Here is a 129,785-nt window from a genome sequence, read left to right on the forward strand (position 1 = left end):
TCTCCAACCCCCCAAAGTACCCCTGGTCCTGTCTAGCCCCGCTGGCCGGAGCCGGACTGACGACACGCGCCCCTGGCCTGGTGCATGGAACAGGAACGGACCGGACCGGGCTGACGATACACACCCCTGGCTTGGTGCGTGGAGCAGGAATGGACCGGAATGGGCTGGCGACGCGCACCACAGACTTGGTGCGGAGAGCAGGAACGAGCCAGACAGGGCTGACGACTCGCATCCCTGGCTTGGTGCGAGTAGCAGGAACGGGCTGGACCAGGCTGACGACTCGTACCCCTGGCTTGGTGCGAGTAGCAGGAACGGGCTGAACCAGGCTGACGACTCGCACCCCTGGCTTGGTGCGAGTGGCAGGAACGGGTTGGACCAGGCTGGCGACTCGCACCCCTGGCTTGGTGCGAGTGGCAGGAACAGGCTGGGCCAGGCTGGCGACTCGCACTCCTGGCTTGGTGCGAGTGGCAGGAACAGGCCGGGTCGGGCTGGCGACGCACACCGTAGGCTTTGTGCGTGGAGCAGGGACAGGCCGGGCTGGGCTGGCGACGCACCCCGTAGGCTTTGTGCGTGGAGCAGGGACAGGCCGGGCTGGGCTGGCGACGCACACCGTAGGCTTTGTGCGTGGAGCAGGAACAGGCCGGGCTGGGCTGGCGACGCACACCGTAGGCTTTGTGCGTGGAGCAGGAACAGGCCGGGCTGGGCTGGCGACGCACACCGTAGGCTTTATGCGAGAAGCTTGATGGGCCGGACTGGGCTGGCGACGCGCACCACAGACTCGGTGCGGAGCGCAGGAACGGGCCGGGCTGGGCTGTCGACGCACACCGTAGGTTTGGTGCGGGGAGCAGGAATAGACCGGACCGTACTGGGGACACACACCACTGGCTCTACACCGGGATCTGGAACGGGCCGGACCGGACTGGCAACACACGCCAGTACCTCTCGCCGTGCCTCTACACCTTCCATCCCCTCTTCTACCAGTGGCCCCCGTAACCTGGCGGCCTCCTCTGCAACCCCGCTGGACCGCTCCATAGCGGCCTCCTGCTGCCCCGACGTCGTGAGCCCCCCCCTAAACATTTTCTGGGGGTCTCTCCTCCCCGTGGACCAGGCCTCCAACATTCTCTCCCACTTCTCGCTCCTCTGTCTCCAACCCTCTTCACTCAGCTCCTCAATGGGCTTGCCCCAGTCGAAGCTGCCACGGAGATCTATTAGCGATGGCTCCTGGACACGCTGCTTGGTCTGGTCTTGGTGGGATTTTCTGTCACGATCGTCTAATGAGGGAGACCAAGGCGCAGCGTTGCGAGCGAACATATTTACTTTAATGAGTAAAGCACCACACTCAAAATACAAAACAATAAACAACGAATGCGTGACGTCTAGGGTACAACACGAAACCACACAAACAAAATCCCACAACCCGAAAGAAAAACAGACAGATTAAATATGGCTCCCAATCAGAGACAAACAGCCGACAGCTGACACTCGTTTGCCTCTGATTGGGAGTCACACCGGCAAACATAGAAAATTTTATCAACCTAGAACACCCACCAGAGAAACAGAAAACATAGAATGAACACACCCTGGCTCAACATATTGAGTCCCCGAGCCAGGGTGTGACAAGTCTCAAATCCCTGGAAGACTGAAACAGGTTTCCCTCAAGAATTTCCCTGTATTTAGTGCCATCCATCATTCCTTTAATTCTGACCAGTTTCCCAGTCCCTGCCAATGAAAAACATCCCCACAGCATGATGCTGCCACCACCATGCTTCACTGTGGGGATGATGTTCTCTGGGTGATGAGAGGTGTTGGGTTTGCGCCAGACATAGCGTTTTCCTTGATGGCCAAACAGCTCAATTTTAGTCTCATCTGACCAGAGTACCTTCTTCCATATGTTTGGGGAGTCTCCCACATGCCTTTTGGTGAACACCAAATGTGTTTGCTTATTTTTTTCTTTAAGCAATGGCTTTTGCCTCTCTGATTAATGCCCTCCTTGGCTGGTCCATGAGTTTTGGTGGGCGGCCCTCTCTTGGCAGGTTTGATGTGGTGCCATATTCTTTCCATTTTTTAATAATGGATTTAATGGTGCTCCGTGGGATGTTCAAAGTTTCGGATATTTTTTTATAACCCAACCCTGATCTGTACTTCTCCACAACTTTGTCCCTGACCTGTTTGGAGAGCTCCTTGGTCTTCATGGTGCCGCTTGCTTAGTGTTGTTGCAGACTCTGGGGCCTTTCAAAACAGGTGTATATATACTGAGATCATGTGACACTTACATTGCACACAGGTGGGCTTTATTTAACTAATTATGTGACTTCTGAAGGTAATTCGTTGCACCAGATCTTATTTAGGGGCTTCATAGCAAAGGGGGTGTATACATATGCCCGCACCACTTTTCTGTTATTTATTATATTAGAATTTTTTGAAACAAGTAATTTTTTTCATTTCACTTCACCAATTTGGACTATTTTGGACTATTACATGAAATCCAAATAAAAATCAATTTAAATTACAGGTTGAAATGCAACAAAAGAGGAAAAAACGCTAATGGGGGTGAGTACTTTTGCAAGGCACAGTATGTAAGAATGCGGTTCATTGAATTCAGCTCAGCATTCAACACCATAGTCCCCTCCAAGCTCATTGCCAAGCTCGGACCCTGGGATTGAACACCTCCCTCTGCAACTGATTCCTGGACTTTCTGTCGGGACACCACCAGGTGGTAAGGGTAGGCAGTAACACATCTGCCATACTGATCATCAACACGGGGACCGCTCTGGGGTGTGTGCTTAGTCCCCTCCTGAACTCCCTGTTCACCCACGACTGCATGGCTGCGCATGACTCCAACACCATCATCAAGTTTGCTAACGACACAACGGTGGTAGGACTAATCAGCCTATAGGGAGTGTGTGCCAGGACTACAACCTGTCCCTCAACGTCAGCAAGACAAAGTTGCAGATCGTGGACTACAGGAAACAGAGGGGCGAGCACGCACCCATCCACATCGATGGGGCTGTAATGGAGCGGGTCAAGAGCTTCAAGTTCCTCGGTGTCTACATCACTAAGGAATTAACATGGTCCACACACACCCACACAGTTGTGAAGAGGGCACGACAGTGCCTCTTCCCCATCAGGAGGCTCAAAAGATTTGGCATGTGCCCTCAGATCGTCAAAAGGTTCTACAGCTACACCACTGAGAACATCTTGACTGGCTGCATCACCGCTTGGTATGGCAACTGCTTGGCATCTGACCGCAACGCGCTACAGAGAGTGGTGCGTATGGCCCAGTACATCACTGGGGCCGAGCTCCCTGCTATCCATGACCTCTATACCTTTCAGGTTCAGAGGAAGGCCCAAAAGATTTGTAAAGACTCCAGCCACCCAAGCCATAGACTGTTTTCTCTGGTACCGCAAGCCAAGCGGTACCAGTGCACCAAGTCTAGAACCAACAGGACCCTGAACAGTTTATACCCCCAAGCCATAAGACTGTTAAAAAAGACCGCTAAATAGCTAATGAAATGGCTAACCGGACTGCCATTTTTGCACTAACTCTATGCAGCACACACACTGAACACCACCCAGACACTCACACATACTTACACTGACACCCAACACACACATACACACCCCAACACACACATATACTTTTATGATAAATATCTAAATAAATTATAAGATAAATATCTGTTTTAGAGTGCACTTGAAATATGCAGCATAATGTGTGAATTGTCTTGATCGCATGAAGAGGTAACTTTGTTGACCATTTAGCCAATTTATTGAAAGCTAGCCAATGTTACAGTTTGACTAGTCTAGCCAGCTACTGTAAATGTCAATTTGCCTGCTCAGGAAGCTAGTGTTTCATTAGCTGTCTCTCTGTCGGTGAATTCACATTTTAAATCATGTTTTGACATGGTTAAATGTCTCATTACAAGTAACTAGCTGCAGGCATAAATAAAATTGTTATCATATCATTTGCATATATACCCAAATAAAAGCATGTAAATAGAAAGATACACTACATGACCAAAAGTATGTGGACACCTGCTCATCTAACATCTCATTCCAAAATTCTGGGCATTAATATGGAGTTGGTCCCCCCTTTGATGCTATAACAGCCTTCACTCTTCTTGGAAGGCTTTCCACTAGATGTTGGAACATTGCTGCAGGGACTTGCTTTCATTCAGCCACAAGAGCATTATTGAGGTCGGGCACTGATGTTGGGCTCGCAGTCTGCGTTCTAATTCATCCCAAATGTGTTAGATGGGGTTGAGGTCAGGGCTCTGTGCAGACCAGTCAAGTTCTTCCACACCAATCACGACAAACCATTTCTGTATGGACTTCGCTTTGTGCACAGGGGCATTGTCATGCTGAAACAGGAAAGGGCCTTCTTCAAACTCTTGCCACAAATTTGGAAGCACAGAATCTAGAATGTAATTGTATGGAACCAACATTTATTTTCCAACTGCTTTTTCTATAATCCTGCAGACTCTATATCATTCTACATTCATGATATTCCAATGCATCCAACGTTATGCATGCCCACCATGGTATTGGGCAGCTGCTGACATTTGAGAACTCATCTGGTTTAGAAATCAAACTCTGGTCATCTTATTGCAGAGCACATTGTATACATTTTCCCCAGCTGTTTTTAGAGAAAATAGTATTGCAGGGTATACTATATGTGTAGGATAAGCCATGTTGGCTAATACGCATATGCAGCTGTAGAAACGCTACCTTAGCGGAACGCAATCTTAAGATCGTATGGTCCAGAGATGAGAACTTTACCATGTATGGCAAAAGCCTGGGCTCCTGACGGGGACAATATAATTCTCATCACTGCATGTTACAATAGTAAAACACAATCTGTTTTTCACCTCGTCAATCTTTTGTCTTCGAGAGGCTCTAACAAGCACTAGACTGTGTAGACTGTGTAAGACAAAACCCACAAAGAGGCAAATGCATTTGGGGTCTCAATGTCTAATAGTGACGGCAGGGATAGTTCAAACTGCAGTAGGATGGTTCTCCTCACAGGGGAGTTAATCAGCTGAGCCCATGCTATGTGAATAACACTTGATTTATCTCTGGGAGACAAACGTAAATCAAAGAAATCATCACAGCAAAGGATTGTAGTTTATGAGCTAGAAATGAACATCCTGACAGTCAAAAAAAATTACAACAACTAGGCTACAAGGATAAGGATAGAGGCAGCAGGGTGCTCTGCATCCTACTCCAACTAGGCCTGTTGACATGGGCATTTCTTATTTGTCAGCATGAATGACATTTGTGAGTCCTGCCTTCATGACTGTATTAGCTTTACAATACTTGTCCTATAGATTTTTGCAGTCTTAAATTATTACTTGGAATAATGATAGCTAAAGCTCCCTGTCTTGGAATGACATGCTAGTAGTGATTCAGCTATCTGCTCCTGCTAGTTAGCAACAGGTCTACATGTTGTAGCTAGCTAGCTACATTGCTAAGGTTGCTGCATTCTAAGTAAGGTTGGGAGTTATTTTGCAGGTTGTATTGATGGTATCACGCTTCTATAACTAAATAGATTCTAAATATAAAAAAAATACTTTATCTGATACAGTTTGTCATGTGGCGATCTTTCTCGAGCTGTCACAAGTTGTGTTTAGTACCTTAGGTACGGAGAACGTGATTGGCAGACTTGATCAGCAGAGATGGTACCTTGATAGTACATGAGTTTTGATTGGTTTACTGTTTAGTACTTGGCAGCATTTGCCTGTCCAGCTAGCGAACATAAAAGTAAGTATTTAGAAAAAAATAGCAAGAATTGACATCGCCAACAAACTGAATTATGTTCAGAATAAATAAATATACACGATATGTAAAAAACATCTCCTCCCTCTCCAGAGACCGATCATCTCAAAAACTAAAGCAGATACGATGCTTCAGCCCACTGCCTACTAATAGCCTACTGCTGAAAAGTATTGCTTTTGAATTATGGATATAGGTTTTTCTTTGGATAGCTGTATGATACAAGTCAGTGAAAATAGTTAAAGAATTTTCGCTGTATGAAGAACAAGGTGACACAATTTGTTCTGAGGGCCTTTCAAACTGTGAATGCATTTTGTCAGACTTTTCCTGACAAATTTGTCAGCAGCTATTGCATTGCTGTTGTTTACTGATTGAAGTATTTGAGCCACAAGTGCTCTGACCCTAATTTATAAATAAGTGTTATGTAGACCGACTGGGATGTGTGTATAGAGAAAGAAAGAGTGAAAGGTGGACTTTGTTGACCAGACAGGTGATGAAAGGTTTAGACTACATTGTCCTGCTAGTACAGAGGACAATAAACTGTTTATTGACTGTAATACAGACCCACAATATTGAGAGGACCCAATGTACTAATATAAACTGTGGTTACACTGATTTGTTCACATGTAGAAGGCTTGGGCTGTTGCACAATAGCAACCAAAGCCCATGTAAGTCCGTTTATAACATTCCATCATTGGTTACTCTGAGAGTTCCTCATATTGCCATTGGCTGCAGCTTCAGGCCCTATGGTGCTAACCTTGGAAAATGAATTCCAATTTCTACTCCTTCCTCAATTACCAATAGGGATAGAATGGTGCAGTTCTATGCAATATTATAGCCATACCAACTATATCAATATCAACCGTCAGACAGGGCCTACAACCGCCTATTGAACATAGCTTGTTTGAGTTTGAGTTTCCATGTGACTTTAAAAATCGCAAAGGACTTGGGTTGATGCATCTGAACATTAGGAGCTTGAGTCTTAAACTGGATTACATCAAGATCTGGGCTAGGCAGACGAATCCGGACATTCTGGTATTGACTGAAACTTAGATCTCTGGAGACATTCTGGACTCTGATATTAATATTGAGGGTTATAATGTGTTCAGAGCTGGCAGACAGGGTAGAGACGGTGGAGTGGTCATTTTTACTGAATTACTGAAAGCCTTTGTCTGGGGGAAAATGTATCCATAACTGTTATAGGGGTCTACCGTCCTCCCTCGGCTAATCTTTGTGCACTTGAGGAGTTAACTAGTTTGTTGTCTTCTTTTACTATAGAAATCAGAAGTTATTATCCTGGGTGACCTAAATTATAATTGGGAAATGCAGGCTTCAGAAAATCTAAAAGACATGTGTGATGATCTAAACCTAACCCAGCTGGTGACTAAGCCTACACGGCCCAACCCTAAAGATCCTTCAAAGTCAACTTTGATTGATCTTACTAAAACGAATACAGCAGAGACATACAGTGGGGGAAAAAATATTTAGTCAGCCACCAATTGTGCAAGTTCTCCCACTTAAAAAGATGAGAGAGGCCTGTAATTTTCATCATAGGTACACGTCAACTATGACAGACAAAATGAGAAAAAAAAATCCAGAAAATCACATTGTAGGATTTTTAATGAATTTATTGGCAAATGATGGTGGAAAATAAGTATTTGGTCAATAACAAAAGTTTCTCAATACTTTGTTATATACCCTTTGTTGGCAATGACACAGGTCAAACGTTTTCTGTAAGTCTTCACAAGGTTTTCACACACTGTTGCTGGTATTTTGGCCCATTCCTCCATGCAGATCTCCTCTAGAGCAGTGATGTTTTGGGGCTGTCGCTGGGCAACACAGACTTTCAACTCCCTCCAAAGATTTTCTATGGGGTTGAGATCTGGAGACTGGCTAGGCCACTCCAGGACCTTGAAATGCTTCTTACGAAGCCACTCCTTCGTTGCCCGGGCGGTGTGTTTGGGATCATTGTCATGCTGAAAGACCCAGCCATGTTTCATCTTCAATGCCCTTGCTGATGGAAGGAGGTTTTCACTCAAAATCTCACGATACATGGCCCCATTCATTCTTTCCTTTACACGGATCAGTCGTCCTGGTCCCTTTGCAGAAAAACAGCCCCAAAGCATGATGTTTCCACCCCCATGCTTCACAGTAGGTATGGTGTTCTTTGGATGCAACTCAGCATTCTTTGTCCTCCAAACACGACGAGTTGAGTTTTTACCAAAAAGTTATATTTTGGTTTCATCTGACCATATGACATTCTCCCAATCCTCTTCTGGATCATCCAAATGCACTTCAGACGGGCCTGGACATGTACTGGCTTAAGCAGGGGGACACGTCTGGCACTGCAGGATTTGAGTCCCTGGCGGCGTAGTGTGTTACTGATGGTAGGCTTTGTTACTTTGGTCCCAGCTCTCTGCAGGTCATTCACTAGGTCCCCCCGTGTGGTTCTGGGATTTTTGCTCACCGTTCTTGTGATCATTTTGACCCCACGGGGTGAGATCTTGCGTGGAGCCCCAGATCGAGGGAGATTATCAGTTGTCTTGTATGTCTTCCATTTCCTAATAATTGCTCCCACAGTTGATTTCTTCAAACCAAGCTGCTTACCTATTGCAGATTCAGGCTTCCCAGCCTGGTGCAGGTCTACAATTTTGTTTTTGGTGTCCTTTGACAGCTCTTTGGTCTTGGCCATTGTGGAGTTTGGAGTGTGACTGTTTGAGGTTGTGGACAGGTGTCTTTTATACTGATAACAAGTTCAAACAGGTGCCATTAATACAGGTAACGAGTGGAGGACAGAGGAGCCTCTTAAAGAAGAAGTTACAGGTCTGTGAGAGCCAGAAATCTTGCTTGTTTGTAGGTGACCAAATACTTATTTTCCACCATAATTTGCAAATAAATTCATTAAAAATCTTACAATGGGATTTTCTGGATTTTTTTTTCTCAATTTGTCTGTCATAGTTGACGTGTACCTATGATGAAAATTACAGGCCTCTCTCATCTTTTTAAGTGGGAGAACTTGCACAATTGGTGGCTGACTAAATACTTTTTTTCCCCACTGTATGTTTCTACTGGTGTCTTCGCCCAAAGACATTAGTGACCATTACCCAGTTGTTTGTGTTAGAGATTTGAGAATACACAAATCTAAGCCTTGTGTCATCACAAAGAGGAACTTCAGTGAACAGGCTTTATTACATGATCTTTATTTTAGTGACCTTGATTGTATTTTAGCTATCCATGAACCTGATTTAGATTTGAGCCTTTCTGCAGATGTCTTCAATACTATTGTGGATAATCATGCGCCCTTCAAAAAATTAAGGGTTAAAGGTAGATCGAATATAATATGCCATTTAGCAGACGCTTTTATCCAAAGCGACTTACAGTCATGCGTGCATACATTTTTGCGTATGGGTGGTCCCGGGGATCGAACCCACTACCTTGGTGTTACAAGCGTCTACCAGCTGAGCTACAGAGGACCACAAATGCCTAGTACACTCTGGAATTATCAGAAGTCATTCATAAAAGAGATGATGCTTGTGTCAAGTCCAGGAACAAAGGCTTAGGTCCAGACTGGCAAGCTTTTAAGAAACTGAGGAATCATTGTGTTAGAAAAATCTGAAAGGCTAAATCTGATTATTATGGAACCACTCTTTGGGATTGTAATGGGAACCCGGCTAAATTCTGGAAAATGGTCAAATCCCCAAATGGTTCTACTTCCTACTCTCTGCCACAACAAATAAATTCAGACACTGGCTTCATTACGGAAAAAAATGCCATCATTGATGCATTTAATCACCATTTTATTTCAGCTGGCTATCTCTTTGAATTAACTTCCAAGCCTATTCACAATGATATTGGGCTGGATGCTGATAGGGGAAACCTGCTGAATGATCAGAGAAATGATAGTCAAAGCATTTATTTTAGGCTATTTACAGAAAAATAAGTCCTGGATGCTTTGCTAGCAATAGACAACAAGAAATCCAAAGGGGCCAACCAATTGGATCCTGGTTAGCTTAAGTGTGCAGCGCCCATCATTGTTGGCTCAATAACCCACATTTTTTGTTTAACATTGTTATCAGGAAACATTCCAAAAATATGGAAATCAGCTCTTGTGCTGCCACTCCATAAGGGCAGGGATAGTAGTGATCTTAATCATTATCACCCCATTTCAAGGCTTCCTTGTCAAGCTAAGATTTTTTAATCCTTGGTAAATGTACAACTTTGCTCTTTTTTATTTGAGAAATGTATTTAGAATGTAAACCAATCAGGGTTTAGGCCTGGGCATAGCATTATTACAGCAACCACTTTAGTTGTTAATGATCTTGTCAATGCTTTAGACACTAAAATGAAATGTGCTGCTTTGTTTGTGGACCTGTCAAAAGCTTTTGATACTGTTGATCATGCTATTGTATTGAATAAGTTGTCCTCGATAGGCCTGAGCTCTGACGCCTGTTCATGGTTTCATGATTATCTTAGTGACAGAACTCAGGCCATCGTGATTGATGGGGTTAAGTCTGAATTTCATGAAGTACATAAAGGTGTACCACAGTGGTCAATGTTGGGGCCTATTCTCTTCATTATTTATAGAAACAACATTGGTCAATCTGTTAAAAATTGTAAACTTCATCTATATGCGGATGATAATATTATGTATGCTATTGCCCCGACTGTTGATCTGGCTGTGTCAAAATTACAGTCAGATTTTATAGCTATGCAGGAATCCCTTGCTGATTTAAAACTTGTGTTTAATATGGGCAAAAATGAAATACAGGTTGTTTTTAAACTCTCATAAGAATGTTTCAGATGAACTACATGTTCACTCATTAGATGGTTCTTCAATCGAACGTGTTCCGCATATAAATACTTAGGCATTTGGATTGATATGGATTTGATGTTTAAAAAACATAGATGAGCTGGTTAAGAAGCTAAGATTTAAAGTTGGCTTTTTCTACAGAAACAGACTGTACCTTTCTCTAAGCAGTAGGAAGCAGATTATTCAGTCAACCTTTTTATCTGTTCTTGTTCATGGTGATATTATTTATCGAAGTGCAGCTGCTTCTACTCTTGAACCTTTGGATGCCAACTACCATAGTGCCCTTCGTTTTGTTATAGGCGATATGATACTCATCACTGCATCCTGTATCAAAAGGTTGGCTGGACTTTGCTAAAGACCTGTAGATCTCTATATTACTCCCATTTTGTTTACAAGGCCCTACTTCATAAACTTCTGTCTTATCTAACTTTGCTGTTGAAGTATAGACACCTGAGTTGCCTAACCCGTTCACAGGATTGGTTAACTCTTGAGGTTCCTAGGGTCTCCACCGAGCTAGGTAAAATCTGCTTTTAGTTTTAATGCACCATATTGCTGGAACAAAATTCAAAATACATTTAATCTTGATGTTCTGGTGCCGTTCGGGCAATTTAAAGTATTGATTGGGGATTTATTTGTGGAGGAATGTAACTGTTTTTCTGGGTGATTTGTGATGTTTTATTTGTGCTTACCATGACTGTGTTTTTGTATTTTAATGTGTGTATGTATATATTTTTTGTTTGTGTATAATGTGTATATTTATATTGCATTATACAGGACACATTTGGAATAGAGGCCTAGGTCTCAATATGTCTTCCCTGTTAAAATAGAGGTTAAATAAATAAATAAATATATGATTTTCTTTACACTTCAGCCTTGGTTCAGTTGGGTGCTGATGAGGGTCAGAAGTCTTTAAGTTATTAGAGTTAAGAAAGAACCTCATTTATATTTTGGAGACAACTTTTAGAAGAGAGCTACTGTATGTTAACAAACCATTCAGGTATTTTCGTGTTATTGTAGGCCTATATACATCTCTGTTTTAGATCTCCCATCTTTGTGTTACAGTTAGTCAGGATGTCGTTTCATCACCGGCCCACGCGTTTCCTCTGCATTCCTCCCATAAGATTCAGAGGTGGTGTGTATAGACTCAGATCATTTTTGGTGACACCCTGGGGGTTTCACTGTTGATAAATGTCAGGGGAAGAGACTCTGTCTTCAAAGACGCCCTCACACCTGACGCTGCCTCCGTTTTGGAGGAGGCTAATTTTCCCTTGAGGAGCACTCGTTTTTACTCAGCATCAGAACACATATTCACATACTTTTTCGCTGGCACTGTCAGAATGTCTATATTTGATTTCAAACACCACAATTTCCTGTCATTTTCCCATATAGTGATCGTGAAATGTCAAATCAAAGAGGAGATATTCTGCTCCTGGATTCTGACTGTGAAATGGGATTGTGAAACCTTTACTGTAAATCCCTGGTTAAATGTTTCCTCTGAAGCTTACCTAACCTGTGTGATAGAGGAATAGTAAGATAAACAAACTAACAAGCAAATAAGATAATTAGACTCATGATTTGCCTTTGAAGGATAACAAATAATGAATTTAAATTATTTTGGAGAAGAACTAACAGAATGTCATTAGAGGTGGTCACCAGGTTCAGAGGAAACACATTTATTTGTACCTACAGTACACTATACATGGAGAAAGTAAGTGAAAACTATTTATAATTTTAGGGAGATTTTCTCCCATTTTGTGAGGAGATCATTTAATTTGTATTCATGGCCATCTCAAATGGCAACACAGTCATTATGTTTCACAGGCAAATAATTAGTAAGAAACAACTTTGCTATCATTATGATGTCGTCAAATTTACATCAGAGAAATGGCAATGTTGCCATTAGCTTGCAAAGTTTGTCAAAAATAGATATCAATGCTAACGTTAGCTAGCTAAAATCCGGTACTGTCCCCTCAGTCTTAGCTAGCTAAGGTTATACTACATCTAAAGTCAATCTGGCAACATCACAATGATGACAAAAGGTTTTCCTACTAATTATTTGCCTTCTTTTGAAAAGTAACTGTCTTTCCAAGCCACTATTATGCACGTTCTACTACATTTTCATCAGTGCCAATTGAGAATGCATTAAAGGTAGACTCTGCGAAATGACGTTGCCACAAGTGGAACCGCAGATATTGCGATGAGCTAAATGTAAGACTTTGCTCACACACTCACAGAGTATCAGAGCATGTGCACGGGTTCACTTCACGCTATTACAACGTGGTAGCCACGGGACCAAAACAGTGGAGAAGTTATGCCTTCAATGTTGTTAGGTGTTTACCCACTATGCTGTTTACTTTGTGCATCTACGTCATATTCCTTGAGTCTACCTTTAAGTAGAATGTTCAGTCAGTGCAGTGCTCAAGATAATTTTCATAACAATATTGTTACACAATGTGCAACCCATGAATACAATTGGGAGAGAAACCAGTGCGCCGCTGCTGTAAACACCTGGAAAGTGTTAAGGAAAATAGACTTTAATCGTGACAATTAATATAATAATTTTTTAGTGTTCAATTCTTAGCCATCGTATACTTGGCTGCATCATCCAATCTTCATCTCTTGTATATCACACAATGAAACTAAATACCTTAATTACAATTTAACAAGCGCTGTATAATTATAATGGCTCTGCTTCAGTGCGGAGGTTCTGTTACTCAGTCACAGGGGTAATACAGTTGGCATCATCAGGCTAAGTAATCCCTTGATAATGATGGTAAGAATCAGGCCATTTTTATGTGTAAAAAAACTGTAGGAAATATCAATCTCTGTAACTATTGGGAATCCCTGCATTGGTATGTGTTTGTCTTTAATATTTTATCTCCTGACACATCTTAAGTTTATGATTCTTCTAACAGTTTCAACATGAAGCAAATTCCAAATCCTCTTCTTCGACATTCCCAGTGCTTTGCAGTTGCCAGCTGTGCCATTTGATGGAAAAGTAGTGATAAAGAAGTAGCTTTGTTTCTAGAATTTTGTGAATCACACCATGGGATAACAGTCAACATGTGTGAGATAACCATTTGAGTGTGTTCAGCCCTTTGGTGAGACATCACACTGACAGAGAGCAGGGATGATACAGTTGGAGTTGAGCTTTGACATTGGTGCATGTGTGGATGGTGTTTGTGCAAGGACAGTTGTCATAGAAACAGAGCACTTGTAACAGCATGAGCTTTTTGATAGATTAGGAAGGGTTGGAGTTTATTTAATGAAGCAAACAAGGCTCTTCCAAAGACAACTGTTGAAGGAATAAGAGGAACTGTAAATTAACTATTTTATTGTTTTCTCATTTATGCAAACTGAAACTGACAGAAATATTCTGTCAAAAAGGTGGAATTATTAGAACATATTTATCCTGCTGACTGTAGATCTAAATCATTGCTTGTATACAATTTATTTCTCAAAAGAGAGAAGTAGCATGCTCTCTTACATACATTCTCAGGGTGATGTACCCTACCAGATTGGAGACAGTTAAGATCAACAGACTTTCATTTTGAAATGTGGCAATTAGGGTATTTTGGAAAAGCTTTACACAAAACTGGCAGATGGATGGTACAGTATGTGGCTCCATGGAAACTTTGAAGTAACTTTTCATTTCCTCCCACCATCAGGATGCCAGCCTGGTCAAAATGCCTATGCTAGACACCGGCTGGAACATTCAGAAGACAATTAAATACTAACAATAATATGCCATTTAGCAGACGCTTTTATCCAAAGCGACTTACAGTCGTGCGTGCATACATTTTTGTGTATGGGTGGTCCCGGGGATCGAACCCACTACCTTGGTGTTACAAGCGCCGTGCTCTACCAGCTGAGCTACAGAGGACCAGAGGACAACTCTACAGAGGACCAGAGGACAACTCTGAACAATTCTCTCAGTAGATCTTTTCAGCCATTAATAACATTTTTGTTATACAGGTTATTGTCTCAGGGCAAGGGAGGGTTATGATATCATGATTATGTGCTTCTTATTGGCTAACAAGCAGAGGGATACGCTGAGAGAGGCACTGGTATAGATCAGGTGTTTGGGGACAAATGTATTTGTGATGACCTCTTAGTAGAGTAGTCTCTCAATAGTCAATGTGCGTCCAAACAAATTTAACAGGTGAGCTGAGTTATTTGCTTCACATTAGGGCATAAAGTAGCTCTGCTCTCAGAAATCTATGCTATCAATGTTTTGTGACTAGTAAAGAACTGACATAGTGGACTCCTCTACATCAATACTTGGTGTGAATCAAATATATACATGTTTTTTTTTTTACTTGATACAAAACCAACCACTTTTTACAGTCTGTGTGTTGCACAGTTGCTGCTATGGTACTATATTACAAGCAGCAATTCACTTTCAATTATGTTTTTGTGGACAACTGAGTGGTTCTTTTGACAACATAGAATGAGTTCTACTGTTGCCGTCTCCTCCTAGTAGATGGATGGCACTGTGATGTGCACCTTGTTGTGCCAATTATAGTAATCATTAGTCCTTCAATTAAGCCATTGATGAGTCATTTAAATGTTAAATGGGTGGCATGTAGTCATTTTTGCACAAAAAAATATGTTATGCTGTTGTCAAACCTGCCATATTACTTAAATACTCAATGTGGCACCTAATAGTAAAACATGCTGCACCTAATAGTATTTCATAATGAGATTGAGTATCCACACGGTTTAGGTTTAAAGAAGAATAAATGATTGTGTCCAAGTTTTGAAAAAATCTGGCAAAACATACACTTTTGATACTACTACTTCTTGCGTTTTAAAAATGTGATTGATTGATCCTAAAATACCTTTTCAAACCTGAGACCTGGACTATTGGACTACATCTCTAATGAGTAACAGAATAAGGACAGCATGAGCTGGTTTAATAGTGGGCTACTGCTTACACACAGTCCCAATTTAGAGCTGTGAACATACAACACTCAACTCCAGTCCACCACTACCATGCTGAGATCCAGCCTCTCACGATGATATGTAGACAAAAAGGTATCGCTGCATTTGAAGAGAGAGTGCTAAAAGATTGAAATCTTGCAGCGATGCAATCATAAAAGGCTGAGGTATGAGAGGGTTTGAAGGCCTTAAACGATATGCCGCATCAGCTGGCTGTACAGTGAAAATGACATGGCTGCCTCAGAGACACAGGTGGGCAAGTCCAATCCACTCCAGTCCTCCATGTGGCCACAGCACTCAGCCAAGTCCCTGGCCACTTCCAGCTGGCTCACAGCACTGCTGGAGCAGACAGATGAAGAATTCTCATGTATGACCCGAATCAAGAACATGACCACACACTACATTACACGGCGCTTATAACAGAGTAATTACAATGTAACAAACTAGTACGTACACATACGGTTGTGTACGGTCATGCTGCCATTTGTAAGTATTTAAGTGGGAAATATTGTGGGTAATATGACATAACTACTTTTATTTACCTGATATAAGGTAATTACATATGTTACTACCATGCATTTACCCTGTAATATTATGATTGTAATGTGAAATGTTGTGAATAGCACAATCACTATTATCTGTCTCTGGGGTTGAATGACCATGAATATTAGAAACATACTGTACTTCAATTATTGATAAAATCATCCAGCTCGCAAGATTTTTTTGGCATTTTGCATCTTTTAGATCTTTGGATATATTGATGTTATATTACTTTTGTTCTAAATTATTCTAAATAATCTCTGTCCTAAAATACAAAAGGCATGAATATTCTTGGATGAAAAAAGTTTATAAATGGTCTGTAGTTTGTCTTCAAATCAAATCAAATCAAATTGTATTTGTCACATACACGTGTTTAGCAGATGTTATTGCGGGTGTAGCGAAATGCTTGTGCTTCTAGCTCCGACAGTGCAGTAATATCTAACAAGTAATATCTAACAATTTCACAACATATACCCGAAACACACAAATCTCAGTAAGGAATGAATTAAACTTATATACAGTGAGGGAAAAAAGTATTTGATCCCCTGCTGATTTTGTACGTTTGCCCACTGACAAAGACATGATCAGTCTATAATTTTAATGGTAGGTTTATTTGAACAGTGAGAGACAGAATAACAACAAGAAAATCCAGAAAAACACATGTCAAAAATGTTATAAATTGATTTGCATTTTAATGAGGGAAATAAGTACTTTGACCCCTCTGCAAAACATGACTTAGTACTTGGTGGCAATACCCTTGTTGGCAATCACAGAGGTCAGACGTTTCTTGTAGTTGGCCACCAGGTTTGCACACATCTCAGGAGGGATTTTGTACCACTCCTCTTTGCAGATCTTCTCCAAGTCATTAAGGTTTCGAGGCTGACGTTTGGCAACTCGAACCTTCAGCTCCCTCCACAGATTTTCTATGGGATTAAGGTCTGGAGACTGGCTAGGCCACTCCAGGACCTTAATGTGCTTCTTCTTGAGCCACTCCTTTGTTGCCTTGGCCGTGTGTTTTGGGTCATTGTCATGCTGGAATACCCATCCAGGACCCATTTTCAATGCCCTGGCTGAGGGAAGGAGGTTCTCATCCAAGATTTGACGGTACATGGCCCCGTCCATCGTCCCTTTGATGCGGTGAAGTTGTCCTTTCCCCTTAGCAGAAAAGCACCCCCAAAGCATAATGTTTCCACCTCCATGTTTGACGGTGGGGATGGTGTTCTTGGGGTCATAGGCAGCATTCCTCCTCCTCCAAACACGGCAAGTTGAGTTGATGCCAAAGAGCTCGATTTTGACCACAACACTTTCACTCAGTTCTCCTCTGAATCATTCAGATGTTCATTGGCAAACTTCAGACGGGCCTGTATATGTGCTTTCTTGAGCAGGGGGACCTTGCGGGCGCTGCAGTACTTCAGTCCTTCACGGCGTAGTGTGTTACCAATTGTTTTCTTGGTGACTATGGTCCCAGCTGCCTTGAGATCATTGACAAGATCCTCCCGTGTAGTTCTGGGCTGATTCAAGATCTTGCATGGAGCCCCAGGCCGAGGGAGATTGACAGTTCTTTTGTGTTTCTTCCAATTGCGAATAATCGCACCAACTGTTGTCACCTTCTCACCAAGCTGCTTGGCAATGGTCTTGTAGCCCATTCCAGCCTTGTGTAGGTCTACAATCTTGTCCCTGACATCCTTGGAGAGCTCTTTGGTCTTGGCCATGGTGGAGAGTTTGGAATCTGATTGATTGATTGCTTCTGTGGACAGGTGTCTTTTATACAGGTAACAAGTTGAGATTAGGAGCACTCCTTTTAAGAGTGTGCTCCTAATCTCAGCTCGTTACCTGTATAAAAGACACCTGGGAGCCAGAAATCTTTCTGATTGAGAGGGGGTCAAATACTTATTTCCCTCATTAAAATGCAAATCAATTTATAACATTTTTGACATGCGTTTTTCTGGATTTTTGTTGTTGTTATTCTGTCTGTCACTGTTCAAATAAACCTACCATTAAAATTATAGACTGATCAAAAATCAGCAGGGGATCAAATACTTTTTTTCCCTCACTGTACATACAGTGGGGAGAACAAGTATTTGATACACTGTCGATTTTGCAGGTTTTCCTACTTACAAAGCATGTAGAGGTCTGTAATTTTTATCATAGGTACACTTCAACTGTGAGAGACGGAATCTAAAACAAAAATCCAGAAAATCACATTGTATGATTTTTAAGTAATTAATTTGCATTTTATTGCATGACATAAGTATTTGATACATCAGAAAAGCAGAACTTAATATTTGGTACAGAAACCTTTGTTTGCAATTATAGAGATCATACGTTTCCTGTAGGTCTTGACCAGGTTTGCACACACTGCAGCAGGGATTTTGGCCCACTCCTCCATACAGAACTCCTCCAGATCCTTCAGGTTTCGGGGCTGTCGCTGGGCAATACGGACTTTCAGCTCCCTCCAAATATTTTCTATTTGGTTCAGGTCTGGAGACTGGCTAGGCCACTCCAGGACCTTGAGATGCTTCTTACGGAGCCACTCCTTAGTTGCCCTGGCTGTGTGTTTCGGGTCGTTGTCATGCTGGAAGACCCAGCCACGACCCATCTTCAATGCTCTTACTGAGGGAAGGAGGTTGTGGGCCAAGATCTCGCGATACATGGCCCCATCCATCCTCCCCTCAATACGGTGCAGTCGTCCTGTCCCCTTTGCAGAAAAGCATCCCCAATGAAGGATGTTTCCACCTCCATGCTTCACAGTTGGGATGGTGTTCTTGGGGTTGTACTCATCCTTCTTCTTCCTCCAAACACGGTGAGTGGAGTTTAGACCAAAAAGCTCTATTTCTGTCTCATCAGACCACATGACCTTCTCCCATTCCTCCTCTGGATCATCCAGATGGTCATTGGCAAACTTCAGACGGGCCTGGACATGCACTGGCTTGAGCAGGGGGACCTTGCGTGCGTTGCAGGATTTTAATCCATGACGGCGTAGTGTGTTACTAATGGTTTTCTTTGAGACTGTGGTCCCAGCTCTCTTCAGGTCATTGACCAGGTCCTGACGTGTAGTTCTGGGCTGATCCCTCACCTTCCTCATGATCATTGATGCCCCACGAGGTGAGATCTTGCATGGAGCCCCAGACCGAGGGTGATTGACCGTCATCTTGAACTTCTTCCGTTTTCTAATAATTGCGCCAACAGTTGTTGCCTTCTCACCAAGCTGCTTGCCTTTTGTCCTGTAGCCCATCCCAGCCTTGTGCAGGTCTACAATTTTATCCCTGATGTCCTTACACAGCTCTCTGGTCTTGGCCATTGTGGAGAGGTTGGAGTCTGTTTGATTGAGTGTGTGGACAGGTGTCTTTTATACAGGTAACGAGTTCAAACAGGTGCAGTTAATACAGGTAATGAGTGGAGAACAGGAGGGCTTCTTAAAGAAAAACTAACAGGTCTGTGAGAGCCGGAATTCTTACTGGTTGGTAGGTGATCAAATACTTATGTCATGCAATAAAATGCAAATTAATTACTTAAAAATCATACAATGTGATTTTCTGGATTTTTGTTTTAGATTCCGTCTCTCGCTGTTTAAGTGTACATATGATAAAAAGTACAGACCTCTACATGCTTTGTAAGTAGGAAAACCTGCAAAATCGGCAGTGTATCAAATACTTGTTCTCCCCACTGTATATGGACGAGCGATGTCAGAGTGGCATGGACTAAGATACAGTAGAATAGTATAGAATACAGTACATACATATGAGATGAGTAATGCAAGATATGTAAACATTATTAAAAGTGGCTAGTGTTCCATTCCTTAAAGTGGCCAGTGATTTATAGTCTATGTCTATAGGCAGCAGCCTCTAATGTGCTAGTGATGGCTGTTTAACAGTCTGATGGCCTTGAGATATAAACTGTTTTTCAGTCTCTTGGTCCCAGCATTGATGCACCTGTACTGACCTTGCCTTCTGGATGATAGCAGGGTGAACAGGCAGTGGCTCAGGTGATTGATATCCTTGATGATATTTTTGTCCTTCCTGTGACATCGGGTGTTGTAGGTGTCCTGGAGGGAGGGTAGTTTGACACCGGTAATGCGTTGGGCAGACCGCACTACCCTCTGGAGAGCCTTGCGGTTGCGGGCGGTGCAGTTGCCGTACCATGCTCTCAATTGTGCATCTGTAAAAGTTTGTGAGGGTTTTAGGTGCCAAGCCAAATTTCTTTAGCCTCCTGAGGTTGAAGAGGCTCTGTTGCGCCTTCTTCACCACACTGTCTGTGTGGGTGGTCCATTTCAGTTGGTCAGTGATGTGTACGCCAAGGAACTTGAAGCTTTCCACCTTCTCCACTGCGGTCCCGTCGATGTGGATAGGGGGGTGCACCCTCTGCAGTTTCCTGAAGTCCACGATCATCTCCTTTGTTTTGTTGACGTTGAGTGAGAGGTTATATTCCTGGCACCACACTCCCAGAGCCCTCACCTCCTCCCTGTAGGTTGTTGGTAATCAAGCCTACTACTGTTGTGTCATCTGCAAACTTGATGATTGAATTGGAGGCGTGCTTGGCCACGCAGTCATGGGTGAACAGGGAGTGCAGGAGTGGGCTGAGCACGCACCCTTGTGGGGCCCCAGTGTTTAGGATCAGCGAAGTGGAGATGTTGTTTCCTACCTTCACCACGCAGTGACTTGTATAGCACTTGCATTTAAATAAATTATGATGTGAAGTAGTGTTGTCAATGAGCATGGTGATAACATTGGATAACATATCATTTCTATTAAAGCAGCTGCTATAGTACAATGTTGTATATTGCCTGCAGGTGTTACTGTACTGCAAGTTGTGATAGGGTAAATTGTACACAAATGTGTAAATTCATTGAATTAGGAGTGCACAGTCAACATCTGCTAATAAATATGTGCATATCCAGTTGCTGTGTTTGAAGGGAATTTATAATGACACAGTTTAAAATGCATTTCTTTCTACCGCTCACCTCTACTTTTGCCTGTAGCCAAGTAGCACCAGCCTGTCAGTCATCCAGTCAATTTGTTGTGGGAACTGACTTAATTAAACAAAATAACTGTTTCTTTTGACCCTCCACCACTTAAATTTCAAGTAAAACAATTTGCAACAACAAAACTGGTCCCAAGCATTTATTTTGCATATAAGGTTACCATTTTGTGTTTCATTTTTACAATGCTTCAAGCTCTAATTTAATCATCAATTCATCTAGCCAATTTATAGCCCCTATAATGTGTTGTAACACATACTTAGCTAACATTCTATGTGTACCCAACAAAGCCTCTGGTATATATGATTTCTTTCACATGTCAGATTTAGTTATGTCATGTGATACAATAACAACTCAACACGAGGCCTTACAACATGAGCTCCCTAGGGTGGCTGCATCGAGTCAACCTCAGAAACTTTGGCTTCCCCCTGAGGTAGCTTTGTTAGCAAAAGGTCCAGAGAAGAAAATGCATGGCTAATTTAACATACCATCAGCAGTGACATTATGATGAATGGAATAACCTATACCTGTGCATGCAGTATGATGGTCGATTTACCTCTGATGGGAGGTACAGAGGCTGAGGATAAAAAGATCCAAGCCAAGGATAAAAGAAGGCTGACACGGAGGAGGGAGAGCGTGATAAACAGAGCTGAGACAACTTATGCAATCTTGCATTGTTGGAACGATTGCTTGAGCAATGGACAGATCTTGTAAACGTCAATGTAAACAATATGATCTACCATGTCGTAAGTAAGGTGAATCTACAGACGAGGTCAAGACAAGTTCTACACAGCATATTATACCACACCCCCATACTTTGCACCAGCCTGCAGTCATTTTAACATGTGGCATCATCTGCACTGGTTTAGACATGGCAAATATTTATTTAGTGTCTGACTTTGCAATAGAGACTCTGCCCAACATCTGTATCCACAGATTGTAAAGTGACATGGGAAATCAAGCACAAATGTTTAATTGCCTTCAAGGAGACAGCACTTTTCAACACCGTCTCCAAGGAGACCAAAGACATTTGGTCTTCAGGAGACTTATCACTTTTGAATATTCAGCACAGATGACAGCTGTCAATCAACAGACAATAGTTTGTGCTTCACCTAAATAAAACATGATTTTTGGCACTGTTGCTACCCTGTTGTGGGCAATGCTTTATATTACTGTATCTGACAGCATAGTGCAGATTTATTATTTTTCATTAAAATCTTTTCAAAGTTTTACCATCATAACCTCCCATTATATTCTCCAAGTGTCACCCCAATGTCTACCCCAAGACAGCACTTATTTCTTATGTAATGACATGTCATGTAATTCACAGGGCTATCATGTAACAGTGTGAATTATTAAAGGCATTGTAGCACTTATTTCTCAATGCCAGAACGCATATGAACGCAGGGGTTTCCAAACTTTTTCACTCAGGCCCCCCTTCCAGCATTGGGGAACATCACGATCTTGCGTTCGGGGCTTTCTGGCAGTCTTCATGCTTTTTATATGCAGGGAGCATAAACTGTACAATTGTAAACTAACAAATCATTTTTCAAGTTAGAACCCAACTACATAAATATCTGTTAGGATCCATTATCTGCTACCTGGACTTTAAACTATTTTGATGGTTGTACAATGCTGGCCTTAATTTTCTATTAAAAAGATGTCTGCAATACAGGGATCAAGTTTATGATGTTTAATGGAAATTATGTAAATGGTGGGGTTCTGCAGGATAAATAAAATATATAAAGTAATGAGTAACTCATAGTATAGTGCACTCATAGTATAGTGGATAATGACATACAAATACAGTATGGCCTGTATTACAAATACACTGGCTTACGTATCTACATATACTAAAACACAATCCGTGCACTACAATGATGATGACTGATTAGTGAAATAATAACAGGGTGCAGTTACAGGAAATAACAGCTACAATAGACACAGCATAGTAGAGTTAAATGGCTGCGTGCACAACCATACTGGGTCCACGAGGGAAAGGAATGCAAACTAGCATGATGTAGCAAGGTTGGAACAAGGGGAGAATGACTGCTCCCTCTCATTGAAACCATGGAAGTTCAAGGCTGACCGCAGTACTGCAGGCATTGTTAGCAGAAAACAGGATCCCCCATTATAGTGAATGAAAAATTACAATCTTCGTGGTCAATCTTCATGTAAATAAAAACATATTTTGAAGACAATCATGGTACCAATACTTGCTTCTAATACACCAGATGTATGTTCTTGAACCAATTATTTTTTAAATCTCACACAGAAGAAGTTATAAGAATAATTTAGTTGCTAATAGCAGCCTGCAGTACCCCGGTCAGCCTTCAACTAGAGTTACTCAACGAGAGGAGGCAGCACTGAGCTAGCCTGCAACGTCACTTCCTGGAGTAGCTCAAACGGCGCATGTTATGTCTCCATGAGATGCCATCTTAACTGACTTCATTTGGCTTCAATGCGCTATTGAGTCTTCACATTGGAATGAATAGTGTCACGGGATCAATGGCTTTGCCCATCGATATTGTTACGAACCCCGTGGCTTTAAAAGTCTAGGGTGGATGGAAAAGAGACCCGTAACATAATTCATGCAAATTAGAATCGTGACATGGAAACAGTGAGAACAAAAAATACACAGACAACCATAAGCTACCGTCAAACACAAAATGTTTATTTTGAACACACGGTAAAGGTTTGGGGAAAAGGGCTGTGCAGGACCCAAGGAATGAAACAATTAAAAAAAATAACTAAACTGATTTTGCCTGCCTCAAGAACCGCTAAGCTACTGCTAACCATAAAAAAATTACAGTGGGTGGTCCGCTCAGGTCTAACTAATGTTTTTAGACAATGTTCTTTCTACGGGTAATGTATGCCCAAGGGCAACTTGCTAAATCCCCCTTTTCCCAGAAACACACAACATAGTTACCATACAGAGTAACCAGCAAATGAGTGAGTACACAAAAAAACAGGACACCACAGTATCCATACTCACATATGAAAATAGTATTCTCCCAACAAACACAACTGGGAGGTGTGAGTGAAAAACCAGAAACAGGTGGTGCAATGCAGAGGAATGTCCACTGATTGGTCCACCTCAGCAATCAGCAGACAAACGGATGTCGGACAGGTGGGACACCCCAACGACCACTAATCAGGAACATAAAGGACACCTGTGATTAGGGCAGAAGGAGAGGAAAAACATAACACATACAAGATACCTGTATCCGTAACACTCCCACCCTTAAAAGAGAAAACCACAATGGTTTGCGACACACGTACCATCACAACACCCAAAATTCAAAGATCAACAGCATCCTGACGAGATAACAAAAAAACCTAGATCTCTAAACACGAGACAAAGCATCTGCCAACACATTATCCAACGCATAAGGCGTTGGTTCTGGTTGTACATCCGGTGGAGAAAAACTAAGGGGTTATGGTCAGTATACACTATCACTGGTAATGCACTGGAACCAACATAAACTTCAAAGTACTGCAGAGCTAACAACAAAGCTAGAGGTTCTTGTTCAATGGTGGAATAGTTTGTCTGACATTTGTTAAATTTCCGCTAAAAATAACAGACAGGATGGTCCCCTCCACTCTGGGTCGGCTGCATTAGAAAAGCACCAGCACCTCTGGCACTTGCATCTACCTCCAGTTTAAACGGTCGTTCAAAATCTGGCGCAGCAAGAACAGGGGTACTACATAAGAGTGCTTTAGCAGTGTTGAAAGCACTATGACAATCTTCAGACCATACACATTTTCTCGCTGGACTGAGCAAATCCGTTAATGGAGCAACTACCGCAGATACATTTTTACAGAAACTACGGTAGTAGCCAACCATCCCAAAAAAGCGGCATAGCTCTCTTCTGGTGGTAGGTGCGGGAAATGCATTTATAGCTGAGACCTTGGCATCTACAGGGCGCACCTGTCCACGGCCGACCTGGTTACCGAGATAAGTAACAGTGGCCTTCCCAAACTCGCACTTTGCTAAGTTCAGGGTTAGAGAAGCGGCTGCTAGATGTTCACACACTACCCTTAGAGTGTTAATATGATCTGACCACTCAGTTGAATAAATTACCAGATCATCAAGGTAAGCACTACAATTAGGAACTCCAGCCAATACTGTGTTAACCAGGCGTTGGAAAGTGGCTGGTGCGTTCCGCATCCCAAATGCCATGACAGCATATTGTAGGAAGTGGTCTGGGGTCACAAAGGCAGAGATGTCGGAGGCACGTGAGGTTAACGGCACCTGCCAGTAACCTTTTAGAAGATCTAGTTTACAGTTTACAGTCATCCAGTCTAGGTAACGGGAACGAGTCGGGCATTGTGACAGCATTGACCTTTCGATAGTCCGTACATAACCTGTATGTCCCATCAGGTTTGGGAACCAGAATGCACGGAGAACTCCAAGGACTTGAACTTGGCATAGCCAGGTTATTCTCCAGCAAACAACCAACCTCATCCCTCATTATCTTTATTTTAGAGACGTTGACACGATAAGCATGTCACTTGATAGGTGCAGCGTTTCCAACATTAATGTCATGTTCTAACACATTTGTGCATGTAGGAACATCATTAAAAAGACATGGAAAGCTGTGTAATAGCCTCACAATATCATCTGACTGTCCGTCCGTTAAATGAATCAGGCTTGACGGGAGAGACAGCAGCATCTCTGAATTGGGCAATCTAGCACACTGCTGCTGAGTATTTCGGAACTCCAAACCATCTCTGTCCACATCAATAACATGACCTCCCACTACAGCCGCAGCAGCAATAGAGACAGCCGACTCGGCCAGTTTCTCTGGACTGTCTATCTGAGTGACGGGTCTGGTGTGGTATGTCTTCAACATGTTAACGTGGTTACACACGAGATTGACGTTTTCTATCAGGAGTCTGTATCACGTAGTCAGTTTCGCTTAGTTTCTTTTCAATTACATAAGGACCAGAGAAACGTGCTGACAATGACTCTCCTGGCACAGGCAACAATACAAGAACTTGGTCACCTGGCTGCAGTGAACGAGAAACACCCTGGTTGTCATAGTGCCGTTTCATACGTCTCTGTGAGGAAGACAGCGCTTCCTTTGCTAGAGCACAGGCACCATGTAGGCGCTCACGAAAGCGACTAACGTAGTCCAACACATTTTCTTTCACACACAACTCTTGTGATAAAAACAGATCCTTAAGGACTTTCATAGGTCCTCTCATGGTGTGTCCAAACACCAGTTCAGCTGGGCTGAACCCTAGGGATTCCTGTACTGTCTCACGGACAGCAAACAAAACTAGAGGAACTCCCTCATCCCAATCCTTCTCAGATTCCAAGCAATATTTGCAGACCATAGACTTCAGTGTCTGACGCCAACGTTCAAGCGCACCCTGAGACTCTGGGTGATATGCGCTTGACACACGGTGTGTAACTGACAAGGATTTTCACACTTGTTTGAAAAGCTTAGAAAGGAAATTCGTACCCTGATCAGTTTGTACCACCTTAGGTAACCCAAAAGTTGAGAAGAATTTGATCAAAGCTTTACTCCCCACCGGAGCAGTAATACTTCGCAGAGGAATGGCCTCTGGGTACCTGGTGGCCACACACATAATCGTCAACAGAAACTGGTTACCAGATTTAGTCTTTGGTAATGGTCCAACACAATCAACCATCACATGTTCGAATGGTTCACCTATGGCAGGTATGGGACAAAGAGGCGCAGGAGGAATAACCTGGTTCAGTTTCCCAGTTACTTGACAGGTGTGGCAAGTCCGACAGAACTGAGCCACATCTTGTTTTAAACCAGGCCAAAAGAAATGTCGCAAAACCCGATCATAAGTCTTGGTGACTCCCAGATGTCCGGACCACTGGTGATCATGAGCGAGGGCTAAAACATTTTGTCGAAAGGCTGTAGGAATCACTATTTGGTAAACAGCATTCCAATCTCCGCCAGCGTCAACATGGGATGTCCATTTACGCATGAGGAGATTACCATCAATGAAGTATGCCATGTTTTTCTTCTTTAGCTCCTCCTCTGAGACAACACTAGAAAAACATTTAGCCAGGCTAATGTCAACCTTCTGGTTAGCGATCAGCTGCTCACGAGTGACTGGCAACTGTATTGCCTCAGCAACAAGTTCTACATACTTCTTTCTTTCCCTGGGCTGTTGGTCAGACTGCACCAGCTTACCAGAGGTAGCACCCAAGCTATCCTCTGGGTCACACTCTCTGAATAGAATCGTGTTCGACAAATCTATCACGTCACCCACTTGTCGTGCTTGAGCACGTGTGACAGCACAAGCGGGGAACACATCTTGATAACCCTGTGCCAGCTCCTCGGAGAGAGACTGGTACCTTTTATCCAATACGGGTAGCACCTTTCCTCCGGCAATATCGTTGCCCATTATAAATGTCACACCTTTTAGGACGTACTCCAACTCTGAACAATCCACTGACTAACTCAGAGTGTAAGTTCACAAAGTGCAATGGCACTGGGACGAATCCCATTTCAATTCCTTGTACTAACACACTGGAACCACAATATGTATTATCAGACAAGGGCAACACATCAGATAGTATGAACGACTGCGCCGCACCAGTATCTCTGAGGATTCTAACCGGACGCTGAGACGCTTCGTCATCTGATATGGAAACAAACCCCTAAAAAATGAACGGTTCATAATTGTGATCTGGGACTGGGACTTTCAAACCACATTCACTATGAGGCATCTGTTTTGATTCCGGCCTTACAACCATACGAATCAGCCCAACACCCGTTGGCAGCCTGGCGTGCTGAGGCATCCCCTGTTTGCTTTTTAGCAGAAAGCAATCATTAACCATATGTCCCACCTTATGACAATAGAGACAGTGACGAACATCTTTTGGGCATGCTGGATGTACTGCTGGTCGACTAGGACTAAAAGTTAGCAACTCTGCGGCCCTGCTCTCCGTACGAGCCGAAAACACGCTCTTACGCGTCAACACAAACTCGTCTGCCAATACAGACGCTTCCGACAGTGAGGATACTTTCTGTTCGTTCAGATAACCTACAATGCTTTGGGGTAAGCAATTTTTGAACTCTTCTAACAAGATTAACTCCCGTAGAGAGTTAAAATCAGTTACCTTACCAGCAGTGTGCCATTTGTCAAACAGATTTCCTTTGACTCTAGCAAACTCCACATAAGCCTGAGTAGAATACTTTTTATGAGACCTAAATCTCTGTCGATATGCCTCAGGAGCCAGCTCATAGGCACAAAGAACAGTAGCTTTGACCACGTCATAATTCAAGCTGTCTTCAAGAGGTAGCGCTGACAGAACCTATTGGGCTTTACCTGTTAATTTACACTGAAGTAATAGGCACCATACCTCTTTGGGCCATTTCAATGCTACTGCTATACGCTCAAAAACACTGAAATAGGAATCAACCTCTGACTCCCTAAACACAGGTACCAAGGTGATCTGTCTACTAATATCAAAAGTAGCAGATGACACAACTGGTGAGGACGGCTTACTAGCAGGCATAGTATGAGCAGAGACTAACCTCACTGTTTCTGCCTCCAGTTCCAGTTTACGCATCTCCAGTTCCTGATCAAGTCTACGCATCTCCAGTTCTTGATCAAGTCTACGCGTCTCTAGTTCCATCTTACGCGTCTCCTGTTCTGCCTCTAGCTTACGCGTCTCCTGTTCTGCCTCTAGCTTACGCGTCTCCTGTTCTGCCTCTAGCTTACGCATCTCCAGCTCTTGCCTGATTTGTGCCCTCTCTTCGGAGCCGTGTCAAGTGGACATCCATCCTGGCATCACTGTCGGACAGTGGGGAGAGTGGGTCAAAATGGGGCAATGTGGCTGGAGCCTTAGCCTCGTCCTCAGACACAGACGGGCTTACAGGAGCAGCAGCCACATCCCCTACAGGAGCAGCAGGCTCAGGCGGCGGTAATTCAAGCACTCGCTCGTTCAATAATATCTCTAACACCACTTTCCTAACTTCTGCTTTCACTAAAACCCTTGGTATGGGTACAGAAAAGTGGTCAGCCTGTCATGGGCCTCTCACTCCACCGGGTTACCACCTTAATTTTCTTCCACTCTGCTCACCACTCTCTCTACTCAGCCTAACTAGCTCCACCTGTCCCTGCTCTGCTCTGCTCTAATTACTCTGCCAGCTGCGCTGCATTACCCACTACCTCTCCCAGTATTTAAGGCCCTGTCTTTCAGCTCTCCGGTGTCAGATCGTCTGCAAAGCTCACACCCGGAACCTGTTTGCTCGCGCTTCTGGCTCACCCTGGTTTTGTGACCCCGGACCTGCCTGTTTTTTGGATACTCTTCTGCCTCAGGAGATCCAGACCTGCTTCTGCCATTACGACTCCTGACTACTCTTCAATCCCGGTAACTCTGACCAGCCTTCTGCCTTGCTACTACGTATTTTGGATTTCCCTTGAACTGTACTGCTGCCTGGTTTCATTCCGCCCTGTTGTGTCTGTGTCTCCCCCCCCCAGGACTTCTGGACCACCCACCACCGGCTTCATAGGACGCATCGCTGCCACTGGGGGGGGCACAGACCCAGCGCATTGGACGGGATCCCTGTTACCCCTGGAGCCTTCATTCACTCCCTACTTCCCTTTTCCCTTAAGTTTAATAAACTTTCTGGTGTGACGCAATTGTGGTCCTCTGGTCGTCTGTCTGAACCGTGACAGTACGATCTGACCATTATGGACTCAGCGCACACTTTCCCCGACATGGAAACCGATGAGCATGAGCAGCAGTTCCAGCAGCAGCAACAACAACTCGCCATGATCATTCAACTCCTCACCAACCTTACCCCAGCCAGTCTGCCCACCAGCCCAGCCCCCGAGTTACCTGCCCCGGTCATTGCAGCCGCTGCTCCGGAACCCAAGATTGGAAACCCCGAGCGGTTCAACGGCGATTCAACCCAGGTCCGGCCATTCCTGACTAGCTGCCGACTTCAGTTCTCCTTGCAGCCAAGGACCTTCGCCACGGAGGGGGCTAAAGTGGGGTATGCCATCACTCACCTGACGGGCCGAGCTCGACTCTGGGGAACAGCAGAGTTCGAACGTCAAACCCCCGCATGTGCAACCTTCGACCTGTTTGCTGAGGAGATGCTGAAGGTGTTTGACCTGGATTCACCCACCGCAGAGGCGTCTCGTGAACTGTTCAGTATTCGACAAGGCAGACGTACAGTCGCAGACCATTCCATCGACTTCCGAACCCTGGCTAGACGAAGTTCTTGGAACACACCATCGTTGGTGGACGCGTTCTTCCATAGTTTGGCTGACTATATCAAGGACGAGTTGGTCTCCCATGAACTGCCTTCCACTCTTGATGAAGCCATCGCACTGACTGTCAGGATCGACAGAAGGATACAGACCCGTCGTCGTGAGAGGGGGCGCCAAGGTCCACCTACTACCGGCATTCGGAGAGATCCGACTGGGCTCCTGTCATCTACTGCCACTCACCCAGGTCAGCTTGATCAGTCTGAGCCTATGGAGATTGGGCGAGCCTCCCTCACTCCTGCAGAGCGCCAGCGCCGCTTCACCTCAAACCTCTGCCTCTATTGTGGAGGTGATGGACATCGTGTGGTAACCTGCCCTTTAAAGGGCCGAAGCTCACCGGGCATAGGGGGAGTCCGGTTGAGTTCAATGACCATCCAGTCCTCCGACCGCAAACCCCTGCTGCAAGTTCACCTCCGCCTCTCTGACTCAACTCACACCCTGGCTGCTCTGGTGGATTCTGGCGCCGAAGCCAACATAATGGACATCAAGCTGGCACGCCAACTGGGACTGGAGAACCTCCGTTTGACACCTCCTATTCCTGCCCGGGCACTGGACGGACACTTACTCGGATCGGTCACTCATGTCACGGCCCCGGTCTCGATGGGTCTGTCCGGAAACCATCAAGAAACTATCCAGTTTCACCTGCTCCCCTCTCCAGGCCAACCCCTCATCCTGGGTTACCCATGGCTCCGCCGGCACAACCCTCAGCTCGACTGGGTGACCGGGGTGATCAGGGAGTGGGGAGAGGACTGCCACCGAACCTGCCTGCTTGCTGCCGCACTACCCCCTCGGCCAGTACCTACTAACTCCGCTCCTGACCTCTCCAATGTCCCAGAATGCTACCATGGTCTCAGAGAGGTGTTTAACAAAGCAAGAGCCACATCTCTGCCCCCTCACCGACCGTACGACTGTGCCATCGACCTCCTCCCTGGAACAGCTCCTCCAAGGGGTCGTCTTTATTCGTTGTCTGCTCCTGAAAGAAGGTCCATGGAGGACTACATCAATGGCTCTCTGTCCGCAGGATTAATCCGTTCATCTTCATCTCCTGCTGGTGCTGGCTTCTTCTTTGTGGGGAAGAAGGACGGATCTCTTCGCCCCTGCATCGACTACAGGGGACTCAACGACATCACAGTGAAAAACCGTTACCCTCTGCCTCTGCTCACCTCTGCTTTTGAGTTGCTCCAGGGAGCCACTGTTTTTACCAAGTTGGATCTCAGAAACGCTTACCACCTAGTGCGGATCCGGGAGGGAGATGAATGGAAAACCGCATTCAATACACCAACAGGCCACTACGAGTATCTGGTTATGCCTTTTGGCCTCACCAATGCTCCTGCTGTGTTCCAGGCTCTAGTGAATGATGTACTGCGGGACATGTTAAACAAGTTTGTCTTCGTTTACCTGGATGACATCTTAATCTACTCCAGAAACCTGTCTGAACACACCCGCCATGTCCAGCAAGTCCTTCATCGTCTTCTGGAGAATTCCCTCTACGCCAAGGCAGAGAAATGTGAGTTTCACGTCAAGACAGTGGCCTTCCTGGGGTACATAGTGGCAGAGGGAAGTATCCAAATGGATCCTGCCAAAGTATCAGCAGTCACTTCATGGCCAGTTCCGGAGAACAGAAAGAAGCTGCAACAGTTTCTGGGGTTTGCTAACTTCTATAGGAAGTTTATCCGGAACTACAGTACCGTTGCTGCCCCTCTCACTGCTCTAACCAGCACCAAGCAACCCTTCACCTGGACCCCAGCAGCCGAAAAAGCCTTCAGTACCCTCAAGGTGAGGTTCACCTCCGCTCCCATCCTCCAGATGCCTGATGTGGACCGGCAATTCATTGTGGAGGTGGACGCCTCGGATGTGGGAGTTGGTGCTGTGATTTCTCAGTGGGCTGCGGAGGATAGGAAGCTCCATCCCTGTGCCTTTTTCTCACGTCGGTTGTCCCCCTCTGAGTGCAATTACGACATAGGGAACCGTGAGCTGCTGGCTGTGAAGCTTGCCTTGGAGGAGTGGCGTCACTGGCTGGAGGGGTCCACCATTCCATTTCTCGTTTGGACCGATCATAAGAACTTGGAGTACATCCGCACGGCCAAACGGTTGAACTCCAGGCAGTCCCGCTGGGCCCTGTTCTTCACCAGGTTTAATTTCACTCTGTCATACCGGCCTGGATCACGCAACACCAAGCCAGACGCCCTCTCCCGTCAATTCCAGAAGGATGACACCCCCTCCAAGGACCCTGTGTCGATTCTGCCAAGTCCCTGCATCGTTGCAGCTCTGACCTGGGCTGTTGAGGAACAGGTGCTGGAGGCTCTCCGTAACCAGCCAGGTCCCAGCACTTGCCCAGCTGACCGCCTTTTTGTCCCCGAAGACCTGAGGTCCCAGGTCGTTCAGTGGGGACATGACTCCCGCCTAGCTTGTCACCCTGGCTCCACCCGCACTTACAACCTGCTCGCCCAGAGGTTCTGGTGGCCCTCTCTGAGGAAGGATGTACGGGAATTCGTCCAAGCCTGCCCCATCTGCAACCAACACAAGTCGTCCTGCCAGCCCCCAGCCGGATTGCTGCAGCCCCTGCCTGTGCCCAGACGTCCCTGGTCTCACATCGCCCTTGACTTTGTCACGGGGCTGCCCCCTTCAAGTGGCATGACCGTCATTCTCACCATCGTTGACCGTTTCAGCAAGATGGCACACTTCATTCCCCTCCCCAAGCTCCCAACCGCCAAGGAGACCGCCCAGGTGGTCCTGGAACACGTCTTCCGGATCCACGGACTGCCAAAGGATGTAGTTTCTGACCGTGGTCCACAATTCTCCTCCGCTTTTTGGAAGGAGTTCTGTCACCTGCTGGGAGCCACAGTCAGTCTGACTTCCGGATTCCATCCCCAATCCAATGGGCAGTCAGAGCGGGCTAATCAGGAGCTCGAGAAGGCACTGCGATGCATGACTTCACGCAACCCCCACTCCTGGTCGCAGCAATTGACATGGGTGGAGTACGCACACAATTCTCTGACCTGCTCTGCCATCGGTATGTCCCCTTTCCAATGTGTTTATGGATACCAGCCTCCTCTATTTGCCAGCCAGGAGGAGGAGGTTACTTGCCCATCTGCACTTGCTTTTGCCCGTCGATGTCGCCGCACCTGGTCACAAGCCCGAGCCACACTCCTCAGATCCGTTGCCAGCTACACTACCGGGGCCAACCGTCGGAGAATTCCTGCTCCCACCTACCATGTTGGTCAAAGGGTGTGGTTGTCATCGAAGAACCTGCCACTCAGGGTGGAGTCGCAGAAGCTGGCACCTCGGTTCATTGGCCCATTCCCTATCATAAGAGTGATTAGCCCAACTGCTGTCCGGCTCCAACTGCCTAATTCCCTGAGGGTGCACCCCACTTTCCATGTGTCTAAGATTAAGCCCATCCATGAGAGTCCGCTGGTCCCTGCTGCGCCTGGTCCTCCTCCTCCACGGCTCGTCGATGGTGGTCTGGTTTACACCGTCCGCCGCCTGCTTCGGTCCAGACGGAGGGGTAGGGGTCTCCAGTACCTCATTGACTGGGAGGGCTATGGACCTGAGGAAAGGACCTGGGTGCCAGCTAGTCGGATTGTGGATAGGACTCTCATCACCGCTTTCCACCAACGGCATCCTGATCAACCTGCAATCCGTAGGGGCCGCCCCAGAGGGGTCCCTAACCGTCCGGCCCGCTCGGCTTCCTGTCCTGTGCCTGATCCTGTCTCGGGACCTGTCCCATCTCCCGACCACGGCCCTCCGGCTTCCTCCGAGGATGAGGACGTTCACTCGGACCGTTCGGAGGAGTTCTAGCCCTCCTCCGGCTCCCCTCCTCCCGCCCGGCGTGGTGTTGCTCTTGGGACTTCTGGGGCCGTCCCTTGGGGGGGGGGTTCTGTCATGGGCCTCTCACTCCACCGGGTTACCACCTTAATTTTCTTCCACTCTGCTCACCACTCTCTCTACTCAGCCTAACTAGCTCCACCTGTCCCTGCTCTGCTCTGCTCTAATTACTCTGCCAGCTGCGCTGCATTACCCACTACCTCTCCCAGTATTTAAGGCCCTGTCTTTCAGCTCTCCGGTGTCAGATCGTCTGCAAAGCTCACACCCGGAACCTGTTTGCTCGCGCTTCTGGCTCACCCTGGTTTTGTGACCCCGGACCTGCCTGTTTTTTGGATACTCTTCTGCCTCAGGAGATCCAGACCTGCTTCTGCCATTACGACTCCTGACTACTCTTCAATCCCGGTAACTCTGACCAGCCTTCTGCCTTGCTACTACGTATTTTGGATTTCCCTTGAACTGTACTGCTGCCTGGTTTCATTCCGCCCTGTTGTGTCTGTGTCTCCCCCCCCCAGGACTTCTGGACCACCCACCACCGGCTTCATAGGACGCATCGCTGCCACTGGGGGGGGCACAGACCCAGCGCATTGGACGGGATCCCTGTTACCCCTGGAGCCTTCATTCACTCCCTACTTCCCTTTTCCCTTAAGTTTAATAAACTTTCTGGTGTGACGCAATTGTGGTCCTCTGGTCGTCTGTCTGAACCGTGACACAGCCAAAGCCTGTAGATCCACTCTACGGCAATTATCAAAAACCTCCCACATAGGGTTTTCCAAAAAGGCATCCAACTCAAAAGTAGACATCTTAAGCTAGCAACACGAGCCGACGAATACTGAACACAGCTGCCAAGCTCAACACTGAACCAGACACTAAACCAATTTGCATGAGTAGCATGGGTATCACTGAGATATATCCCGGACGAGCCCCCACGTTATGTTACGAACCCTGTGGCTTTAAAAGTCTAGGGTGGATGGAAAAGAGACCCGTAACATAATTCATGCAAATTAGAATCGTTACATGGAAACAGTGAGAACAAAAAATACACCGACAACCATAAGCTACCGTCAAACACAAAATGTTTATTTTGAACACACAATAAAGGTTTGGGAAAAAGGGCTGAGCAAGGAATGAAACAATAAAAATAAAAACTCAACTGATCTTGCCTGCCTCAAGAACCGCTAAGCTACTGCTAACCATACAAAAATTACAGTGGGTGGTCCGTTCAGGTCTAACTAATGTTTTTAGACAATGTTCTTTCTACGGAAAATGTATGCCCAAGGGCAACTTGCTAAATCCCCCTTTTCCCAGAAACACACAACATAGTTACCATACAGAGTAACCAGCAAATGAGTGAGTACACAAAAAAACAGGACACCACAGTATCCATACTCACATATGAAAATAGTATTCTCCCAACAAACACAACTGACTGGCTTTTAAAACAATGGGAGGTGTAAGTGAAAAACCAGAAACAGGTGGTGCAATGCAGAGGAATGTCTACTGATTGGTCCACCTCAGCAATCAGCAGACAAACGGATGTCGGACAGGTGGGACACCCCAACGACCACCAATCAGGAACATAAAGGACACCTGTGATTAGGGCAGAAGGAGAGGAAAAACACAACAACACATACAGGATACCAGTATTCGTAACACATATATACAGTCATTGGTTGGAACCTGTTCAGAGAACAGATTTGAAATTAAACTCAATTTTTCAAGGAACGGAAACAGAACAGTGTTGTGGAACAGAACCATTATTTTAAAAGCATGGGAACTGGTTAATAACGTTATTTTACGTTCTGTGCAGTTTTTTCAGTCCCACAAAAAATGCCATCATGGCATCTATGGCAGCAAAGCACTCACTCTGTCACTCAGAATCTTCTCCTTCCAGTGTCTGCCTGCCAGCTAGTTTTGTAGGCTAGTTAATGATACTACAGTTATCAAGTTTCACATTGGATTTATTAACTACAAAAAGGTAAGATGTGTTTGAGGCACCCAGTAAGTGATATAAGGCCGGGGGCTTTTCTGCAAACAGGATACATAATGTACCAGGAACCTGTTACCATGGGTATTGTTACACAAGGTTATATTTATACAATACCAATAGGATGATATTGACATAAAAAATTACTTAGAAAACACAATATTTGGAGATCCATTGTCAAGTTGTGTATTCATGCATGTCTTAACCATTGTCATATCTCATACGGTTACATGCACACAATAATGCGACTATTGTGGATAGCCAGATAAATATAATCGTTTGATTAAAACATTTACATGCTTTGCAATAAGAACGATTTCACTAATAATCCTGTTTACATGGACACATCTGAAATCAGTTTGTATGTGAAAACTACTTCTAAAGACGCATACATTCAGTTGTTCCGAACCCACTTCACTCATGCTAAAAGAGGGAGGCTCCCTCGGCTGGTGCTAGCACATGCGCAGATCAAATACACTGCTGGTATGCCAATTAAGGTGTTTACATGTCCTAATAATTCGAAAGATTGCTCAGAAAACCAGGTTGTTTAATCTGTGTATGCTTACATTTCGATTTTGACCTTACGCCAATGAAGATAAGCAGAGTAAGGTGTTTACATGACTATTGTATAATCTGCCTACTGCCATAATCAGTTTAATAGCAAATTATTACTGTGCATGTAAACATACTCTGCTTCAAGATCTATTAGGAAATCTCAGCAGATTGGTGGTGATCTCATCTGTCTCAGCACATTAGATCACATTATTACTGTTAGTTTGTACTAAAACAATTTGGCATTCCTCCAAGGCTTAGGATTGCTCTCTGAAATGAGCTGTGTAGTGTTTTCTTACTCCCCTATCCTGTCCCCACAGGAAAGTATTGTAGCAGCCGAGCGGAGCGGAGAGGCCTGACTCCCAGGCTGCATGTGCCAGTCCTGCCTGCAAAAGGACATGATTGGAGAGAAATTAATCTAATTAATGACTCATTCAAGGTCACATTCATCAGTTACACCCTCCAGGGTGAAATCTATATTTATAAACCTGGAGCAGATGCAGTATGTGGTTGCTCCTCAGTGGTCTGCTCACTGGTTGCAGCTTATTTGCAGTTTTATTGTGTCCATCTAAGCTTATTATCAAATTCACTCCCAGCAGACGATCAACCCATGCAGGATGGCTGTTATGTTTGTATGTCCACCACCGGTCAAAAAGCTACAGACAAATAAAGCAGGACCAGATATTCTGTGTCTAATTAACAAAATGTTTTTACACTTTCAGAGCATGTGCTTCCTATGAAAAATATTATGAATTATTAATCACAGTGAAGCTTTACTAATCTGATTGACAAATGAAATGTTGGACACTTTTCGCATTTCAATCATACTTTTTATTGGACCTACTGTAATCTGAAAAGTATCTAAATAGCCTGGATACCAAAGTTGACAGTGTAGTAGTGTGTAGACAATGAAAATATACAATGGCTTACATTTCTTGTCCCAAAGGGTCAAATTCAATTTGCACCCATAACTAGAATTTTCAGGCAAATCCTTATTTTGACCTTAGTGCTGAATCAAAATGTCAAGGATTTTATATTGGTGTGGTGAAGTGAAGACAATGTAAATACAAACCAAAAACAATCTATATGTGAATAGATCCATGTATAGCAAGAGAGCTATCTCTGATGTAAAATGTTTGACATGAGAAAACATAATCAAACTCCCATAACAAGGAGTTTTTAATGTCAGATACAGTATAGCTATATTCACTCGCCTTGTGTCGTTTATTTACATCATCCTGAAAGTTTCCAGTGCACCTGCAAAAGTAACTCTAGATCCCTTCTATCTGTACTTCTATGCCAATTAATGCTTTTCTTCCTGACATACTTGAAATCCTCCGCATGTCAATGTGGTTCAGGAGTGTACTCAAAGTAATCCTCCCAGAAAGACTATCTTGACACAATCAAAGCTGGCTTGTCTAAAGGAGAGCTAATCAAGGGGCACACAGTCAAGCACATTAGTCGTTAGCATCTATCTCTTGAATTTCAACTGGGGATACTCTCTGCTGCGCTCTGTCAAATCATTGTTAGTTTTATTGGCATGAGAAAGAAAGAGAGGGAGAGAAAGAGAGTGCTTGGTAAAGCATGCTAAAAATAACATTTTCCATACCTACTCTTTAGAATTCAATTCACAGTCGACACTTGGTAAATACAGTAGTTTTCAAACCATTCTAATGTGACTAACCTCATGTTGAAGCAGTTCTTTGAGAGTCCAATTGGAAAATAGAGTTGGCATGATGTAACAAATCTTTGATGGGCTGCGGATCCCTACACTACAGATAACAACTGTCCTGCTGTGAATACAAGAATATAACTGTGGAGATGCTCCAGGATAGATTGCCCAATGGGCAAAGTTTATGTGGGATTTGAGATGAAAATAAGAACTAAGCTTAAATGGGATCCTAAAGGGGACGCATTACCAATACAGCAGCCCAGAGAAGCCTGTGCAGAGGAGGGAGGGGAGGGCAGGACGGGGTTGAACTTAAAAACGAATCCCAGGTTTATTGGATTTTCTGACCAGCTCAGTAGCAGGCAGGGGATGGATCAGCCCCTAAAGACCAGGCAGAAAGTGGTGAGGCATGTGAATGATAAAGATTAGCTATCGGCAAATAGATTTTTACCTCTGTCTCACATTGTTCCCAGATTCAAGATTTCCTCTGTTGACAGAAATCCCTTGAACGGTGAAAACAAAAATAAAGTGTTACCCAGTTGTGTCAAAAAAGTAAATGAAGATAAAGATCTCTGTCCCAATGTATGACTGAACACACAGGTTCAGACTCAGAATCCATTAGTATGAAAGACTGGAACAGCTGCATCAATGTTTTAAGGGAAGACCAAAATCCAAGAGGAATTCATCCCCCTTGCAAACTTGCAATAGTCCAATAATCCTATTACATACTACCTCTATTGAATTATTTTATAGCCGGGTCAAAACATGATAGGGTGTGGTTCTATTATGACTGCAGACTTGCTCCAGTGGATTTCCATAAGCTATCATAGTGAGTACTGAATCACTGTGGAAGACAGAACAGCAAAGGGTTAAGAGAGTAACAAAGAGAAGAGTCAGGGGCTGGCTCCATTCTACTTACTTCTCCTTCTTGATCTCTCACACCCTGGAGAGGGCAGGGATATTTCCAGCCTCTTTCCCACATTTGTTTCAATACCCTAATTGTCCCGAAGGGAGGACAGGCTCCAGTGTGAGATAATCTGCAAATCAATGAAGGTGGTTGTAAAACTCTTACTAAGCCATGTCACCCCAGCTGGAGGTAAATTCACTCTGGAAACTTCTAATTAGGAGTGTCAAATGAGTGGAGGTGTTTTAAAAGGTAGGGTGATATTCTGTCACTTTGTGACTGTAGGCTACCCTCAACATACAGTCGTAGAGCGTTACCAGGGAAAGTTGCACTGCAAGAATTGTATTTGGTTGACATTTACCTGCAGCTCTGGTCATCAGTCAGTTTCAGTCACAGAACTGAAAATGGCACTACATTGTAAGATGATGTGGCAATAATAAAATGAAAAATAATTTATACAGAGCCTTGAAGAGCGAGCCACCACCTAGCGCTAGAGGAGAATGCAGCTGTTTCTCACACTGGTTGGTTGTTGTCACAGTGCTCATAACTAAAAACCTGGAGGGTGTTTTTCACGACCCAAATAAAAAATGTAATGTCTTGTTGTTTATGTTTAAAATCATTGCTGAGTAATATAGATAAAAAATGTGAGAACAAGCCTTGTTCTTCCATACAAAGTTGATATAACATGAAAATATGCTAGGTTTGAATTTTGGCTGAATTTATACAGATTTTCTCTTTACAAGTGTTTACAGCTTTTGATGAGTATGACGTTCAAAGTTAACTCATAAGCATTGTAGGTTTGCTCTTGCTATTAAAAGAGTCTCCTTGACATATATCTGTATGCAGACCTTACTGCCACAGTAATCCACGCTTTCCACAGTTTGTCTCCAAAGACCTCTCTGCCCTCAAGAAGACAAACAAAGGATCTTTATGAATCCCTTCAGAATTACCACCAACCAATAATTATTCCAACACTTAGATTAGCACTTAAGGCTAATCTAAACATTTCTATGGACAGGTGGCTGATGGATGGCCAGTCCGCCTCTTTGCATAGGATAAAACATGTTTAGTAAGGTCCTTTTGTCACAGTTATAAATATTTGTTGATCTTATACATAAATTGAATTTAAAATGAACATTATTTAGTTACCTTTATTTGACCAGGTAAATTGAAGGAGAAGTTGAGAGCACATTCTCTTTTTCAGCAATGACCAAGGGAAGAGTTGCAGAGGAGAGGTCAAGGGTTGAATGAGCCAATATGAGGCTGGGGTGTTCAGGTGGCTATGGTAGCATGGGCAGTCAGGTTAGGAATCTATACAGGACACTGGGGTTAGAAGCCATTGTCTTACGACAAGTGCTATGGGATCTTCGAATGACCATTGAGAGTCACGACGTCCGTTTAGCTTCCTATTCGCACCCTTCAAAGAGCAGTCTCCCCAAACACTGTCCTGACATTGGGGTCTCAGAGGGAGGCATGTCCCCTAATGTCCTTCCAACACCCCTTCCAGAATCATATGGTGTCCCATCCAGGTATAGAAAAGGCTCCGCCTGCTTAGCTTCAAACAGAGGAAATCAGAAGGATGAAGGGTGGTATAGAAGACTGTTATGTTTTATTCAGAGGAAAATAGTAATAGTCTTGACCTCACAACAAATGTATATTTAATGGAATTGTTGAGAAAAAAATTAAAGGATAATTTGACTTTTCGTTTAGAGGGTGAACGTGTTGCCAAGCCTTGTGCCCAAACAGCCAAGTCAGTGGCATATTCACTGTCATGCATTCAGGAAATGCATGCCCTAATCCCCCAATACAAATGAGGCTGATATTCTGCCATTTCACGTCCAAGGCTTAGAAAGCTTATTCTTGAACCACATCGAATGCTTAAATAGATTAAGAAAACCAATACCGCATCCTGTTAGGAAACTCCTGCATTAAAGTAAGAATTAAAAAGAGGCAGGGCTTTTGGATTTCCTTCTTTGCATATTTGGTGCTATTTCTGTTGGTAATGCAAAAATGTATACCTTTATAAGTGCCTTAAAGGGGTGGACCACAATGCTATAATGATTAATGAATGGTCTACCTGAGAAGAGTCTATAGGTAAAGGTTGTTTATACTGAGCGCAAGTCTCAAGATTCCAGTTGACTCATGAGGTTACAGTGCAAGTACAGAACACATTTTGTAGCTATATAAAGCTTTTTTTTTACTCATTCCCCCAGAGAATTTCCTGGAATGTTTCTGTCACATTTGTACCGATAATATTTCATTCAATTTTGGATTCCGTTATCTGCTGATTCCAAAAACGGATGACCTGCATCTGACCCTATGATATAAAAGTGGATTTGTGGAAGAATGGGTCACAGAAGGACAGGGACAGTAGTGTGTTTTGGCCTGGCATTTCTCTGGCAGCCTCACACTGTTGCTTTTCTATTGCTCTTTTAAGGTCACTGTGTGCTTGCTGGGTCTATCCTTGGGCTCCTGATGGCATTCTTTATACAACACCATGAATATTGAGGTTGTTTAAGCCGGCATGTCCCGTACAATATAAATGGTTTTCCTGCTAAAGTATCAAAGGAAATTTATATCTCGATGTCAATCTGAGCAATTCCCCCATTTAATTGGACATCATTGCTATTGGTTTATCTTGACATTTCAGTATGAATCATCACCCCAGCTACTATATTTCAGTCCCTAATGCAAACCTGTCACTGGCTTTTATCCTCACAAACATTTTGATGTTAGAAAATAAAACATGTTACCCTGAGGGAGCTGTAAGTGAGTGGGTAAACTGCCGGGGTGAACCCTGTTAAACCCAGGGACTTTTAATTGCAATTGGGTCAGTTAGTGCTACAAGTCTGATCTGATATATAGAGACCCGTAATAGTTCGATCTACAGGCCTGCTGGGCCAGATAAAGGCTGTATAACACAGCTGCCCACAGCCACTGAACTGAGAACTGTAGTTGGCCTTTGGAATCACCAATATCTAAACAAGCTGTCTCCTGTTTATTTCCAATAATAAAATATAAATCACAAGACACTCTGCCTCTTCCAAGTCACGCTTCTTTTTACTGTGCTTTTTCACCATGTAATAATTAGGTATACTATGTAGAAATACTATATAATTAACTATCTCTACTTAAATGATTATCAAGACTCAGCTACTGACATGAGCACCTCATTTTAAATTATTTATAATGACTATTCACTAAGTCAAATTCCGGTGTAAATGTACTTGACGAATTTAAAGTGATTCTGACTAAGTAAGTTCTAAATCTCTGGTGCAGTTGCCATTTAAAGTGATAGTTCACTCTAAAATCAATGTTTGTCAGATGTTTTTAGACCTCAAAAGTGTTCTTATGTCGAGATGATTCCATGTCCTGTGGTATCTATTGTGTATATCCAGCTATATGCCTCAATCCCTTTTAAATTGAAAAGATAGGCACACAAATAACTAGATTAGACATTGCCCATTTCTAATGAGCTATTTTAACATGAGCATGGTTGGCTGGGAAAAGTGGATTTTGCATAAAACTTGAAGTGGTATTGGTGTAATTAGTTTTCAAAGACCCTCCATTTTATTGATGTATGCATCTTATTTCCTAGAAGCTTAGTCAGTGACTCCTCCCTGCTTCAACTTTATTAACCATATTATTATACCCTTTACTTTAGCTACACAAACTACGGGGAGGTAGGAGACTGAACAGGAAGAAGAATGTATGTGTGGGGAATTAAATATAACTGTATTGCATGCTTTAGTCACATTCTTGCAGAAATTCTTGTTTAATTTCTTAAAAACATATGACACTTGAAAACAAGTCCAATTTCCTTTCAACTCCAGGCCTTTACCTTTCATATGTTTTTTTTAATTCAAAGTGTGGATCTCTTTGTAGTTGATTTCTAACCTATGTTCACAAGGGATGAAAGAGATTTACTTTCCTGATGCCTTGTAAAGTATACATAAAGGTAACCTTGATGAGCTGTTCCTTTAAAGGCAAAGCCTGAGAAGTCTGAAGCTCATTTGAGAGATGTCAGATCTTCTTGTTGAGGTGCTAGACAGTTGAAATGATCTCATATTTATTCAGAAATTCACTTTTGAATTCAGGTAAGGGGTTTAAGCGTCTCAATGATTCTCAGCATCACTATCCCGATGAAGTCTTCAACAAATGAATAGAAAAAAGATTGTGCCATATTTGTTGTCATTTGGGCTCAAACTGGCAACATAGCCTAATAATTATCTTTCAAATGCAATAATAGTGTTCTTGCATATGGTGATATCCATATTTGTATAATATAGTCAACCTTTAACCTTGTATACCGGCACAATTTTTCTGAGGACGGAATTAAAATCCCATCTTAACTTCATTAAAATCACATCTTAACTCCATTAAAATCATATCTTACCTTCATTATTACGTGTAAGGAAACAAAAAAAAAAGTATTCTATGTAATCTTTTTTATAATTGTGTGTCCACAATAGATGGTTAGAATCTACTGTCCATGTCAGTTCTATGTACTAGCTCATAGTCAGCCAACCACAAATCAACAACCACGCAATGCTGAAAAGCAGAGTTAGGGACACACTGAAAGTCTCCATGGCTCTCTAAAGATTTGTATCTCCATTTCCATCTTGTATGGACGGATAATTCTCTCTTCTGCCAGGGTCTTCGCTGACCCTCTGTCAAGTTCATACGCTGAGAAAAAAGGGAAGTTAGCAAATCAATCCTAAAGACATTCATTTTCGACTGGCAGGTAGAGACCTGACACCCTGAATCCATCATCTGGGCAGAATCCTAATAAAGACAAATTCAAAGGCCTTCACTTTTGGGAGAGAGAGCTGAAGAAAGATCTTTAAACACACCCCAAGCCAGGTTACTGCCAATTAGTATCTACAGCCACCAACCCTGTCTACATGTGGAAAATGTAAGGAATCAGGGTTTAATTTGCATATAAAAGTTGACAGGGACATATTTCATATTTTATGGGGCATGAAGCTCTGAGGATGAAGTAAAAAGTACACAGTGACAGCAATATGCCTTCAATTGTTTTATTTACCCACATGAAGTGTTACCATTCCTGCTGCTCACCATGATTGGGGTAAAATAAAAACAATATCTCCCAAAGTAACCTCCCAAGATCATATACTGTATCATGGTGATACACAATACCGTGTCAGATAGTAGATGAAGTACAATAGCCCCAAAATAAAAAGAATACATGAATTTCATCTCCCATGTTACATCAATGTTCACTCAACACTATTCACCCCAGGGTGACTTTGACAGTGACACTTTTGCACAAAGAAATACATAGAATTTACTTGTACAATTTGTATCATTCTCTGAAACAGGTTTCCAGCATGAATTATTAAAGCTATTGCATTAATATAAATTGTTGTATGGTTTCCCATATGCAGTATATCTATACATTACATACTGTATATACACAACTTTGCAAAAATAGATAGATTTCATAACCCCACAGATAGGGAATCCTCAGTACGGATTGGGGCATGGTCGTCTTTCATTGAGAGTTCCCTTAAAAATCTCATGCAAAATATGGCTTAAAATAAAGTATGCTTTAAAGAAAGTGCCCTTAACAGCATTAAAGGGTGTCTGTCGTGACTGATTGTGCCTTGGTAGAGGACCATTGTCAGTGGAGAAAATATGGACCTTCTTACTACCGAGTTTCTCCCCAAATAAGCACTGTGCATTGTAGCATGATCTATTGCCGTGAGACCTCAATGGCCACCGTTTATCATGTCTGAAGTATTGCTGTTGATATTTACAACAGGCCATCCTTTTATTACCAGACCATGTCAATAATTTCTCCTCAAGTGTGGTTGGTTTGGGCTGCTTCCAGTCTGTACATAGAAGCCTAGAAGGCGTCAAAGTATTCCCATCCCTGGATGGACATAAATAGTTAAATGAATTCCATTGTATAATTTTGAAGGTCTACCATGACAAATATTGACCCAGAGAAGACATAAAGCTCCCATGAGGCAGACAAAGTGCTACTTTGGGTAGTACCCATGAGCCTGAAAGGACACTGCCTTCATATTTCTTAAAGCTAGAGTCCTTAATTGAAACAGTAACAAAGCATCACCCCACCTCTGTTTTGGTAAAAAGCTGAGGGATGAGCCTGAAGAAATGTAACCACTCTCAAATTCATAGACAGAACTATGGATGCATGGATTGACCATCCATGATATCAAAATTATAGTGTTAACCATGTTTTGAGGCTATACAGTGTTTGTTTATATTTACATTATTTACAAACATTGGAGTAAAACAAGCATATAATTTGGGTTCTGATGAGATATGATAGTTGAACTAAGCTCATGAGACATAAATTATATTCTTCTTGTACACTGAGTGGACAAAACATTAGGAACACCTTCCTACTATTGAGTTGCACCCCCTTTTGCCCTCAGAAAAGCCTCAATTCGTCTGGGCATAGACTCCACAGGGTGTCAAAAGCGTTCCACAGGGATGCTGGCCCATGTTGACTCCAATGCTTCCCACAGTTGTGTCAAGTTGGCTGAATGTCCTTTGGGTGGTGGAACATTCTTGATACACACGGGAAACTGTTAAGCGTGGAAAAACCCAGCAGCGTTGCAGTTCTTGACACACTCAAACCGGTGCGCCTGGCACCTACTACCATGCCCCGTTCAAAGGCACTTACATATTTTGTCTTGCCCATTCACCCTATGAATGGCACACATACACAATCCACATCCACATACACAGTCTCAATTGCCTCAAGACTTAAAAATAATTATTTAACCTGTCTCCTCCCTTTCATCTACACTGATTGAAGTGGATTTAACAAGTGACATCAATGGGGGATCATAGTTTTCACCTGCATTCACCTGGTCAGTCTATGTCATGGAAAGAGCAGGTGTTCCTAATGTTCTGTACACTCAGTGTATATAATTAATTTATAAGTCCAAAAATGGATGTAGCAACTAAGGATTCTAGCTTTAATACCTTGTATTTCCTGCTTGCAGTAGTTACATCTCACTAATGGTTCTGGAGTAGTTGAGCTGGGATCTTTTCTTCACAAATGTTCAGTTTGACTGTACTTCAGGCCAGACCAGCCTGCATGCTACAGAGATACCAGTGTGGTGATCTAATAGAATGAGACATAGCACTGCCTCTCCACGGCGATTTGAATTTTGCAATAATCTGAAGGAAAAAAGGGTCTAGACATATACAGTGCATTCGGAAAGTATTCAGACCCCTTGACGTTTTCCACATTTTGTAACGTTACAGCCTTATTCTTAAATTGATTACATTTGTTTTTTCCCTCATCAATCTACACACAATACCCCATAATGACAAAGCAAAAACAGGTTAAAAAATTGTTTTGCACGCTTATTAAAAATAAAAACCTGAAATAACTATTTACCTAAGTATTCAGACCCTTTACTCAGTACTTTGTTGAAGCACCTTTGGCAGTGATTACAGCCTCGAGTCTTCTTGGGTATGACGCTACAAGCTTGGCACACCTGTATTTGGGGAGTTTCTCCCATTCTTCTCTGTACATCCTCTCAAGCTCTGTCAGGTTGGATGGGGAGCGTCGCTGCACAGCTATTTTCAGGTCTCCCCAGAGATGTTTGATCGGGTTCAAGTCCGGGCTCTGGCTGGGCCACTCAAGGACATTCAGAGACTTGTCCTGAAGCTACTCTTGCATTGTCTTGGCTGTGTGCTTAGGGTTGTTGTCCTGTTGGAACGTAAACCATTGCCCCAGTCTGAGGTCCTGAGCGCTCTAGAGCAGGTTTTCATCAAGGATCTCTCTGTACTTTGCTCCGTTCATCTTTCCCTCAATCCTGACTAGTCTCCCAGTCCCTGCCACTGAAAAACATCCCACAGCATGATGCTGCCACCACCATGCTTCACCGTAGGAATGGTGCCAGGTTTCCTCCAGACGTGACGCTTGGCATTCAGGCCAAAGAGTTCAATCTTGATTTCCTCAAATCAAATCAAATCAAATTGTATTTGTCACATGCGCCAAATACAACAGGTGTAGACCTTACCGTGAAATGCTTACAAGCCCTTACCCAACAATGCAGTTTTAAGAAAATAGAGTTAATAAAATATTTACTAAATAAACTCAAGTTTCAAAAAGTAACAAGAAAATAACAAGAAATTGTCTTGTTTCTCATGGTCTGAGTCCTTTAGGTGCCTTTTGGCAAACTCCAAGCGGGCTGTCATGTGCCTTTTACTGAGTGGCTTCCGTCTGGCCACTCTACCATAAAGGCCTGATTGGTGGAGTGCTGCAGAGATGGTTGTCCTTCTGGAAGGTTCTCCCATCTCCACAGAGGAACTCTGGAGCTCTGTCAGAGTGACCATCGGGTTCTTGGTCACCTCTCTGACCAAGGCCCTTCTCCCCCGATTGCTCAGTTTGGCCGGGCGGCCAGCTCTAGGAAGAGTCTTGGTGGTTCCAAACTTCTTCCATTTAAGAATGATGGAGGCCACTGTGTCTCGGAGCTCTACGGACATTTCCTTCAACCCCATGGCTTGGTTTTTGCTCTGACATGCACTGTCAACTGTGGGATAAAATTGTAGTCTTCATGGATCTTATATAGACAGGTGTGTGCCTTTCCAAATCATGTCCAATCAATTGAATTTACCACAGGTGGACTCCAATCAAGTTGTAGAAACATCTCAAGGATGCACCTGAGCAAAATTTCGAGTCTCATAGCAAAGGGTCTGAATACTTATGTAAATAAAGTATTTCTGTTTTTTATTTGTAATACATTTGCTAAAATTTCTAGAAACATTATTTTTGCTTTGTCATTATGGGGTATTGTGTGTAGGTTCATGATGATTATTATTATTTTTAATCCATTTTAGAATAAGGCTGTAATGTAACAAAATGTGGAAAAAGTCAAGGGGGTCTGAATACTTTCCAAATGCACTGTAGATTTCCACTGCTCAAAAGTAATGTATCCCAACTAGCTACTGTCCTTCACTTTCTTCTGATACCCCTGTGATTTAACCTTTTACTGCAGTGGGCTAAATCAGGGTCACACAGAGTGATTGATGGTAGTCTTAAACAAATCTACTTTGAAACAAAAGTATACACCTCACACACATGGGTATGGGCTTGAAAAAAAGAAGACACCTGTACCATGTCAGATATAGAGTTGAAATGTGTTAAATTTTGAGTTTGCATCCCAATATTACACTTTATATACAGTGGGGGAAAAAAGTATTTAGTCAGCCACCAATTGTGCAAGTTCTCCCACTTAAAAAGATGAGAGAGGCCTGTAATTTTCATCATAGGTACACGTCAACTATGACAGACAAATTGAGATTTTTTTTTCCAGAAAATCACATTGTGCGATTTTTAATGAATTTATTTGCAAATTATGGTGGAAAATAAGTATTTGGTCACCTACAAACAAGCAAGATTTCTGGCTCTCACAGACCTGTAACTTCTTCTTTAAGAGGCTCCTCTGTCCTCCACTCGTTACCTGTATTAATGGCACCTGTTTGAACTTGTTATCAGTATAAATGACACCTGTCCACAACCTCAAACAGTCACACTCCAAACTCCACTATGGCCAAGACCAAAGAGCTGTCAAAGGACACCAGAAACAAAATTGTAGACCTGCACCAGGCTGGGAAGACTGAATCTGCAATAGGTAAGCAGCTTGGTTTGAAGAAATCAACTGTGGGAGCAATTATTAGGAAATGGAAGACATACAAGATCACTGATAATCTCCCTCGATCTGGGGCTCCACGCAAGATCTCACCCCGTGGGGTCAAAATGATCACAAGAACGGTGAGCAAAAATCCCAGAACCACACGGGGTGACCTAGTGAATGACCTGCAGAGAGCTGGGACCAAAGTAACAAAGCCTACCATCAGTAACACACTACGCCGCCAGGGACTCAAATCCTGCAGTGCCAGACGTGTCCCCCTGCTTAAGCCAGTACGTCCAGACCCGTCTGAAGTTTGCTAGAGTGCATTTGGATGATCCAGAAGAGGATTGGGAGAATGTCATATGGTCAGATGAAACCAAAATATAACTTTTTGGTAAAAACTCAACTCGTCGTGTTTGGAGGACAAAGAATGCTGAGTTGCATCCAAAGAACACCATACCTACTGTGAAGCATGGGGGTGGAAACATCATGCTTTGGGGCTGTTTTTCTGCAAAGGGACCAGGACGACTGATCCGTGTAAAGGAAAGTATGAATGGGGCCATGTATCGTGAGATTCTGAGTGAAAACCTCCTTCCATCAGCAAGGGCATTGAAGATGAAACGTGGTTGGGTCTTTCAGCATGACAATGATCCCAAACACACCGCCCGGGCAACGAAGGAGTGGCTTCGTAAGAAGCATTTCAAGGTCCTGGAGTGGCCTAGCCAGTCTCCAGATCTCAACCCCATAGAAAATCTTTGGAGGGAGTTGAAAGTCTGTGTTGCCCAGCGACAGCCCCAAATCATCACTGCTCTAGAGGAGATCTGCATGGAGGAATGGGCCAAAATACCAGCAACAGTGTGTGAAAACCTTGTGAAGACTTACAGAAAACGTTTGACCTGTGTCATTGCCAACAAAGGGTATATAACAAAGTATTGAGAAACTTTTGTTATTGACCAAATACTTATTTTCCACCATAATTTGCAAATAAATTCATTAAAAATCCTACAATGAGTTTTTTCTGGGAAAAAATTTCTCATTTTGTCTGTCATAGTTGACGTGTACCTATGATGAAAATTTCAGGCCTCTCTCATCTTTTTAAGTGGGAGAACTTGCACAATTGGTGGCTGACTAAATACTATTTTTCCCCACTGTACATCACAGAAGACTGAAATATACCAAAACCGTTTGACATAGAAACACCGGATTTTCTGCGTAAAAACATAATTATTTATTAGTTATGAAATTATGAAAAATATTAATAACATTCCACCCATTAAGCCAAAGAGGATGCTTTTGGTAATTGACTGCAGGAAAGGGCTACATGTAACGTTAGTTGATACTTACAATTTTAAGTCAGACGTGTAACTCATCTTTTTGAGTTGAAACGGTGAGATTGTTTTAGTGAAATAACATTCTAGTGTTTTTGTATAAGAAAATATAGTCATTATTTTCCCTAAGCAAATATTATTTCAATCACTTTGCCTGACACTAGCCATCACAAATCACTCTTGTACAGTATTATTTGGAGGCCTGTTGCTAAGAAACAAATTTGCAGCAGTGCATGCCAGAATACTTACTGCTGTCAAATCCAATGCGGCATACACTAGACTGACAGAGAGAAACCAGCCCACATAGACATCTTGATTTATATGACAATGATTATTGTGGATGTCACATTTAAAACAAAATATGAATGGTGTGTCCAAATAGATGAAAGAAAATACAATTGAGAAAAAAACAAGATTTATATTTATTTTTAATCTAAAAGAATAGGACCACTGAACAATTTCAAGAACTAGTCTAGACGTTTCTGTTAGAACCAAGACAGCTAGACAATGATGTGGGTCTGATCTGCCGAGAATCGGAAAACTAAAATCCAAAGCGACATTTTGATTAAACATTATTATAAACCTTGTATTAGGCTACATTAGAGCAACATTATAGGAGTTGAAAATAAAATTATATAGAAAGCATTTTCACATGAATATCAAATTGGAATCCATTTCTGGGAATTTGCATGATATTAAAGTTGGACTACAAAAGAATGACTATACCTCCCCAGGGTTTTTTGGGACATGGGCAGATCAACCACTTTAATTTAGAGAGGAGGAAAGTTGCACACTCACCCAGTATGTCTTACTCTGAGACAAACCACTTTAGAGCCCATAAATAAACATTTTGAATCCTGTACTTCAAAATACTGATAATTACAAGCAAACAGCGCAAATACTGTTTCAAAGTCACCAGTGTCCACTTAGGTCTTGATCGATCTGTGGCCAGTGACCAGGCAGGTCTCTTCAGTTTTCAGCTAAATGGATTCTGCAATGGATTTATCTGTTCTGTCCCCTATGACCTCACCCATTGATGGTCACAGCAGATTTGCTCTGTGTGAGCAGTAGCCTACATGTTACATGGTGAAGTCAACCTGCCAGCCATTTTGGGATATATACAGGATCTGGGCTACTATACTGCATGTCCACAATCAATTGGAAGTTAGGAATAGGAAAGATCTTAAATTGAATATTCTACATTAGGTATTTAGAAACCTCAATATGTTAACTTATGTTTTAATTATTCTGTTATTGTAAAAGTAGAGATAAAAGTAAGAAAATTACATTTCACTTGAAAAACATTATTCATAATAGACTGGAAATTACTGCCCATGGGTTTGTATATCTACATAAAACTGAAAATCAAAGAGAATTTTCTTTCTACCGTATTTTGATATACATTTCATTTCTGTCTGACACTGTCTCTGTCGGTCTCTTTGTAGAATAAATCTGAGGAAATGAACAGTGAGTTATGATACATTCTTCCTCCCACCTCAAAAATACATTGTGAGATTGGATTTCCAGCTCATTTAACAGGCAGAAAAAGTGGGAATGCCATTCTGGCTCTTGGACTGGGAGTAATTTAGATTGTAATGAGTAATCTAGGCCATGTCCTGCCCCGGGAAGTGGAATCACTGTGTGACTGAATACAGAGGTTAATTCAAGCACCTCTACAGGTGTTGGAGAAAATCAGAGCTCCGCTGCCACTCTTTAATACAGTAGTCCCTTTCCTCAGCTTAGAACACATCTGCTGTGAGATTGGATGCAGGGCTCTCTCTTTTAAATAAAGTGACAGGTGACCCAGTTGTTTACCATGTCGCTGTGCCCATCTAAAAACTGGAGGTCCAGCAGAGCATGTCAAACTTTTTAACAGCGTATGAGAGGTGAAACATCCACAGCTCTCATAAAGCCAGATCGATTTCCAATCAGCAGCGGTGGCCAGATGTGCTTGGACACAGTAGAACAGCGGGGGGCTTATTGAAGGTCTTTGGGAGCTGGTCAACAGGTGTACTGTTAGACTTGCTGTGCTAGATAAAATATAGTATGGCTGTACCACGGGGTGTATGTGGTATTTCAATTCGGGGGAAGAAATGAATCACAAGATGCAGGAGGGTTTGGAAGAATAGCGCATGGGTAGGTGGGAAAGCAGATGGAGATGATGAAAAAGTACTTGGCATTGGCTGAACAATACAATAGAAAGGCAGCAGCAGGCAGTTCTGACAGCAGAACTAACAGTTATACTAAGGCATAGTGGCAAGGCACTGGGAGACAAGCTAGCAGCAGAGAAGGCCACAGGATATTAGGACTGGGTGTCAAGTGTTAAGAGTAGGAGGAATGGTAAACTGAATTAATTACAGGCTTTAAAGAGACTCTCTATTTCATTGTCGCTCAGCTGGCTGGCTATCATGCTGATGTCGTCTGTGGCAATTATATGAATGATATGATAGGCAAAGTGATATACATAGAAACAACATACGGTTAAAAAACATATTTAACTACTTGGAAATCAAGTGATTATCTTAGCACTAGGGTTGCAAAATTTCGGGAACTTTCAATAAATTCAGTTTTTTCCGAAATCCCAGTTGGAAGGTTCCCGGAATCAGGAAGGAATAAGCAGGAAATCCGTAATCCTCCAACCAGGATTTCTGGAAAACCAGGCTATTTATTGAACGTTCCTGGAATTTTGCAACCCTTGTTAGCACTGCACATGCCATACATCCTAGTGTTCTTTCCACAACCAGCACCTTGGATAGAGTAGGCCTACACAGAGCTGGGCACAATGGTTTCCTTTTCCCTACAAGGAATAAATAGCCTGTCGCCTTGGGGCATTGTGATAGGGTCATGTGTGAATGTAAATCTGTAAATCTGTCAACCACTACCCAGGGATTTGGCACCTATCATGCATCAAAACGATATGCTGAAGTGATATTAGAGGTCATACCGATAGCGTGGACAGCATAAAGCTCTTCTTAGAGCAACCTAATGAGGTGCATAATTACAAATATAAACAATATTCATCAAAACTGGGTGGGAATGGTGATTATTTCCATCCTGTTGTTCATTTAGTGATTGGTGAGGTGATTTGGTCCAAGTAGGTCACTCTAGTCCTGAACAGGTTCTGCAGAAAACACTGGAAGAGAAAACAATTCATGAAACACCTAACATTAGCATTGCTAATTGGGTTGTAAAACAGAATAAAGTAATCTTTCCATATGTAGAACATTGCTCTCTCACCAGACAGCAGTTAGCGCTGTAAAGGGTGTCATCTCTCATTACCTGACTGGCAGCCGTCAGGTGATGGAAAATGACTTGGAGACATGCCAAGTAATTTTGGGCCCCTCTATTACTGGACCCAACAGCGAGAACAGAAGCTATTATCATGTACTGTTCACAGGGTGTTTAGTTGGCCAAATAGAGTCTGAGGGGCAACATTGTGTCCTCCTCACAGACATATAAATAAACGGAGAAAATTGTGTTAAGCATTTTCTACAAACATATTAATTTTTCACATCAGTGTTGTGGATCAAACAATCAATAAATATATATCTGTCTATTTTGTATGAATATTGACAATCGGTCCAGGTAAAATGAAAGACGTTATCTCTTCACCTATAATGTAAATCGTTCCAAAACTACCACAAGGCAACTCTAATTCAAATTTGGCCATTTCACACAATCTATTTTTCTATTGAATAGTGCTAAATTGGTATGAAATGTGTAGTTTCAGATGAATGTTCACACTTTGATACACCTATTGTGAAAAATGCAGATGAAGACTATCTTTGGAGAAGTCAATTCAATAATATAATTGTCTTAATGTCAACACACAAATTATCTTTGTGACTGAGAATGATCTCCGAGTACCAATCTACAGGGACAAGAACCAAATAAACTTGAAAACATCACCTTTGTAACCTGTCCTGGGTTGTGTTTCATCAGCCCAGTCTCACCTGGGAAACACAGTCAAAGAGCCGGGAAATCGAGAGGTTGTTTTTGCTTTCCTTTCTTATACAGTTTTGCCTCCTTTATTTCCTCTAATCAATTGATCTCAGAGGGCCTTATTATCTCTTAATTATAGATAGGCTGGCTCTACGATTTGGGACAGAGTTTTATGAGGGCTGTCATGCATCATGGCTCCCCTCTTCTCAACAAGCATTTATAAGACAACAGTTCACCTTGGGCTATTCTCTAGGAGGACAATAGAATGACTCTCACTCTTTAAGTAAGTGAATCAGATGCATCAGCACAAAGAAGCTACTTTTGACACATTGCCAGTGTATCACACAATGGTTGTCTTTCTTTCAGATGATGCAGTAGCCCACAGTATAATATTTTATTGATTGACAATGCACCCAAACATAATACATGCAACTACAATATTCTTATTCAGCATTAATGCATTGTATGTCGTTTAGTCTGCTAAAATAGGCTTACTGTTGTCACCAGTCACAATTTAAATTGTGTATAACAACTAAGTGACACAAACTAAAGCTCCTAATTGGTGCAGGATAAAAAAAAGAATATTTGAAACGACAAATGAGAACATCACTGTTAACTGATAATTAGATAATTCATGCATTAGGAAGGAAGTAACATTATTAACATTTATCACACCTGAGTGATCATCACAGTTAATGTGTTAATTATAACTAGACTACACGTAGCTCCACAACATACTTTTTGAAGCTCTGGCAGAAGACACCTTACAGATCTACAAGCTACAGAGATTCACGTTCAGTTTTCCTACAGTTGTTTGTGAGTTTGTTAGTTAAATTGCAGGGGCTAATATTGCAGTCTCCATCAGATCATGTTAACACAGTCTCAGAGCTTACACACTCTCTGAAGCAGCAATTCTATTTAAATTGGATTAACGGTATGCGTGTTCTTTTGAAAACAATAATAAATAAATAAAAAACGAGTTGATCAACATTACTGCAGGGTGGTTTGCAATATATTGGGTTTCTTAACAGGTTATTTATATGACACGATGAATATAGCTTATTCTCAGACTAGTCCCCTGTTTCAATGCCACCTTTTATTCTAGGACAGCGTTAAAATGCCCCCATGTGGACATACAGTGTAACTTCATCCTTATTAACAATTGGGCCATGGAGACACGAAGAGTTCACTCTCAAAAACACATGAGCAGTTTAAATTCAACCTCATTGCTCAGTGAAGATGATTATTGCTGTAGAATTTGTTAAAAGGGGAACCAAACACATTTTATGCCTACAAAAATGTGGGTCCCACATGCTATCACAGTCAGTGCCAAATACAACATACAGTATTGGTACTAGGTAGTGCCTAATACTCATGGTCCTTTTGTAATACTATATGCTACTGTTGGGTTCACAGCTTCCTTTACATTAGTTTAGTGATTTTAATATAATGTAGGAGGATTTTGTGAGACATATCAAATTATTACTTCCAAAAAATGTAAACTACTTTATAACTAAGGTTGGATTTTGTTTAATAACACTGAACTCATACATAAGAAAATACAACAGGAAAAGCGAAATACAACAATCACTTTTTGTTCAAATACCAACACAGCTTAAAAGGATAGATTCAATTAAAATCAGTAAAAAAAAGAGCTTAGGATATGTGCAAAGCAATAGGTTATGTAAGGTGCATACACATAGCTTCAAAAACAGCCATACGCAAAAATATGAAAAATTGTTATTTCACCACCATGCCAATTACACAAGACATGAGACAACAATCAAAACAAATCCGTACATACATATATAGCATTTTGAGTTCAAAAGTGCATCAAACACTTGCAAAAAGAGTAATACAAAATGTCTTAAAAATTAGAAACTACTCACTTCCACAAAAAATACTACAGTTATTGAATGTTGTGTTTGTATTTTGTGGGTGATTAATGCTGTTTGTTCATGATGGGCCGAATCCTAACTTGAGATCTGTGTCATAAATCTAATTATCAAATTATTTATCTTTCAAGTTAGGATTGGGCCTGGTGGAGGCTACATTAGTTCAATGACGTCTTCAGGCTCTGGCTTTCTTCTCTTTGCGTCCTGTTGCTTCTGATGACGCATCTGCCTTCCTTTTGTGCGCCTTAGAATACAAATGACATGAGAATCAAATCAATTACATGTCTACATGTAAATGTTACAATGTACGTAAACACTGAAATATTAATATTCTAACACATGAGTATTGATAAATGTTTCATGGTAACATGGTTCGGAATCCTCAAGATGGTTAGCCAATATGCCTTTTTCTTCCCACAAAATGTTTACCCCAAAAACAAAACCATTGGTTGTGTGTTTTTGGTTAAACCCATTTTGTACCTTAAAATCGTAAAATCTGTATACAATTGCTTTGAAATGGTAAAATCAATTACCATCTGGCTTTTTGTGGTCCTTTTCTTCTTTTCAGCACGTTCCTTTTCCTCAATCTCCATATTTTCTTTTTCGATGAGGGAGATGAGAGTGTTACAGCGTCGCTGAAGTTCCTGGGGGAAGAAAAGGAAGCTGTTTGTAGAGAAAACAAAACGATAGTACAATGGATGTCTGCTGTTCCTCTCTGTTAGCCAGTCTGTTTGAAGCAAACCATTTTTTATATTTATTCATTATTCTCCTCTTGTGTGGTTATTACAGCTTTTGTTCATAATATTGACATTTTAATAACCAAAACAGTTCATGTAACATACCACTTTGTCAAAAACACAAAGTAATGATAAATAACCCCAGAGAGGTAACCCAGCAAACATTGGACGTCCTGAGGACATTTGGCGATGTTCCCATTAGGTCCCTTAAGGGTTTTGGCGTGACGTTATCCCACTTACTTTTTTTTTTTTTTTTCCGAGAATGTTCTAAGAACGTTATGTGATGGTCCCAAGGGACCGTTCTCTGGGGGACCTTTTTATAGTTCCCGGTTTGACCTGGGGACATTTTTAGGATGTTCTTGGGACGTTGTGTCATGGTCCGCTTAAGGATCCCTGAACATTTGTGGGACGTTGTGTCCTGGCCCCTGCAGGTTTTTGTCACGTGATGGTCCCTGGTGTCCCAAACCATTTTAAGTAAAGCCATTAAATGGTATGGGGGTTTTAAGGTAAGTGGGACGCTGTTCAGCTAAAATAGTGTAAAAATCTTAAATCAACTACAATATGATTACATTTGACATGATCACTACTAACTTTTCAATATGACCACACCTGGGATTTGATCTCACAACCTCCGGATTTGGAGTATGCTGATCGCTCGCTCTGCTGCGCCGCAAAGTCTGTAGAATTTCAGAAGTCCCATACACATTCATTACCTATAACACATCTCTGCACTTAGCAAAACAGTGCCATCTGCACTGCTATTTCAGTTATCAGTTAACCTGACTATTCGCTCATTGATTTCATTTACTTATTTCAGCAATTTCAGTTTGGGTTTTCAGTATAGTTGTCTGATGTTGGTGGGGCATATTATTGTTTTAATGTTACTTCTGAATCACTATGATAAGTATAATAGTTTTCTTCAGTGTATTTTTAACAGAGCTGAGACTTACTTTGAAGTTAAAGTGTAGGAAAAGGCCTACAGGTAAAACCAGTCATTGATACAGACATGGTGGCGTAGCAGGAAGAGCGGAATGTCATGAACCAAGAGGTTGTGAGTTCAAATTCCACGTGAGGACATGTTAAATAATAATTACTGTATGAATAAACATACACAATGTAATCATGTATGTAAAATATGTACATTGAAAACACTATGTTAAAACCACTGTGTGGGTGTCCCTAGCACTGCTAAAAGACAAAGAGCTGTGACTGGATCAGTGGTTCACCAATCAGGGCCTTGATGGGCTTGGCAACAGTAACTGGGGTGCGTGTGCCCTGGGTATAACTTTTTTTGGGGGGAGAATGTTTATTTGCGACCATCAGGTGACGTCCCCGGGACAAACCGGGAACTACACAAAAACCTCCAGGTGACCATGACACAACGTCCCAAGAACGTTCAGAGGGCATTCGTGGGACCATGACCCAACAGCCCATGAAAGTCCTAAAAACCTCTTTGGGGACGTCACCGGGACAAACCAGGAACTAGACAAAACCTCCAGGGGACCATGACACAATGTCCTGATGACTTCAGGCGACCATTTCGTGATGTCCTGGGGACGTCCTAACGACTCATTATTGTTTGCAGGGAAGTGTCTATGTATGCAGGTGATGTATGAACCTGAACAATAGTCTTTCTTCCCATGAATTCCCATTCATCTCAACTTGTAAAAGAGGGACACATTGAAACAAATACAATTCTATATTCAGCCATACCTAATATAAATAATGTGAGAAGAAACCAAACAAGATTGTCTCTGAACTCACTGCAAAGTCTATAATAAAAGTAATAAAACCAGTTTTTATGATGGGAAGGAGTAGGACACCAAAGCTTCGTTTACACCTTGCGCTAACATGTACGTTTCATGATCTGATCAATATGATCCAATCACTATCTGATCAAGGTTTGTCGCCTCTTATCCGTCCACTGTAGCCGCATTGTGACCAGATTAGCTAGAGCCTCCTTGTATGCAAATAATTTGACATACTATTTTGAAATAATATGAATTTATGTTTTATTTATTTTTTACTGATGCCATAAGTCAATGGTGCTACTTGTCAAATGAGTTTAGAAGCTGGTATAATGATGATTTAAATGGTTTGACCAGCCAGATCTGTTTATACTTGATTGATATCCAGACACAATGCGTGCCTGACTACCTCCGGAGGTGGTCAGGAAGATCACAATTAGGGCTTTTGTGGTGACCGTATTACCGCCACACCGGCCAGTCATGAAGGCAGTCAAATTCCATGTGACCGTTTAGTCACGGTAATTAGGCTTCTACAAGCTCTGATGCTGTTGATGGTCATTAGTAGCCTATCAAACTTGCTAACTGCCTGGTACTCAGCACTCCATTATCCCTCTAATCACTGACATCAATGCAAATGTAATCAAAAATCTAATCAAACACTTCATGAGAGCCCATGAGCTCATGATGCGCAACATTTCTATAGGCTATGCAATTGCGTGAGAAAACAGAGTGATAGCCTCTACTAAAAAGAGGAGGATCCCATCAGCTTTCTATAGGCTAGGCCTACTATATTTATTTCTCAACTTTCCTAATATTAAGCACATTGCTTATCTTTACAACAGGAGTATAGCCTACCTGGCTGGCATGAAAATGAACCACGGGAAAAGGGTCCTCCATTCGCTATTTAAGTTTCACACATATTATTTATTATATGTAAAGACAAGATTAAATCAAGAATAGTCTGATGGGTGACAATATTAGCCTATAACTTGTGAATTATATATTATCACTTGTGAATGATGCCCAGCATAAGAAACAATGCCTTGTTTGTGTGACTTTTTCTAACCATAGTCGCACACCTCATGTAGCCTAGCCCATAGGCTAATATGTTTTGATAAGGTTTGTATCACAACTAAAGCGGCCAAATAACTTCTTAAAATTAAGCACATTAATCCACTTTACAAGAGGTGTAGAACCTAACTGGCATACATAAGTAGTGTGCGAGTTTCAAGTTTGGGGGAAGATAATTTTCACCTTAAAAATGCACTTTTATAATAAAAGCATTACATGCATAATTGCATTTGCGGTCACTTTTGATAATGGTGTTTTTCCGCTAACGGAACACTCGCGCTTATAGCCTACTGCCACGTGCACATTGCTGCGCTTATAATGTGAAGAAATAGCCTAATAGTTTATCAACATTTTAAGCTAAACGTTCTGATCTGTTGTGTCAGCCACATTGCGCCAAAACGTTTTTTGATGCTAGTGGTTATATTAATTTGGGATCTATCGCATCCCACAACTGTCCCAGACTATGTTTGGAATATTTATTTCTCGCACAGAATAGGTCGACTTTTGTACTATAGGGGATAGAAGATTGACATAGGCTAGTGCTTTTGCTGTTCGTTAGGCTTACTCATCTTGTTGGCTGATGAAAAGTAAATGTGGACAGTTCTTCCAATATCTTCAATATGCACCTTGGAATTGGATAAGGACGCGCGCCATTGCACCCCCGATGTGTCTGTCTTCACTTGTACCCTTTGAGAAAGACCCGATCACGTGATGGAGTGCCATGTGAGTGAGAGGTGCTTCGGAGCACGCAGCACTCCAGGCCAAGGGGCACAACGGCCACTGGCCGCAAAAGGCATTGATTTTTTTAGGGTGCATTACGTCCACACAAAGAGGATGCCGGCGTGAAATTCGAGGCATTATCAAGTGCTTGCCAAATTGTGAATGAGAGACTGATGAAGTGTGTAGAGCCTGCGCAAAAAACAAAGCAGAGCTCATGCCTTTCAAGCAACTTTTTTCAAATCATCATTAGTCGCATCATGCAGCCTTACAATGTATAAAAAATCTAAACATATAGCCCAACGTTTGTAGAACAACTAAAGTTACATTAATAACTCTAAATTAAGCATATAGGAGTACCTATTTCTTTGTTAACCGCTCAACACAGAATAGCCGCATGTGCGCACTCCCTCAAATCGTTTGGAGAAAATATCCTTTCTATTTTATTCAGCTTTGTTCAATTGTATTCTTCATACTATAAAATAATATAAAATAATGCCACTGAATTCTAAGCAAATTTTGTCTGCTAAATGAACTAGTAGCCCACAGCCATTTGGCATAGCCAGATCAGGACCTAACATAAGGACAACAGAGTATGCTATTCTGTTCTTCTGAAATAGACTACATTTTCTTCAAATCATGCTTCTTTAGACCTGTCTAAAATAAATAATGGATTTATTGTGAAGGTGTAGGCTATATTACATTTATTTTGTATTAGACTTGTTAAATTTGTCATTTAGCAGACGCTCTTATCCAGAGCGACTTACATGTTATTTTTTTGTTGTTTGTTTTTTCATACTGGCCCCCCGTGGGAATCAAACCCACAACCCATGCTCTACCAACTGAGCTACATCCCTGCCGGCCATTCCCTACCCCACCCTGGGCCAATTGTGCGCCGCCCCATGGGTCTCCCGGTCACGGCCGGCTACGACAGAGCCTGGATTCGAACCAGGATCTCTAGTGGCACAGCTAGCACTGCAATGCACTCAGGAGACTATAGGCTTATAGGCTATGTGTGGAAGCCAGGAGATGCTAAATGTGTTTATGTTAATTAACGGTCAATTACCGTGAGACCGACAGTTATTTGATTGACAATCACCAGCTGACAAAATTTTGTGACCGCCACAGCCCTAATCTTAATGTGCCTTTTAATCGTCTACACCTGTCTAAAAAATGTGGCACAATCAGAATGTGGACAAGAACAGGACAAAGGGTGCATGTTAGCACCATGTATAAACAGGGCTTAAGACACTGTAACTGGGTTCATTAACTATCCCAATGGCAGCCCAGGTGTCATATCAAATACTTTAAGTGTCCCAATGTTTGCTCACCCAAGCGTTCCAACAGCTGTAACATAGATAGTCAAACTGTTTAGGACATACTGTACCATGGCAGTTCGGGACTTGATGAACCAGTCGAATCTGAACTGGGGGGCGTTCCGGACACACTGTCGCAGTTCCTCATAAACATTCTCCTTGTCAAAGCCCATCTTGTGGAGCATACAGATCAGGAACCTGTCCTCCTCCTCCGTGTAGTTCTTCCCTTTGTTGGTGCCATACTGAATCCTCAACTGGTGGAATGGGGCCTTGTATCTCGCAATCTGAAACGATCAAAACAACATTTCCATTTAAATTTGAAAAAAAAAAAAAGTAATCTTGGAGCATTCTCAAATAAAGGTTGCTAGTAGCAAATTCAAATATGTAATTTCCAGAGTATCTACCATGGAAAATACAGTGCCCTCCATAATTATTGGGACAGTGAAGCATTTTTACTTATTTTGGCTCTATAGGGTTGGATTTGAAATCAAACAATGACTATGAGGTTAAAGTGCAGACTGTCAGCTTTAATTTGAGGGTATTTCCATCCATATCGGGTAAAACGTTTAGAAATTACAGCACTGTTTGTACATAGTCCCCCCATTTTAGGGGAGTAAAAGTATTGGGACAAATTCACTTACATGTGTATTAAAGTAGTAAAAAGTTCAGTATTTGTTCCCATATTCATAGCACGCAATGACTACTTCAACCTTGTGTTTCTACACATTTTGGATGCATTTGCTGTTTGTTTTGGTTGTGTTTCAGATGATTTTGTGCCCAATAGAAATGAATGAAGTACAGTAGTTCACCTTAGCATCCAGCGCCTTCTTAATGCTGATCCTCCTTTGGATACGGGCCTCGCCACGCTCGATCTGGGCCATGATTTTTTCAATATCCTGGAGTTCATTGCACCGCTCCCAGAAAATGGCTTGAAAATAAATCAAGAACATGTTTGAAAGAGCTAGTGTGGAGCATAGAAAAAGATATAAGCCGTAATAACCATGGTTATTTGAAACAGATACAAGAATGGGTCTATAGGAAACACAATTATAATGGAATAATTATGATGAGGACCGGTATCTTACCAGAATATTCAATGACTTCCTCTGGGTTTTTCCCCTCGACTTCCCGAGCGATGTTGTCGATGTCATCACGGCCATATTTCTCATTGGCTTTAATGAACTGATTGAAATCTCGCTTGTTCCAACTTGTGAACCCCTGCGAAACAATATTCACCACAAACACAGCACTTGTTAGATACAAGCTTTAGAATGTCCAATAATGTGGCACTTTTTGTGACAAACAAATAGGGATCTTACTAAAATAATGAACGCAGGAATCTAGAAAGTTGTGTCTCGCCTAGCGCCCTGCAGTACCTGTGTGAGTAGTTTCTCCTTCTCCTCAGTCTCCCCAGGACTGAGGGGCCCCGCCTCGTCAATCTTCCTCTGCTCCTCCTTCTGCACCTGGGCAGAGTTGGGAATGTCAGGGCTCCTGGGGACCTGCAGCAGCACAGGAGAGAGAACAGACACAGCTCCTATTAGAGACAGCTCCGATGAGACATAACACTGAACAGCTCCGTCTCTCGCTACGAGGCTAGGCGAGAGACCGCTAAGGCTGGGTGAAGCGATAGACAGGCCTGTTGGGGAAGCAGACTAACTGAGCAGATGTACCCTGGGATCAGGTGGCATAGGGGGAATGTATGTGTGTGTGTTCTGTGGTTCTGGCACCATAGAGGAGCACAAGCTCCAATCTGTCTCAGTTCAGCAGTCTGCCTTGGCAGCGAGTGCCTCGGCACAGCTAAGCACTTGGGATGCTGCTCACAAATGTCAGAGTTGAGACACACTTCTATGGACTCTATCCACCACTCCCATGAGTAACATGTTGGTTCTGTGAAAGCCCAAGCCAATAGATTTCAAAATGTTGTTTTTAAATATTCAACTTTGTAAATTGTTTCAGTAAAATAGAACCAGCAAGATGTGACATTCCAGTCACAATACCATGTGCAGGAAACCAAAATACATTACTATAAATGGCCATGTTAAAAGCTACTGTACATAAGTCAACATGGGCACACTTTCTTTATCCATCAGACAATGAACTTAACTACAGCTCTCTTACCTTGTAGCCTATAGTCTTCCTGTAGTAAAGGATCTCCATCTCCAGCAGCTCAAACAGGCGAGGGGGAAAGAACTGGAAGTCCTGGATGTTGGGCTGTTTGGGGGGACGTGGGGCCTGAAATACATTCATCATTATCAATCATGTTCTGGTGAGCAAGATTAACATGTGCACCACTTCCATGGACATCAATTCTGTCTTCCTGACTTGACTGGCCATCATAATTTGGAAGAAGGGGGAAATAAGACAAATGATTGGCTACAGACTAGCAACTCACCCATGAACATGGGGGCAGCCCCTGAAGTTTCTGTGTGCTTAATCTGTGAGTGGGCGTTACCTTGGGGGCTCGAGGTTCACTGACACGCAGGGCTTCTCTGAAGTAGGCATCCACCGCATAGTTGGCTTTCCTCTCTCTTTTAGGAGGCTCGATCCATTCCATCATACTCAGCTACAAAACAAGGCCACGCCTCATTTCATGGTTACTGTGGTTTCATAAAGTTTATGTCATAAGCATCTATGAATAGCATACTCTGCACGTCATCCCTACCTCTATCACACAGTATTCACAAAGTTCAATAATTGAGATGAAAATCAACCTGAGGCACAAGGGAACTAGCTAATCAAAGCACTGTATTATCTCAAGCTTCTCTTTGATGCTATTAACAGGTCATGAGTCATGACAAAGCATGTAGTAATTTGATACCTTTTGCTTCTCTCTGTAGTCCTCCCCTTCAAAGTTGTAGAGGCTGGTCTCTGCTCCTCCGGTGTCCACAGAGAAGTTCCTGAGCGAGCTCTCTCCCAGAGACTCCATGCGCTCGTTCATCTCAGCCGTCTAGGACAGGTCAAAAGGGCAGGTCAGCACAGCACAGAGCCAGTCTGTCAACCAAACACTATGTGCTGATCCCTCACCCACCTTCTTTGCCCCCCTCTCTAAGATAGTGTTGATGTCTTCGTCCGTGAGCTCATTGTCTTTGGAGGCGAAGACGTGAGTGGCCCCATGCCTGATCATCTGCAGCATCTCATCTTTCCCTAGTTTGTTGGACTGCTCCATCAGCCTCCCTGGAAAGTTGAAAGATGTGAGAAGTAGTTGGGGTGTGGGACTGAATGTACCCTGCAGCAGCCTCTTCCATTCATGTCTCAGGGTCTAGATCCTTCTGTAAACTGATACTAGTATCTGTATCACAGCAGGCTGCTGAGGGGAGGACGGTTCATAATAATGGCTGGAATGGAATCAAACACATGGAATCAAACACATGGAAACCATGGAAACCATGTGTTTGATGTATTTGATACCATTTCACTCATTCCGCTTCAGCCATTACCACAAGCCTGTCCTCTCCAGTTAAGATGCCACCAACCTTGTGTGATCTGTATACATACATGCATGTGGTTTCATTTTGTCCCAAGCCTAACCAAGGTCTGTCTGTCTTACCTGTCCCAAAGACCATTGCTTAACAACACTTTAGTGATAGGGGCCACAGAACAAATTCAAGTCAGATTTTCTGTTTGCTACGAGTCCAAATAACAAAGATATGGCCACATTTAAGGGATTTGAAGGCTATGTAATGACAAACCATGAAGTTGGAATCAAAACCATGCTGAATACCTTGTTGTATAACTATGGAGTCTAGCCTCAACTTCATCTCAGCTCTCTCGACAATCCTCTCTTCGACTGTATTATCAGTGATGAGGCGGAACACTCGCACAGGTTTCTTCTGACCAATTCTATGAGCCCTGTCCTAGAGAGGCAAAAACAAACACACCGATTGGCTCAGTTGATGAGGTATCTATTTCTTTGAAACAAGAAATACACTTTTTATAAGTACAAGACAAGATACAAGCCAGTGTTATAAATTAACATTACAAGTATTTTTGTATGCATGACAGAATTTCACACTAAATGACCAATAATTACTTTTCCAAAGTCTTAATATATAGAAGTAAGTTTCCAAGGAATCCACACATGAAATGTTTCTCACCATTGCTTGCAGGTCCACTTGAGGGTTCCAGTCAGAGTCATACAGGATGACAACATCTGCAGTTGCCAGGTTAATGCCCAGACCTCCAGCTCTGGTGCTCAACATGAAAATGAACTTGCTGCTGTTTTCAGCATTGTAAGCCTCTATGGCTTCCTAGAAACATGGCCATAAAGCAGGGGTGTCAAACTCATTCCATGGTGGGCCTAGTGTCTGCAGGTTTTGTTTTTTTCCTTTCAAAAGTCCTAGACAACCAGGTGAGGGGAGTTCCTTACTAATTAGTGACCTTATTTCATCAATCAAGAACAAGGGAGGAGCGAATAACTGCAGATACTCTGCCCTCCGTGGAACGAGTTTGACACCTGTGCCATAAAGCATTAGTTAGATAATGTCTAAAATATCAGTAGTTTTTATGTAGTTGAAGTAAAGACACTTTACACATTAGAGCAAACATTTTTACATTTTACAAGCAGGGTCAGTACGAGCACAGTAGACAAAGTAGTGGCTTAAACTAAAGACCATGGTTGGTTTGATTGAACTGTGATTGAACTGTTCCACTATAGCTCCTTATGGTTTCCATGGGAGCCTGTGTTGTGGTCAAAGAGACCTCATCAGCTGAAGTCATGCCCTGTACCTGTCTGGCTTCGTGTGGAGTGTTTCCATCTAGACGGCAGTACTCATAACCTCTCCACATGCAGTAGTCCTCAAGGATGTCAAGGACCCTGGTCATCTGGCTGAAGATGAGGACTCTAGACCCTAGCAACCAATGAGACAAAATACAGTCATTCCATTAAAGAGCAGAACAGCCTACATACACTATCAGGTCACATAGCTCAAATGCAATCTCCAAAGAGAGACAATTATTCATAGGGTTTCTTGCATGGGAGGAAGGTTTGATTAATGTAATTCTAAATGAGCATGGCTGATTTGAGAGTCAAATGAACTTTTCTCATCAAGAAAGCTTCACAAGAAAATTATAAATTCTACATGTGAATCCTGTTATCCTTCAACAGTAAGCAACCGTTTGAGCCTGCATCCTCTGAGGTTGTCCTTGCCTTTTAAAGGACCATTATGTACTTCCATCTATCAAGAGTTTGTATAGACAACCTATTGCATAGTCTATTACAACTGCACATGTACAGTAACAACCACAGATCGAAGCTCTTTGAGATAAACACATCAAATATACATGTAGAATGTATTTTTTTATTTTTTTTCACCCCTTATTTTTTGATGGGATAAACTACAGTAAAATCATTGAATGATGGGTGTAGCACCTTGCTCCTGGACTTTGGGCAGCAGTTTGTCCAGGGCCACCATCTTGCCACTGTTGGTGACCAGGTGAGTGTCGGTGGTGTAGGGGGGCCCGGGCTCGGCCCCATCAAACAGGTATGGGTGGTTGCAGCACTTCCGCAGCTGCATCAAGATATTCAACAGACGCATCTTGTCCGTTTTTCCAGAAGAATTGAGGATGTCAATGTCTTTCATCAGAATCCGTGTGTACCTAACAAAAATAGAACAATGAAACATTGTTTCATTTTAAATGATTTTGTTAAGAATTTCATTGGTAGAAATGTTGAACCAACACAAGCTATGGGCAACACTAGGAAGGACAAAGTATTTTAACCAAAAACATACCACTCTCGCTGCATCTTACTCAGTCCAAGGTAAATCTTCACCTCTTTTTTGGGAGGCAGGTTTTTCTCCACTTCAGCTTTTATCCGACGCAGAAGGAAAGGCCTCAGCACCTGAACAAACAGCACGTTACACAAGAAGGAAAGGCCTCAGCACCTGAACAAACAGCACATTACACAAGAAGGAAAGGCCTCAGCACCTGAAGAAACTAGAGCCTGGCAGATATGTTTAATTGGGTCCGATACCGATTCCGATTTTTTTTGGGGAAAAACTTACCGATACCGATATATCTGCCGATATACTGTTTTACAGCGGGGAAATTTTCCCACACTGATTTCTCATAAATTGCCATCCAAAAGACCAATTGTCCAATAAATATGCTTCAAATGTTGATTTCTTACATAGTGACAATAATGACATCATGAGAATGGCCACAAGTGTTCAGATAAGCATGTGATTCCCTTTTTTCATCCTATTTATTGAATATTGGTTATCTGTTGAATTATCAGCAGATAGTGATATTTACATTTACATTTAAGTAATTTAGCAGATGCTCTTATCCAGAGCGACTTACAGTTAGTGAGTGCATACATTATTGTTTTATTTTTCATACTGGCCCCCCATGGGAATCGAACCCACAACCCTGGCGTTGCAAACGCCATGCTCTTCCAACTGAGCTACATCCCTGCCGGCCATTCCCTCCCCTACCCTGGTCGACGCTGGGCCAATTGTGCGCCGCCCCATGGGTCGCGTTTAAAAGGCCAATATCGGATGATAATATCAGTGAACTGATATATCAGTCGGGCTCTAGAACAAACAGCACATTACCAAGGCAAATGCTTTTCTAACTAAATATATTTTTTTTTTATCCATGTATTAACTCAACAGAATAATAGATAAGGGGAATTCTGCAGTGAACTCTCTGAGCGTAATGGAAATGTGAAACACAGCTTACCGCATGCAGACGCTCCACCAGCTTCTGGTCCCCCAGACAGTTGTTGGTGTCAAACCAAGAATCAAAGTCCTGAGAATATAAGAACATGTTCCTTTTGTTTTCAACGAGTAAAGATTTTCCATGAAAGTGCAAAAGTTTATTTTGCAGAAAAAAAAGAGAGTAAAGATGATTCTGCTTTGGCTTCATTTGCAGAGGGGAATGTGTTAGAGAAAGGACAGGATACAAATGATAAGCTACAGCCTGTGGGTTCGAGGGATCCCAGACAAACTGGGAGGAACTGACAACAGAACAGAGTAGTGCCTGAGGGGGAGGCCTGTGCTCGGGGCTACCTTTCCCTCTCTGACACATCATGGAAAGACAAGAAGCAAGTCAGGTGGGGCTGAGGACTTCAGTGATTGACTGATGTTCATTGAAACTAGGTGGTGTAAAATGGAACAACAAAAAACATTAAGTTACTGCTGTAGGGGCTTTTGATACAAAACAACAAAATAATGCAGTTCATTTTGCCTGGAGCGATATGATTTTATTTTCTTCCTCGATTTAGTATTCCAGTCACATTCATCTAAAGGAGAGGAATATCACTACTAGAGAAATAAATGGAGAGAACAGACAGAGGCAGCACTCACGTTGGCAGAGTTGAAGACATCAGGTAGCAGGAAGTTGAGGAGTGACCACAGCTCATGGAGGTTGTTCTGCAGAGGCGTCCCAGTCAGGAGGAGACGGTTGGTGGTTTTGAACTCACGGACAATCTCTGAGAGCTGACAACACCGGACATATGTTAAGATTACATAAATATCATAAAAAATACATTTTTACTGAAAAGTAGAAAGAAAAACTTGGTTCAACCCTCAATTATTTTCATTCGTGTTCATACCTTGGACTTCTCATTTTTGATCCTGTGAGCTTCGTCGATGACAAGGTATCTCCAGTTGAACTTCTTGAAGACCGATTTCTCTCTGATGACCATCTCATAGGATGTGACACAAACATCCCATTCCCCTGGCATCATGACATCACGGATGAACGCCGCCTGGCCAATAAGGAGAACATTTGTCAAAGGAATCATCTGTGGTCTTGGTTACCTACCCACCTGATAATGCTTTATAAGAGGGCACATTTTCAATCAGTGTCAATCAAGAGAAAAAACAGGACATACTCTTGCATCCCTGTCCCCGATGAGACAGACTGCCTTAAGGGTTGGTACCCAGCGTTTGAACTCATTCATCCAGTTGTGTAGCGTTGATTTGGGAACCAGAACCATGTGGGGGCCTGGAATGTTCCTGTAGTGCTTCAGGTATCCCAGCAACGCAATGGTTTGGAGGGTCTTCCCCAAGCCCTGTTGTCAATACACAATTATAAACTGGGTGGTTCGAGCCCTGAATGCTGATTGGCTGACAGCAGTGGTATATCAAACCGTATACCACGGGTATGACAAAACAGTTATTTTTACTATTCTAATTACGTTGGTAACCAGTTTATAATAGCAATAAGGCACCTTTGGGTTTGTGATATATGGCCAATATACCACGGCTAAGGGCTATATCCAGGCACTTCACGTTGCGTCTCATATTAGTTGTGGTATATTGGCCATATACCACACCTCCTCGGGCCTTATTGCTTAAATAAACAACCTGTCATACACAGCTTGACTCACAACCAGTGGCACTTACCAGAGACTTAAATTTGGATATAGATATAATATACATATTTATCTCAATATAAGGCTCTGGCACTTAATGTAGGCAAGTAAACATAAACTATTGTTAATTGCATGTTTATGGTACAGTCGTTACCATTTCATCAGCCAGGATTCCATTAATGCCATTTTCATAAAGGGAGATCATCCAGTTGAGACCTCTGACTTGGTAATCTCTCAGCTCTCCATTTTTCACATCTGGAAAATCAAATAGGTTATGTCAGTAGCCCTTTCCTGTAGTCAATGACCAAAAGCACCCCTCTAAAACTACAATGAAGATCCGGTGTTTCTATGTCAAACTGTTTTGTTATATTTCAGTCTTCTGTGATGTATATAAAGTGTAATATTGGGATACATTTCAACTCTATATCTGACATGGTTCAGGTGTCTTATATTTTTTAAGCTCATAACCATCCATGTGTGTGAGGTACAGTGAGGGAAAAAAGTATTTGATCCCCTGCTGATTTTGTACGTTTGCCCACTGACAAAGAAATGATCAGTCTATAATTGTAATGGTAGGTTTATTTGAACAGTGACAGACAGAATAACAACAACAAAAGTCCAGAAAAACGCATGTCAAAAATGTTATAAATTGATTTGCATTTTAATGAGGGAAATAAGTATTTGACCCCCTCTCAATCAGAAAGATTTCTGGCTCCCAGGTGTCTTTTATACAGGTAACAAGCTGAGATTAGGAGCACACTCTTAAAGGGAGTGCTCCTAATCTCAGCTTGTTACCTGTATAAAAGACACCTGTCCACAGAAGCAATCAATCAATCAGATTCCAAACTCTCCACCATGGCCAAGACCAAAGAGCTCTCCAAGGATGTCAGGGACAAGATTGTAGACCTACACAAGGCTGGAATGGGCTACAAGACCATCGCCAAGCAGCTTGGTGAGAAGGTGACAACAGTTGGTGCGATTATTCGCAAATGGAAGAAACACAAAATAACTGTCAATCTCCCTCGGCCTGGGGCTCCATGCAAGATCTCACCTCGTGGAGTTGCAATGATCATGAGAACGGTGAGGAATCAGCCCAGAACTACACGGGAGGATCTTGTCAATGATCTCAAGGCAGCTGGGACCATAGTCACCAAGAAAACAATTGGTAACACACTACGCTGTGAAGGACTGAAATCCTGCAGCGCCCGCAAGGTCCCCCTGCTCAAGAAAGCACATATACATGCCCGTCTGAAGTTGGCCAATGAACATCTGAATGATTCAGAGGAGAACTGGGTGAAAGTGTTGTGGTCAGATGAGACCAAAATGGAGCTCTTTGGCATCAACTCAACTCGCCGTGTTTGGAGGAGGAGGAATGCTGCCTATGACCCCCAAGAACACCATCCCCACCATCAAACATGGAGGTGGAAACATTATGCTTTGGGGGTGTTTTTCTGCTAAGGGGACAGGACAACTTCACCGCATCAAAGGGACGATGGACGGGGCCATGTACCGTCAAATCTTGGGTGAGAACCCCCTTCCCTCAGCCAGGGCATTGAAAATGGGTCGTGGATGGGTATTCCAGTATGACAATGACCCAAAACACACGGCCAAGGCAACAAAGGAGTGGCTCAAGAAGAAGCACATTAAGGTCCTGGAGTGGCCTAGCCAGTCTCCAGACCTTAATCCCATAGAAAATCTGTGGAGGGAGCTGAAGGTTCGAGTTGCCAAACGTCAGCCTCGAAACCTTAATGACTTGGAGAAGATCTGCAAAGAGGAGTGGGACAAAATCCCTCCTGAGATGTATGCAAACCTGGTGGCCAACTACAAGAAACGTCTGACCTCTGTGATTGCCAACAAGGGTTTTGCAAACCAAGTACTAAGTAATGTTTTGCAGAGGGGTCAAATACTTATTTCCCTCATTAAAATGCAAATAAATGTATAAAATTTTTTAACATGCGTTATTCTGGATTTTTGTTGTTGTTATTCTGTCTCTCACTGTTCAAATAAACCTACCATTAAAATTATAGACTGATCATTTCTTTGTCAGTGGGCAAACGTACAAAATCAGCAGGGGATCAAATACTTTTTTCCCTCACTGTATATATTTTTGTTTCAAAGTAGATTTGTTTAAGACTACCAAGAATCACTCTGTGTGACCCTGATTTAGCCCACTGTGGTAAAAGGTTAATGAAAAAAAACTAAATGATACTCGTATCCATCGTCAGCTGTTCTCAAATGGGAGCTAATTAGGATTAAAGGTATACACCTGATCGAATACAACACCTTCTACCGTTCATTTACACGGAGCGCTGAGCATTAAAAAGAGCATTTAAAAGCTATATGAAAACATCATACAGGATGGGGACTCTTCAAAGCGAACCAAGACGTTAGCTGCCTTCCGGCTCTCAGATAACAACTCCTCATCTTCTTCTTGTTCCGTGCGTCGGTGGCGGTTACTGTAAAAACACAGGTGGCAGACAAATAGTTTGTAAAAAGAATGATATCTTCAATAGTAAATATTGATACAATGGTAAACAGATTGTATTGTTTATTATTCATGCACCAATCTGCTAAATGACTTAAATGTAAATGTAAAATGGTTTATTGACCAATATAACTTGTTTATTTAAAATAACATAGACCTGTCGTTTCGAAAATATAAAAATAAAGTCAGGACCCTTAAAACAAGTCAGCAGTCACATACTCTCCAACAGAGAGGAGATTTTGTTTCTCGTCCTGTTTAACGCGAGGTCGTCCAGGTTTCACTTTCAGGGGTGAAGTAGGAGTCTTCTGAGACGCAGGCTGGATGAAGTGGGCAAAGAGTTCTGTTTGCTTGAGCAGAAACTCAAACCGGTTCGCTCTATCTGTTTTCTATGATAAAAAGACAGGGGAAAAATACTAAGTTAAACCAACAGGTTATGTTTTACTAGTAAGGATATGAGATCAATGTTATGCTAAACTGTTATTTTGCCATTCACTTTCCCTATACACTGCAGTCTCACTACACACTGCAATTCCCCACATTTACCACAGTGGGGAGCCCATTGCAAAAGTTGGAGAAAAATAAATATATAAAATATCTGGCACAGAATTCAACCAACGATGTGACTAGTCTGTGTGAGGTGATAATCCCTATTGTCATATTTTTCTTGCAAATGCATCTTAAAATCTCAAATGAATCCTATTTATATATCTATAGAGAGTGTTTGTGAGAAAGCAATTCGTCTCACCCTTTTCTCCTCATACTCTGGATCCAACTCTCCCTCAGCCTTGGGCACAGCCTTCAGAGGTGGCTTCAGCTGAAACACAGTAGACCACTTTATGACATTCTCAACGTACTGTACATATTTATTTGGCATTTGATTCGGTAACATTTAATCAATGTAATGTGCAATTTAAAACAATTTCATTTGGCTATTTCAGTGATCCTATTACGGGAATTTGTTGTGTATTGTATATAATTTCCTCTGAATTAATGCAACATTATTCTACATATTTAATCAATATAGATTATGGTTTTGGTTGCAAGTTGGCTTCATGTGACGCTTGTGCAATCAATTTAATAATCAATTTTGTGCAAGTTCACATATTGAGTGCTCAAAATGTATTACAAAATGTGCAAAAAGTTATGCCTTCTGAAGTTCAAGCATTTAGCTTCATCTCTAATGTTAGCCTGCTCTTCATAAAACATATTACATAGCTACTGTAGCTAGCTATAGCCAACTTGACGATCCCCAAAGCAAAACAGCCAGTGTTGAAAGAGACAGCTGATTTGTTGGAGGCTGCGTCTGTTGCGCTGCCTGGGCTACAGCTACTGTACAGTCAGTGGCTCAGTCTGGGACTCCGAAGCTTGTCATGCTGGCTACAAATTGGCAGCATTTAGAAGTCTACGGGAATATTGGCTAAATGTCTATGAATTGCACGACGAAAACCATTGTTATGTTTGCTGGCCAGGCTAGCGTCTGACCTGGTAGCTAGCTAACATCTGTAAGAGAGCTATGCAGATGTGCAAGCCTCCTTCCCGCCATGCCCCCCCCCCCCCCAATTGAACAAAACTGCAAACTTCTAGCTTCCTAACAGTACAGTGTATCTCATATTTCTGAAAAGAAGATGTCTGCTTTTAAATGCTCACCTCTTCTTCTTCGGGTACAGGCTCTCTGGAAGTGGAAGGAATCTCTTCATCTGACATTCTGTGGACGCGGTTTTTATCATGAGTTATTTTAGACCAGACTGTGTAAGTTATACATGGCAAACAGGCTTGCTACGTTATTAGATAGACTGTACATTGTGAGCATACGCCCCCTTCATAATATCTCGCGAGTATATAGCAATGAAATACCGCGATAACACCATTTATGCCACTAGAACGTTCGAAATAATATGGGTAGGCCTATTTTATTTAAGCAATAAGGCATGAGGGGGTATATGGCCAATATATCACGGCTAAGGGCTGTTCTTATGCAGACGCAACCCAGAGTGCCTTGATACAGCCCTTAGCCATGGTATATTGGCCATATACCACACCCCCTCTGGCCTTATTGCTTAAATAACACAATATATATTTGCATGGTAGAATTCAATGGTTATAGTTCAGTATTACATGTTATATGTTTGAGCTGCCATTTAAAGCAAAAGTTGAATTGAAAACATTATTGGCACTGTTGAATTGAATTTTCATAAGACTGATGGTTTGGTTAGCTAAACTGGCGAGTCTGTTTGTTTGGTTACCAAGGCAACTACTGTCGATGTCTAGTTAACTTTCAAGCTACTTCAGTGGATGTTGAACACATTTCTAGAGGCAAATGTGTTACATTATAGCCATTGTATAAAAGGGATAATCAAATCGTGTCTCTCTCTATGCATTCTCTGGAAAATAATGCAACTAGCTGGTTGTGGTACACACCTTCCACATCGTTCGACATTATTTTCCATAGAACGCATAGCCTCTTGTTGATTATCCCTTACATACAGAAAATGTGTATTATTACACATCATATTATAATAATACATTTTGTTTTTGTCTTTAATATATTTATATCTTCAAAGAGTGGGCATCAACGAAAACAATGGAGCAAATGCCTCCCATGACATTGTCACATGCATAGCACTTTATTTATATGACATAGGCCTATCTAGTTCTCAGGGAATAACAATCCATGAGAACAACATTACTTTTTTAACATCATTTTAAACTATACATCTTTTTTTTATATAACATAAGCTATCCTATGGTAACAAAAACATAAACAATGAAGTAAAAGGACCTGCTTTTCTTTCTTGGGTTGTTATTGTGTATTTCATTTGTTGAAATGAGGTCTGCTGGATATCTACCACAAGATGGCGATCAGGGACAAGCATTTATAACCGTCTCGTTCACCAGCCTTGTGTTCTGAAGTAGGCAAGCTAGACCATTTAATTGATATATTTTCAAAACAATCTTCTTGAGCCCTAAATCACGTGGCCTTAGACCAACAGAGCCTTTTATTTATTTTTTTCTAAATTATAGCAAGATATCGCTTCACTAAATTAACCTTAATCAATACAGTTATGCTCTAGTTTCTTCATTTCCCCCTACAACTAGCCTATTGTACAAGGCGTTTTAGGTTTCAAAGGTTTTTGTAGAATTTAAATGCATCCCCAAAGTGTGTTATTTGTTTTCTCTATTAGTGTATTTAACTTGCACAAACAAAATAACATAAGTAAATGGTAACCTCTTATTGATTTGGTTATTGTTCTACGACCAAGGATGTTCTTTTGGTGCATACCGTTATTCTGACTAAGACAGAGAACATTGGGATGGTTTTATGTGACAGCTGGCTCCCTCCACAGCACTTTTCAGCCAGACACATTTCATCTACAGATCATCCACATGCGTGCTGCTCTGTTTAGAAAATATCTTGCTCATGTGCTGGACCTACAAGTACGCTGGGTTTTAATGATGCACACACATATACAAGTTCACATACATGTTCCTCTCTATCTCTCTCTCTCTCTCTCTCTCTCTCTCTCTCTCTCTCTCTCTCTCTCTCTCTCTCTCTCTCTCTCTCTCTCTCTCTCTCTCTCTCTCTCTCTCTCTCTCTTGCTCTCTCTTGCTCTCTCTTGCTCTCTCTCTCTCCCTATCTCTCTCTCACTCACTCACTCACTCTGTCAGACCCACACACATCTACAGACTCAAGCATACACACACCACCCCCTCTCTCCCTTCCTCTCTCTTTCTTTTCCTCTCTCTTTCTCCCCCCCACCCTCTCTCTCTCTCTCTCTCTCTCTCTCTCTCTCTCTCTCTCTCTCTCTCTCTCTCTCTCTCTCTCTCTCTTTCTCTCTCTCCCTCTTACCCTTGTCTGTCAGTGTGATCAATGGCTTGACTTCCTCTTTTTGCTAAGGCTGTAGGCTGTATACAAGAACACAGGATTCGCCTGGTGCTGCTCTCAGTTTCACAGCAGCAGCAGCAGCCAGCAGTGCTTGAAGACAATTATATCTAGAAAACACGCCGGATTCCCTCTGCAGTCAAGATGAGTGCAGGGGATGTGGTCTGCACCGGCTGGCTCATCAAATCTCCCCCTGAGAAGAAACTAAAGAGATATGTGAGTAGGGGAACAGGCTGGGCGGGTGGCTGGCTTCTGTGCTATTCTGATGCATTTTACCCAAGCAGTAGTAGTACCAGTTCCTGCTGCAGAGCAGTGTGTATGTGTGGGATTCTCAGCCATCAACACAACTGCACTGCAATGCCGTTAGTTCACAAGATACTGTTGGTTTATTTTCCGAAATGAAGCTTGCAGAGGCATGTAGAATCATGACCATTACATGCCTTTTTGTAAACAGTGTTTTCATGCAACCTCACCTGTGTTTTCCTCCTCATTTTTATAGTAGTGACCATTAATTACATACTGTATGACATGCTGGTCATGCTGAAAATAAAATGTTGATGCCCTTCAGCAAATGCAAATGTATTTGAAACATAGAAACTGCTTATAAACCATTATGTTTACAATTTTGAACTTTGTTTAGAATTTCATAATTTGCAAATGGGGTTGCCTCTTATTAATAATTCAAGTGCAGTATACTCTAATGCTAACATGTCTGGATTAGCGTGTTTGACCAGAAGTGAACTGAGACAAGTGCCTTGCATGGCAATCTGCAGTGTTTCTGTAGGGGTCATGTGAGAGTGTTGTTGTGTTGTGTATGGAGGAAAGGGGGAGGCTACCCATTCTGGGATGTGTATTGTGACTGTTGGTCTCTCATTCTGTGAAAATTTGGGAGGTATTGCAAAACATGGGAAGTACTGTCACTGCCTAGCAGTATGAAATGACCAGGCTTTATGATGGCTGTTTGCACTTCCTCTCTACAGAGGAGAGAGGAGGAGGGCTTTTCTGAAAACTAGCACAGAGAAAGGGGGGCAGTGATAATTCACTGGAGGGAGAGTCACTTAAGAGACACAATTTGGTGGGAAATAGTTCAAGGGCTTTGTGGAGGACACAGACAAACAGGAAGGACATGGTTTTCCATTGCAAGGACCAGACTAGCCAAACTCAACAGCAAAGTGTGTGGGCATACGTTGGACTCCTTACACACACCAAGTGACGGCCCAGAGCAGGTAGCTCTTAGAAACATTGATGATCAGACTCAGATAATCAGAGTGTAAGTCACAGACAGTTTAAATTCTCCAACACAGAGGTCACAGCTACCATTGCTAGTGGCCCATGCTGTTGTAAACAAGGGTAAAAAAAATAATGTAAGGTAAAATAGTAATATGTTCACATTTTCTATATAACATAATAATAGTGTTATACAGAATATCATGGGGGAACATGATCCAAACAAAAATATTATGATTTAGAAATTGAAACATCATTCTCAATAGAATAGGCCTAGTTTATTTTACAGCAGAGTTGAGCTCACGCTCAATAAGGTAGTTATCACCCACAACAAGGAAGTGTTTTCATGCATGATTCTATAGAGGTTTCTAGAGCGTGAGTATATTTCCCGTTAGCGGGTTAATTATTCTCACATTATGCATTTTAAATGTGATTTGACACTCTGAAAATGTACCACTGATGAGGGACATGAGCTTCCCTGCTTTCTGTCTCTCTGCTCTCTACTAGCACTGTGTGATGCAAATTAGGATTTGCAACTCGTCCACTGTTTATGGTTGATTTGAATAGTATAGGCACACCAAGCCAGAGTTTTGGTTTTAAACAAACAAACAAACAAACAGTCTGAGCATGTTCATAACTCTCTAGAAAGATCATCACAAAGAGATATAATGTATTCCCGAATTGGTGGCTGGTGGGTTATAGCACACATTTACTTTGTCAACTGAGATAGGAAAAATTGCTAATACCTCTGCCTCTTCAAAACAAATCACGTATTCTTTATGGTAGGTTGTTTCACCAAATGTACTCTCAAAGCTCAAAAACTGCTGTTTCATTTTAGGTCATCTAGTGTTCCATGCCAAAAGACTTCTGACTAATTGAATAATGCATATGAATCACCTGAAGGCTGAATTTATGAGGCAACGGTACAAAAATGTACAACTCCTGCTAAAAAGGTGGAATTGGAAATGGCTTTAAATAATACATGGGTGAAGTTTGAAACAGACATAGTATTGAGGTCAGTCATGAATATTTGACAGTTAGAATATAGATGGACCTATGACTCATAGCCCATGTGAGTGACCATGAGGTCATCACGATCAAGACCAAAACATTAACAATACTTCATTTAGGCCTACTTATTCAGTATCAAAATGAAGAGTGCCAGCTAAGCATCAAATTCCCATAGCATTACAGAAAACAAAACCCCTCCTATACCAATCAGTATCCATACTGGCATGAAAAACCCATATCAGCAGAAAAAGAGGTTGCCTTTTTAATCTTCCCCAATAAGTCCCCAATAAGTTAGTGACCCACTGCAATACAAATAGGTTTTTGTTCGTGTCAGACATTCTTTTTGACATAGAATTAACTTACTCTTCTCAGCACTTCTGGGTAATATTGTTGTCAGTTCCAGTACCAAAAGCAAGAAAAAGGGTGTTGTCTATAGTTGAGGTAAATTAAGGTTTTGTAGCTAAACTTGCCACTGAACATGTTCAGAAGAGTAGTCATACATTTTCCTTGTATGTTCCACGATTAATTGTGTGTGACAAACTGATTGACACAGGTCACAATGCTGGAGACTACATGAGGATATAAGACAGTGCTTTGTACAAATCATCTTTAGTCACGGTCAGGGGACATAAAAATAGTAAAAAAAAATCTGTATTGAGCTACCATGCTCAGATTGTTCACTGATAATGGCGCCTTGCTTCTAGCTCTTAGGAAACTTTGCAGTATTTTGTTTTTTATGTATTATTTCTTACGTTATTAGCCCAGAATTTTTGTTTTGTTATTACATACAGCCGGTATGAACTATTGGATATCAGAGCGGCGGTAACTCACCAGCACTACCAGCATTACGACCAGGAATACGACTTTCCCGAAGCGGATCCTTTGTTCGCACCCCCCAGGGCAATTGAACTGATTCCAGAGGCCGACCCAAAACAACGCCGGCCGAGGAGAGGTACTCGGAGCGCTCTTCTAGTCCGATTTAGGAGGCATGCAAACCACCCACTGCTTCCGAGTATATTACTCGCTAATGTTCAGTCTCTGGATAATAAAGTTGACGAGCTCAGGGTGAGGGTTTCTTTCCAGAGAGACATCAGGGATTGTAACATACTCTGTTTCATGGAAACATGGCTCTCTCGGGATATACTGTCCGAGTCGGTCCAGCCAGTTGGGTTCTCAGTTCATCACACAGACAGGAATAAATATCTCTACAGATGCACAATTGCGAGCATCCTGTCGCGCTATATCACCGCCTGGTACGACAACTGCACCGCCCGCAACTGCAGGGCTCTCCAGAGGGTGGTGCGGTCTGCCCAACGCATCACCAGGGGCATACCAGCCCTCCAGGACACCTACAGCACCCGATGTCACAGGAAGGCCAAAAAGATCATCAAGGACAACAACCACCCGAGCCACTGCCTCTTCACCCCGCTATCATCCAGAAGGCGAGGTCAGTACAGGTGCATCAAAGCTGGGACTGAGAGACTGAAAAACTGCTTCTATCTCAAGGCCATCAGACTGTTAAATAGCCTTCACTAGCACATTAGAGGCTGCTGCCTATAGACATAGACTAGAAATCACTGGCCACTTTAAGAAATGGAACACTAGCAACTTTTAATAATGTTTACATATCTTGCATTACTCATCTCATATGTATGTACTGTATTCTCTACTATTCTACTGTATCTTAGTCCATGCCACTCTGACATCGCTCGTCCATATATGTACAGTGAGGGAAAAAAGTATTTGATCCCCTGCTGATTTTGTACGTTTGCCCACTGACAAAGAAATCACTGGCCACTTTAATAACGTTTACATATCTTGCATTACTCATCTCATCTGTATATACTGTATTCTAAACTATTCTACTGTACAGTGCCTTGCAAAAGTATTCACCCCCGTTGGCGTTTTTCCTATTTTGTTGCATTACAACCTGTAATTTAAATTGATTTTTATTTGGATTTCATGTAATGGACAAACACAAAATAGTCCAAATTGGTGAGGTGAAATGAAAAAAATAACTTGTTTCAAAAAATTATACAAAATAAACAACGGAAAAGTGGTGCGTGCATATGTATTCACACCCTTTGCTATGAAGCCCCTAAATAAGATCTGGTGCAACCAATTACCTTCAGAAGTCACATAATTAGTTAAATAAAGTCCACCTAAGTGTCGCATGATCTGTCACATGATCTCTGTATATATACACCTGTTCTGAAAGGCCCCAGAGTCTGCAACACCACTAAGCAAGGGGCACCACCAAGCAAGCGGCACCATGAAGACCAAGGAGCTCTCCAAACAGGTCAGGGACAAAGTTATGGAGAAGTACAGATCAGGGTTGGGTTATAAAAAAATATCCGAAACTTTGAACATCCAACGGAGCACTATTAAATCCATTATTAAAAAATGGAAAGAATATGGCACCACAACAAACCTGCCAAGAGCGGGCCGCCCACCAAAACTCACAGACCAGGCAAGGAGGGCATTAATCAGAGAGGCAACAAAGACACCAAAGATAACCCTGAAGGAGCTGCAAAGCTCCACAGAGGAGATTGGTGTATCTGTCCATAGGACCACTTTAAGCCATACACTCCACAGAGCTGGCCTTTACGGAAGAGTGGCCAGAAAAAAGCCATTGCTTAAAGAAAAAAATAAGCAAACACGTTTGGTGTTCACCAAAAGAGAAGGTACTCTGGTCAGATGAGACTAAAATTGAGCTTTTTGGCCATCAAGGAAAACGCTATGTCTGGCGCAAACCCAACACCTCTCATCACCCCGAGAACACCATCCAGTGAAGCATGGTGGTGGCAGTATCATGCTGTGGGGATGTTTTTCATCGGCAGGGACTGGGAAACTGGTCAGAATTGAAGGAATGATGGATGGCGCTAAATACAGGGACATTCTTGAGGGAAACCTGTTTCAGTCTTCCAGAGATTTGAGACTGGGACGGAGGTTCACCTTCCAGCAGGACAATGACCCTAAGCATACTGCTAAAGCAACACTTGAGTGGTTTAAGGGGAAACATTTAAATGTCTTGGAATGGCCTAGTCAAAGCCCAGACCGCAATCCAATTCAGAATCTGTGGTATGACTTAAAGATTGCTGTACCCCAGCGGAACCCATCCAACTTGAAGGAGCTGGAGCAGTTTTGCCTTGAAGAATGGGCAAAAATCCCAGTGGCTACATTTTTAAATTTTAGTCATTTAACAGACGCTCTTATCCAGAGCGACTTACAGTTCAGTGAGTGCATACATTTTCATACTGGCCCCCCGTGGGAATCGAACCCACAACCCTTGCGTTGCAAGTGCCATGCTCTACCAACTGAGCTACACGGGGGGTCGATGTCAGAGTGGTGTGTGTAGGTGAGTGGAAGGAATCAAGCGCAGGACCCAGGATGACTTCAATCGTCTTTAGTAATGTTCCCAAAGCAACGAGAACAAGGAGTCGCCAACCCAACCGGGTGGCGCACACAATTACGCACAAAACACACAGTGCGTCAAAACAAGAAAAGCGCACGCAGTGCGAGCTCTCGGGAAAACACAACGAGAGAATAATATAAACTTCACAGAGGCAGGCTGACAATGAACAATCACGCATAACACCTGACCCAAACACACGAGCTAAATAAGGGAACAATTAAGACACAAATAAGGGACAGGTGTATTGAACAGACAAAACCAAAAGAACATGAAACATAGAACGGTGGCAGCTAGTACTCCGGAGACGACGACCGCCGAAGCCTGCCCGAACAAGGAAGAGGAGCAGCCTCGGCCGAAACCGTGACAGTCGATGACTAGATGTGCCAAGCTTATAGAGACATACCCCAAGAGACTTGCAGCTGTAATTGCTGCAAAAGGTGGCTCTACAAAGTATTGATTTACGCTCAAGTTTTCTGTTTTTTTTTCTTACTTCTGTTTGTTTCACAATAAAAAATATTTTGCATCTTCAAAGTGGTAGGCATGTTGTGTAAATCAAATGATACAAATATAGGAAAAATGCCAAGGGGGGTGAATACTTTCATAAGCCACTGTATGGCCAATATACCATGGCTAAGGGCTGTGTCCAGGCACTCCGTGTTGCGTCGTGCATAAAAACAGCCCTTAGCCGTGTTATGTTGGCCATATAGGGCTCCCGAGTGGCACAGCGGTCTAAGGCACTGCATCTCAGTGCTTGAGGCGTCACTACAGACCCCCTGGTTTGATTCCAGGCTGTATCACAACCGGCCGTGATTGGGAGTCCCATAGAGCGGCGCACAATTGGCCCAGCGTCGTCCGGGTTTGGCCGGTGTAGGCCGTCATTGTAAATAAGAATTTGTTCTTAACTGACTTGCCTGGTTAAATAAAATATACCACACACCCTCGGGCCTTATTACTTAAGTCTATTAATACATGCAACAGTACAGTATGTTGATCTGTCTGGCTCCCTGTATCCTAGGCATGGAGGAGGCGATGGTTTGTTCTTCGAAGAGGACGTATGAGTGGGAACGCAGATGTGTTGGAGTACTACCGAAACACGACCTCAAAGAAGCCCATCCGCACCATCGACCTGAGAGAGTGTGAGGTTCAGATGCAGATGGAGCAACGCCTGGTCAAGAGGGAGTTCCAGAACCAGCACATCTTTGTTGTCAAGACGTCGTCTCGCATTTTCTACCTGGTGGCCAAGACTGAGGAAGAGATGAACAGTTGGGTCAGTCAGATCAGGGAGATCTGTCACTTTGGACCTCTCGATGATGGGACAGGTAAGGAGCTTTACACAGTTCAATACGGTCACAGTTTAAACGCCTTGGGTGTCAGAAATGCGCTTTACAAATTAAATGAATTATTATAATTAGTTACAAAATCACATTAATGTGTTCAATTTCTACAAAGAATATAGAGAAACACTGTTTGGTATTCAACTCTTGTTGGAGGATTTCGTCCTGTGACATACAGTAAGTATGTGTGTGCATGTGTGTGTGTAGAGTAGGCATGTTTAGGGAAGGTTGTCTATATTCAAGACTGAGATAACAAACCATTTAGGTGAGTCTGATGATTTCTCTGTGTTAGAAATTGTCATGAGCATCGTAAAAATGTCTTGAGACATGACTGGTAAATCAATGAGTGGACAATATTAATTTGTCATGTGCAGTTTTTCATTGCATTTAAAGGAGAAGTTTGAATTAGTGTTTATTCTCATTAATGCTCCAGGCCAAGTATGATGCTGACTCTAAAGTTCTTGGCTGTTAAAGTCCCTGGGCTCAAGAAATGTACTGATGTCCCTCAAGGACATATTGTAATATATGATTTATTGATGGTAACTATTTTAAGAGTATTAGGTTGAGGTTAGATACCTGTTTCGCAAAAGGGCCCTGACGTACAATCAGAAAAGTGCACACTAAATGATAGACACACACGTATGCACACACACACACACACACACACACACACACACACACACACACACACACACACACACACGCACGCATGCACACATCTACCTCAATGTTGTAGCAATAATCAAATCAGAAGCATTTTGCAGAGAGCTTCTGATTACAAACATAAAGTAAAGCAGTGGACAGTGCTGCAGTAAAATGTGATTTATTTTACCCAATTCAGTTACAAGCTATCTTTCTCTGTGAAACTCATAGTGCCATAGATATTACAACTCTCCACAGGCATGCAAGTTCAGCTAGGGTGATGCTTGAACAGTTAGACACCAAGCTCTCTTGCCTTCATGTCCTATTAACTCCAAACCAGGGGGAGAGCTGTGGATAAGAGCTGTCAGTTGGAACATTTAGTTAAACATTGTTCTGTGTGGAGCAGATAGGGCCAACTACATGATCTCCAGACAAAGAGAAGAGATTATAGCCCAGAGGAACAGTGGCAAACCCCAGGCTTACACATTACTGGGAATGATAACACAATGTCAGACATTCAGTCAATGAAATCCTGAACTAGTTTACTATTCAGTACACACAAAAAAAAAACTTCCATTGTGTAAAAAAACACAGCAGATACTGCCACAATTGTATTATTTTCTGCAGTTTCATGTGCTGAAAAAATAACAGCTTTAGGCTCTGCCATGATGTTACAATATGCCTCTTATAGATACTATAAAGTACTTACAGCATTCAGTATTCAAAGATGAAAATAATTTTCAAATAGCAGTTACAGTGTATCTCATTGTCTCCAGAAATATGAATACACAAAGCTATGATAGACCAAACCGTTATATTCTACCACATGGTGATACTCACACTCATACTTTGGTCTTTATAACTATACTGAACAAAAATATAAACACAACATGAAACAATTTCAAAGATTTTACTGAGTTACAGTTCATATAAGGAAATCAGTCGATTTACAGTGGGGAAAAAAAGTATTTAGTCAGCCACCAGTTCTCACACTTAAAAGGATGAGAGAGGCCTGTAATTTTCATCATAGGTACACGTCAACTAAAAATTCCAGAAAATCACATTGTAGGATTTTTAATGAATTTATTTGCAAATTATGGTGGAAAATAAGTATTTGGTCACCTACAAACAAGCAAGATTTCTGGCTCTCACAGACCTGTAACTTCTTCTTTAAGAGGCTCCTCTGTCCTCCACTCGTTACCTGTATTAATGGCACCTGTTTGAAATTGTTATCAGTATAAAAGACACCTGTCCACAACCTCAAACAGTCACACTCCAAACTCCACTATGGCCAAGACCAAAGAGCTGTCAAAGGACACCAGAAACTAAATTGTAGACCTGCACCAGGCTGGGAAGACTGAATCTGCAATAGGTAAGCAGCTTGGTTTGAAGAAATCAACTGTGGGAGCAATTATTAGGAAATGTAAGACATACAAGACCACTGATAATCTCCCTTGATCTGGGGCTCCACGCAAGATCTCACCCCGTGGGGTCAAAATTATCACAAGAACGGTGAGCAAAATTCCCAGAACCACACGGGGGGATCTAGTGAATGACCTGCAGAGAGCTGGGACCAAAGTAACAAAGCCTACCATCAGTAACACACTACGCCGCCAGGGACTCAAATCCTGCAGTGCCAGATGTGTCCCCCTGCTTAAGCCAGTACATGTCCAGGCCCGTCTGAAGTTTGCTAGAGTGCATTTGGATGACCCAGAAGAGGATTGGGAGAATGTCATATGGTCAGATTAAACCAAAATATAACTTTTTGGTAAAAACTCAACTCGTCATGTTTGGAGGACAAAGAATGCTGAGTTGCATCCAAAGAACACCATACCTACTGTGAAGCATGGGGGTGGAAACATCATGCTTTGGGGCTGTTTTTCTGCAAAGGGACCAGGACGACTGATCCGTGTAAAGGAAAGAACGAATGGAGCCATGTATCGTGAGATTTTGAGTGAAAACCTCCTTCCATCAGCAAGGGCATTGAAGATGAAATGTGGCTGGGTCTTTCAGCATGACAATGATCCCAAACACACCGCCCGGGCAACGAAGGAGTGGCTTCGTAAGAAGCATTTCAAGGTCCTGGAGTGGCCTAGCCAGTCTCCAGATCTCAACCCCATAGAAAATCTTTGGAGGGAGTTGAAAGTCCGTGTTGCCCAGCGACAGCCCCAAAACATCACTGCTCTACTGCTCTAGAGGAGATCTGCATGGAGGAATGGGCCAAAATACCAGCAACAGTGTGTGAAAACCTTGTGAAGACTTACAGAAAACGTTTGACCTGTGTCATTGCCAACAAAGGGTATATAACAAAGTATTGAGAAACTTTTGTTATTGACCAAATACTTATTTTCCACCATAATTTGCAAATAAATTCATTAGAAATCCTACAATGTGATTTTCTTGATTTTTTTTCCTCATTTTGTCTGTCATAGTTGACGTGTACCTATGATGAAAATTACAGGCCTCTCTCATCTTTTTAAGTGGGAGAACTTGCACAATTGGTGGCTGACTAAATACTTTTTTTCCCCACTGTAAATAAATTCATTGGGCCCTAATCTATGGATTTCACATGACTGGGAATACAGGTATGCATCTGTTGGTCACAGATACCTTAAAAGAAAAGTAGGGGCGTGGATCAGCAAGCCAGTCAGTATCTGGTGTGACCACCATTTGCCTCATGCAGCGCGACACATCTCCTTCGCATAGAGTTGATCAGGCTGTTGATTGTGTTCTATGGCATGTTGTGCCACTCCTCTTCAATGGCTGTGCAAAGTTGTTGAACGGGAACACGCTGTCTTACACGTCGATCCAGAGCATCCCAAACGTGCTCAATGGGTGACATGTCTGGTGAGTATGCAGGCCATGGAAGAACTGGGACATTTTCAGCTTCCAGAAATTGTGTACAGATCCTTGCAACATGGGGCCGTGCATTATCATGCTGAAACATGAGGTGATGGCGGCGGATGAATGGCACGACAATGGGCCTCAGGATCTCATCACGGTAGCTCTGTGCATTAAAATTCCCATCAATAAAATGCAATAGTGTTTATTGTCTGTAGTTTATGCCTGCCAATACCATTACCCCACAAGGTGCACCTGTGTAATGATCATAATGTTAAATCAGCTTCTTGATATGCCACACCTGTCAGGTGGATGGATTATCTTGGCAAAGGAGAAATGCTCACTAACAGGAATGTAAACAAATTTGTGCACAACATTTTAGAGAAAAAAACTTTTTGTACATATGGAAAATTTCTAGGATATTATATTTCAGCTCATGAAAAATGGGACCAACACTTTATATGTTGCATTTATATTTTTGTTCAGTGTATAATTACCTCAGTTACTGAAAGCCCAACAGAGATGATTGCCAGTAATGAAGTAACGGCAATCTATTAGTTAAGCAATGTGTGAATGATGAGAACATTGATGTTTCCTCGTATATAGATCTCAGGCTCCTGTCTGCATGTTCTCACCGCTCAACTAAACCATTTTAACAGAAAACTAATAGTTATAGCTATGTTCTACTAGTCAGCACCTCGCCTCAAATATTGTCAATAGAAAATTCAAACACATGAATGCACAGCACACAGTCACAAACTACAGTATGTACTGTATATGGTTTGGAAAAGTAAAGAAATACTTACTTTTTCCATATTTACACTGCATGGTCTTTCTTTTCTCATTCTTATGTTTTATGGTGCTGGTCAAATAATGGTTACTCTACACATGTCACATATTTACACAACATGGACTGAGTATACAAAACATTAAGAACACCTTCTCAGGCATTGACCAGGTGCAGGGGTGCAACTCAATATTAGGAAGGTGTTCCTAATGTTTGGTATACTCAGTGTATAACATGTTTATACATACACATGTGTTGTGGTTATACTGTACCATAGTGGACTTTTTATTAGCAAAGGGGTTACTCAGTCTGAATAGTTACATGGTGTGGGCTTCGTTTACAGTAAGGGGGACATGGACAAGGGCAAAAGCATTAAAAGCACTGTACAAATTCATTCCACTGCCACCTGCTGGAGAGTACTGACAACTACGTTTCAGAGATCACATTTATCAAGAGAGATCAGGATTCCTGTCTGACTCTCGCCCAATGTCTGTGTAACATTATCCTGAGCCAGCCCAGAACTAATGTAGAAACGATGGATTTCTTCTCTCTATTCTCACTATTCTCCCTCGCTCTCTCCACATCTCTCTGTCTCTCAGAATCAGAGGAAGGTTTCTCTCACACCCCAACCCCCCAGCAGCCTTCACCAGTGCTCTCCCGAAATATGTCATTAATTTCCAACCATGACTTTATGGCCAATGGCAACAGCAGAGTGGAGATGCCTAGCCAGATGGAACCCAACCATCCACTGGACTACCTCGTCCTCTCACAGTGTGAGACAGGGAGGTTCAGCATCTCTAGGTATGTAGCCTCTCAAACATCAAGCTGGACACAATATCAACACCACACGTTGTTTAACCCTCTACTACACACATTTAGTTTTTTCATTGGAAAAAAGGTTAATAATAAAATTATAATAGTTTGCCTACTTTCAGTTTATGTGACAAAACAAGCAAGTAGAGTGTAAAGAATCATTGTACCATCTAAACCGCTGTAAAATATATTTTCAATAACCAAAAATATTTCATTTTCAGCTGTTTGAAGCTGGTGTACAAAACCGAAAGTACAAGACGCAAAAACGAAATTTAAGAACAGAAAGCATAGAAATAGTGCACATAGAACAGATCTACCACTTCTTAGACTTGCTTTCAATGAGAATTACATATCTATAACTCACATTTCTATGTGAATTTGGTCAGGTCACCCAAAAAGTTACATATTGCAGCAAACAAAAAATAATACATCGTATTTTTTGAAGATGTAGGCTTTCTGGTAATGTATCAATAATTTCAACAACAAAAAATTACTTTTAACCCCCACACCCAGATATTTGTTTTGCCTCAGGGCAACTCTATGCCATAAGGGTACTAAAACACCAAGGAAAATCTGATATTTTCAGAACATTTATTAAGTGAAATACAGTAGAAACAAGACTATTTTCATAAGAAAATACAAGTTGGGCATAAACTAGTATTTCATTGCCTCTCAAACCTGATTCTGGGGTCCATTCTTCCTCACTGTCCTCAAGCTCACTGTCCTCACTATCAGAGGGTATGATCCTAACTGCTCAATTAGGCTCCTTGTGCCCTAGAGTTTTCCTGTGTCCATTGCCTGTGAATGTCAGTGGATATGTTGGAAAAAACATTGACCAAGGCCATCATTTTAATCAAATTACATGTCTTCCATTGAGTATGATATTGCCCTGATAAGTAGCCTAACTGCTCAATGTTGCCCTGAGGCAACAAAATATGTTAAAAACCTATCAAATATGCTTCTTTAGAGGGTTGTCAAGTTATCTCTATTTAAACATACAAAATAATTAAATGTATCTTACCCTTCGCTCACACCATGCCCTCACGTCGCTCTGCTTCCTGAAGACGGTCCCTCCCCCAATTGATACATCATACCAACTTTTGCACCTCATTGGATTGTCATAACATATTGTGATGTTTAGGTTAAATGATGATAAACGATAAACACTGTATTTTTCTTTGACTTTCTTTTATAGATGCGACAGCTTTTCAAACTCTGAGAGATCTCTGGAACAAAATTCATCAGACGCTACTACTGAAGATGTCTTCTCTTCACCCCTCGGCACTGATCCTTCTCTGTCTCCCTTTGCCCACACTGCACCATCTCCGTCCCCCTTCCCCCACACTGGACCATCTCCGTCCCCTTTCCCCCACACTGGACCATCTCTGTCCCCCTTCCCCCACACTGGACCAACTCCGTCCCCTTTCCCCCACACTGGACCATCTCTGTCCCCCTTCCCCCACACTGGACCATCTCTGTCCCCCTTCCCCCACACTGGACCATCTCCGTCCCCTTTCCCCCACACTGGACCATCTCCGTCCCCCTTCCCCCACACTGGACCATCTCTGTCCCCCTTCCCCCACACTGGACCATCTCTGTCCCCCTTCCCCCACACTGGACCATCTCCGTCCCCCTTCCCCCACACTGGACCATCTCTGTCCCCCTTCCCCCACACTGGACCATCTCCGTTCCCCTTCCCCCACACTGGATCATCTCCGTCCCCCTTCCCCCACATAAGAACGCATGACACCCCCTTCAGCGCACCATGTGGCCCCACGTCAACCTCTTCCTCTCCTCGAACTCTCCATCGTACACCAAATGTCTTCCAGTTTGACAAGCCATACTCTTCTGCCATATTGGAGGCAACTAGTGATGGACTAACTCCCCCTCCTCTGCCCCCCAAGCCTGTCCACCTCTTAGAGCACCTCAGTGATGACGGCTCCCACGGGCCTCTGGCAGGAATTAGGCAGCGGCTCACAGGCCAACCTGCACTCATCCCCCGGAGGATCTCATTGTCAGGCCTGCCAGACCACTTCAGAAGAGGTACAGTATATAACCAGCAGAGTCCTTCAGTCTAGGCCAGGGTTCCCCAACTGTGATTTTATTTCGACCCCCAAGTTTTCTGACAATTAAAAAATATATATATATTGTTGGACATCAGACTCTAAAAACACAAGGAAATCAGCTCCAAGTGATTTTAATTTTGGAAATCTGATCCAAAGTATTCCCACACATAATAGAGATATATATGTGATTGTATAAAAATCTGAGCAAGGTTTGAAATGATTATGTTTTAGTCAAATATGATATCTGTTCGGGCTTCTTGCGGTCAATTTGTAGTCTCCAAATTTCTAATTACACTACATGGCCAAAAGTATGTGGACTTTGGCTCGTCGAACATCTCATTCCAAAATCATGGGCATTAATATGGAGTTGGTCCCCCCTTTGTTGCTATAACAGCCTCCACTCTTCTGAGAAGGCTTTCCACTATATGTTGGAACATTGCTGCGGGGGCTTGATGTTGGGTGATTAGGCCTGGCTCGCAGTCGGCGTTCCAATTCATCCCAAAGGTGTTCGATGGGGTTGAGGTCAGGGCTCTGTGCAGGCCAGTCAAGTTCTTCCACACCGATCTCAACCAACCTTTTCTATATGGACTTCGCTTTGTGCACGGGTTCATTGTCATGGTGAAACAGGAAAGGGCCTTCCCCAAACTGTTGCCACAAAGTTGGAAGCATAGAATCGTCTAGAATGTCATTGTATGCTATACCGTTAAGATTTCCCTTTACTGGAACTAAGGGGCCTAGCCCTAACCATGAAAAACAGCCCCAGACCATTATTCCTCCTCCACCAAACTTTACAGTTGGCACTATGCATTGGGGCAGGTAGCGTTCTCCTGGCATCCACCAAACCCAGATTTGTCCGTCTGACTGCCAGATGGTGAAGCGTGATTCATCGCTCTAGAGAACTCGTTTCCACTGCTCCAGAGTCCAATGGCGGTGAGCTTTACACCACTCCAGCCGATGCTTGGCATTGCGCATTGTGATCTTAGGCTTGTGTGCGGCTGCTCGGCCATGGAAACCCATTTCATAATGCTCCCGACGAACAATTCTTGTGCTGACGTTGCTTCCAGAGGCAGTTTGGAACTTGGTTGTGAGTGTTGCATCCGCGGACAGACGATTTTTATGCGCTATGCGCTTCAGCACTCGGCGGTCCCGTTCTGTGAGATTGTGTGGCCTACCACTTCGCGGGCTGAACCGTTGTTGCTCCTAGACATTTCCACAATAACAGCACTTACAGTTGACCGGGGCAGCACTAGCAGGGCAGAAATGTGAAGAACTGACTTGTTGGAAAGGTGGCATCCTATGACGGTGCCACGTTGAAAGTCACTGAGCTCTTCAGTATGGGCCATTCTACTGCCAATGTTTGTCTATGGAGATTGCATGGCTATTTGCTTGATTTTATATACCTGTCAGCAAAGGGTGTGGCTGAAATAGCCAAATCTACTCATTTGAGGGGGTGTCCACATACTGTTCCGGCCCCCCGACCATCCACTCAATAAAAAATAGGCCGCGGCTGAATCTAGTTGATGATTCCTGGTCTAAGCCCTTCATACCTGGCTCCATATACTGTATGCTCATCAATGAGGTATATGTAATAAATATAGTCAGCACATGTATTGATTCTGACCTAACATGTTTCCAACCACACAGTATGCCTGGTGTCATTGTTTCTGTTATATAACATGACAACCACCTTCATTAGTGATATTTCTGTCTTATCTAGGAGACATTGAGGGGAATGCATTGAGGAGCAGGAACAAAAGGCTCAGTCTCAATTTGGTGAGAAAACATGTACTTACAACGGAGGGGAACTGAATGTTTTGCACATAATGTTGTTGAATAGTTCATAGCAGGGAATAATTCTTAACTGTCATTCTTTCCTTCTTGAATGTCAAACAACAATATATGATTTACAAGTGACTTATTACAACATTCTAGGCACTGGTGTACTTCAAATTACTAAGTTGGTCTGGTCTTCTTGTCTTGTAGCCACATGTCATTGACACACAAAGTCCATACTGCCATGAGGACTCATACGTGTCCATGGCCTCTCCGCCTGTCTTTGTTGGTGAAGATGTATCGGACGGCTACGTCCCTATGAGCCCCACTCCAATCAGCTTCCTCAAGGCTAATGGCAAAACAGAGGCCCCTCTCACTCCCACCCCCCTTTCCACTGCAGATCTACATGAGGATCAAGAACCACCTCCAATCAACAGGGATCTCAAACCACGCAGGAGAGGTAATGAGCAAAAAGGAAGTAAAAAAACATGTCTAAAAGGGCTACATAATGTATTTAATCCTCATTCTAGCAGTGGGTACTAAGTAGAGGAAGCATAAAAAATGCTTTCATAAGCATGTATTTTGCTGAAAAGCACAATGAATAAGGTTTTCACATTCTATTGAATCTTGTGACTCCCTGTGAAAGTGTCCTTTCGGGACAGTATTTCCTGAGTCAACATTTGCAGCATGACTCTTTTTGAAATATTGCTGTTTCAACACAAATGTCCTTTGTTGGGGGAAAAGTACAGCTGATCATTATTGTCCGATAGAGAATTTGCCTCACCTCACCATGTTGTTTCTCTGGTTCGCAGCACGGCCTCCACCACTGGACCTGAGGGGCCTGTCCACTATCAGAGAATGTCCGACTCATATGCCTTTGATCAGAACCATGACAGAGCCAGGGTGAGTCAGAAATATAACTCTCTTCATCCTGAACTCTCAGCTCTCTTTCTGTCCAAATTCTAAAATGAAAAAAAAGCTGGATTTATTTGTGTGTTTGTTTGTGTTGTTCCCAGCAATTCACTGCAAGGAAAACTGGGATTTAAAGGAGACCAAGAAGCCAGCATTCCAATAGTAAAGTTACCTTCTATATTGACATCACAAATATTTATACATACACTTTCATTTCCGCAATCTTCAGCGAGAAATAAAGTACCCAAGTCACTTCATAGGTAGACTGCTTCCCTCCCCTACCATGAATAATTCAGCTGTTGTGTCTAAACTCTGAGTTCCAAACTGCCTAAAGCAGGGGAATAAAGCTTTGAGCATCATGATTATTTATTCATGTTTGGGGTACCAAGAAAGGATTAAAATATTACAATTGATATTCACCTGAAACTAGCAATACAAAATGGAAAATGTTCAGTATTGGTGAACCATATGACATAACATATTCAGAGATCAAAAATATGGATGAATGTGAGGTGAGACTCATTGTAACTGAGATTCCTTTAATTTCAGGAGTCAAGGCAACAGCTCTTCTCTACAAACGAGGGAGCCTCCCAGCCGTGGCTTAGGAGATCAAACCTCGACTACCTTTCACTGGATTTCAATTCTGCATCCCCCTCTCCTGTGCAAAAGGTAAGCTTGATTGAATAGACAGAGGTCAAATGGTAGGAATGGGTTTTGTTTCCAAAGCAAGACATTGATTTGATTTGATTTGACAATTTAAAAAACATAAGAATGTTACACCAGGCAACAGATACATATACCAAAATTGTTTAGGATTATATACACAAAAAAGTCAAAATACTTGTTTCCATTGTGGTTCTCTCATTATGGTCCTCTCACTGAATCAATTCAACCATTTAACAGCATTAGAAGTGCCTGTCTTTCACTTTGAGCTGCCACTGGCAGCTTTAAAGGACCTACATTTACCGTCATCATCCACTGCAATTCCCTCTGTTCATTCTAGTGTGTGTGGGCATATCAAGAATGTATTAATCTACAGTAATATCACTTTGTCTCTGCCTGCTTAATTGATACACATGACAGTTAACAGATTGGTGTCATACATTTTAATTATTGCTACTATAACCAATCTAGGGGAAGAATTTGACATTTGTTGCTATGCTCACTCTTAGGGTTTAATCTGCAATTGAATGTGCAATGCGCCTGTATCTAGGAAACAGGTCCTTTAGGGACTCCATATATAGAATGCATAGGGTGGCAGGTAGCCTAGTGGTTAGAGTGTTGAGCAGGTAACCGAAAGGTTGCTAGTTCGAATCCCGAGCTGACAAGGTGAAAACGTGGTTGATGTGTCCTTGAGCAAGGCACTTAACCCTAATTGCTCCAGGGTCACACATGAATATTAATACATGTGAAATAGGACAAATAAGCACCCACCAAATTATTGTATTCTGTATGTGACATTTTCTTGAAGTGCCACTTTTGCATTGACTCTTATGTTAGAAATCAAGCCAAAATATTGGTCTGTGTCACCATCTGAGCAGTGGTGCAGAATAGGTTTTCATTTCAATAGTACTTAAAACCACATGTACTGGTCAGACCTTAAAACAGTGAACACCATACAGTGCATTCGGAAAGTATTCAGACCCCTTGACTTTTTCCACATTTTGTTACATTACAGCCTTATTCGAAAATAGATAAAATAAAAAATGTTCCTCATCAATCTACACACAATACCCCATAATGACAAAGCGAAAACAGGTTTTTAGACATTTTTGCAAATGTATTAAAGATAAAAAACAGAAATACCTTATTTACATAAGTATTCAGACCCTTTGCTATTAGACTCGAAATTGAGCTCAGGTGCATCCTGTTTCCATTGAACATCCTTGAGATGTTTCTACAACTTGATTGGAGTCCACCTGTGGTAAATTCAATTGATTGGACATGATTTGGAAAGGCACACACCTGTCTATATAACGTTCCACAGTTGACAGTGCATGTCAGAGCAAAAACCAAGCCATGAGGTTAAAGGGATTGTCCGTAGAGCTCCGAGACAGGATTTTGTCGAGGCACAGATCTGGGGAAGGGTACCGAAACATTTCTGCAGCATTGAAGGTCCCCAAGAACACAGTGGCCTCCATCATTCTTAAATGGAAGAAGTTTGGAACCACCAAGACTCTTCCTAGAGCTGGCCGCCCGGCCAAACTGAGCAATCGGGGGAGAAGGGCCTTGGTCAGGGAGGTGACCAAGAACCCGATGGTCACTCTAACAGAGCTCCAAAGTTCCTCTGTGGAGATGGGAGAACCTTCCAGAAGGACAACCATCTCTGCAGCACTCCACCAATCAGGCCTTTATGGTAGAGTGGCCAGACGGAAGCCACTCCTCAGTAAAAGGCACATGACAGCCCGCTTGGAGTTTGCCAAAAGGCACGTAAAGACTCTCAGACCATGAGAAACAAGATTCCCTGGTCTGATGAAACCAAGATTGAACTCTTTGGCCTAAGGGGATTCTTTTTCAGTGGCAGGGACTGGGAGACTAGTCAGGTTCGAGGGAAAGATTAAGCAAAGTACAGAGAGATCCTTGATGAAAACCTGCTCCAGAATGCTCAGGACCTCAGACTGGGGTGAAGGTTCACCTTCCAACAGGACAACGACCCTAAGCACACAGCCAAGACAACGCAGGAGTGGCTTCGGGACAAGTCTCTGAATGTCCTTGAGTGGCCCAGCCAGAGCCCAGACTTGAACCCGATCTAACATCTCCGGAGAGACCTGAAAATAGCTGTGCTGTGACGCTCACCATCCAACCTGACAGAGCTTGAGAGGATGTGCAGAGAAGAAAGGGAGAAACTCCCCAAATACAGGTGTGCCAAGCTTGTAGCGTCATACCCAAGAAGACCCGAGGCTGTAATCAAGTGCTGAGTAAATAGTCGGAATACTTATGTAAATATTATATTTCAGTTGTGTTTTTTGTTTTTTTGCAAAAAAATATAAAAACCTGTTTTTGCTTTGTCATTATGGGGGTATTGTGTGTAGATTGATGAGAAGAAGAAAAAAACAATTTAATCAATTTTAGAATAAGGCTGTAACGTAACAAAATGTGGAATTAGCCAATATTTTCAGAATGCACTGTACACATACTGCATGTATCATCTCATTGGTTTGGTTTTATTGCTCCACCTTCCATCTGGATTCAATAGCCCAGATGTAAACAATACAGTACATTGTGGAATTGGCTCAAATAGCACTTGCAAGGTGTAGTTGTGTCCATTTCCATGGTAATGAATCAGTGACTCATTGTTTTGGGGACAAGTCATTCACAGAAAAAAGACTTAGCGAAAGGAATACTAATGGATGGAATACAGGCTGCACCATAGAGAGGACATATGACATTTATTATAGCCACTGAATAACTGACAAAACAGCATCCATTTACATTTGTTTTTCACTTTATGGAAAGGTGGGAAGGGTTGTCTATGTAAGACTGGTAATTCTAGTCTGGATACAGGTTTTGATTGAATAATGTCCTTACCTTAGTTTACTGTACACCAACTCTGCTGTGATGTCTTCCAGAAGCCCTTCCTTGCTGATGAACACAGGGTGGACTATGTGCAGGTGGATGAGAAAAAGACTCAGGCCCTGCAGAACACTAAGATGGAGTGGAAGGATGTCCGGCAGTCTAAAGTGTAAATCAGATGGAGAAAAAGTAAGATGGGATAAAACACAAATACTTTCCATTTCACAAAACAAGCGGAGCAAATGCAACATCAGGTTCTTTCATGTACAAAATAAAAGCACTTTGAAATGCATCAGATATAAACATCTATGAGAGAAGAAAGTAGACGTGTTGTCAAAGAAGGTTTAAATTACTGGTTTGTAGTTTGGGGGCATCAAAATTCACTATAAAAATATCACATCAAAGTTACACTGTGAATGTCACCTTACCATGCACTGGGTCACAATGCTGTTTTTGTATAAAATGTTATGCAATGAAAAGGACATTGCTCATTGCTCATTCTTTCGCTGAAACAGATTGTATGGATTCTTAATTCACAGGAATTCAGGGATTATGTTTTTATATGAACAATGGTCTGAGTTTGAGATCATCTTAAACCAAATGAACACGTGTCTAAGTGTTAGCCCTGGAATCCTAAAGACAAAGATATGCATTAATGCTTCTGCCCAGCGCATTGTATTTGTTGTTGTTTTTAAAGTTCTGATGCCTTGGATTGGCAGCCAGCAGGAATAGAGCCATGCAATCTGTAGTCATGCACATAGGGAGTGAATGGAGTGGTATCTATCATTCAGAGAACTCATACAGTATCAACAGGATGAACATCTCAGACCTGATACTGTGTAGGCCTAACAGTACTGTGTTATTACTGTTTAACAGAAGACCTGTTTATATCTGCTTCTAACATACATCCTTTGTCCTGACCTTGTCCACATTCTGATTGTGCCCTCATTTTCAGACAGGTGTAAATTATTAAAAGACGCATTGTGATCTGATTGAGATCAGATCTTCTTGACCACCTCTGGAAGTATTCAGGGACCCATTGTGTCTGGATATCTTACAAGTGTAGAAGGATCTGGACAGTGAAACCATTTAAATCATCATTATCCCGCCTTCTTAGCTTCAAAGGCAAGCCAGCATTGGGATGCAGGGTGGTATGCTGCTGTCATCAACATGTCTTAAAATAAATAATATTTTGAAAGAATGCCTGTCAGAAAATGTGCATACAGGGAGGGACCAGGAAATATGGTCACAAGGCAGACACAGTGGATGGATATGAGACAGAAAATGTGGGCACAATCAGAATGTGGACAAGATCAGGACAAAGGACGCATGTTAGCGCCAGGTATAAACAAAGCTAGATGGTACCGATGACTCAAACCACAATATCCACACCATCTCGATAGGTCAATCTACAGCAGAAAGCACAAATCACTCAGTGTGCCTATCCTAAACTTGGTGAGGGTAACTAACTACCTTACAATGAACGGTCTGCTCACAAATGTTGGAAAAGCCATACAGTCTTAACTAGATGTTTCTACAGATGAACCCATTGAACCCATGATTTTAGCATAAGCGGTACCATCTTCAGGTTGTGAGTTTTACTGTTTAAATGTATGCTTTAACGTGTCCGTGTAATGTATGCAGATGCACATCTAAGAATGTTTTCATGCTTTAATAAATCACTATTACCTGAAATACATTAGTTGTCTTTATTAAGTCATTCACAGCTACAGTAGTAGGCTATACTACATCATTGATTAGTGTAAACAACTGAAAGGTTGTTACACACAACCAGCAGGCTACCAGGTCTACCACTTCCCTAACTAGCCAGTTGGGGGCCATAGTGCAATTATACTGTAGCTTATCCTTGAATTTCTCAGTTTCAAACCTAATTTGACTCGTTTAAAGTCTTCATATAGTCCTTCAACATACATATCTGCAATAAACAATAAATTGATTTCTTTACACATTAATGGTCATTCTTTAATAGTAGATCTTATGCATGGTTTCGCTTACAGGTTGGTGTGCTTCATTAAACTGTCTTTTGGTACGTTAAGAGGGAAATATAAGGAGAGATGGTGATTCTTGGGAGAAAAAGTCAATATAAACACTTGGCATTCTGAGAAATTAATTTAGATAATCTTGGTGTTTATCCATCGCATTACAGTTTATGTTAATGCACATCTGTTTATACCTAACAGGGTACTGCACAACTTAAGTTATTAAGAAGGAAACAATCATGTTGACGCATTTTGATTTATTCCAAGCCATAGTCACAGAATTAATGATAAATCATCCATAATTATCAATAAAACCAAAAATTAAATAAAACAACTTATCAATTCAGACATTTAAGCATTTGTTTTCATTATAATGCACTTTTTAAAATAAATTAATGAATGTTCCATATCAGTTAATCAAGAGAAAATGCCTTAATATTTAAAGTGTTTTTTCTTTCAATATTACTGCACACTTTCATATTGCGCTTTTATACTGTATCTAATGCAATGTATTAAATCCTAGTTAATTTTTTTGGCATATAAATAAATATCCTTTTAAAAATTGTTTTTACCCTTTGAATACAAATATAGATAACAAGCTTGACCACCAGCATTTCCTTTGCATTTTTCATGTGAAATTCTTGTAAAACTTTGTTGTTGAAGTAGCCATCATAATGCCTAAAAAAACCCACACTGGAATCCCCCTGAAACGTTCCTCATCTGCTTCATCTAAGCCTGATGGCAGACCAAGTGAAGGCTTTAACCTGCAATGACAGGCGTAAAATCAGTCATGTCATAACATTGTGCTGGCACTATGAAAGCCACCACAAGAAAAAGACTACCAAGATGTTTTTACTGTAGTTTGGCTACCTTAAACAAAGTGGTATAATTTTTTGGTCCTAACCAATAAAGCTTTCACTATCAAGAATGAATATCACATGAAAATATAGCCAATGGATAGGGGTTTAACCATGGTCATTTATGGAACTATCGTCAAATAGTTTTATAGTAGGCCTTTTTATGTCCGAAGGTTATGCGATCACAATCCTTGTTAAATGACTTGGGCGGTTGAAAGGCATTCTAGCAGACTCTTCTACCTGACGAAATCACAGGTGGATCTTAGGTAAGTGCAACTATAACCACATATTATTCTACAATGACTGTGAGGTGCCCGGTGGTAAAGAAAGCACTATACAATGTACTGTATGTTAGCTGAATATACTGTAATATCAGGTCTCAAACTACCATCCTGGTTATGTAAAATCAGTGTGAATTACTATTTAAGAGAACACCACAAGATGATATTCCTATCAGACTTAAGTACCTACATGTAATAAAAATATATACAACATATATACCCTGTCAACAATATAAGATGTATTTGAATGAGTCACACTGAAGTTGATGATGCTGATTCTCTTTTTCCTTTGACCCGTAAGAATATAATTGCACAATGAATACCTACAATGGACTTGATCATGCATTATAAATTAACAAAAATAAAATTGAAATAAATACTCACAAAAACAATACAAGACTGATGAATTTGGCCAGCATTTTACATTAACAAAAAAAAAAGAATTTAAAAAAAGAGAGAAACTCATAAAATGCCCATTAAGGTCACAGTGAACTGTAGGACACAACCAGATTTGGCATAAAGATCAATGTATGACTAGTGCTTCCTCATTTTTAAATGTGGACACAAATGTTCTGTTAGTTCTTCCTTGAAACTCACGGTTCCATTTTCCATTGTCCAAGGATTAGTAGAAGTCACAAAAATATTCTCACAGATCTTGAGATAGGAAGGTGTTTTGGTTTCTCTCAGGTTCCAAAGGTGTGGTCATTCGCTGTGGTAGTTGTGTTGGTAGTTGTCATTGCAGTCATACAGGTAAAGTGATTATAACAGTACAGTCATCATTGAGATGCTCACAAGCTAAATGTTTGACAATCCAAATACTCTTGAGTCCAAATACTATTGTGTTCAGCTTTCCCTAAAAAGAGTCACAATTGAAATACAATGGTGCTTCTCAAAAAAATAAGGTGGTCTTTCTAAAATATCTCTTCTCTATTTCCTAAAGGGGGTTAACCTGCTGAAGCTCTGCCAGAAGGGAGACTTGCACCTTTCAGGTTCAGGGAATTCAAATTCTGATTGTTCCATGCCGTCTCCTACCAAGTACTGTCCTGGATTCATGGGGTCCATAGGAGGGGGGTATCCGGGGGGCACAGACCTATGGCCTACACATGGGAGGAGAGATATTAAGGAGGAGAGAGATGCACTATATATGGACTAAAAACAGAAGCTGTTAGTTAACTAACTTGGTAAAGTGTGCATTTACCTTTTTGTTTGGTCATTCTTCGCACCGTCATTGCCGCTTGTCGCTTCTGATACTCTGATATCTCAAACCCTGAAAAATATAAATAATTGTTATTTTCATTCATCATTTTCATTTATGTTGTACAAATTAACATTTCTTTCACATTCACACCTATTTTTTCATCCTCTTGCACCATCTTGCGTTCCTCGTGGAAAGCTTTTAGCCAGCGAAGTTTCTCCTCCAGCTTCTTGGCCAGGAAGATGTGGATCTCGTCGGATTCCTTATTACTCAGCTTGAACGCGTTCTTCACACTCACGTTGAAGTCATCATCCCGCCCATCGACGGCATCAACTACATTGTACCTGTCCATATCCATGCGGCCCTTGTAGTACAGGATGTCTCGTCTTATCAAGTCCTGAGGGAAAAGGAAGGGAGGGAGGAGCGGACGGGAAAGGAAAAATAAAGTAGAGTGGATTCTAATTATCTACGCCAGTGCTTTGAACACTAGCGAGGTACTGCGAAACCCAGGTGACAGACAGACAGGAAATGAAAAGGCTTGAATTCCTGGCAGCCAGGAAGAAATAAGTGAATTTTTACTAATTGCAGCCTATCAATTTCCCTGTGATAGACAGGGTTCCAGACAATCACCCTGATGAATAATGCACTTTGCTGTAAACAGCTGCTCCAGATTCCAGGTGTCCCATCCCCATTAGTGATGTTTCTGCTGCGTACTATGTATTCCTGTCCTCTCGGAGAGCTTGCGTCACACTTGTCCCAGCTGCCAGTGGTAGCGGTAAACTCTGAGAGACACAACAGCCCTGTGTACTGTCCTGTAAGCCTGTCAGCTCCCCTTTGGACGGCCTTATGTTACAACACTGTTGTCATCCACCTCAGGAGCAGGAATCAATCACAGTGCTGAGGGGATGGAGATCAAAGATAAGACCTCACAGACAAGCAGGGATGAATCTCCATCCAGTTCTGTTACATCAAGTACCACAGGATCCATTCCATTTCAAGAGCTGAATTAAAGATGTGTTCCTGACCATTTTAATTTCAAACTGCAAATTGCATGGTGACAATATATCACACTGATATAGGTTGCAGAATTTCCCTCACTGTGAAGTTTCTGAGAGCTACCATCACATTTGAATGACTAAGCTTTTACAAAGACTCGTACTAATAGGCCAATTAATGGGATTGATTGAGGGTTTAAGAGCTAAACATTAATTGAGAATTTCTTAACATGACATTTGAGAATCTCTCAACACATTTTGAGCTATTGGATGCATTTCAGAACTTCTTAAATTATTTTTTACTTGAGATGCTTCTTATTTTAACAGTTTAAGTTTTGTGTATATGACTCAAATATCTTGTCGGAATTGGGGAGTAAAGAGGAATTATTGTCATATAAACTACTATAAAAACTGTAGTCATAATGTCCTAAAGCTCTGTCTGAGGCTAAGCATTTTCTTATACAACCCTGTGACTTTCTGTTTTGCACAATAAATCATTACCCCTTAGGCACATTAAGCTGGTGACATACCTCTCTTTTTCAAGCAGCGACCTTCACTTGCCTTGAACCTGGGAGTGTAACTAAATGTACAAACACACATACTGATTTTGCTGCCATGTTTTATTCACAAACAAATTGACCAGTTGATCACATTCTAAACAAATTCATGCCAACTCTGTCTGCAAAAGAGAGTGGTTACATTGGCAATATGTACAGATGGATGTGCCAAGACTGGTTCCGATCAATTCAATAGCATTTGTTACCCAGATGTGGCCACCTTACCTTTTTACACAGAACCATCTGATGGTCGAACAGGAAGAAGACCCTGGTCTGACTCCGCCCATATGGCTGGTAGATCCATGACATCTCCCCAGTGTACACCAGCTCTGTACTCCTGTCTAGAATATCATCCCCCTGCACAGAGAAATACAAGAAGGTCAGATCTTTAAACAGGATCAATAACAGTCTGTGATACATAGTCAACAAAACAGAATCATTTTATGCTTATGACATTAGAAAATTGACTGATAAGATACTGACTGGTAAGACAGGCTTCCTCTCATGTTACATTGACTCATTAGATAATGACAGAAGAATCAAATACATAGATGGTGACAAAGTAGAACTCTGGTGGGTTTGAAAAAAAAATTACTTTATATAATTACAGTACCTCAGTGATTGTGCAACTCTGGAAAAACTCTCTTCAACTAGGTCAGAGTGGCCTGATATCGCTAGCTCTCTCACGCTCACATCAAATACAGGCTCTAGTCAAGCAACACAGATCCTTTCACTTCCTTTTCTCACTCCTGATTAACTTCATCCTGATGAAACGGAGTGCTTCAAAATGCACTGCATTTGACAATCTATGTTTTCAAAAGAGTAGGTACTCCAAAAGGAGCGATTGATACATTTTCCTTTAGAAGAAACAACAACTTCTTGCCTCTAAACCTTCATAGAAGCTCTACGTGACAGCTTATCAAACTATTTCCGTTGTAAAATACATTATGTTTCAAACTCTGACCAAAACAAACTAGTAGCAAAGGAGTGAGTTGACAGAGAAAAACATTGAAGTAAAACAGATTGTTGTATGTTTGTCCCATAGTACTTGTTAGTTCCTCAGTCCTGTCACCCTGTCTCAGTCCTACCTCCCAGTCCAGCACAGACGCCTGCCACTGTGCTATCTTGTCAATGTTTTCCAGGCGACGCTTCCGCTCGTTAATTTGCTGAGTGACGTTCCGCATGACAGCCAGTGCTGCAGCGACGTAACGGTAGTCACTACGAGAGGAGGGGAGGAGACACAATGTTATAGTGGAGGTGACTAAGAAGGAGGAATAGGTCAACAATAGTACTGTAGATAGTCAGGCATGCATACTGTGCCACATCTCTATCATAGCATCACTGCACAAAGCAACAATACTTTTAGTTTAGCATCCATGTCTAGGATCCTCACATATTAATGAAAGACCCTCATGTCTCATACTGGCCAATTACACTGAACAAAAAAGACCATTCATTCCAGCAGGATCTTTATCAGTAGAAACATGCTTCATCATGACACAGAGATTAATGTAAATCTTTGATGTGAAATTGAGACTGAGGGACAGGTACCTGTGCTCCTGGACAGTGTACTTGAGCAGCTCTGCCAGCTGCAGAGGGTACTTGCAGATCTTCTGGACGGGCGTGAGCAGGAAGCCATCAATGGCGATGTCAATCATCTGCTGCACCAGGCGACACGCTTCGAAGAAGTGCTGATAGCGGCCATCCTTCATCAGCCGAGAGAGCTCCATGCAGGCATCCACGTGGTTGTTGCAGTACTCTGAGTAGATCCAAAAGCCATCTTGCTGCAACAGATAAACGTGTACACAGTATGTCTGAAATGCTGAAACAAGCTGCGAATGTTTTTCTTTTTTTGGAGTTCACAAAATAGTGAGCGTGCACTACTGCCTTAAGTTACCATTGAAATTAATAACCAAAGGGAACTCTGAAATGCCCCATCATCAAGGTTCTCAGATGTATGACAAAGGATGAGAATCCAATGGACATGTACGTATGATACACAAGGTTTGCTCAAATCTATTGAGGGATTACATTTAAAAAACACTTGAAATCCTGAGAGATACAAAAATGCTTACATGCTCTAGGAAGCAGGGACCTATTTCACTGAGATGAGGTTCTTCTGTATTGTACTGCTTCTCCAGGTCTCTGACAAAGCCCATTTGAAACCTGTAGATATCTTCAATGTTCCCAAATATGACCCTCAACTGGTCATCGTTGAACATGTCTCTTCTTTTTTTACATTGCCGGAAGTAACCCTGAGGCAACAAAGAAAAAAAAAGTTCTGTTCCAATATTATGCATTTCAAAGGATAGTATTTCATTGATGTTGCATTGCATCTCGGATGTGTTTTTTTTTACTGCAGGGTGTCATGTAAAAATCTTCCCGGCCTGAAATACTTCCCAATCGTTCTGATTATGTTGTGATTGTGACGTCATGTTCGAAAATTTCTCACAACGTGAAAATATTCCCAGTTTAATAATTGCATGTGCGTCTCTTTATATGGATGGCTGTGCTCGTCGGATGTTTCTCTCGCATCCTACATAGCTCCCAAATCTTTGCAACATATCTCTCCTCACATCAACAGCTCCTGAGTGGTGCAGTGGTCTAAGGCACTGCATCGCAGTGCTAACTGTGCCACTAGAGATCCTGGTTCAAATCCAGGCTCTGCCGGCCGCGACCGGGAGACTCATGGGCGGCGCACTATTGGCCCAGCGTTGTCCAGGGTAGGGGAGGGAATGGCCGGCAGGGATGTAGCTCAGTTGATAGAGCATGGCGTTTGCAACGCCAGGGTTGTGGGTTCGATTCCCATGGGGGGCCAGTATAAAAAAAAAAAAAAAGAAAAAGGTATTCACTAACTGTAAGTCGCTCTGGATAAGAGCGTCTGCTAAATGACGTAAATGTAAAATCAACCCTCTGCACTTTGACGCGTGAGTCCGGGTGTATATATGCTGACCTTACGCCTCAACAAGCTTCTGATTGGTCAGTGTCAATACTCCTGGCCACCATTGATTGGCAGATGTGTGAAGCAAATGCGCGTGCCCACAGAACAGTTTTTCGAGGATGTGAGAGAAACATCCGCACGAGCTCAACCATCCACATAAAGATATGCGCGTGCAATTATTGAACTGGGAACATTTTCACACTGGGAGAAATTTTACAGCATGACGTCACAATCAGAACACAATCAGAACGACTGTGAACTATTTAACGCTGGAAATATTTTTACATGACACAGGGCATTCAAACAGTTTTGTCTGAGCTTAAAAAAGGCATCAGTGCCAATAACTGCATCATAATCATAATTTATTCACTGTTACTTTCCCATCGAATTTATTTTTCTAACCACATTTTTCCCAGATTAGACCTAGGGAGAAATAAAGGCAGGAAAGATGGCTACAGCTCTATAAGCAAGAGTCTCAGTTATGTAACTCATCCCCTCTGTGGGAGCTCATTTCTCCAATAACATTTCAAGTCATTCCTGAAAAATCATATAGTTTCACACTTAAGTGACCCATCACGCTTCAATACCCATTCCTAGTCACCTAGACATTACGATTTGCCATTTGATGTTGCTTACACATTTTTTTTACATTTTAGTCCTTTAGCAGACGCTCTTCTCCAGAGCAACTTACAGTTAGTGAGTGCATACATTTTTTCATACTGGTCCCCCGTGGGAATCGAACCCACAACCCTGGCGTTGCAAGCGCCATGCTCTACCAACTGAGCTCTGCGTCATTTTGGGGGTTCCGAAGCACATTGTGATTATGTAATATGTCTGTGGGAACAGAGGGAAAACTGATGAAAAATGTCATAGATTGGGTAACAGCTTCTTGAGTACTTTTTCGTGTACTCTCCTGGGTGTGTTGTTTGACGGAGACAGGTTGTGCGTGAAGAGATGGAGTGCTTGTTTCTATATATGCTGGGGAAGAGTGCAGTGGGATGGGAGGGATGCTATTTCTGAGCCCACAACCAGCATTTACGGGTCAGCCATCGCTTCTAATCTCTCACTAAAACACTGTAGCATGTCACTACTCTTTAGAACATCATTGACTGAAGTTTGCCTTTAGACACATTTTGTTCCTAGTCCGTGGAAAGCACTGTACTGCATAATCTAATCACTGTAGTGCACAAGAGCTGTTATAGCACTGTGGAAATATTGGATATACAGTTTATTGGGTACTTAGATAAATACAAATACACTTTTTCAACCTTCATGTTTATAAATGACTTTAGCATTGTTTTGTGGCACAGTCAATGCCACACAGCTCTAACGGGCCAGAAGGTTGAGGGTTCGCAGACCACCATGGAAAAATGTACAAAAAGAATGTACTCCCTGCCTGTCTCGTTACACTACGATCAGAGCCGGCTGCAGACAATGATCAACTAGGCGGAAATCCATTTAACATTTGATGATATTTATAATTATATAAAATACATGCAACAGATTTTCCACCAACAGGTTTCTGTGCCAATGCACCACAATAACCAATAAGCAACGCATAACTGCATACCGACTTCCGACTTGGAACGCTTATCATCATGGTTAGCGTTCAACACCACAATCAAGTAGAGCAGGGGTCTCCAACAAGTCGATCACAAACTACCAGTAGCTCGCAGGCAACCTATGAGTAGCTCGCCAAACAATTCTGAAAGTACATGCAATTTTCACGTATTCCACCGCAAACTGTCATAAACAAATCTCACAAGTATCAGACACTACAAGCTCCCAGCTACTATCTTATCAACACAACATTGCCATTATCCCACCACTGGTTAGCTACTAATGGCTTAATTAAAAAGCCAAACCTAACACAATATCTGCCAATGAATTTCCAGCAATATTGCCAGTCTGTCTGTGTGGGGTGCTCTTATGTGTATCACTCCGTGTGTAGCCAGTTGATGTGATAACCTTCTTGTGGTTTGACAGAAATACTTTCACCAAAACCTTCATTAAAACTCGTTTTTCAACCACTCCACAAATGTCTTGTTAACAAACTATAGTTTTGGCAAGTCGGTTAGGACATCTACTTTGTGCATGACACAAGTAATTTTTCCAACAATTGTTTAGACAGATTATTTCACATATAATTCACTGTATCACAATTCCAGTGGGTCAGAAGTTTACAAACACTAAGTTGACTGTGCCTTTAAACAGCTTGGAAAATTCCAGGAAATTATGTCATGGCTTTAGAAGCTTCTGATAGGCTGCTTGACATCATTTGAGTCAATTGGAGGTGTACCTGTGGATGTATTTCAAGGCCTACCTTCAAACTCAGTGCCTCTTTGCTTGACATCATGGGAAAATCAAAGGAAATCAGCCAAGACCTCAGAAAAAAATTGTAGACCTCTAGTCTGGTTCATCCTTGGGAGCAATTTCCAAACGCCTGAAGGTACCACGTTCATCTGTACAAACAATAGTACGCAACTATAAACACCATGGGACCACGCAGCCATCATACCGCTCAGGAAGGAGACTTCTGTCTCCTAGAGATGAACGTACTTTGGTGCGAAAAGTGCAAATCAATCCCAGAACAACAGCATACAAAAGTATCTATATCCACAGTAAAACGAGTCCTATATCGACATAACCTGAAAGGCCGCTCAGAAAGGAAGAAGCCACTGCTCCAAAACCGCCATAAAAAAGCCAGACTACGGTTTACAACTGCACATGGGGACAAAGATCGTACTTTTTGGAGAAATGTCCTCTGGTCTGATTAAACAAAAATAGAACTGTTTGGCCATAATGACCATCGTTATGTTTGGAGGAAAAAGGGGGTTGCTTGCAAGCTGAAGAACACCATCCCAACCGTGAAGCACGGGGGGTGGCAGCATCATGCTGTGGGGGTGCTTTGCTGCAAGAGGGACTGGTGCACTTCACAAAATAAATGGCATCATGAGGAAGGAAAATTATGTTGATAGATTGAAGCAACATCTCAAGACATCAGTCAGGAAGTTAAAGCTTGGTCGCAAATGGGTCTTCCAAATGGACAATGACCCCAAGCATACTTCCAAAGTTGTGGCAAAATGGCTTAAGGACAACAAAGTCAAGGTATTGGAGTGGCCATCACAAAGCCCTGACCTCAATCCTATAGAAAATGTGTGGGCAGAACTGAAAAAGCGTGTGTGAGCAAGGAGGCCTACAAACCTGACTCCGTTACAACAGCTCTGTCTGGAGGAATGGGCCAAAATTCACCCAACTTATTGTGGGAAGCTTGTGGAAGGCTACCCAAAACGTTTGACCCAAGTTAAATAATTTATAGGCAATGCTACCAAATACTAATTGAGTGTATGTAAACTTCTGACCCACTGGGAATGTGATGAAAGAAATAAAAGCTTAAATAAATCCATCTCTCTACTATTATTCTGACATTTCACATTCTTAAAATAAAGTGGTGATCCTAACTGACCTAAGACAGGGAATTGTTACTAGGATTAAATGTCAGGAATTGTGTAAAACTGAGTTTACATTTCTTTGGCTAAGGTGTATGTAAACTTCCGACTTCAACTGTACCTAATATTTGTTATTTGCAAACTTTGCCATGAAATGCCCAGCAGCAGCACAGAACCATCACTAGACCTGCACATTAGACGGCACATTCCTGGCTCAGGATATGCGCAATTAAAGGGCCAGATGCACAATTAAAGGGGAATTACACTCAACAATCTATTTGCTAGTTTCCTTACAGACCTAAAATAAATGGTCTTCTGATGTGATGTAAGCATTGACATGGACTCAGAACATCAAATTTCGTTGTTTATCTATGAACAATTGTAGTTTTGAGAGTGAAAAATAAATACATCAAAAAATCAAAAACCAGGAACAATAAAACTGAGAAAACAGAATTTGGGAAAATATAAAACAGCATTTGGGGGAAAAAATCTCAGATTTTATATGGCCCCCTTTAGAGTTGTTTATTAACTATTATTTTACCAGGTATATTAACAGAAAACATAGTGCATTATTTTCTCTTGTACACTAAGGACCTGGGGAAGAGTTGCAGGGGAGAGAAGAGAAGAATGTTCCTATTTGAAAGCTAGAAATAAAATTGTAGCTCGCGACATGTTTCCTTTTTTAAAAGCTCTCATAATAGAAAAGGTTGGAGACCACTGAAGTAGAGTATGTCAATCTTGAAAATACATCCCTCCCTACTCAGCATCGAAGGCTTGGTTTGACAATCTCAATTGTAATTAAACTTTTTGGTGTTTTGTAACAGATGTCTCTTTCCATTAATCGAATGGCTGCTGCACAGTTTGGATGCTGGAATTATATTAGAGTGGAGTGGATGAACATGCGCAGGCAGCCTACAGGAGACTTTTGAAGTAGCCTTATCAGATTAAAGCATTGTGACTAGTTGTGTTATGCCACACATAAAAGGTAATGCATTTTAAAAGTTAAATGACAAATATTTAGGATAGATTGTAGCGTTATATTATAGGTCGAGTCATAACCGCTCGGATCGGAAAGGAGGCAGAACCCTGTTAAGCTTTCCTGAATAACTGGGCCTGCTGGGAGCATATATAGGATGACTTGGGAGAATGATGACTGGCAACAGACAACGTATCAGTATTGGAAGTAAAAATACAGCCAGACTGGTATGCTACTGTGTCTTTCTATAATCTGTCGAGAGTAGACCCACAGCTGATCCAAATGGAATGAAACAGGGACTTTACGCCATTATTCAAATTACATTTTCACTGCAGTTTACAGCCTAGAGTAGAATTGTACTCAATTGTACTCACTTGAAAACAATAATGCAATTTCTTTATTGGATTGTGGTGTTGTAGGATAGTCTAGGTAGGATCACTTTATTGTCCCTAAACAAGATCAATAGGGGAGCTTTTTAAGCTGCGTGTCTTCACTGTTCTTTAATGCCTAGTGACGCACCTGGCCTCCCCACTGCCTATCAGCTATTCCTCTATCTTGTGGATTTATATTGAAAATTGGTGCAGATTTAAATGATTTTATGTGTGGTATGATTGCTAGTTAACCTATTGCAGATCTGCACAAACGATCCAACTACCACTATTGTCACTATGGATAGACGGCAGGATAGACAGTTGACTGGTAGACTATATTGTCCTGTGGTATAGTAAGCGTGAGGAAAAGCATAGTACATGAAGGTGTCTGCATACTAGGTTCGGTTTGCTCCTAGCAGAACTCGGCTAGGCGAACTGAACGTCCGTGCCTCGCATACTCCCTTAAAAGACCTCTTGAAAAACAAGAAAAAAACAGCAATAGTACTGTTTGTCCCTCTTGAGACGCCATAGCCAGTATACATTTCCTCAAAATAGTCTGAATTAATCTAAGATAACTCAAGAAATCTGTAATTAATTTTGAAGTTTTTGCCGAGGAGGACTTTTTACATCTAACTAAAATGTTTGGTGCAGTATTTCTCAAGTTAAAAAATGTGCATGAAAACGAGTCGTCTCTCATTGAATGACAACAAACACTTCATTGAAGAATCCCTACTGTTGACCAATCACCGATGAAGGGGCGTAAACTTTGGATACCGAACTTCGGCTTGTCTCAGTAAAATATTTAATGTGCACAAACAGCCGAAAAAAACCTTGCAGAAGACCAAAAGTAACAAAACGCCTAAAATGTTTTGCCCCCAACAAAATGTAACTTAGGGCCCCCAAAAGGCTAGGGCCGGCTCTGACTGCATGTAAGATGTTTTATTGTCACATATACCGGAGAGGTGCAGTGAAGTGTGTGGTTTTACAGGGTCAGACATAGTAGTACGGCACCCCTGGAGCAAATTAGGGTTACGTGCCTTAATCAAGGGAACATCGACAGCTTTTTCACCTTGTCGGCTCGGGTATTCTAACCAGCGAGCGACTTTTCAGTTACTGGCCCAACGCTCTAACCACTAGGCTACCTGCCACCAGGTTATATGGATACGCAGACCCGTGAGCCACTGCGGCCCCTCATGATATGTTCAGATTTTTTGTGGCCCCCACCCCAATCAAAGTTGCCCATCCATGGTCTATAACCTCTGCTTCACATATGCCCTTCAGTCTCTGGAAGATCTCCTCTAGCCAACCAAGCCTACCTCACATATGTCCTTCAGGTGTTTGATGTAGTGACGCTCTGTGCTCATGATCTCGTTGATTACGTTGGCCCTCATCTGGTCTCTGTTCTGGATGGGCTGGCCCAGGCAGAGACAGTCGCTGCTGCTGGGGCTGGCCTCCGCATGGCCGTTCTGGACCTCACTGGGGCTGGGGCTAGCCCCCTCAACTGTCTCTACCGCCGTGCTCTCCTCCTGGTTCACCCACAGCTGAGGACAGCAGAACACAACATGTCAGCCTGGACAAATAAACAGTAGCATCAACAATCAGGGTTCGGGTTGTATGTGATCTAAAATATTATTAAAATACAAAAAACAACACCATACTAATTCCAAAGCCATGGGACTTTTTTCTCTCTATTCAAATTCATTTTCAATGCCACTCCTTCAGTTTAAATTGAACAATGTGTATCATAATTAGATTTGACACAAAACCTGTTAAAAAAGTATAGAAATATCCATATCAGGCCTTCATTCCTCTGATGCACCTGTAAAAGAGGTACCTGTCCAAAAAAGATAGTCATTTATCTTGAATTCTAACGAACACATTGCAGTGGGAAAAAGCCTTTACATTGAATAGTAGGGTTGGGAATTGCCAGGAACCTCACGATACGATATTATCACGATACTTAAGTGCTGATACGATATGTATTGCAATTCTCACGATTCTATATGTATTGAGATTTGATACTGGGATTTTACTGCGATTCGATGTTCCAAACATATTGCTCACCATAGGTCTGCTGCAGAGGGACAAAAGAGAGCCATGAGAACGGGTTTTGATCAGTTATGGAAATAAAAGTGCTGAAAACAAATTGGCTCCATATTTTAAAAGAAGATGGAGAACAAGCTATGAAGGAAAGTTTTGGTGCAGGTACAGCCAACTAGCGCAAAAATTATATTGTAATATTGTCAAAACGATACGATATGATATATTATCAAAAATAATATTGCGATATGTAACTGTATCGATTTTTTCTCCCATCACTATTGAATAGGTTGAACTTAAGCAACAGTATGTATCGAAACTAGAAAAAGAAACAAGCATGAAATTGCAGGTTAGGCTGAGTACATCACTGTGACTGCACAATAGAGCTTTAAGCATGAGCGCTCACAATATGTAAGGCAGTGACACAGGGAATTTAAAACAGCGCTTTGCTCCTGATAAATGGGACAGTTGATAGACTGCACTGCACAATCCCTGTGTTTCAACAGTGGCTGTTTCCAGTGTTGGGGAGTAGTGAACTACATGTAGTTCAACTAGTAATTTAACTACATTTTGCAGTAGCTTAGTGGTAGTTGCTCAATTCAAATCTTGGTAGTCTTTTCAGTACTTCATTACTTTTTTGCCATGTCGCGGTGTAGAAAACTACGGGAACTACACACATTTTTTTCTGCAAAAAAAGAAAGGGTGAAGTAGACAATAATTTCCTTTATTTTTTAGCATCAGACCTGCCAAATTCTCACTTGAAACAGAGCTTTTGTGTTTAATTGGTAGCTTGGTAAACTATATTTTCCGAGTAGCTTCCCCAACACTGCAAATTGATAGGGATATAACATGTTATAACTTAATCTAATGAACAATATGGGTCCACACAAGCATAAACCTTTCTCAGTCTCAAAATGCGCATTAGCCAATTAAAATAATCTACATAGTTGCACTTGATACAACGCTAAATGTATAGCAGTTCCCATAAGATAACCTGCCACATTTAGCCCTATGCTAACCTGACCAGCTGGCTGGTGATTATTTCCTGTAACAAATTCCGCATCAGCCTATCAAAGATCTTATACTTTATATCCACCAACCAATGGCATTTCTTTAAATAGGTCAACCCTGGCCACCAGAGGGATATTTTAAACCTCCAAATTCAAGGTTTACTTTTGTTCCACTTAGTCTGTCACAATTGTAGTGTGCAAATATTGCATGATGCAGATTTTTCGCATATATGACAAAATCCCACGTTTTTCACACATATCCATGTGCTTTTACGGGAAAAAGGAGGTCTATACAACATTTAAGTGTATCATACATCATTTTAAAAAATGGTCTTGTCAAATAGGTGCCATGTACCTCCATTATTATCGCTGCCAGGTAGCATTTACCAGTGAACTGTGAATCTGCAGGATACAGTAACAGTGGGTTTGAGGCCCCCTTGTGTCAAGCTTTTTTGTTAAGGAAAAAACTGTTCACTGCTGGTCCTTGATGCTCGATTCAAATAACACATATGTGACGAAGTGGATGATTATCATAATGCATATAAAACATGCAAGTGTAGTCTACATAAGAAATTAAGTGGTATTTTTGGTCTAATTGTGACGTTATACTATGCTATTATATTTGGTATGTTAGGCCTATGTAGAATACTAATTAATCATTCAGTGATCTTGCGAGACATTGATTTAGCTTTTAAAAAACGGCGACCCTGGGACCCCCATCATACGTCTTTTGTTCACGTCTTGTCTTATCATCAGGTGAATGATAATGGAAAGGAGAAGTAATCAACATTTTAAAATGAATAGATTTGGTTGATAGTTTTTCATTATTTTGACCTCCCCACATTATAATTGGAAGGCTCATACACACGGTCAAGAAATAACATTGTATTACAAAAGGGATAAAACCATGAAACAATGAATAGGATGTCCATCTATGCAGTATTCATTGTTTTATTAAAATCTGATACCTCCTAGTTGAGGGAGTTGCAGGAGTTGTGTGCATTAGTGCATCGGTTGCTTGAAGGCATCTCAAGGAATGAACTGTCACTTTGTGTAATCCTCAAAGGGAACTAATTTTAGCAACCTTGCCAGAGGACACGGGGTAGGTAGCTGACTCCTAATACACATCTACACAATCATTATGTTTTTCAGGAAAAATAAACATTACAAAGCCAGCCATGATGCAACTGTATTGTTAATGGGCACATTTCCCTCTAGGATATATAGGTACTATTTTCCCATAGAATTAGCTTATAATTTCTTGTCACATAAAGAAAATCAAACAGATAAACTCTAGTAATCACTGAGTAAGATGAGATGATGAGATCAGTTGGTAGATTCAGTCAAATAAAAAAAAGATGAGGCTGAAGCATTTACTCCAGAGTTTTGCTCAATCGTAACGACAGATAGTGGGGTCCGAAATTATTGACACCCTTGATAAAGATGAGCAATAATGACTGTATAAAATAAATAACTCAAATACTGAGCTATATTGTATGTTCAAAAAAATTGGGAAATTATATTATTTTATACTAATACAATTGCTCAGAGAAAGATCATACCCCCAAGACATTGTAACCTCCCCTGTTATTGGTAATGGTGAGAAGTTAGCATGTCTTGGAGGTACACTATATATACAAAAGTACGTGGAAACCCCTTTAAATTAGTGGATTCGGCTATTTCAGCCACACCTGTTGCTGACAGGTGTATAAAATCGAGCACACAGCCATGCAATCTCCATAGACAAACATTGGCAGTAGAATATTAAATAATAAATAAAAAATAAAATAAAAATGGCCTTACTAATGAGCTCAGTGACTTTCAACGTGGCACCGTCATAGAATGTCACCTTTCCAAAAAGTCCGTTCGTCAAATTTCTGCGCTGCTAGAGCTGCCCACGGTCAACTGTAAGTGCTGTTATTGTGAAGTGGAAACATCTAGGAGCAACAATGTCTCAGCCGCGAAGTGGTAGGCCACACAAGCTCACAGAACAGGACCACCAAGTGCTGAAGAGAGTAGCGCGTAAAAATCGTCTGTCCTTAGTTGCAACACTCACTACCGAGTTCCAAACTGCCTCTGGAAGCAACGTCAGCACAATAACTGTTAGTCGGGAGCTTCATGAAATGGGTTTCCATGGCCAAGCAGCCGCACACAAGCCTAAGATCACCATGTGCAATGCCAAGCGTCGGCTGGAGTGGTGCTTACAACTTTGTGGCAACAGTTTGGGGAAGGCCCTTTCCTGTTTAGGCATGACAATGCCCCTGTGCACAAAGCGAGGTCCATACAGAAATGGTTTGTCGAGATCGGTGTGGAAGAACTTGACTGGCCTGCACCGAGCCCTGACCTCAACCCCATCGAACACCTTTGGGATGAATTGGAACGCCGACTGCGAGCCAGGCCTAATCGCCCAACATCAGTGCCCGACCTCACTAATGCTCTTGTGGCTGAATGGAAGCAAGTCCCCGCAGCAATGTTCCAACATCTAGTGGAAAGCCTTCCCAGAAGAGTGGAGGCTTAATGAAGTCATTGCGTGCTAGGAATATGGGACCAAATACTAAACTTTTGACTACTTTATTTATAAGAATCTTTACGGTGTGTCAATAATTATTACCCCTACCTTTTTGAGAAAAAACAATACTACTTCTTAAACAATATCTATTTCTCTGAGCAATTGCATTAGTATAAAATAATATAATTTTTAGCTCAGTATTTTAATTATTTATTTCATAGTCATTATTGCTCATCTTTATCAAGGGTATCAATAATTTCGGACCCCACTGTATCTGACTGTTTGTTTGCAAATATGAAGTAGTTGTGGTCATTAAACCTATGAGAACAGCTACTGTTTAAGTCAGATATTGGTTGTGCTGTTTTAGGCCTAACCCTTTGTCCTTCATCACTACTTGGGTAACGAACCACACTTTGAGAGACTGCACATAGAGAAGATGGGTATAAAGCACCTCTGACATGTGCCAATCTATGTTAGAAACACTAGACCCCACCATAACATCCTGGACATAGAGTCATGGGACCCTTCTGAGATTGATTTTAAATATGCATGTGGCCATGCAGAAGTCACATATGACCTGTGCTGTAAGTCATATTTTCCAGACATCAGGTCTCAGTGCTTGATGGTATTATGTGTACACGGTATATTGCAGTCTGAGTACATTGTCCACGGGTGTCTATTTAGAGCCCACTCTCTCTGTTTCCTTGGACCAGTGGACAAAAGCTGTATGGTCAATTCATAGGATAGGTGCAATAATCCAGAAATGCTCTTAAGATTTTAGAAAATGTATGTTCCTGAAAATAACTTCCAACATGACAACAAATCCGGTTACATAAAATAACCATTAAATAGCTTTTATTTGAGTCACTCATCAAGCCTTGTTCGTTTTATCCACCTGTTTGATATGCTCTGTACTCTGCTAAAAGGTTGGTCATACATGTTTCATCATTCAGATCTGAGATGAATCAGTGCCTCAGTGCTCGCTTTTCAGTTGAGTGAGAGAGCAGATACTGAGAAAAAGAGAGTAAGTGAGAGGGAGTGAGAGTGAGAAAGAGAGTGTTGTTTGAGATACCATAGTTTGACCGTAATGCTATTACAAGCTTGACACTCGAAGCATGGTGATGTCTGCAAATGGAAGCAGTAGTATAAAGCGACAGGATGTTAGATATGGGGTGGTCCAATGTGCAGTGAGATGCTAGTTAAAACAGCTGCTTTGAAATACTTGCTGAAACTATTAAACGCACCTTGGTAGTTGTGTTTTGGAACCTTGGAGCTGCTATAGGGTTGATATAGAAAACCTGTTTTGTTTGAGGTTGTGGTGGATGGGGTTCAACCTTTGGAGAGAAAAACATGACATACCTCGTTCAGACTCATTTTTACAGTTGGCAGATGGAGAAGGCTAGTAGTGATAACCCAGCAAAGTATTAACTCCTCACTTTTCTGAAGTCTTCTTCTTTTCAAAGTATTTCAATTGGAGACTAGTAAATATTTTTAGTTCCTGTGAGATTAGCATGGCATAATCATATTTTGATCAATATCAAAATATCATCATCATCATCCAAGCCTAAAATATCTGCCCTCAAAACAGGGCAGTCAATCAATGATAATTATCAATGATAACGCAATGGCAAAGGATAATCCATCGCAGCATTGAGAATAGGTGGTAAACCCTAGTGTACTTGTTGAGGGGCAAGACACGGTGCAGCAGGGAATGAGAAAATCGTTGATGGCTCCACTCACCCTCACAAAGCTGGCTGGGAACCATCCTTCTTCATCATCAATCTGTCCCCACCACCAGTCCTTATTTGATGCATCGAGGACCTTGATGACATCCCCTGCCTTAAATGCCAACTCCCTGTCGGCCATGGTGACATGATCCCATACTGCCTCAGCGCTGACGATGGATCCCCCACTGATCAACTGTGGGAGAGGGGAGAGGGGTGAGGGGTGAGGGGTGAGGGGTGAGGGGTGAGGAGAGAGAGGGGTTGGGGTAGGGGAGAGAAGGGAAGGGAAGTGAGAGAGAAGAGAGGAGAGGGGAAATGGGGATGAGGGGTGAGGGGAGAGATGAGGGTAAGGGCTCATTATTACTTTTACAAGGGCAGGAGGGCACTATGAAGTCTTGGTGACAATATCTGAGTTTCTAACCAATTTATCTACCTATTCACTTTTATTTGACAAATGACCAGCATTATAAAGAGTTAAACATCTTTGATTCAGTGAAATTAACCTAACACATGAGGCGTTATAATCAATGCCAAAGTGATAGGCAATGGTGGATGACTTGATCTTTCCCATTTGTTCAGATTTGCTCTAATCTTCTCCAATATTAAATCCACCCATATACTGTATGTCCAGCCAAACACAACCAACTGTTCCCATCCCTATCCATTCCAACACTAACTAAAAGACACCCAAATGTCGATCCCCCAAAGACCTCATACCACAGATAGACACTGGTCTCTAAATTATGATTAAGTATAACATCCAGTAGTGGGTAGAGATGACTCAAGGATGATACCCTAACAGACACATGCCTATGTCTGTCCACCCTCAGGGAATACCTCCTTCTACATATTATCAATCTCAATCTGGGTTTAGGCATTAAAGTGGGGAAATCTAAAACTGTTCCAAAAAAGTATCTTGAAGAGGAATGATTGCGTTTATATTTCCCCATCTGTATTGCCATTGTAAAAGCCAGGTCAAACAAAACAAGTTCACAGTTTGACAACCCTATTAATTGCATCACCCACAGGGACTTAAATATTTCATTACACCTGTGCCACTTTTTGTCTAGCCCCTCCCTCTCATAAAATGGCCCTGGATTTGTGGGCAAAATCTGTAATTGGCCTTATTCTGTCTAAGACAGAGTTACTGTACATAAGACACTTCTCCCCTGTGTAAAATATCAATGTTACATAAGATGATCAGTAGTATATGGGTCAGTCACACTACTACAAAAAGCAGTTAAATAAGCCCAAAAGGAGTCAGTCAACCAAATATCTTCTTGTCTCAACATTAAAGTGTAAAAACCTGAATATGAACATAAACTATTGCTAGCCTATTGCTCTAGAGAGCATTGTGTAGTTGGCTAGAGCTTTGTGTAGTTGGCTAGTGCTTTGTGTAGTTGGCTGGAGTGTGAAGCAGGCTGTAGGGAGCAGGAGCACCATACTGAAACAGGGTGCAGACTGGTAGATGCTACATTGGTGCCGTGACCCAGATTACACAGCTGAGCTGCACTATCGACTGGCCGATAAATCCCTAAAACATAGCTGTAGTTGCTCTGCTTGGAGTGACTGTTTTTCTCATAATCCAAAAGAAAATAACAAACTTTGGCATAATTGATGTTTTACTCAACAGCGTTTCTCCAATATATTACGTAGAGAAAAATTCAAATTGACCTACCCTCCTTCACACTTTAATGTCATTACCTATTCCAGGTTACAGAGGGCCAACTGACTTTATGTATTAACATAATTAACATTTATTTAAACAAAGATTTATGCAATAGACCACAGGTGCCCTGCCTGAGCTCCACCTGATATCCTAATAACATCATGAGTGAAACGAAAAAAGGTGATAGCTCAAACGATGAGAGATACAACAGGATGAAAACAGATAGTAATCCCTCACAGTAATATACTAATTAACAAGTCAACATGTCCCCTGATAAATGTGGCAAGAGAGCTCACTCTCCACTATAACTCACATGCTCAAGAACAGAAAGGGGTATTTTTAGCTCCACATGCATCTCCATGTGAATGCACCCCTGCCTGCATTAAATATGCACACCCCTGTTTTGATATGACAACCTGTATTTGGCTTCCTCATAATACAACTAATGAATAACCCTGTCTTTTTTAAATAATGTCTGCATAGGCCTACTGACAGTAATACTGTTATTACACTAGAGCAGAGCATTCCCCTTGCAATACAGCTATTTTATCTCCTGTGAGACTCAATGCATCACCATTTATTTAACTGGGACCATGTGATATGAACAGCACTGAAGCATTCAATACAACAGGGAAACAGTAGGTCTATGCATTAAGTTGCAAACACACACACACAAAAAACAAAAACATGCTGTTACATTCATAGCATCTGTAGAATTGTCACTATGAAAACGCAAACTGCATTATATTAGGTCTACATAAAAATATTATATCCATATAACCATTCGTCATACTATTTAGGCCTACCAATTCGCATTCACTAAAAGCAATGTTTCGAGATATCCTATAGGCTACGTCATAAAATACAACATTATGTGGCACCACGGGGCCTACAGTGAGATAGGCCTACAGTGGAAGCATGGAAGTATATACATAAAAAACTACTTTAATATCAATGTTAAACCATTACAACATAGGTCAATATTTAAAAACAAAATAACTCTACATTCGATAATACATTATATTATTAGGCTACTGTATAGCTCGTTTACAGTAGGCTAGATAATGCTGTTTTTTGCATTGCGCCCACTAACGTTAGCGCTGAGACACAAATGACATGGTCAGTAGCCTACAAAATGCAATCTACAGCCTGAAGAATACCGTTATTCTATTTAAATATATCATTCTAGCGCAGGTAGAGTTGCATCCTTTCAATCCTACCAGATCAAGAAGATTCTGTGAAAAGGCCACATTTATTTCAAACGACCACCATATCCCCAACGCCAAGTAATCAACAGAACAGGCTTTTACTGAAAAACATTGCCTCTCCCACACAACATGCCAATAAAATAAATTTACCACGAGAACCCCGAGGCAAGGAACCGTTCCTAACAATCTATCTGGCGCCCGCGACTGCCATATGCCACTGATGGCCGACATGTTAAAGAAAATGTAAACCACAAACAAGATATGGTAATATAGAAAATACCAGCGCCATTCATATCGTGATGAGGCCATGTTGAAGCCTAGTGTGTCCCTCCATAAGAACACGCATTCGCTCCCACTTCCTCGCCTCAACTGCACGCCGTGCGTACTTGAGTGCGGGCTGTGATTATCCAAACGCGCACTGAGTGTATCAGCAACCACCAACCACACAAACATAAGCATCACATAACGATGATTACGACCATGCAAATGTTCACTTTCATATCCAAGGTCATAATGCAGAGCATGAGCTCTGCAAAATTAAATCGGTTAAGTAGCATATTGTTGTACACCAACATTTTGTGACTGTTCATAACGTAAGGAAACATTTCAGGTATTATCTCTAGCTACCTCCTCTTTCACATAATATTGTATTCATGCTTATAACTCTCTTACAGAATCATCATCCTCACCATCATCATCCTCATCATCATCAGAGTCTGCACCGTTAGTTCCCCTTCCACTCTGACACCCGTCGTCTGCTAGTTTCCCGATTTGCCGACTTGAATGCCGTTTTGCATTAGCAGGTAGGGGGTATTTGCATGCACTAAAAATTGTGATGGTAACGTAGCCACTGTAGAATGCTACTGCTGCAACTCTCCCTGCGTAGTGGGGAGCAAAAACCTGGGCGGTGCTTCGTGCATAGAGTTACATACCACAGGCACTCATTGGGGGCTCATCATTTATGGTTCCTAGCTTTAAACTGGGTGTCCTAACCTCGTGATGCTTGCTCATCAAAATATAGTTACAATCACCGGACCAGAAATATTAACATGAGGAACATAGACACTGTATGGTGGTTCTATTGGCCTGTGCCAGTTTGCAATTAAAATGTCTTAATTTCATTATAGGCCTAGGCTACTGTAATCATTGATAATAGTAAAAAAAACACAAATCATTAAGTAAGAGAGGTCTTAACAGTATGATAACTACTTTGTAATGTATCTCAGTAGAGACTAGTCTCTCCTCTTGGCTCCTGTGCACCTGTCAATCCAAATCCCCATGCACTCTGAGCTCGATTGTTCACTGGCCCCATCGCTGTCACTCCTGTAGCTCTCTCTCACAAGCATGATGAGAGAAGTGCATAGTTGCACTATCAGCCTTGGGTGTCTCAAGACTTCTACCAACACAAACTTCAGGGGGGAAACTCACAGAAGTCTAATAAGGATCAAGAAGAATAATTGAATTGAACAATAATTCAATAAAGTAAATAAGAAAAATTAAAGCAACACAACACAGGATGAAGAGAAAACATGCTTTAGGCTAATAGCACAAGTGGATGAGGATAAGCAGCAGCTCTGCTGTTCCAACACATGTACAGTTGATTCTGAGGGGTCATAACAGAACCAGGTGGACCATACACTGAGTCCTCATGGGGGAGATTCCAGGAGACCAGAGGTAACAGAGCCTGGCCGGTTGTGTGGTCTTATCATTGCCAGCAGGTAGAGAGGACTGGTAACCCTCACTGCCTCAAAGACAAGCACAATGGCTTTGAATCTGAAGCCAACAATAACTGTGAGCTTGTGTGGAGAGATGAGGAAAGGGGTGACATGGTATGGCTTTTAGAAGCTCAGATATACAAGTATTTAGTCCACACAAACAAAGTTAAGTCCACAGACAAGACCTCTCTGACACTGGCAGTCAACAGCTCTTTGTTGGCAGCTATTTGAAAGCAAGGGGAACACATCATGTTGTTTTGACCTCAATGCTAGGCTGCTGTCTGTCTTTGCGACTCATCTGAGGATAGGAAACGTTTTATATTAGAATCAGAGGAGTCTCCGCTGCCCTCAGATGACAATGTGCCTGTACCTTTCAAATGAGATAAGCTCATTATCTGGAACCAGATACATTCACTTCACTGAGGCTCAGTGACAATGACAGCACAGAAGTTTTAAAAAAATGTCACTGTTAAAAAAGGAAACAAACATCATTAGTGAGAACTTGCTATTTTTACTCTCCCATGATGATAGAATATGCTTTAAGAATAAGCTTTCACAAGATACTGTGCAACGGAAAGAGGAGGTGGGGGTAGGGGGTGGGGCGGAGGGGTACTGTAGAAATCCAGTGAAATCTAAAACCAGGGATACTGCAGCATTAGAATGGGGCTAAACCACTGCAGTGGGAAATCTACATACTTCTACTACAGCTTTTGTAGTGGATGCACTACGCTGCAGTGACCCAGCCTTGGCCCACGTACACCTCAAATAGTGTCACAGTCCAGTTCACATTTTTATTTTGTTCAATTGTTAATGTTCAAATGTGTTCTATTAAATTAACATCACATAGAGCTTTCAGTTTCTCTCTATATATCCACATAGGCCTATACACACTTATCTAAATCAGGAGCAAAAACAAGAATAATTCCCGTTTCCTGTGTCGCAACTCCTCTGGAGACAGCGTGGTTGAGCACAGTAGTTGGCCGCAAAAGGTCTTGGATGACAGCCAGGCAACCTTAAGAGTAGCATTTCCCATCATCTCAATGTGTTTACAGTTCAGGGAGCACAAGGAATTACATAACTCAGGAAAATAGCAATTCTCTCATGGTTTGGACACAAAAGACAGCCAACAGTCGCACATACAGTACCAGTCAAAAGTTTGGACACACCTACTCATTCAAGGTTTTTTCTTTATTTTGACTATTTTCTACATTGTAGAATAATAGTGAAGACATCAAAACTATGAAATAACACATATGGAATCATGTAGTAACCAGAAAAGTGTTAAACAAATCAAAATATATTTTATATTTGAGATTCTTCAAATAGCCACCCTTTGCCTTTATGACAGCTTTGCACACTCTTGGCATTATCTCAACCAGCTTCACCTGGAATGCTTTTCCAGTCTTGAAGGAGTTCCCACATATGCTGAGCACTTGTTGGCTGCTTTTCCTTCACTCTGCCGTCCGACTCATCCCAAACTATCTCAATTGGGTTGAGGTCGGGGGATTGTGGAGGCCAGGTCATCTGATGCAGCACTCCATCACTCTCCTTCTTGGTCATATTTACATTACATTTTAGTCATTTAGCAGACGCTCTTATCCAGAGCGACTTACAGGAGCAATTAGGGTTAAGTGCCTTGCTCAAGGGCACATCGACAGATTTTTCACCTAGTCGGCTCGGGGATTAGAACCAGCGACCTTTCGGTTACCGGCACAACGCTCTTAACCGCTAAGCTACCTGCCGCCCCTGGTCAAATAGCCCTTACACAGCCTGGAGGTGTGTTGGGTCATTGTCCTGTTGAAAAACAAATGATAGTCCCACTAAACCCAAACCAGATGGGATGGCGTATCGCTGCAGAATGCTGTGGTAGCCATGCTGGTTAGGTGTGCCTTGAATTCGAAATAATTCACAGACAGTGTCACCAGCAAAGCACCCCCACACCATAACACCTCCTCCTCCATGCTTTACGGTGGGAACTACACATGCGGAGATCATCTGTTCACCCACACCGCGTTTCACTAAGACACACCGGTTGGAACCAAAAATCTCAAATTTGGACTCCAGATCAAAGGACAAATTTACACTAGTCTAATGTCCATTGGTCGTGTTTCTTGGGCCAAGCAGGTCTCTTCTTCTTACTGGTGTCCTTTAGTAGTGGTTTCTTTGTAGTAATTCGACCATGAAGGCCTGATTCACAGTCCCCTCTGAACAGTTGATGTTGAGATGTGTCTGTGACTTGAACTCTGTGAAGCATTTGTTTGGGCTCCAATTTCTGAGGCTGTTAAGTCTAATGAACTTATCCTCTGCAGCAGAGGTAGCTCTGGGTCTTCCATTCCTGTGGCGGTCCACATGAGAGCCAGTTTCATTATAGCGCTTGATGGTTTTTGCGACTGCACTTGAAGAAACTTTAAAAGTTATTGAAATGTTCCATATTGACTGACCTTCATGTCTTAAAGTAATGATGGACTGTCATTTCTCTTTGCTTATTTGAGCTGTTCTTGCCATGATATAGACTTGGTATTTTACCAAATAGGGCTATCTTCTGTATACCCCCACTACCTTGTCACAACACAACTGATTGGCTCAAACACATTAAGAAGGAAATCAATTCCACAAATTAACTTTTAAGAAGGCACACCTGTTAATTTAAATGCATTCCAGGTGACTACCTCATGAAGCTGGTTGAGAGAATGCCAAGAGTGTGCAAAGCTGTCATCAAGGCAAAGGGTGGGTATTTGAAGAATCTCAAATATAAAATATATTTTGATTTGTTTAACACTTTTTTGGTTACTACATGATTCCATATGTGTTACTTCATAGTTTGATGTCTTCACTATTATTCTGCAATGTAAAAAATAGTACAAATAAAGAAAAACCCTTGAATGAGTAGGTGTGTCCAAACTTTTGACTGGTAGTGTAAATACGCAAAGATTAATAACTGTATTGTAATCATACTCAAGCTTTATGGTGTAGCCTACTGAATTCTGGTCAGGGTGTGACATTTCATTTGATGCATTTCCAAGTATTTTTCCAGTGGCGACACATTTTATCCTTTATCTTGTAGTTCCAGGTGTTTTGTCAACACTACCACACTGACTCTGACATATTATTTGTGAAGTAGGCTTCAAACTATTATGCCATGGTACTCAATCTGCTCCCTCTCACTGCAAATCCAGTTAACACAAAACCTACTGGGCACAGACTGGTTGAATCGCTGTTTCAACATAATTTGTCAACGTATTGTGACGTGGAATCTATGTGGAAAATACATTGGATTTGAAAATGACAACCACGGAATTTGTACCTTCGAGACAACGTCAGATCTTCAACGTTATAGCCACCATCAGAAAAAAAAACTATAGTCAGCACTGCCTACTGGAAAGTAGATCCATCTACAGCTATCCATTCAGCCTCCCATCCAGGGTTTTATCCATGCCCAGCCCTGCTTAGCTTTGGTTTTTGTCACTAACTACTATCTTGAGAATGTTCATTGAGAGATCTCTTAATAACTAAATAGATTCATTGTTGCTATTGAAGTAATTCCAAAGGGTAGGTTAACTAGGTTTAAGAGAGCAAATAAAATAAAATGTAACCATACTTTGTCAAATCATCAATGATACTATTTAGGCCCATATATAACATTTGCGAAGTCATCAACAGCTACTGTATTGTTCCAATTCAACCTAGGGTTCAACTAAAAATAGACAATACATATAGGCCTAGGGTTTCAAGCTTTGGTTGATTACAGAGGGTAGTGCGTACGGCCCAATACATCACTGGGGCCAAGCTTCCTGCCATCCAGGACCTCTATACCAGGCTGTGTCAGAGGAAGGCCCTAAAAATTGTCAGACTCCAGCCACCCTAGTCATAGACTGTTCTCTCTGCTACCACACGGCAAGCGGTACCGGAGCGCCAAGTCTAGGTCTGAAAGGCTTCTTAACAGCTTCTACCCCCAAGCGATAAGACTCCTGAACAGCTAATCAAATGGCTACTCGGACTATTTGCATTGTTCCCCCGCTCCCTCTTTTACGCTGCTGCTACTCTCTGTTTATTATCTATGTATAGTCACTTTAACTCTACCTACATGTACATATTACTTGAATTACCTCGACTAACCTGCGCCCCCGCACATTGACTCTGTACCGGTACCCCCTGTATATAGCCTCGCTACTGTTATTTTACTGCTGCTCTTTCATTATTATTATTTGTTTTACTCATCACTTATTTTTCTTAAAACTGCATTGTTGGTTAAGGGCTTGTAAGTAAGCATTTCACTGTAAGGTCTACACCTGCTGTATTCGGCGCATGTGACAAATAACATTTTCTTTGATTTGATTTCACATTTAATCTTCAAGTTAATAATTAATATGTTGGATTCACATCTCCATCTCAAACAAAAATAAAAGTTAAACAATTGGACTAAATCAAGTCAAACTGTATTTAAAGTGCATTTTATTTAGTCGTATTCTTTAACTTTGATCTTTGGTTAAGATGGAGACGTGAATCCAACATAGACAAACTGGATATCGAATTGTGTTTAGTTGTCAACACAACCAAATATCAACATTTGAAGATGTATATCTTCTTCTTGGATAGTTCCATTCGTGCCACTGTCTACAAATTAATAATGATATGTTGGATTCCCATCTCCATCTCAACCAAAAATGTAAGTTAAAGAATAGGACTAGATCAAATCAAACGTTAAATAAACATTATTTGATTTAATCCTATTTCTTTAACTTTGCTCCTTCAAATGTTGATATTTGGTTGCATCGACAACCAAACAAAATTCAATATCACTTTTGCAATAAAGTTAAGGCTATCTTACAAACTAATGTAACAGTATTCATTCAACCTTAAAATGAGTAATACATCCATGGCCACATTTTAAGGTTATTGTAACTACGTCTTCTTATGTAATCATAGAAAGCGTGCATGTTCAAGACAGCATGCAAAGGTCGCAGGTTTGTAGAGATCTTCACAACTGCTATAATAATCTGTACAGAATCTCAAAAGCATTGATCACTTGCACTTTGTACTTTAATGTAATCTCAACTGCAATCCAGGTCATTGGGTTGTGCTATTAGATGAAGCACTGTGATAACACATTAAGTTGTTGTATAATAAATACAAAATATCTGACATTGAATTCCCATTTGAACTTTGTTGTGCTTTTAAATGGTTGAAAGTGCAGTGATAATAATAATAATAATAATAATAATATGCCATTTAGCAGACGCTTTTATCCAAAGCGACTTACAGTCATGCGTGCATACATTTTTGTGTATGGGTGGTCCCGGGGATCGAACCCACTACCTTGGCGTTACAAGCGCCATGCTCTACCAGCTGAGCTACAGAAAGTGGATACTCATGGATGCGCATCGCAATTGTAAAATGTCAACACAATTGGAGACACCACGTCATTTTAGATAACGTCACATTTAGATAACTGAGCCAAAAATGAGACATTGTTTTCCCATTGGAATTTGGTTGCGAGCATAGTGATAACATTGGGAATTCAAAAAACTTCTGGCTGTCTTTTTGAGTGGATGAATAAAGGTTGAAATCTCACTGATCAACATCTCAACCAAATATTTAAAAAAATGTCCATGTTGAAATGATGTGGTGTGCTCAGTGGGTAGCCTAGAGTCTATGGTTGTACAGCAAATGGGGAGGAATTTGGAGGCTTGCTCACAACAGATTAAACTGCAAACCGACCTCAATGTTCTTCTATTTCAGCATTGGCCAGCTCCAACCCAAACATCAACTATTGGCTGTTAGCGCCATCAATAGGTCCAGGATTGTATACTCCTGGATTGTTGAGGTCTCATTTGCTGTTGTAAAGTTTTTTGTCCAGCAGAGGGTAGTGTCTCTTGTTCTACAGATATGTAGGCCTACATTCTCACTGATGCCAAACCCATCACTTGTGTGCGTGGCCAAAGAGCTATATTTTCATGTAATCTGACCAAAGCATCAATTCCAATCCAAGTGCCAATGCCATTTAGCAAACTCCAGGCACTTACATTTGTTGGATGATATGAAAATAGAGCTCTTTGGCCATGTCCCCTGTAGCTCAGTTGGTAGAGCATGGTGCTTGCAAAGCCAGGGTTGTGGGTTCGTTTCCCACGGGGGGCCAGTATGAAAATGTATGCACTCACTAACCGTAAGTCGCTCTGGATAAGAGCGTCTGCTAAATGACTAAAATGTAAATGTACACCAGTGGTGGGGTTGGCGTCGAAATGAGAATGCATGAGCAGAAAGAAAAAACATACCTACTGTCAAATATGGTGGTGGATCTTTGATGTTACGGGACTATTTTGCTTCCACTGGTCCTGGGGCACTTGTTAAGGTCAACACAGCATCAAACTTTACCCAGTACCTGGATATTTTAGCCCCAAACCTGGTTGCTTCTGCCAGGAGGCTGAAACTTGGCCGCACGTAGATCTTCCAACTAGACAATAACCCCAAGAACACATACATTTTTTTTTTTAAATGTTTGTTGGCCCCAAAATCAACATTTTGCAATGGCCGTCACTGTCTCCGGACTTGAAAGCCATTGAAAACCTGTGGTTTGAATTGAAGAGGGCAGTCCATAGGCGCAGACAATATATATCAAGGATTTGGAAGTATTCTGTATGGTGGTCTAAGATCCCTCCCAATGTGTTCTCCAACTCATAAAACATTTGACAAAAAGGCTCAGTGCCGGTGAGGTATTGAAAGGTATTAAAAACAGGGGTATCAATAATTTGACCCCTACCTTGTTAAACAAAATCTCTTTCTCTGAGCGATTGTATTAGTATAAAATCACATATTTTCCCAATGTTAACATACAATATAACACAGTATTTGAATTATTTCTTTTATAGTAATTTTTGCTCAACTTTATCAAGGGTGTCAATAATTTCAGACCCCACTGTATATGCTACATGTAGGCATAGCAACTTGACCATATTTGCTTTCATTCATACCAGCTGCTTTGGAGTGTACGTGACAAATCAAGAAATTGTGACTGATACATAGGTATATAGCCTATTCCTTATAGTTCAAAAAGTGAACTGATACGATTACAGATGTGCCCTCTGTCAAAGCCAGAGAGAGCAAAAACACAGACTAAAACTCCCATAATTGTTTTGTCAACATGGGGAAACTAATCTTTGGGCATGAAATTGTCACAGATGGCTTACCACAACAAATTCCGTTGTAACAGCTGACAAATAACAATAATGTAGAGAAAATCAAACTTAACAAGGGGCAATCTGCAGCAGTTACATACATTTGTAGACTTTAAATTAATTGATATTCTTGAAGAATAAAACTTAAAGATGCCTCATGAGCTTACTTCAACTGCCATACCAAATCAGAACCCAAAATAAAATGTTTTACTCCTTTGTTTGTAATTAATGTAGCTAAAAGTAAACGAACACTGTATAGCCTAAAAACATGGTTAAAACTATAATTTTGATTTCATGGATGGCCAGTCCTTATATACATATTAGGTCTGTCCATGAGTTTGAAAGTGGTTACATTTCTTCTGCCTCATCCCTCAGCTGTTTACCAGATCAGTGGCGGGGTTGCCACTTTGTTATTGTTGGAACTGCAGATTGCCACTTTAAAGACAAG

At 41.8% G+C, this 129,785-nt stretch overlaps 3 protein-coding genes across 3 annotated transcripts; 1 reads left to right on the forward strand and 2 right to left on the reverse strand.

Moving 5' to 3' along the window:
• Positions 1–55,680: 55,680 nt before the first annotated feature.
• On the reverse strand, positions 55,681–74,264 carry LOC311136113 (SWI/SNF-related matrix-associated actin-dependent regulator of chromatin subfamily A member 5). The gene is made up of 24 exons (XM_084170195.1): positions 74,102–74,264; positions 73,200–73,268; positions 72,674–72,840; positions 72,325–72,425; positions 70,124–70,224; positions 69,487–69,666; positions 69,205–69,360; positions 68,957–69,088; positions 68,331–68,399; positions 67,379–67,488; positions 67,018–67,244; positions 66,375–66,496; positions 65,744–65,896; positions 65,371–65,503; positions 64,678–64,823; positions 64,468–64,596; positions 64,102–64,212; positions 63,768–63,881; positions 63,026–63,148; positions 62,735–62,867; positions 62,459–62,577; positions 61,721–61,933; positions 56,594–56,704; positions 55,681–56,304 (listed from the first exon to the last, which is right to left on the reverse strand). Exons 1-24 carry the CDS (start codon positions 74,156–74,158, stop codon positions 56,236–56,238), a joined length of 3,045 nt encoding a protein of 1,014 aa, XP_084026321.1. The 5' UTR covers positions 74,159–74,264; the 3' UTR covers positions 55,681–56,235.
• A 2,214-nt stretch (positions 74,265–76,478) lies between these two features.
• Positions 76,479–98,354, forward strand: LOC311135563 (GRB2-associated-binding protein 3-like; the record flags this gene model as incomplete). Its single annotated transcript, XM_084169574.1, has 11 exons — positions 76,479–76,550; positions 83,003–83,306; positions 88,191–88,392; positions 89,600–89,701; positions 89,972–90,447; positions 92,188–92,243; positions 92,454–92,703; positions 93,056–93,146; positions 93,260–93,317; positions 93,705–93,824; positions 96,725–98,354. The coding sequence occupies 11 exons, from the start codon at positions 76,479–76,481 to the stop codon at positions 96,839–96,841; spliced, it is 1,848 nt and encodes a 615-aa protein (XP_084025700.1). The 3' UTR covers positions 96,842–98,354.
• Positions 98,355–98,910: 556 nt separating this feature from the next.
• Positions 98,911–121,310, reverse strand: LOC311136185 (rho guanine nucleotide exchange factor 9-like). The gene is made up of 11 exons (XM_084170286.1): positions 121,140–121,310; positions 117,590–117,769; positions 117,094–117,183; positions 111,607–111,831; positions 104,629–104,808; positions 104,105–104,337; positions 103,642–103,771; positions 102,779–102,910; positions 101,155–101,398; positions 101,005–101,073; positions 98,911–100,903 (listed from the first exon to the last, which is right to left on the reverse strand). Exons 1-11 carry the CDS (start codon positions 121,158–121,160, stop codon positions 100,734–100,736), a joined length of 1,674 nt encoding a protein of 557 aa, XP_084026412.1. The 5' UTR covers positions 121,161–121,310; the 3' UTR covers positions 98,911–100,733.
• Between the last annotated feature and the right edge of the window lie 8,475 nt (positions 121,311–129,785).

The sequence above is a fragment of the Coregonus lavaretus genome (assembly GCF_964263955.1).
Source record: "Coregonus lavaretus genome assembly, chromosome: 10".
In the NCBI taxonomy this organism is placed as follows: domain Eukaryota; kingdom Metazoa; phylum Chordata; class Actinopteri; order Salmoniformes; family Salmonidae; genus Coregonus; species Coregonus lavaretus.

Coding starts and splice junctions, on each gene's coding strand:
- LOC311136185 (XM_084170286.1), bottom strand. CDS start 121,160: ATGATGATGAGGATGATGATG. Junction 117,184..117,589: donor TCCCAGCCAGCTTTGTGAGG/GTGAGTGGAGCC, acceptor TTCTCTCCAAAG/GTTGAACCCCATCCACCACA. Junction 102,911..103,641: donor CGTCTGTGCTGGACTGGGAG/GTAGGACTGAGA, acceptor TTCTCTGTGCAG/GGGGATGATATTCTAGACAG.
- LOC311136113 (XM_084170195.1), bottom strand. CDS start 74,158: ATGTCAGATGAAGAGATTCCTTCCACTTCCAGAGAGCCTGTACCCGAA. Junction 73,269..74,101: donor CTGTACCCGAAGAAGAAGAG/GTGAGCATTTAA, acceptor ACTGTGTTTCAG/CTGAAGCCACCTCTGAAGGC. Junction 63,882..64,101: donor GTGAACCTCGAGCCCCCAAG/GTAACGCCCACT, acceptor AATGTATTTCAG/GCCCCACGTCCCCCCAAACA.